The sequence below is a fragment of the Stegodyphus dumicola genome, chromosome 8, assembly GCF_044657685.1.
Source record: "Stegodyphus dumicola isolate Sdum_Otavi_A_Nest chromosome 8, ASM4465768v1".
Lineage (NCBI taxonomy): Eukaryota > Metazoa > Arthropoda > Arachnida > Araneae > Eresidae > Stegodyphus > Stegodyphus dumicola.
The window spans coordinates 34,813,121-34,957,299 of NC_140775.1; the positions used below are offsets into that span (position 1 = coordinate 34,813,121).

Consider the following 144,179-nt stretch of genomic DNA (forward strand, 5'->3'; position numbering starts at 1 on the left):
TTCTAATTAACAGAAAAATACTATTAATAATTAACTCATTTTTATTTATAAAATAAATTCAATTCATTATGTAAATTAGCATCCAATGCATTACTACATGTCAAGACACAAGGAACAAATGTTACTTTTGTATTTCTATAGGAGTTAACGAGAAACAGAAGATTAATGGCTGTACATGTAATTCAGTTTTTCAATTTAGCAATTTTTTAAAACAGATGATTAACAATATTTACATATTCCAAATAATGTATTGAAAAAAGTTGGTACTGTGATATCCTCTGCTGTTATACTGTGCATTTTCTTCTCTTTTTGATATTTGTAGGAATTATCTTGCATGCATGTTTCTGATGAATTATAATTTTTTCACTGTTCCACCGTAAACAAACTTTTTAGACAAGGTCCAGTTAATCAAGAGTTGACTTAAATTATTCTAACATCATGAATTATTTTTATAATTTTTTTGGGGGGGGGAGTTATTTTTAATCATTTATCATTGCACTCTTAATGACATTATTAAATTCTGAAGGCGTAAGCAAATGTAAAATATGAAATCAAGAAAACTGAATGTGGAAATATTTCTTTATAAGAGATCTTTTAACTAGTTAGAAAGTATTGAATCAGCTTAGTTCAACTGAATTGATATTTTTATCCTCATTAAACATGAACGTTACTGAACCTAGAATAACAGATATCCCATTCAAAAGATATTTGCATTTGTGGAAGGGATAGAAGAAACCATCCTTTTATATTTCAAATAGTTCAAAAATTTTAATAGGTGTCCCATGGTAATGTTTTGCCGTTAGATCTGGTTACAAAAAAACAGTAAAATAAATGCTGTACATACTTTTTATTCTCATCTGCTTTCTGACAATACAATTCCACAAAAATATAAGTGATGTACATACAATAGATGCAATACATAACATACTTTTGTGCTAAAAAGTCATCAAAATTATGCTTTGCAAATTCACATAGGAAGCAATGTAATCTTAACTTTTCCTTAAAAATAAATTCTATTTTTTTTCGTTCTCTGATATAAAAATTAATTTTGATTTGTAGATCGCAGTAAATGCTTGCACCATTATTTATGTAATATATTTACTGTCCTTAGCTGCAAATAAATGAACTTTTATTTCAGTTACAACAAGTGAAATATTTCTAAGAAAAGTATTTGTCGTGACCTTATGCATGAGGAGTCAGCTACTCCTGACAAAGGAAAAATCTGCATTTTGCACTAACGCTGCTTTTCGCAAAGGAAAAACATTGGCATTAAACTTTATTTCCAATCATTTTAGTTTCCTTAGTGCATCAAGTGATGAAAAAATGCAGTTCTTTCTTCTTTCCATGAATCTTTGCTTTTTTTTTTTTTTTTCTTTCTAATTGGTTAGAAAGGATGAAAATTATATAGAACAAAAGCAAATGCTCATGACAAAATATTCTGTATTCATTGGAAACACTTCTTGCATATTTTTTCCCCTTTTAGTTCTTTTACTAAGCCCATCTTGGATGTCATACTACTGGTCAATACTTCTTCCTAAAGTTCCTGTGCTGCCATGAAATGAAAACTGTTGGAAATATGGTTGTTCCATTTCTTCAGAAATAGAATTAAGTGGGCCTTGATCTGGAGGAGTTAGTTCTACAGATTCTCCAGTGAATTCCTGATCAAAATAACGGGTGTCTGTATCTGAAGTTACTAATGGTTTAAAAGGAGGAGTAACCTGCAAAAATAAAAAAATAATTATGCACATTATTTGCTATAAGTGATTTTAAATACATGACTTCGCTATTAAGTAGTTATGCATAAACTTACGATGTGTACATATTAAAAAACGTGTTTTTTTGTATAGGATTTTCAAAATGGCAAAGTTTTGTATTATTGTTAAAGACAAATGCATTTAAAAGCCTTTTTATTTCTCCAAATTTAAATCTGGAACAATATGATACGATTATCTTTTGTCAGAATAAAATAAACCACACTTAATCCTTATGAGCCCTATCTGTGGCCGACTGATTACGATCATTGTATACATGATTAACCCACAAAAGTGGGCTAGCTGCATAGGTGTTTTTGTGGCTTTCCTCATGTATAACATGGATATGAGCCAATTTCTCTTTGAATACGAAGTTGTCTCAGACAGTCCGTCCTCATGTTCTTTGTCATATTCTAATAATCTAATCTCTTAACCCTCAAACACATACAAATATTTGTGCATGTCTGGTTGGTACCTGCAAAGAAGAAATATTTTCTCTATATAAATTGCACAGTCATTTGGTTATAAAAGGGGGGTAGTTAAATATCAGAGGAAGTGGTTTTAGTACACAGATTGAAATTAAGTTATAATTTTCTATGAACTGGTTTATATGTATCAACTTTGTGTTTTGTTTTCTGCCAGTTTTAATGGATTTCTCTGGAACCCCTTTATTACCGAGAATTAAATATATCTGAGCATAAATATTTACTTTATTCAGAATAATTTGAAAACATAGTATAATGCTTAGACTCATAATGCTTTATATAGAAAAACACTGAAAGGTAAAAACATTCCCACACCAATAAATCAATCCCATAAAAGGAAGACAATGAAATATTTTTCATTTACAACCATATGGTAAATGGCCTTACAATGTATATTACTAACTAAGAGCACTGGATAACATACTGTTTATTTGAAATCAGTTCTGGCTGAGGTAATTTTTGTCTCAACTGTGTGCTTGCTGTTGTGTCTCAACTGTGTATAACTTGCTGAATCCGTGAGAAAACTTCCAAATTTAATATTCAAGTGCTTTCTAAAAATCCACCACACCTTTTTACCTAATTTATAACTTAGATTATTCATTCATGAAATTCTTGTTATAAAGTTAAAAGAAAATTTAAGAATATTATTTCCAGAACAAATGCTATAATTTTATGTCAACTGAAAAGAAATAAAATGCTAAATGAAACACACACAGTGATATATACATTGTATGCCTTGTATACATATATATATATATTTACAAAAATAGTCACCTTTTTCTCCAGAAGATCTTGCCATGGCATGGAGCGGAAAAAAGGATCCAACATAACTTCTTTTGCATCATCAGGACCTCCTCCTAGCCTTAATTAGACATTAATTTTATTAAAAGCATTTCAATTTATGCATTTATTATAAGTTTATTGCTGCAGTAAAAAATGTGTGTAGTTTAATAGATTGTGCAAAGAAGTCCTGTGGTGTCCACATCAGATATTTTTAATAGACACATATAAAAGCAATTTAATTTGAATTTGTATTTATTAAAACATAATATAACAAAAACTTTCAAAATTCATTTTAAGTAAACACTTTCTGATAACCTCAAGATAGTTTTTTTTACCAATATACAGTTGCATGGAGAGTAAAATAAATCTGTTTCTCTTGGGGTGAAAACAGAAGATAGCACCTTTTCCAATCAACGGAAGATTAAAAATAGTAACTAATATATGAAATAATTATCAATGAAAAACAAGAATTTTCATCAGAGGAAAAAACAATATATGAATGAATGAAACGTAAACTTAGTATACATATGCAGTCTGTTTTTTTTTTTTTTTTTTAACTACTTAATATCTATACTATATGTTATTGCTCTCTCTTATTTAAGTTGCACAGTTTAAGGTATACCCAGTTTTCATTTAATAAAATACATGGATAAACAAAAAATATTACCCCATGGATAATTAATTACCTTTTTAATTCATTCACTACAGATTTACCCCATGCATGATTATTTTCTTTACTCGTTAACTACATACTTACTAGTTCCAAAATTTGGAAAAATTTTTGCTTTGAATATGTGAAGTACAAAATCTGAAATCCGAGCGTCTAATATCTGGATCACAATATATGTGTATGTGTGTGTAATAATAAATTGATAAAATGAGAAAATTTAGTAGAACTATTTGCCGACAATCATGGCTGGAGTGACGGGGACAGTGATAGCAGATAGCTTGGCTCTCTGACATAATAAATAACTGGCCTCTTTTAAGGAACCAAAATCACTTGATAATCTGAATGATCTCTTCATTATTTGTTGATTCTTATCAACTTATCTCATTACATTGCACTCCATAATGAAGGCAATCTGCAACCAACAATTTTAATTATGTAGTTACATTTTTTTAAACAATAGAGAAATATAGCCAAGCGAGAGATGTTGCTCATTCAGGCTAAAGTAAGCAGCAAAAAAGAGTGCACACAATGCAGCTGAAGTATTTATACTTGGAAATTTTTTTGCCTGAGTTCTAAATGATGAGTGGCTAAAAGCTCACCGAAATGTGGATCTCTGCATAGAAAGAAATATAGTCAGTGCGGATGTAATGGGAGTTGTACTAATATTCACATCAGAAATGTAAAGGTGTACTGCCAAATAAGTTTTTCACACACACACGTGTGTGTGTGTGTATATATATATATATACAAGCAAACACGTGTGTGCGATTTATATATATATATATATACAGACTTGGTTTTGGAAAAAATTAAAATATAAGAGTAGTATCTCACTTTAATATATGCTTAATGCTTCATGCGTGTGCAATAGACTTTTTTTATAATAAAGCAAGTGGAGGGATTCTTAATTTCACATCAGCATTAAAACACCTTCATCTTGAAAAAACACAATTATTTATTTGCATAAATCAGTTATGATTAATAATTTTGCTCTGTAGCCATCTTTCTGTTTGACATACATATCAAACTGAAACACCCTACTAAAGTTCACCACTCATTTTACACTTACTGAATAAATTATATTTCCTACGCCAACCAGATTAATTATTTTCTGCTTTCATCATCACATGACTAAACTCAGGACAACTTGAGAAATAAATCAAGAAAAGATGTCTAAAACAAACTTTTTTTTTAATATTCTAACTGAATTCTAAACAGCATGGTAACTTGTTACCCTTAGCAAGTTGAGTGTGTTGATGAGGAGAAATTTAACAAAAATTTCTCTCCATATAGAAAAATAAAAATTTGTAAATGATATTCATAGGTCAAAATATTACATTTAATGCAGTTTTGATCAAGAATGACTGATTTATATATATATATATATATACATATAAGCCTTAAGTATCTGCCAGAATTTATTTTTTTCAGACTCGCATAAGCATATACTAGACTTACAATATATGTACAATATACAATAAACTGATGTAAGTATAATAAATAACTAACATAATTAAGGCTGAACTTCCTCTGCACAAAATTTAGTGGGACAATCTCATGACATATCAGCAACGGTATATTAGCGAATGCTAGTTAAGTTTCATGATGATAGCCACAAATTCTAAGGTTTCCAGATATCAAGAACAAAACGCAAAATTTTCCAATGAATGAAATTTGTGAAAAAAATGTGGCGAAGTAATATATGAAGATGATATAACAGAAGTTTCCAATTGTGATCACAATGCCTCAATCATCAAACCACTAATGTATGGGAAAATCTGTAGTATGGTTCTAAATCCAGAAAATACCATCACCAAAAGTGAAGAAAGTTATAGACAGGTTGCTGAGAATGAAAAAAGTTTTACCGATAATTTAGTCAAAATTCTCAATAAAGCAATTACAGGTCTTGAAGAATGGAACTTAGTAGCTGGATAAGAAATTATGTTTATCAATAAAATTAAAGAGAAAGTATACACACAAAAAATAAAGCAATTTGAACAACTTACATTGAGAGAAATGTTTAATAAAACAAATAAATAAGTATTGAAGCTCTTTTGTAAATTTTAATATCCTTAAGATCATAAATGCTTCAGTATTTTATAAACAACTGTTTTGTATTTTTAATTTTATAATTTATATGTTTCATCTTACTAGATTTAAACTGACGATCTAAAATACAGAAAATTCCAAAATCTAGAATCAGCGAAGTCCCAGTGTGTCCACATCTCAGACTTTGTACTGCACATATATATTAGAAATTTAGAAAAATTACTATTAATTATTAAATTAACACAAAATGCTGCAAAATTAATTAAACAATAAAGAATTCACATAGTAACAAACTTACAAAGAGGAACAGAAACAAAAGTAGATCAATAAAAGAATATTCATAGAATATTTAATAATGAATAAAAAATAAAAAATCATAAATAATAGTTGAAAATTCCTTGGGCTTTCTTCAAGAAGCAGCCTACAGAACTTTTAACAGTGCCATAGTGCTGAATTATGCCCTATGAGTAAGTTTGACATTATATAAGATTTAATTTATGTTTATTTCTTGTTTATATAAATGTACATATATATATAGGGCTTGAAATAATTTTAAAAATCTAGTTGCCAAAAAAAGAAAAAAATTCTGGTTGCCATTCTTCTCAATCCTGCTTCCCAAAATAATAGAAAATTACTAGTACTAATCATTCCAGTGCTGTTAACTTTTTACACAGTCTCTTAATTAATGGAATTTGCTGTATCGTCTTCATCTAACTTATGCTTCAGACACTCTTTGGTTGCACTACTAATGCGTCTTGATGTTTTGCTTCCAAAAACCAAGAGCCTATTGCTCTTTGTGGCTGAAAGTTTATTAGTGAAATCCATTGTGTTCAATCATCATAAAGTCATTGACCTATGAAAGAGATGTCTTACTGATATTCATTTGGCTAAAATCTTGTTTACAAGATACTGTGGAAGATAGAAAAAATGCTATTATTGACCATAACTGAATAGGAAGAGAATTTTTTTTTTTTTTTCGTGAATTTGCTTTAGAAAGCAATTCATTTATTTCACCCTGTTCTAAAACGTTAAACTTGTACATTCTGTAAAAACTTCAAGTTTTGCTCTTTGGAAGACAGGCTTTGAAATGACAGATATCCTTTGAAGTGATTGTATAAAGTAACAATTTCATCCTTTTTGTAACTTCACAAACTGTCATGAGGTCGCATGAAAGTGTCAAAGACAATACTTGCCTTTATAATACCCAAAATCTCATCCCAGAAAAAATTTCATAAATTTCTACTGGTCTGAATCAAAATTTTGACAATCAATATTTGTAAGATGAATGTTCCTAAACTTCCCACTAATAGCAGTTAAATTGACAAACTGTTGTTCATATGTGGCTTAGATTCCCAGTCATTCAGCTCTCAGATTGCCCTGTTAATGAGCCTCTACTTTGCTCAAAATTCTGATCTTTGTTTGAAAAATCAGAAAAAGTTCCTAGAGAATAGAAAGAAAATCTAGCAAGAAATGTAAAGTTAAGACAAAATGAAAGTTTTTCATTTTTTTCAATAATCCTCTGGCCACAACAGCATCCTTTTTCTTTTCATTTGACACTCCTAAATGAACAATTAGTAAAGTCAATGAAAGTTTTTCCATTTGTTTCAATAATCCTCTGGCCATAACAGCATCCTTTCCCTTTTCATTACACTCCTAAATGAACAACCAGTAAAGTCATAGTTGTTTAACAAAGCAAGAAAGGAACCAATTTTAAAATTCATGTAAATATGAATTTCAGGAGTTTTTACTGCAACTGCTGAGCAGCTTTGCCTAGTTGCCTTAGTCTTTTTGGAGAATTACTGTAAAATGTATACAGTTTCTTAAGAACATCATCCAGTTCATCAAGATACTGTGTCCGAGTCCACACACTTAAATTTAACTTGTGTGCAATACGGTACTGTGTTTCAAGCTCCTTTATGTTCGTTTTCAACATGGTAGATACATCAACTTCTCTTCTGATCATGTTAGCAGCCCCATCTGTTCCAAGACCTCAGTTTCTGCCCTGCCAACTGATTCTAGCTTTTGCAATTTGTGATCTAAAATTTTATAGCAATGTAATGCAGAATCTCTTATATACTCAACATATGTTATTAGTTCTTCCTCTGTATATTTATCAGTTGATGCATCCAAAAAAATGCTAACACAACTACAATCTAAAATTTCTGCAATAATCTCCTTACTACTAATAGCTGTAATATGAGAAATAAATTCCCTGCACTGTACATCATTTTGATATTCACTGACAGCAACACTTACTTCAAATTTATTATGCAGCTTAATCAAATCTTTTAAAATCAGAAAATGGTTTATTGTGCTTTGCAATAAGCTGTGTTAAACAGCTTTTCTAAGTGCTGAAACGATCTTACATAATTTTTATCTGGTACACTACTAATGGTGTGGAGTGGAATTTGTACAGCTATAATTTCCAGCAAGCAATCTTTGCACATTTGTGACTGATTGTGTAATTTGAAAGTTCCTAATTTGAATAGCCCACTGAAAATTTGCACAACCCGTGAGTATCCATCTGCTATTAACATCATGCACACTCTACAATGAGCAATACCATTTTCATATGATAACCACTGCTTTCTGAACTGCCTCTTGCATTTTACAGCTATGACAATTGATGCTGGTATCACATTGCACAGAAGACTCATGTGACAAATCCAGTTGTTCAAAAAATAACAAGATACTTTGATTTCTCTTGATTATCATAGGAGGAAAAAATTTGAATGAATTCACTAACAAACATGTTTATTATAACTCTACTAGCGAAGTACCCATGTAGCATGGCAGTTACGACCATATTAAAATTATCACACACACATACATTTCAACATTACTTTCATGAAGCGAAATAAACACGCATAATTTCAATAAATGGCTACTACAGAGAGTAAGGTATTTTAGAAGCTGATAAAATATTTCACAACCAAATGTAAATGGCCAAATGACCTTCTTTTTAAGTTTCTAATAATTCTGTGTGCTGAAAAGCGACCCATTACTTATGCATTTTAATGTGGCATTGAACCATAAATCATGTAGTATAGAAATTTATTTTATATTCAAAGACAGAAAGGTATGGCATGACTATAAATAAAATGTAGCCTGTCGCAAAAATAAATCATGAAAGTAGACAACACAAATATTAGCCACACATTTCCAAGGTTATCCCCACTCGTCAGCTAAAATATCTTAGTTGCCAGAGGAAGGCTGGCAACCGTTATTTTGAACCCTGTAACATACATATACATGTATATATTAAATTCACTATGTCAGTGCAAGTAGTTTAAAGATCTAAGAATTTCTTAATAATTTTAGAGTTGTGTCATAATTATATAGTATTGTTATAGCTATCTAGTTCGAGCATAGATATTTCTGTTCTTATTAATAAATCAGGTTTGCTGATTAATTCACTGCATCTGAACTAGCAGGATGCATATCTAAATAGATATTAAAATACAGTACTGCTTTTGAGATTAAAATAATAATAATTTCTGAATAAAGATTACCTCTTCTTTGGATCTTTAACAAGTAAACCACTGAGAAGAGATCTAGCCTCGGGAGAAAGGTTTTTGGGAAATTTTACTTCTTCTATTAATATTAATTCAAATAAGATATCATGATCTCTATTGTAAAATGGGAGACGACCACACATCATCTCATACATGACAACTCCTAATCCCCACCAATCAACAGCACGGCCATAATCAGTATCTTCTAAAACCTAATTAAAAATTCCATACAAGAAAATACTTTAGAATGCAACAGAATTTACAGTTTATTAATAATTTCAAATAAATTAATAAATTAAACATATTCATGAGTTCATTATACAAGGTGTCTCAAAACTCCTGTAGAAACTTTTAGGAAAGGCATGAAAACATTGTACCACATTCACATATGAAATCATGACTGGACATGTCACTGTAGGAGATAGAAGCAATACAGCAAGATATAATAGACAAAGCATTGTAAAGTAAAGTGAACTTAACAGTAACAAGTGATAGACATAGAATACAATTTCACAGGTCAATTCAAAGTTCCAACCATTTACAGTGATGCATGTCTAATACTGATATATCATGGACTGTCAAACATTTTCAAAGATACCTGGAGTTCAGTGAATATTAGCAGCAGTCTGTCCACTACTATCAGCTAATCCATACACAAAGTGCATAACCACCAACTCGGTGTTCCTGCACTTCGCATTGTATATTCTCACTGTGACACAGCAAGGTTTGATGAGAGACCTCCTGGCGCCACTGGCATGCAGCATCACCTATCAGTTTCCAATCCTGCTTTCTTATCTGAATATATAGTTCACACTGATGTTCTCTCTCTCTCTCAGAATTTGTATGCAAATCCTCCTCAAAATATGCATATAGAGTTTTGAGACACCTTGTAGACACCTTTAAAATGATGAACCATATAACGTACATAGCTGCCAGCTTCTCCAATTTTACTGGAATCTTCTGTTTTAATTTTTAGCCTTTACAAAGGGAAATGTTTCTTAGCAATAAATAAAATTTATTCAATCAATGAACCAAACTATGTGCAAATTACTTTCCTCTACTTTTATGAATCCCAGCATACTTTTCCTCATTAAATTTTATTTCATTTGAATTAACTTCATCTACTGTAGACATATACAGAACTCTTAATGACGATTCAACCAGGTTTATTGCATTTAATTTTGTTTTATATCAATATATAGTACATTACTGAGTTTATCCACATGATGTACATACACTAAATATTAATTTTATTTTCATAGTGTTTAATTCTTTTGATAAATAAAACCTTTTCTTTCCTGCTTGGGACTAATAATTTAAAAGTGTAAGATGATTACAAAATGAAATTAGCCAAAGAATGTAAAATTTTAAATATTTAGCTTTATATTAATGTATTTTATATTAGTATTATATCAGAAATACACTCTTTTGCAAAAAAATGAAGCACCAAGGACTTTTGCGATTGTGACGAAATTTCGTATGCAAAAACATCTTGATCAAACATGCAAATGATCAAGTTTCAAGGCTAAGGAACAGGAATTGCGATCACAGCGTGCATTTGTAGTGTGCAATTCGCAAACTATAAAACCAGTAACAGAGGTGGCAAATTTATCTTTTTTTGTTCTTGCCATTGTAATTCTGTAAAGAAGCAACTAATGCCATTACAACGATACTGAAGACCTTACAGACAACTAAATGACTTCGAACGTGGTCAAATTGTAGGGTTGCGTGAAGCCGGGTGGTCATACCAAGCAATAGACTGCCACCGGCAGCATAGGGACACTGCTGTGCAAAGATGTTGGCTGCAATGGTTGCTAAATAGAAATAGACAAAAGGAAGGCTCCGCAAGGCCAAGGAGCACAAATAGGAGGCAAGATAGGATGATTGTTCACCAGGCCCGAGCCACCCCAATGGTATCATTGTTGACTATTGAACGCATTACAGCCACGTCTATACTTCCCATGGTGCCGTCCACCATCTCATGCCACTTGTCTGAGGTGGAGTTACGCTCACAGTGGCCTTTAAAACCTTTGCCTTTAACCAGACAAGATCGGCGGAGTCGTCTGGAGTCGTGTAGCTGATCATCATGGCTGCCATCAGACTGGCATCGTTTAGTGTTCAGCGATAACTTCCGCTTCACTCTTGAAGCAGATGACCACCATGTTCATGTCTGGAGAGGACGAGGCCAGCGGTTCCAATCAGCCCTTGTTTTACAAAGGCCCTTGGTGTAATTACCCTTGGTGTAATGATGTGGGACACTATTTCTTATGACAGCAGGTCACCTTTGTCAGCCTCCGTATATCTTTAACAGCTCAATGTTATGTTGATATCCACCTGCGGCTGGTGGCATTACCCTTCATGGCACATCATCCTGGGGCCATTTTCCAACAAGATAATGCTAGGTCACATACCGCTCGCATATCTCTGGACTCCGTGCAGTTGATACTCTTCCTTGGCCGGCAAGGTCACCAGACATTTCACCAATCGAGCATGTCTGGGACATGGTAGACTGCCAGATTCAGGCACCACAAAATATTGCAGATCTGGAGCGACAACTGATGAATGCCTGGCAGAATGTGTCGCAGGATGACATTGGGAACTTTTGCCACTCCTTGGCTCAATGAATTCAAGCATGCATTGCCGCCAAGAGCGGTTCGACCAACTACTAATTTGAACACTCAATGTGTGATTGTGAGCCATGAAGAGGTACTATGAGCTTGATTTTTTTATTATTTTATTATCTGTGTATGAGCTATATACATATTCAATTCCATCAAGAACAACCATTTCCTTCATGGTGCTTCACTTTTTTTACAAAAGAGTGTACTTCAAAAACCTGAACTGTGCATTATAAAGTGTTTTGAAATGAGATCACCACACTGAATAAAAACCTCCAGGAAACTCCCAGTTTTTCTGCTAGAAACACCCAATTCTTTGTATTTCAAAACTAGTTACAATGAATAATGTTGAAGGCATTTCTAATTATAGCTTAAATCAATGTTTCTCAAATTTTTTTAATACTGCGACCCACAAGCATATTAGTTGCTTTGAAAACAGAAGGGGGAAGGGGAGTCTTAGAGGGAAATAATGTAATAATGAAGTAATAATAAACAAACATGGGTAACTATTTGTATTTAATTGACATTAATCACTTCATAATTACAGGTGCATGTAAATACATAACAAAAACAACAACAACAACAAAAAAGTATTTCAAAACTGTATGCAACCTATCAAAAATTGGGTACTTACGTATTATCGCAACCAGGTTGACGCTATTCGTAAGTTTTGACGCTATTTCTAAGTTTGAGTAAAAAAGTATGAATAGAAAGAAAATGTACATTTATTAATTACAGATAATTTTTAATACAGTTTTTTATATTATTTTCTTTTAAAATATAAAATAGCAATTAAACCCTTCCGGTTTCGAATTTGAATAAGTTGCAGAATTATTTTTTCGGCGGAAATCTTTTGGCTATTGCTTTTAGCACTGATTTAAAACTGTATTCGCCATAACCATGTACACGTCGACTTATTTTTACTTAAAAAAACATCCCAGAATTGCACAAAAATGGCATTGCGCACACTCTTCACTTTATCCATGTACACTGCTATTTTCTCATAAATTACAAAAATTTGCACGAAAATGCAGGTAAGTTTTGTGAATCTCCACATGCTTTTTTTACAAAACTACGTATAACACGTAGGGTTGCCAAATTTCGCAATTTATGCAAATTTTGACCTGGTTGCGATAATACGTAAGTACCAAAAATTGCCTTATGACCCAAACTAAGAAATATTATCTACATTACTAATTTAGAAGTCAAGCAATAAAAATCAGCGTTATATTTTCAAATTTTAACAGGACTAGTTTTGATGGTTTTACTGAACCATCATCCTCACCTGCAAAGGCACAAATAAACGAGATAAGATATAACACCCATGTAGTTAAATTCGAAAAACTTCTTTTACAGTCTTCCAATTCAAGTAGTTCAAAAAATCTTCCCACTGTATACATTAAGCCAATAGTTAATATTTCTAGTATTACTTTATCAAAAGAAAACACAGAAATATAAAATATAATTTTAACTTCTCACAAACTTCTAAACCCTCGATACCAAAGATTTTGGCTCCTATCGAAAAAGCTTTCAGGTTCAGTAAAGTTTCTGATTCACAGAAAGAAATGATTAGGCATCTTACCACTCATAATGTGAAATTCAATAATAAACCTTTGAAGCCAAATCTAAATGTGAGAGAAAGAGCTACAATGCGTGAAATTCATTGTAACCCCGATATTAATCATTTCAGAAGCTGACAAAGGTGACCAGATAGTCGTCAAGGATAAAACGACTTACATCGATGGTGTCACTAAACACTTAAATGAGGGACCATATAATTCGATCCCTACAGATCCTTCACCTTAGCATTTGTCAAAAATGAAAACTGTGATCAAATCCTCACAAAATCCTTTCAACCAACTTAAAACAGTCGCTTATCCCATCTGTTGCGAATTGTGCCAGATTATATGCTCTTCCCAAAATTCGTAAAAGTGGTTTTCCTTTCCACCCTATAGTATCACATTTAGGCATTGCCTTGTATCCGTTAGCTAAATATTTAGTTTCTAGACTTTTCAACTCTATTAAATAATAACATTTACACCATAAAAATTCAATAGAGTTTATAAAAAAAGTTAAAAGCATTTCTCCTAGAAATTTACTAATGGTTTCTTTTGATGTAAAGTCATTGTTCACCAATTTTCAAGTGGAGGGTGCATTAAGATGTCTAGAAACCAGACTTCTTACAATCAAACTGAGGGATTAGCCATGGGAAGCCCCCTCAGTCCCATCCTGGCTGATATCTACATGCATTATTATGAATTAAAATTGTTTGAAACTTTTAACTTCCCGGCATGGTTCTGCTACATAGACGATACTTTTACTCTGTTTGAAGGTAATAAAGATGATTTAAATAGAGTTCTTCAAACACTGAATTCCGTTGATCCTGCTATTCAGTTCGCCTTTGAAGTTGAGACTTGCAATTCTCTTTCGTTTCTCGACATTTTGGTCACATGTAACACATCCAACTTCAGTACTACAGTTTACCGGAAACCTTCATCAATTTGCATATTAACACACTTCAAATCATATCATCCGACTAAACTAAAATTAGCTTCATTTTATTCCTATGTTTTCTGTGCTCTTCAAGTTTGCTCCTATAAACTATCTCTTGATGAAGAACTAAATTATTTAAAAGCTATTAACAGGGGCTTTTCTCCCAGCATTATTAATCAAGCAGTTAAAAAATTCTCATCTCAACACACCAAATGGCACACTCTTGTTTTAGGAGATTATAAAAATTCTGTTGTCATTCCAATCTTTCCATCAATTAGCTATAAAGTTGCACGTATTTTACAGAAATTTAACTTTCGTGTCGTTTATTCTCCCATCAATAAAATTCCGAGTTCCATACTCGAAGACCCCATTCTGGATTTGAATTCCTGGGGTATTTCAAGGACCCCATTCCGGATTTGAATTCCTGAGGTATTTACAGGATTCCTTGCCAGTGTGGTTCAATTTACATTGGTCAAACTAAGTAAACTAAGTAAGACAGCCTTAAAATTTCGCATTAAGGAACATGAAGCATATATTAGAAAAAAAGGAAACACAGAAGTCTTCTGTTGCCCAGCATTGTTGATCCGAAAATCACACTTTCAATTTTTCTGCAGCCAAAATTATTTAACAAACATCTTCCACTGGTGAACTGGATTTTATAGAGGCAATTCACATTAAAAAAAATCTTTCTGTTATAGTTCGCGACCCTAATTCCCATCCATCTATGTCTTCAGCCTTTAAAGAAATTGTGTTTTAGTTCTGGTTTCATCAACAGATGGTGCCAGTAGCTTGATGTCTGTCCGATCTTTCTTATCTTTTCTCATCTAATCACCATATCTTATCTCGTTCATTTGCACTTTTGCAGCTGAGGTTGATGATTCACTAAAACCATCGAAAATTTGAAAATATATCGCTGATTTTTGTTGTTTGACTTCTAAATTAGTACTTGTTCGACGTGTAATGTTATCATAATTAACTACATTATTTTTTATATGATCATTCTATTTATTACTATGCAAAAATTTATATAACTGCTGAAATATGCTTAACACTGGTTGATATATGAGAAGAATTAGGCTTTCAGATACATGAAGTTATCATTTATTAAGAATGAGAAGAATGACTAAAAGGTCTGAAGGAAACCCAGAACACTTTAATAATACAGGAAATCTATCAAAATAAATATACCTGGGGAAAATGAAACGGAAAACAGAAAAATATCTAAATCAGCTATTATGCTTTAAAACATTTTGAAAAATAATCTACTGATACAGAATTAAAAAAATACTTCATTAACACAACAAAATACGCTGATGAGTTAGAACATTATGACCATCCCCATATTTTTCAACGAACATATCTGGATGACATGGAGGGCATGTGATTAAGTGAGAATGGTATTTAACTGCTGCTGGAGAAGGTAAGGAATCATTCTTGAACTTACTTTTGCAACTGATAGGAAAGACTACTGATCTAAATGAATTTGATAGAGAGCAAATTGTAAAGGCCTGAAAACTTGGAATGAGCATCTCCAAAACTCCACGACTGGTAAGTTGTTGATGATCTGCAGTTCTCAGTATTTATGCAAAGTGGATAAATGATGATGAAACCAGTAGCACCACTTAAAAAAAAAAAAAAAAAAAAAAAAAAAAAATAGTGAACAGTAGATGCGAAGGTTTTGGATGTCCACACATCATCAAAGAAAAGGACGTTGGAGACTGTTCCACTTGGTACAGCAAAACTGGTGCCAGATAGTGGTTCAGCTGACAGCCTATGTGCAAGTGTTTCAGAATGCAGAGGTTCAGTTGGCAACCTATGTGCAAGTGTTTCAGAATGCAGAGGTTCAGCTGGCAACCTATGTGCAAGTGTTTCAGAATGCAGTGGTTCAGCTGATGCCCATGAGTAAGTGACCAATACAGGTCCATGTGTAAATGTTTCAGAACACACAGTTCAGTGGGCACTGCTGGAAATGGGATTGCACAGCAGACATCTCACTCATGTGCCTCTGTGGACCAAGCGTCATTGTCAACTATGCCTACAGTGGGCCCTGGACATTGAGACTGAATAATGGATACATGGAAGACAGTTGCCTGGTCGGATGAATCATGATTTCTCATTCATCATGTTAATGGTTGTGTCAGGGTACACCATCTTCCAGGTGAACAGTTGCTCCCCCCCACACACACACATCAAGGAATACACAAGCTGGCAGTAGCGGTATCCCACTTTGGGGGGGTGTTGCCATGGATGTCCCAGCTTTGGAGCTTTGGGACCCTTAGTTGTGATAGAACACACCTTGAAAGCTGTGGATTACCTGAACATAATTGAAGATTATTTGTCCCTCACATGGTGTCTATCTTCTCAACTAGGAATCTTCCAGCAGAACAACACCCATGTCACAAGGCTCAAATTGTGTTAGAGCGGTTTGAGAAACATAAGAATGAATTCCAGTTAATGTCCTGGCTACCTAACTTACTGGATCTTAAACCAATACAGCAAATTTGGGATGACATGGAGTGGCAGCTCAGGACACCTATTTTATGATGACTGGAAACGTCTACAACTTGAGCGAACAATATTGACTCATAAACAAACAAAAAAAAAAAAAAATGGTATGGACAGCCATTACAACTTATCAGAGAAAGACATTCTGTGGTTCTCAGTTGGAGGGCAGGTGGGTCCATTTGCTTTTATTGAAAGAGGGACAAGGCTTCAAGGAGCTTTAGACCAATCACAGTACAGACGAGCGACAAAATTTATAGCACATGCTGGCTGAAGTTCTAGGAATATTCTCATATTATTTCACTAACTCATACGCTGTATTTGTAGTTCGAAAAAAAAAAATGGCACAAAGCAGTATTATGACCAACACACAGCAGAATATGCTGCTGTGTGATGTGAAGGAAAATCCCGTTTTTTTAAGGGGAAAGTTAACGCAGGAATTTAGGCTAAGAAATAAAGAGAGATGTGGGATACCGTGAAAGCAATGGTACATAGATAAAAGTAAATGAATTAAGCTTACTTCAGATCTTTTTAGAAATAAACAATTTTAATCATTTAAATTTATACTATGATTAATTTGCATTACAACCTAATAGCAAACTAAGTTTTTTATTTATTATTATTTTTTTCATGCTTACATTAAAACTGTTTTCACACAATTTATTTTATAGTTAACATTAGAAAAATATTTCTTAAAGTAAGAAATTAGAAAGAAAATATTTCTTTCTTAATGTTTCTTCCTCTCTCTCTTTTTTTTTTTTTTTTTAAGTTTCTGTTTCTATGAAAATTATTTCTTTCAGGAAAAGAAATAAAATTCATTCGTTATTACAGTATGGCCGATTGCTGCTGCATTCAGCTATCACACATGCATCAAAATGTTTTATTTTAAATAATTTATTCTATAATTAACATAAAAGAAAATAATTTTTCAATACAAAATATATAACCAAAATTATACTAATCTGTTCTGTAGGTGTGATTAATTTGTATTGCAATTTTTGTCACGCATATATTAGTAATAGTTTTTTTTTTAATATTACATTGCTGTTATTTTAATTTCTTATATATATAAGAACTGATTATTTTAGATATTCTTCCTTCTCAAAAGATTTTATTCTGTGAAAATAATTAAAACATAAGTAATATTATTTTCACAATGGAAATACTAAAGTAAAAATAATCAATGTAGGTCTCCTGTAGTTGAAGAAGTCCTTGTCAAACTAGTGTTTTGACACATTAAATAGAAAACCAAAAATAATCGATATCTCTTTTACAAAAAATGAGAACTCTGCTATGAACAGCGGGTTTTTTTTTTTTTTTTTTTTTAATTTGCAAAGAAACAATGATTTTTTTAATACTAACAGATTACAAAAGTAATATTTCATGAACAAACTCCCAGTCTTACAGCATTGTTACTTTATAGCATAATACAACAATAATGCACTATAATTCTGCTCACAAGGCCACCAGCGGCCAAGCGGTATAGTCGCAGAACACAGGTAATTCGGTTCGAGGTTCAACGAGCTGGCCGCATCGGCGCTTTAGTGGCTTTCCCCATGTGTAACGTGTATATGAGCCAGTTTCCCTCAGAAATCACTTAAAAAAAACAGCTTTAAGCCGTAATAAAATTACACACACACAGAAAAAAAATTTGAAAGCATTCAGATTTTATATTACGGCCAAAGGGCAGGTTTTTTTTTTTTTTTTTTTTTTTTTTTTTTTTTTTTTTTATGTTTTGCGTGTTACCTTTATTTATTAAATATCATATTCTTCGCACTTAAAACCATAAAATTCAATTCAACAGCAATATCATATAATTTAAAAAGAGCATATCCTTAGAATTTACGATACACAATCTAGTGCGCTAGAAACAAAAATGTTTTTTTTTTTCCTATGCTATTGTGTTACTGAGTAGGTAGTCACAATGTTTGGCATTTCAGTGTATATATCCCTCATTATAGAATAATACACACTTTATTGTCCCGGATAATAAATACAAACTGTAATCTTACAATACAAATCTTTAAAAAAAAATAATTTATAAATAACTTACCTTTTTTTAAAATTGAAATAACATTTTTTGCAATATATATGAAAAAATAGCACTATTGTGTTTATTTCCTTGTAATATAAGAAATTAAAAATAACTTTAATCAGAAGAAAATTATGCTACACAAGATGCCTTAATTAGCTGTCTAATTTTTATGCCCTAAATCATGCAGAAAATATACTGTTTATTGGATGGAAACACGAAATTTTCATTTAAATCAGGTAATTCAAAGAAAATGTTTATCTTGGTTAATTAAAAAGAAGCTCAGCACCAATACAATGCCAAACATGCAATCACAGCTTAAAAGTTTAGTCTCCCTAATAAATTCCATAGACAGTAACAGATAAGAAAATGTGACTAAAAATAAGATTGTACAGAATTACAGCATTTGTACAGAGTACACTCTTGTTAGCACATGTTGTAGTTAGCACATCCAACTAGCAACTGGAATATCAATGATTCCCAGAAAGGCACAGCTGATTTTTCATGTTTAGCAGTTCAAAATTGCTTTAAAATCTCTACAGTGAATCTGTGCTGATATGTGGTGACTTGCCACCAATTGGATATGGTTGAATCTATCTCATGCTTCTCCCTAGCTGCTCTGGATTCTGGTATTCTTTCTGTACACGCTCTTGTGATTTTTTTAATGGTAAACATCTACCATGGTGCTCTAGGATTCAATTTCTGACACATAAATTTGATTTTTCATACTCCCTGCTTTAAAAAAAAATAATACTCTCTACAAGTTTCCTTTAAATGAATCACAAAATAATTATGATTGCTGTCTGCAAAATATGAAGATATTCTGAGAAGAACCCTTTATTGCTGTAGTTGTAGTATTTTTAAACTGCTAATCATTTTTACAGCTAGTGCTATTCTAATATTTTGATTTAAAAGTAGAATTATTTTTAGTACTTGTGTATTATTCATACTGGGAACTTTGAAAGCACTTCAAGTCGGATTTGGCTAATACCCCCCCATGGGTCCAGTTATTACCTAATAATAGCATTAATGCTACACATCCAATCATGTTTTCATTAGTGATGTGCAATTTCATTGCTTGTAAATTACAAAAGTTTTACCGTTTGGCAATAATCCACGACTCTTGGCAAATGCTGAGTGATCTATTCAGAAAATTACAATCGAAAAAATATGCCAATAATAAGTAGCACAGGAATGAGCTTCTAGTTAAAAAAAAGACAGTGAATATTGATGACATGTTAACCCCCCCCCCAAAAAAAAAACACACACTGCAAATTTATTATTGAATTACAACTTTGGTTGCTCCCAGAAACAACCAAAGTTCCAAGTAGTGAATAAACATATAAATATCTTGCTTTAACAATATCTATACAATAAGAGCTACCTCTGGAGCTAAATATTCTGGTGTTCCACAAAATGTCTTTGTTGTAGCACCATAATTAATATCTTCTTTACATAATCCAAAGTCAGCTATTTTGATGTGACCATCCTTATCTAATAGTAGGTTTTCTAGCTAAGAAAAAGAAGAAAATGTATAAATTAATCATAATGAGTGGAATACACTAATCATTCTGAATTTAAGAAAATATTAACAAGAATTTCTGTTGATAAAAACATATTGGAATATTTGTTTTTAAATATTATGATTATACAATGTTTTATATGTATTATTATTTAAAAGCATTTCTAAACTAAGGCGAAAAAAATATCAAATCAAAAACATGCAGTTTAATTAGAATTACTAAAATAACTATGTTGTTGCAGCTTTGCAACATTAAAGTGTGAGGAAGTTAACTCAGAATGACAACAAAAAAACACTTATGATGGCAAAAACTAAATTATACAGTATTATTACTTTTTTAACATAATATATTTCAACACCTTCTCTTGTAAATTAAAATAATAATAAACTAGATTAGAAATGTATAAGAATACTATCTTATCAATTTAAACTGTGGTTCAGTCACTATGTCAGGAACTTGTTCCTCTGTCGGTATCTGCTGTACAATGTTTTCTTTACTAAAACTTTCTTTTGTATGAAAAAGGTGCTTGATATTAATAGATTTTATATGTCAATGGAACTGTAGATGTATGTCTAGCAGTGACTGCAGCAGTGTTATCTACTTGAATTACTGGAACCATGCAACTTAGTAGTACCTCTAAATAGTCATTTTAACCAAATGTTTTTTCATAGAACACTCACTTACTGCAATTACCTCTGCTTCAGTTAGTAAAGTTGCAATCAATGACTGTCTTTGGTTAACCATATTATCTCCACCATTATACAATACCGTCCACCACATGTAGATTTTCCTAACTTTTGACATCCTCTGAAATCTGCATCACGTCGAATTTTTCTGTCCTGTGTGTTTTTGTATGTCATACCTTTAAGAAAACAAATGGCTTTCCATCTGAACTAATGTTTCAATTTGATTCAATCATCTTTTAAAGGATTTTTCAAGGTGATGTGAAAGAATGCCAACATAATATGCTAAATTGGATCTTGTAGCTAATATTTTTTTTTTAATAAACTTTCTGACTAATTTTTATGCTTCCATTTACAAGGTGCTTAAGTTCAAATACAAAAAAAATATATATATATATAGCCGGTTTGTTTGTGATTCTGAATCTCGACTTCATTCCTTGGTGAATTTTTCTAATTCTTGGAGATCAAATTTTGCGACCATACCATCATCAATATATAGGCTTGAAATAATTTTCAACATGTGCTTGAAACCAAGCTTCTTCCAGCAGCATAATACTTGTTTCAATCCCTACAAACTGCATTTCAGCTTACAGATTTCATCAGAACCATCACTATGTGCTGCAGGTATATTGATTTTTTAGGTGTTTCAAACAAAATTGTTAAATAGACATCAAACTGAGTAACATGCATTTTCTAATCCTAACTTTGATACTGGAACAAACATTTGTAAACACAATGCATTGATTTTATTTAAAAATATATTTTCCTTGAGTGGCAATGAAAGAGTAATTATGGTGGATGCCAATTTGAACAGTAATGTTTGAAGTATGCATAGTAATTTTGTATTTTTAGTTGTACCATCTCAGTGATATGCAAGTAATGCCCGAATGAAGATTTACTTGTATAAGTGAAGAATGTTTCTTAATGATAAAAGTATCTAACAATTCAGAAGTGGGTTAAAAAGGGTTATTATCAAGGATTCAACAACATATTGCCTTAATGTATGCTAGCCTAAATTGAATGTGGAAGCTTGCCAAAACCAAAAGTAGAAAGGTACCTGCATTTATAAACTGTTTATATTATGTCTAAGTATTAAACAGAAAGAAGTATAATTATTGTATTATTATATGAAAATTGAAGATAGCTTATTTGGCAAAGGGCAAGAAATGTGACTTAAAGGAAATTGTTTTGGAACTTGATGTAGATGTTCCTTCTGATATTAAAACTGTATGCTTAAGGGATGATTTTGAATAGAAAGAACTATAATGAAATATTTACTAAACAAATGCTAGATAGAATTATAAATGATCCTTTAAACAGGGAAAAGTTAAAGATGGAACAGGGTTTGTACACATTTCTGCACACGGAAATTAAGTACTTTTAAGGACTTTTAAAGACCATTAGTGAAAAAAATTAAGGACCTATGAACAAATGGGAACTGAATAAATTCAATTGAAAATATTATCTATGCCTGAATTTCACTTTTGTAATACAATCCTAAAAATAAAATAGATCCCTAAGTAGTATGTATTATTACTAAACATGAATTAATTAACATAATTGTTAATGAGTTTGAGAATAAAATAAACATTCTGCAATTTATCAAATAGCATTAAATATTTTACGCTTATAATAGTTGGTAATATTTGAAAGAAGATAGTGACATTTACGTTTTACTAACAGTTAGCTTTATGTTAATTTATTTTATGTCTCATTTTGTCCCACACTTGGTCAGTCTAGAGGTTTAGTAAATAGCAAGTAGATTTTATGTCAAACAGCATACGTTAAAATGAGAAATAAGATCATAATCAGCATCATTCTTAACAAAAGATTGAATGTTGTCACTGCTACTGCTTGTCTAGAGAAAGACCTGCTGATTAGAACAAACCTGAAAGGCCTGATGTAGGCACAGTTGGCAAGTGTTGAAAGTTATTTAGGCTCTGTTTGATGCAGTTAGTGTCGTAGCTTCGTATACAGTTCCAGGGGTTGTAACCCAGTTAATATACTTTAAGGCTCCAATAAGCCATTAAAGCACCAGAGGTGATAAGTTGTTTTTTTAACTTGAATTTTTACATTTTTATATTTCATCTTGTGACCACAAAGAGTATTAATACTCTAATATGTAGAGTTAATTTTTAAGGGTAAGCAGTTATAAATAATTACATTAGGTAGTTTGATAACCTTAGTCATTATGGATTTACATGATCACTATTAAATTTTATTTTTTAATAATATTTGTTAAAAAAAGCCCTATAAAATCAAAATCTAATAAAATTTCACAGTTTAAAATATATGCAATTTATGACACAGATTCTTAAAACATTTTGGCTAGTTTATATCGATTTCCTTCTCTTTAAGCATCTTTTCTAACAATTAGAGATTTGTCTCAATATGCAAACCAATGCTCTTGCTAGTTTCTGCATGCTTTATCTCCTAACTTGTCAACCTCTCCACAATGTACCTATGACAGTTTAATTGATCTGGTAAAAGTTAAATTGTTCAAAACCCCCGACAGACATGAAGCTCATTATTGCTATGTCTGAAATTAACTACAATATCAGACAAAGGTTTAAATCAGAATCTTATTTAAAAAGAACTTAAGGTATGCTCTGATGCTAAAAAAATCAATTACAGATCATGGTGGCATAATTAAACAAGAACAGTCAAATTCAAACTAATAATGTGGACTAGTGGTCAAAGATTATACAAGTTAATTTTAATTTAATCTGGCTCAGTAACTCTATCATATGAGGAAATAGAAATGAAAAATTCTAGTAAAGGCTGAAATCATAAATAATTAGGTAATTTACATAATAATAGCTGCACATATCTTTGAAGAATAATTTTCTTTATGCATTCAGTTTCTTCAGCACGTTTTCCTTTCATTTTAGAATTTTGGATTTAATTAAGAATTTCTGTTATTCTAAAAACACTAAATGCATTTAGAATGTACAGAAAAAGCATCTAATTTTATTTTAGTAATATGGATATTCAGAAGAAATATGAAATATATATGGTAAAGGCCAGTTACAAAGCTGATGTGGTAGAATTTTTAGAATTAAATGACACACCGAACAACAAAATCTAGAAATGGCAAAACTTTTAGAATTTAGAGCTGGCATTAGAAGCATTTAGAAAGGTACTAGGCAACAGAATTTAGGAACCACAGAGATTGCATCAACTGGGAAAATGTCTAGTGCCAGCTATGTGTATGGTACATTAAGACATATTAGATGAATCTTTTCAATTGCTTTATTAATAAAAAAATCCCTTTCCATAATGGCTGCCCATGTGATAAGATTAGAAGCATTTTTGATATTTTCCATGCTTGTATCTAGTGAAAAGTAGAGAAAGTTAAGGAAAGATAAATATGTTAAGATTTTAGTATCAGAAGTAAACATGCAAAAACTTCATTCATTACTTCTCCAAAAAGTAAGAAATTCATTGCAAACTTTCTCTAAAATACATCCATTACGTGTTGATACCATGGAGACATTTTTCATTTTGTCACATATTTCTCGAATCTTCTAGATTCGTGGGCCTATAAATCTTACCTTCAAATCCTTCTAAACTTTCCAAGCTGCAATGTCTAAAATCCTAAAGAAAAATTATCCCTACCATTTATGTAACAGCAAAAAGTCAGAAATAATTTTGGAAAAAAAAGGAGGGAAAAGTATAAAATTCCTTTTATAGAGAAAACTGATGCACATTCTGAGAATTATGAATATTCTGAGACAATTACATGGGGAAAACTCTTACTATGAAAAAATTAAAAACAAGACATTTTTAATTAATTACAAAGTTAATTTTGCTTTTGCTAAGAGCTGTTTCATAAACTGTGCTTTATAGCATTATACCTTGTTTACTTTTCAGGTTCAAAATATTGTATACTAAGTTGCCAAAATGAAACTTTATAATATGACATCAAAAAATAAAAATGTCTTATTTTAATGTTATTTTTTAAATATAATTTCAATATATTACCATTATTTTAATGAAGTTTATCAATGTTACGATGTTTTAAAAAAAATTGTCGAAAAATCCTCAGATCTCAGAATTAAAAAGTTTCTATACAATCTAAGCTTAAAATTGCCAAAATGTTTAAAAGTCGCCAAATTTAGAACCGTTTAATGAAAGAATTCACATCCCCAAAAGCAAAAATTTGTTTAAGAGCTCTTTATTAGAAAAAATGAATTTCGAAATGCTTATATTTCATTTCTTGCTTAGAAACTCGAGTATCCCAACATTTATCTTAGAAATAGAAACAAATTATAACTCATGAACCCATTCAAAAGATAACTATATATACAGCAGTGAATCCCAAATATATTCCTCTAAAATGCTAATTTACAATCAAAATGGCAGTCGTAAAAACAGACAGAAATTTCAGATGACTAAAATTAAGGACCTTATGCTGATTTTGGCCAAAATTAAGGACCTTATGCTGATTTTGGCCAAAATTAAGGACTCTTAAGGACCAAAAATCGATTCCAAAAATCCTAAGGACTTTTAAGGACTCTTAAGGATCGTATGAACCCTGTGGAAATTTGAGAAAAAGATAAGCAAAGAATACTTGAACTCGAAAAATTGAAAATGGAAGCGGAAATCAGAAATAGTAATGTAAATTATTCTGTTCCTTCTATTGTTAGTAAAAGTAAATTTGTGATATGAGTAAATTAATGCATAAGTATTATTTAAGTGAAGGTGATATAAGTTTTTATTTAGTCTGATTTGAGAGACAGGCACAACATATTGAGTTAGAAGAACAAAATTGGTTTTCTCAGCTGTTGGTTCTATTGCCTTTTGAAATAACTTAATTATCTGCATATGAATCAGAAGAAAAATCTAATGACTATAAGCATGTTAAACAACTGCTACTGAGAAAATTTAAGTTAAGCCCTGAAAAGTTTCGGCAAATGTTTGTTTCATATATTAAAATGTTGCATAATATGTGGAGGAACTTTGCATTTGAATTAAAAAATTATTTTGAAGAGTGGCTTGCTGCATTAAATGTAAGAGATTTTGACTCTTTAAAACAGCTTATTATTGCAGATCAATTAAAATAAAGGGTCCCCGCCTGCTATACAAGATCCTTTCAATCATAATTGGTCTAAATTCAATAATCCTGAAGAGTTGGCGTGTGGATTTTAAAAACAGTTTAGATAATAAATACAGTCAAAAGTCGTTAATCGGGACTCATCGGGACTTCGGCGATTCCGAATTATCAATTTTTCCGGATTATAGATCATCAGTTTAAATCTGGTAAGATGGCATGCAGAAATTATAAAATTAAAAATATGAAACCGTAATTTATGAAATAAAGAACAATTATGATCTAAAGGGTATCAAAATTTACAAAAAAAAAAAGCTTAATATTTATTTGTTTACTTTTTAAACATTTCTTTCAATGTAAGTTGTTTTAAGTTGCTTTGTTTTATGTGATAATACTTTCTCTTTAATTCTATAAACAGACATAATTTCCTGTTCAGTTACAAAGTTCTGCTGTTCAAGTCCTATAATTGGTGTGCCAAGAATACCGACTAATTTGTCAATCGAAATTTTTTTTGTTTTCAATAACCTCTGTGTCACCATCGGAACCAAATTATAATGACGAGGAATTTGATTTAAATCATATCAAAGATGGAATACATCGAGATGAAATACTACATTTAGTAAGGAGTGATAAGCCAAATAAAATGAAAACATTTACCCTGAAGATAAGGATAGTGCTGACAGATCAACTTCCAATTAATTGTGCGCCGCGGCTTTTCCCCCCCCTCGCCCCGCCGCAGAGCAGCGTGAAGTTTATAAACAGATTTCGGAATGGTTAGGTTATTTTTTGCAGCAATTCCACTTTTGTTTAATGGACTTCGAAACATACTTTTGCTTTGGAGATCCTTTACATATTAGTAAATATATATCGGAAATTCTATTTGACATAATCGAAAGTTCAAGCTTACTTTTATAAAATTGCTCTAACAGTCTGCAAAAAATAATAAGCCGGATCCAATTCAAAGATTAAGGAACAACGCAATCTGCAACATTAACTGAATTAGATAATTTTAGCTTAGCTTATACCGTCCATTGTAAACGTATTTTGAGCACGCGCACATGCATATTCGCAGCTGTAAAGGTCAATTCGAAGATTAAGGAACAACGCAATCATCAACATTAACTGAAATAGATAATTAGATAATTTTAGCTTATACCATCCGTTATACATTAAACGCGCACGCGAAAACATATTCTGTGCTCGTGCACATGCATATGCGCAGTCATAAAGGTCTTACACGCACGCGTAAACGCCTATGCGTCTACGCATGCGTCAACGCAATGCATGCGCAGAAAGTTTGTAGCTTTGAGGTCCGGATTATGGGTGTCCAAATTAACGACTTTTGACCGTACAATTTGTGGAATCAATTTTATAAAATAGACAAAGGGGATATAATTCTGGTATCTTCAATGAAAAGGGTGAGCCGAAATGCTTTAATTGTAATGATTATGGACATACAGCGACGGATTATCCTCAACCTAAAAAAAAATTATTTGCAGGAAATGTACTGAAAAGGGTCAGACTTTTAAAAAGTGTACGTCTAAAAGTTCAGACTTAACAAATGTTAAAAATAATTTATCTGTGAACCAAAATTCAGGTGTTTTACCAACTGTATATTTAAAAACATGCTCACAGCAATAATGGAGAAGAAATTACTGCAATCATAGATATAGGTTCTAGTTTGTGTTTATTGAAACAGTCTGTGGCTAGGAAACTGAAGCTTATTATAGAACCTGATGTGGAGGAATTGTTTGGCTTTGGAAACCAGAGTAAACAAGTTGCTAGAACACTTGGTAAAGTAACTGTTAATTTAGAGATTGATAATATGGAAGGAAAGGGCATTACAGTTCTAATTGTAGGAGATGAAACGTAATCACATAACTTATTAGTTGGTCAAACATATAATTGATTTACCACTTATTGCATACGCCAAGCCAGGTAATACCTTGCACATATGCTACGCTAATCACTGCCCATTTTTATAATTGCAGGGGCCCACTAGCGGCCAAGCGGTAAAGAAGCTGAACACTGGTAGTTTGGTCCGAGGTTCGAATCCCGCGAACGGGCTGACTGCATGGGCGTTTTCACGGTTTTCCCCATGTGCAACGTGTATACGAGACAGTTTCCCTTAGAAAGTCATCCACGAAGGCATCCCTCCCCTTAGGCAGATAGCCCTCATGTGCTTTGCCATAACTGAGTAATCCAATTTCATAATTGCAAAATGGCAGCAACACTCCACGAATGAAACTGAAGGCTTCCCAAGAAATTTAAATCGAAAGTAATACAGTTAATTTCGTGAAAGTTAAAATTGATGAAATAAATAACGGTTATGTTTGAATAAGTGGATTGGAAGATGAGTTGGGTTTATTGGAAATAATACAAGGAGAAACAGTGATACCAGCCAATAACTACTGCAATTGAAAATTAATTTTGAAAGAGAATCAGTGTATCGGTAGAGCGGAAGTAGCAGAATTAGTTGAATCAAGTCCAGAACAAAAAATTGAAAATTCAAATCAAAAGGAAATACTGATAATAAATGAAATTAGAAAGTTTAAGAGACCGATTACTTTAGAAGAAATTAAAGTTAATAACAATATTTATGCCAGAGAGAAAACAAAAAGTTTTATATTTGATAAATAAGTATTGAGATTGTTTGGCATTAAATATGAAGGAATTAGGGCGTAACAAACTTAACAAAAATGGATATTAAAGAAACTGAAGGGAGTTTGCACGACATCGTATTCCGAGGTTCTATAAAGAATGAAAGGTTTTGTAAAGGAGATGGTACATGAATGGAAGAATTGTTACTGAAACAAGATCTATGTATGCTAGCCCAGTTTTAGTCATAAAGAATGAAAGGTTCTGTAATGGATATAGTAAATGAATGGAAGAAATATGAAATTGTTACTGAAACAAGATCTCGGTATGCTAGTCCAGTTTTACTCATAAGGAAAAAGACAGGTGAACTATGATTAGTGGTAGATTATAGAAAGTTGAATTCCCAAACTGTTAAAAATAAATTTTCACTCCCTGGGATAGATAATCTTCTTGAATACCTTAGTGAGTCTGTAAACTTTTCACTACATTGGTCTTAGCTCATGGATATTTATAGATTCCTTTAACTAAAGAAGTGAAACTGAAAACAGTTTTCATCACTCCAGATGATACTGATCAATTTGAATATATGAACTTTAGGTTAGCTAATGCTCCTGCAGAATTTCAGACTTATGAATCAAGATTTAGGTCCATTGCTTAATAAAGAAGTATTATGATATTAGACCAACATATTAATTCCGGCTAAATCTTCGAAAGAAATGATGGAAAAACATAGATAAGTGTTTGATAGATTGAGAGAAGCAAAGCTGACACTGAAACTGACAAAATACGAATTTGCAAAAGATGAAGTTAAGTATTTGGGATTTCTAATTAAATTGAATGGCATGTGACCTGGACCAGGAAAAGTACGAGCCATATTAAACTTTCCTAAACCAATCAATGAATATGAAGTTACACAATTTTTAGATCTCACAAGTTTCTTTAGAAGGTTTGTGCTGAAATATGCAAAGAAAGCTGAACCATTAACAAGACTGACGAGGAAGGATGAAACATTTCATTGGAATTAAGATCAGCAAGAAGCATTTAGTACTTTAAAAGACCATTTAACTAATGGACCAGTATTAGTGTTATATCATCGGAAAGCATACACTGAAGTGCACACAGATGGAAGCAGCAAAGGGCTGGCAGGAGTGCTGTTGCAAAAAGGTGAAGATAAAAAGTGGCATTTAGTATATTGTGTAAGTAAAGGAACAACAGAAGCAGAAAAGAATTATCATTCAAGCAAATTAGAATTAATGGCTATAGTTTGGACTTTGCCACGACTTCGACAATTTTTGATTGGAATCCAATTTACGATAATTACAGACTGCCAAGCTTTAGTTTATTTAAACGTGAAGAAAACTTCAAATCCTCAGATAGGTGGAGTAATCTGATCCAAGAATATTGGGTAAGTGCAAAAGTTCTACCCATTTTCATTATCCATATTGAAGAGCAAATAAACACAAAATGAACAGTACCTATTATTGTGCATAATCCCCATTGTTATCTATCACCTTTTATCTTTCTGGTAGGAGATAAATCCCACGGCTGTAATTCTGGCCGTTTCGAGTCAAATAACTCTTGGATGGCAGTTTACACAACATCAAAATCATCAAAGATTTTCTGACTAAAGGAATTGTTCAATGTACGAAATAAGTGATAGTCAATTGGCGCCAAGTCAAGAGAATAGAGAGGATGGGATAAAACCTCCCAACCGAAGCAGAGTAACTTTTAGCGAGTAGATAGCAGCACATGGTCTGCCGTTATCATGATGAAGGATAACACCACGATGACTGATGAGACCTGGTCACTTTGCTACCAAATTTTAATGCAGCCTGTCTAACTGTAGACAGCAGAAGGCAGCAGTGATGATTTGGTTGAATGGCAGGACCTCCCAGTGAATTATTCCCTGCACATCCCACGACACACTCAATAACACCTCCTTGGAATGAAGTTTGGTTTTCGAAGTCGATGAAAGCGGATCAGAAGGGCGACCCCCACTCCTACGATGCTTTATGTTATGGTGCATAACCCACTTCTCATCTCCTGTCACAATTTGTGCCAACAATGAGTCGTTTTTGTACCGGGAAAGCAAGGAAACACAGGTGGCAATTCGGTCATCCTGTTGATTAGCTATCAGGTTATGTGGAACCCAACAATCCCACTTTCTCGTAAAACCCAATTTAACCAGACATCCCTCAACCCTTGTCCAATGCATGTTGTAGGTCTTTGCTAATTCTTGCAAGGTTAGGCTCGGGTTGTTCCTTATGGCTTGGTCAATATAAATATAGTCTTCTCTAACATGTGATGGCCGTCCACTCCTAGCCCGATCTTGGCAGCTTTTGTCTCATTCCCTAAATTTACAAAACCATCGACGACATGCGCTTTCGTCTACTGTATACTCCCCATAAACTTGACAAATATTGCGACATAATGCGGCTGCCGTACTCTTTTTATCGAACTTGTATAACAAACAGAGTCTTATATGCTCCTTCTCACTTTCCATGTTACACCTTCTGAGATTTTTTTAGATAATTAACTATGCGAGACATGATGCATTTATATGTGAGGCATCCACACGTTTGGCTGGTCAATAATTTTCTTCATTACAATGTCATGTGTGACATCAATTCCATTGCAAATTTGCATACCCCAAAATGGGTAGGACTTTTGCACTCACCCGATATAATCTTGAAATAAAGCACAGACAAGGTAAAAAAATGAGTCATGTAGATGCATTAAACCGATCAGCAGTTGATCAGCAATAAGACTCTATAATTGAGAACAACTTTAAAGTTTGTTAAGCGCTAACAAAAGATGAACAAATTCTTGATTCACCATTCAGATCCAGAATTATTAGATCACAAATTAACAGAATTTTAAAGAAAAAAATAAACTATAGAAGAAACGTAGAGAAATATGTAACTGGAAAATTATGTCTTGAAGAATAATCTATTGTAATTGTCGATGAAGAATCGGGAAGATCGGGAAAAGGAGAAATTGTTATATACCTAAGTCAATGAGAAAAGGTATAGTAGTAAAATTTCATGATCTTTTGGGACATTTTTCAGCAGATAGAACTGTTGCCAAAATCAAGGAGTCATACTGGTTTAAAGAAATGAAACGATATGTTATGTGTCACATTTCAATGTGTTTCGAGTGCCTAGTAAATAAAATGCTTAGTGGTAAGAAACAAGGAGCACTGCATCCGATTAGACCTGGTAGAAGACCTTTTGCAATCAAACATGTAGATCATTTAGGATCATTCATAAAAAGTTCAAGAGGAAATACAGAATTATTTGTAATAATTGATAATTTTACAGGATTTACATGCTTATATCCTATGAAAAGAACTGCAACCAGAACTGTGTTAGTTGCATTGAAGAGTTCTGTAGATGATTTTGGGTTACCAGAAAAAATTATCAGCAACAGAGGAACATGTTTCTCAGTGAAGGAATTTTGAAAGTAATGTGAAAATAATGGATCAGTCACACGCTCAATTCAACTCAATATCCAAGTGGTAGTGGAATGGTGGAAAGAGCAAATCGAAAAATTTTGACTACGATTAAAACGAATATGGAAAATCCAAATCGTAGAGATTGGGACAAAAAGATTAAGGAATGTGAAAGAAATGTAAACAATATGATAAATAAGACTACAAATAAAAATTCTTTCGAAATGCTCCACGGTTATTCACCAAAATTCAACAACAGATTAATGAGGATGATTACAGACGAAGACGCAAATGAATGGGAGACTCCAGTAATCTTACAAAATGAAGCTAGAAAGAGATTTGAAGATATGCAGATGAAAATGAAAGCAAATTATGACAAGAAGAAAAGCAATTCTTTAACATTCGAACAAGGAAAAATAGTAGTAATGAGAAGAGTACCTAAATCAACTGGAAAATCAACCAAAACACAACCAAAATATCGAGGACCTTTGGTGGTTACCAAGTGATACCTACAGAGTGACTCAATTAAAAGAGAAGGTGAAAGGATGTTTCTTTAGTATGACAGCTTATGTGAGCCAATAGAAGTCAAGGCAGTGTCAAGCTGAATCAGAGGAGGACGATGATGATGATGGCGATGACATTAGAGTTGCTGATAATGATAACAACATGCCGCATATTACTAAAACTAGAACATGGAAACAGAATAGAAAAGGACAGTGAATCTATATGACAGTTAAAGGCTTTCGAACTATAAATTTTAATATTATACATTTAATTTTTTTTAATTAGTTTACGAACCATATGTTATTTTGTTTTATATTTTGTAATAGCTTAAAATTCTTATAAAGTATAAGTTCTTAGTGTTCCAAGGTTGTAACTAAGTCAGGATGCTAGAAGGTAAATGCAATGCATCGATTTTATTTTAAAATATATTTTCCCCAAGTGGCAACGAGATACCAATTATTATGGATGCCAATTTGAACAGTAGCGTCTATGAAGCGCGCATAGTAATTTTGTATTTTTAGTTGTACCATCTCAGTGATATCCAGGTAATGCACAAATAAAGATTTATTTGCATAAGTGAAGAATGTTTCTTAATGAAGAAAGTATCTAACACATTTAATCATACATAACTCCAAAACATAAATAAAACACTTAACATACAAAAGCACAAGTCTAGCCTTAAATGTATCAATAGATCCATCAGGATTCTATAAAAATCACTTGCACTGTAATTTTTCTTAAGTTCATATTTCATTTTTCATCAGTGATGTCATCTCTAAATCTACAGCTTGTTCTCATTGTATACTGTTTATCATAAGTATTCATAAGTATGAGGCTTTTCAGAATCATCAACAAAAACTTCACCTCTCATTATACAATACTGAAAATGCTTTGGCTTTCTTAGGTATCTTGGTTGTACATTATTTTGCAAATTAATGTCTTCACATTCCTCTTCTTCAGAATCTTTTGATATACCTCCAGATATTTCTTTAGTGTGTTCATTTTCTGAATTATCTTCTTCATTACAAAGCTCTTCTGACTTAGCCAGAAATTAATTCATCTTGATAACATACGTGCATCCCTTCTTCACGACTTGTGAGCTCCCGACCACATGAACAGATTGGAACTACTGGCTCTTTTTTTTATCTGCAAGTAGTACCTCTTGTCTCCATCATTTCCAAATTAGATGAGCATTTGTAGCTTTATATTCTCTGTTTTCCTTCTTCTTTACTCAGGAATGCAGGCATAATAAACAGATCCTGTTATGTGAAAACATTTCATTCACATTATAACCCATAGCTCAAATGGGCTCATGTCATCTACTGATGATTTATTGGTTCCATTTAGCATATAAATATATATATAAAAATGGTGCTCAGCTCAAAATGCTGCAGAAAATCCAGCTTCAAAGAATGTTCTTACCATTTCCATTACTGTATGCATATCTCATTCACTGGAGGCATTTTGTGCCAGAGTATAAAGCGCTAATAGTTTTGGAGTGATTGCATCTCCCTTGTTGTTGAGAAATTTGACTGAATGTCCCAAGGTTTTAGAATGTGCAAGCATATGCATTAAATATTTTGCAAATCCAGACTTTTCCTTAATTAAACTGCCACACTGTAACTTTGTGTAGCTGTCTTTAAATACAACTCCCCCCTCCCTTGGTCGCCACCTGGAAAGGTTCACGGAAAGGTCCACAAACATCAGTTGAAATGAAGTCACTAGACTTGCTGTCTTCCTTCCTTATGCCAAAAGATAAATAGTATGTTTTACCATAAATACATGATTCACAGAATTTCCTGTCAGATGGCACTTTAATGCCCAATTCTTTCTCCTGCATGTCCTTAACATGATGTTTGTCTTAATTTCAGCATCTCTGATGATATCATCATAACAACTGTCTGCTTCAGCAGCATGCACTTTTATTTTATTTTTTACGGTATAACTGGTTAAATAGCTGTCTTGTATGAAGTACCATATACACTGTGAGTTCTATACATTACTTGACCATTAATTTTTAACAAATATTCTCAAGCAATGGAGATAAATTTACTATTCTAATTTCTAGCTTGAGCAGCAAGTACGGAAAAACAAATTTCTCTTTATTTCAGGTACATACCAAATATCTTTTAGAAAGGTACTTTGGATTTTATAGGCAACAATTGTCGACACTAACTGTGCCTTTCCTAATTGTAACTAAAGTTTCTCTTCCAGCAGCCTGGAAGTTACAAGGACTATGAAACTTCAAAAAATGAATAAAATATGGGAGCAGTTCATGACATGTCTTAATACAAAATGATGCTGGATCAGTCTCAGCTGCACAGGCTTCTTTCCAAATGGACATCAGTACTACACTGACAGTGATTATTGAATGGTTCTCATTAACTTGTTCTTCTGTGGTCTTCCATTTAGTAATTCACTATTTGCACTCTTTTACCCAATGTCCTTTTTGTATGCAAAAATTACAAATATCTTATTTTCTTGATTTTTTTCTGAATTTTTCTTGGTGGGCTTTCGTTTGGGAGATGTTAGCAGTACAAATGCCATTTATTCACTTATATTATTTTTCTCATTAGTTTTAAATTCTTTTTCATGAGAACAGAGCTCTACTGTTTACTCTCGCTATTTGCCCATCTTCACCTGCATGCCAGCAGAATATCCGGTAATTTATTTTCATTTTTCTCTGCAAGTCCTGAATTCAACTCATTCTATAAATTCTCTAATTTGAAAAGAAGAGCTCTATATCATCAATCTCATTCCACTTGAATTGCAAAAATTGCATGCATATCTTATACAGTTGATTTTCCAATGATGCTTCATATAATTCAATCACACTTCTCTGGCAGTCTGAAATCTCAGACCTTTTTAAAAAGTTCCTTTTATCATAAAATCCATAAATACTATTGTAGCATTTATATTTGCATTGTGAAACTTAATTATATTTCTCTTGTTCAATAACTAGAACATCTCTAGGGAAGATTTTTTTCAGGTGTAACTAAAGTTCCTTCAATAACTTCTAAAAGCACCAAGATAACAGCTTAAAACATATTTTATCCTACATTTCCACATATACCAACTGCTTTTGCTTGATAAAGGCTTTACTTGGACCTTAGATAACTCCATTGATCCATTGATTTTTAAATAACTTTTGATATCTATGATGAAAATTAAATAAATTGACTTGATCAACAAAAAAACACTATGTTGGCAAAACTTGTAAACTAAATTATAGATCATTATTTTTTATCATAACATACATTAACAAATATAAATCACAAATTATTTAAAACATTACATCAATTTATGAACATTGCTTTTATATCCCCGACACCTAACATGAACAGAGCAGGCAAACAAATGCCAGTTGAAAGTTTTATGAAAAAGAAGATAATAAAAGGAATTAAATTGAAATACTTCAAGCATTTACAAACATAAAAAGTACGTCATTTACCTTTAAATCCCTATATATAATTCCTTGACTATGTAAATAATCGAGAGCTAAGAGAATTTCTGCACCATAGAATTTCGTTCTTTCTTCATTGAATATCCTCTCTCGGGAGAGATGGAAAAACAGTTCTCCCCCATTCACATATTCCATAACAAAACAAAGTCTGTCTGCAGTTTGAAATGAATACTTGAGAGACTGTTAAATCAAAAGGAAAAATAATTTAAAGCACATGCTATATAAAAGTTTATCTTGGAAAATAATTTAACATAACATTTCAAGCAATACTGAATATCTGAATTATTAGAAAGAAAGGAAAGTAAAATTTGTATTCTGTAATTTATTTTGGATGTCAGAGACCCTTTTTCATTTTTCATGTCGCATTAAATAAAATTATGTTAGCACGGCATTTAGTCATTTACGCAATAATACAAATTGAAAGATTTTTGTCATTTTCTCAAGATCTTTAATTTATCTATCAAACCACAACACTGGATTATTTATTAATATACAAAACTAGGTGAATTAAAAGGAACTTACATGTTTTCTAACAGATTTATCCTTCAGACTAAAATAGAAATATGCTTCTTAATGATTTATATAAACTCAAGACTTATTCCTAGAACAAAGAAGACTCCTAGGATTATCCTTTACTTTTAGGATAGGTACAAAGGTTTAGGTACTATAAAGGTTTTTAAGAGCCTTTTGTAAATCAAAATGTCATAAAGTTATTACAGTTATACACAGAAGAAAATTCACAGCATTAGAGACCAGGTCACAGAGGATGACAATCAACTTTTCATATCTCACTGCTTTTTTTTTTTTTTTTTCCCTCTCTTCCCCTATCAGTTCTTTAAATCTACAGCTGTAGCATGAAAATGACTTTCCTTCCTTCATAATAAAGACTCAACAAGGAATCTTTAAAATATTTACTTTTGAACAAAATTTAAAATGTTTACAAACAGGCAGATTACAGCTCATGGTGAATTACATATTCTTATGCCATTGCAATTCCAGAAGTCAACTGAGCAATCACCTACTTTTTGTTTAGCACTAACAGTGCCAGAGTTTAAGTTCAGACTTGGAGGGAGAAGAGAAAAGTCCTTTTGGCAACTTCAACTAAACGTAAGACAGAACATTATACAGTTTTTTGGTTTGTTACACATTTAGAACTGCTGCCTTAATTTGAAAAAATAGGAGTTTTTTTCTCAAGTAGCCTAATGTGAAAAACTTGAACTAAAAGTATACTCAACTCTTGTAGGCATATGTTCTTTTATAGCATAATTCTTCATAAGCAGTCAAATCATCAAGGAAATTGCCCCTAACCTACATGCTCTCTCATATTTGTTACATTGATTTTATAATCATCATATAAAATAAACACTGAATGGTTTTTCCCTTTATTTGTCCATTTGTCCTTAATGGTAGTGTTTTTTTTTTTTTTTAAATGCCTTTTAGTGAAACTTTTAGGTTTTTCATATGTGATAAGAAATATAAAACAAACATTAGTAAAGCAAAGGATGCTAGATACCAAAAGTTATTTATATTACAGTGATAATGTGCAATATAGTTAAGTGATAAATTAATAAAAGATGTTAATGTCATGCATTCTTTAAACTGACTAGAAAATAACCCTTCTGCCTCTTTGCTTAATACATTATTTTTCTGAAATATACTCTGTTGTAGCAATTTTATAAAAATAAAACATTGTGCAATACACAACTGCCACCAACTGTTAAAATCTACAATTCATTCCTTGCTGCCCAATCATTTAAGCATAAACTATATTAATCACATACTTAAATAGCCTTCGTTTCTAACTCCCAATAAAGTTCCTATACAAGTAATATAATTACTTTTTATTATTTAATATCATTCAGTTTCTTTCACACAAGCTGGTACATGAGTGACCGTACCAGAATACTTATCTTTTAAGAATTTTTAATTTAGAAGAACTGATACAGTACAAAGTCTGTGATCTAGAATCGTTGGGACTTTTTCGATTCCCAATTTTAGATAATCAGTTTGTATCTACTAAGATGACAAGAACAATTACAAAAAAAAATCTTTATTACTATTTCTTTGAGAAAGAGGAATTTTACATTAAAAAAAAAAAAGATTTTTGAATTACATCAAGCGATATTAAAATATATATGACTTGAAGACAAATTTTCGGGATTTAAAAATCATACTACCTATATTCACCACGCCATCAGTTAACTGATGACTGAGGAATTGTCATCGGAAAGTAAGACTTCAGTTAAATCATCTTCAATTAGCATTTCTTCTGATATTCTACTAATTCGAAAATTTTGCTTTTTCTTGCGAGTCCAAAAACGTTCAGATATGCAACTCTCATCATCCTGAAATTTGATAGTTGGCTATAAATTATGCCAATTTTTTTTCAAAGTATCTGCAGACACGTCTTATCGTGATCTTGCAATGCAGATCAGATTTTATATTAAAATATTTCTAGAATCCTTGAAATGTCTTACTTAAGCTTTGGTTTCTAAAAAGTTACTGTATATTTCCATTTCAGTGCATGTAAAATTCTGATATCGATGATGCCAATAAAAGGAAACCAGAATGAGCAACATACTGTAATACCAAACAAATATGTCTTGGGGCTTTACAGTTTAGGGCTTTGTCTATATTGTTTAGGTCAGAATGCTAACCCAATAAACACTCAAGGGCTATAATGCGATTCCCTAGCCAGCATGTATTTGGAAGTACTGTAATTTTGGGTAGATAAGCCGCCCTAGCGTATATGCCGCACACATGATAAATGACTAACAAAAATGAAAGTTCACCAGATCAGCTGCACTGCCATATACGCAACAGCAAAGCATTCCAAAATATGCCACTCAATATTCATTTATTCAGTAATTCCCTATCATTGGGATATAATCATCATCAATAACATTTTAATAACATTTACAACATAAATATACTCAGTAATATATAAATAAATGAGGAAGAAACATCTTACCTTGAACTTGCCGAAAACGTACTCTGATGATTTCTAACAGATATTATTTTTATGGGTTCAATAAACTTCATTTATCACCACAAATTACCATATTATGAAAAGGAATACATAAATTAGATAAACTGAAGTATTTATTTAAATTAAACTACATTTATTTATACAAAACCTTCAAAATCCAACTCATTGATGTCAGAATTAAATAAATTAAACACGGTGAGTGCCATGTCAGCCATTTGTGGATGACACTAGACTTTCCGTTTAGGCCACGTCGACCTCCGCTGGCTGACAGCATGTAACATGATATATAACTATAAAATTCACACTGTTTTATGGAATTACAGAAAATATATTTAAAATTTACTTAATTTTGATTCATTAAAGGACTAATGGATTTCAATGAAACATGGTAAACATAAAAACGTAACGTGTTGAATGAATGCCTATAGGGATCTTGTCCCAAACGTAAACTATCTTCTACTGCGATAAAAATCACTGGCCCTACAATACCAGCGCTTTTAAGCGGCACGTGTAGCTTGAGCAGAATTGCCTAAGAAATACACGTGGTGCTCAACATGTTAACAAATAACCATCAAGGTCAAGTTCATCATTCTATACTAAATCACTCTTTCAACGTCACCAGCTTCACTTTCTTTTTGATGATTTCCGATTTAATGAAAGCCGATTGTGTCGGTTTTGACTGTTTGCCATGCTTTATTGAACCATAAGGCAGCTTCCTCATATGAAGCTTTTCTCATTCGTCCAGAATTTGTAAAGGAATGGAGTCTGCCTTGCATCCATTCCTCTCACTGCTTTCGTAGTTCATTCTTGAAAATTGTATTAATACTGAGATCCAGCGACTATAAAATTTTTGCAAACCCACCTGATATCACTGAGACATTGGTGGTAAGTTTTTTTTTGCTTCAGATCTTACTGTATCCACTAAATGTGATCCCATTGAATCCAGAACGACAAGTCCAAAATCGTTTTTTTCACCTAATGAATGAACAGTTCTGCTCAAAGGACAGTCAAAAGTAACGGGCACTTCGTCCATATTAAGTATTTGCCCTCTTTTCAAATTTTGTTCTTTAATTTTCTTAGATGTGTACTCTAAAAACGCTATCTCCTTTTTTAAGCCAGTCCACGGGAAGCTTTTGTCCAACTGTTGTTTGGTCCTTTCGCTTCATGAACCTGAAACACCAATTAGGTCCTCCAATAAAATGTTTAATGCCCATTTGTCAAGCAACTACCTTTGCTTGAAGGTGAATTCTAACTGTTGATACTAATAATCCACTTTCTCTCTGTTATATCGTCCATTTGTCTAAATTGTCTTCAAAAACAGGCCAGGCTATGATACCAGTTCGATGAGATCTTTTATTCTTAGGCATTTTCTCTAATTCTTCTTGTTCAGACTTCCACCACTGAATGCATCGCTCGTCAACTTGAAATTCTTTAGCAGCAGCGTGATTTCCAACTTCAATCACTTTCTTCACTGCCAAAAGCTTAAAAGCAGCTGTATAACTTTTTCTTTTAGTAGGAGCCATAATAATATTTTTAAAGTGTGAATGATAAGGGATTAAAAAAAGCAAGCTGCAATGCAATAAAAATGTGCAAGAATTAACACAGCACTTGGAAAGTAAACATAGCTGTTTCCATTAAAGCAAAACGTCATAGGAAAACGCAAGCAAAACCATGGAGTTTAGCAGAAACTACATGCATTACGCTGTCTTTACAGAGGGCACCGCCTACCTTAGTTAGGCGAATTTGAACTTATTGCACTTAGTGCAATCTGAGGTTAGAATATTGCAGCAAATTCTTACAATTTCGCTTGTGCATAACTTTTAGGGCACACCCGCTTGTGCGTAACTTACGTTCTGAACTAGCAAAGTTTAAAGGACAGAGAAAAATTAAAATTTCCTCATACGCTGCTCTGGCAGATACGCCGCCAACCTAAATTTTCAACTTTTAAACACATATAAGATGTGGCTTATCTAACCCAAATTACAGTAATTATACAGGAATTTCAGTTAGTTGGGGAAAAAATCCCTTTTAGAGCACACCTGCTTTTCCTCAATCCTTGAACTTTGCAAAGAGGAAAAAATTGTTGGTACTGATTCAGAGGTTTAGATATAAGAATGTTCAGATTCCGGATTTTGTACTGCTGCAGTTAATTGATAAATTTCAAAAATATTATTTTTTATTTTTCAAAGTTATATATGAAAATCAACACTTACAATTAGAAAAGGATGCTTTGTATTCCTTAAAACCCTATTTTCTGTTAGTGTATGAGCAACTTCATCCTGAAGAGAAAGAAAAAGTGTTATCATAATATACAAAAGTATCAAAATGGAGCAGTGAATTGATAAATTCAAAGTATCAAAGCTAACAGCAATTTTATGAACAACTTCTAAATAAAAGTAAATCTACATAATAAAAAAAATTATAATTTACATCAGGGATGTCAAACTCAGAGGTACATTTGGGTCAAACAAACAAGGTTTAACTTTAGGCTGGCCGCAAAAAAAAAAAAAAAATATTCATAGAAACGTATATTTATTTCGAATAATACAATAATAAACATATATATATATTTATATAGAAAAGAACAAGAAAAATTTAATGTTTACATCCTGATACTTGACATCTCTTCTCTGCTATTATCTTTCCTATTTCAGGAGAAATTTTGTTTGCAGTGATAACTTTCAACGCTGACCCAAGGTGAGCATCATTAATACGGTTTCTAATAGGAGACTTATTACCTTTCATGACTGAAAATAACTGCTCGCACCAATAAGTACTACCAAACATGGAAATAATTTCATATGCGAATTTTCGAGTATTTTCAAACGTGGCTGGTAAATATTTGTAAAATTCAGGCACGCCCACTTCAATGAATTTTGCTTTTAAATTTGAGTTGCATTGAATCTCAATCACCTCCATTTGCATATGGCTGGGTACTGAGTCAATACTTATTGAGAAAATCGAAGAAAACAAAAAAAATTTGTCTTCGAGGGAACTAAAATCATTAAACCTCGTTTCAAATTCAGTTGTTAAATTTGCAATTTTTTCTGCGTATTTTTGATATGAACAAGTATCATCTAAACTTGATTTATTCATGCTGCACGTCGGAAAGTGCATCAAATCTTCATTTTTAAGTTGTTTTTCCCAAAGAACTAGTTGACATTTGAATGCTTTAATTATGTCAAACATGTTCGTAATGATATGATCTTTTCCTTCTAACGATAAATTTAAATCGGTCAAGTGTTTGGTTATATCAACCAAGAAAGATAAATCTTGTATCCATATTGGATCATAAAACAAACTTACGTCTTGATTTTTCGTTTTTAAAAACTGACATATTTCTTTTTTCAAATCCCAGAATTATTTGAGAATCTTGGAGCAAGATAAACAACGTACCTCGGTATAGTAGGACAAACCCGAATATTCACTATCTAACTCACTTAAGAAAGCAGTGAATTGACGCTGATTTAAACCTTGAGATCTTATAAAATTTATAACTTTTTTTTATATATGACAAAACATTCTCCATATTTATTACTTTTGTGCATAGAATTTCTTGATGTATAATACAATGCACATGATGAATGTTTGAACCGTGAATTTCACCAAGTTTTTTTTCTTAGTAATGCTACGAAGCCCTTGTTTTTCCCGGTCATTAATGGAGTGCCATCTGTAGCTACAGAATTTAATTTTGCCAAAGGTAGATTATATTTCTGCAGAAGTCCAAAAACACAAGTAAATATATCTTCGCCTGTGGTAGTATCAGGCATCGGTATTAGTTCCAGTAATTCCTCAAAAATGTTAAAATTCTTGTCACAAGAACGAAGAAACACTGCTAATTGAGCTTTGCCACTAATGTCCGTGCTCTCGTCACAGGCAATGGAGAAACTTTCGAAACTAGATGATTTTGCTTTGATCTGATCACTTAAATTTGCGGCTTCGAAAGAGCCATCTGTCAATTAAAAACAAAATTCTTCTCTATACATCAATTATAAAACCTGTCTTCATGTATGCATGTACAATCTGGGGTACTGCTGCAAAAACTCATGTGAAAAAACTTCAATCTTTTCAAAGTAAGACCTTACGTATGGCCCTGAATGCAGCCTGGTACGTCCGTACAGATGTGATTCATTCGGACCTTAATATTAAACCTGTTGATTACTATATTAAAAAACTTAGTCAAAATTTATTCCTCAAAATTGAACAGATTGATAACCGAGCACTCCAGCAGATACCAGCATACGACCCTGCTATTCGCAGCTCACAGAAGAGACCGAGAGCCGTGATTGGCCGAGAGTTCGGCATCTATCCGCCGTCCAAAAGGGCAAGACACGCCCTCTCAAAATCAGTTCCAGCCCCCGCGCCATGAAGGAAAGACGTCTCTTCAGCGAGCTGCCATATAATTGCTTTTCCATCTTCAAAAACTGCAATCCAAGATCTTCAAGCAAAGTTATCAATCTGTTTACTAAGAATCACATCTCCTGCAGATTCTAAATCTGCCTAAGAATATTTTCATCGCGTTCCCATTTATTATTTGCACTCCCCTACACAAGCCACATGCCAATGAGCCTATTAATCGTAAACTCTTTCCTATCCGCTTTTTGCTTTAGTGTTTGTATTGTGTATAAAAAATTATAAAAACCAAAAAAAGTATAAAATATAAAATACAAAAAAATTATAAAAACTTATAAAAAAATTATGATACTTAAGTTTTTACTTTCTCATCTCTATCCCTAAACTTTCTCAAGCCTGTGGCTCCCTCTATTGAGCATCAAGTAAATCACTTATGCCAAATTTTTCCTATTTCTGCTCACTTTTAGTAACTCTGATGTGGAGATACATGGTTTTGAACCATAGGCACTCCGAAAATTGCAAATCATTGGCATTGGCAAATTCGCGGCTAAATCAGTAACTCTTTCCGCAACTGTATTTTGAGACAATGAAATTGATTGAAAAGCCTTCACATTTCCAGTACAAACAATTTCTCCAGCTTTTATTAGGCATTCCTTGATGAAATCACCGTCAGTAAAAGGCTTCGAATGTTTAGCTATCAACTCGGACAAGACGTAGCTTGCATGTACTGCTGCTTCACTTTCTTGCAATACTTTACTAAACATGGACTGTTGCTTTTTCACTCCTAACTTGAGCTCTTTCAACTTTTCTTCTCTCATTAATCCTTCGTAATTGTTATATTTCGATTTGTGGTGTTCGTAATAACGTTTAATATTATATAACTTTGGTACATTAATAGTATTATTACATATCAAGCAGATTATTTTATCTTTTATTTCACAGCAAAAATATTCTAATTCCCATTTTACTTGGACTATTCTATGTTCGTCAGCGATTTTTTGTTTAATTTTACTACCACTTGGTTTTGATATAGACATACTGAATACAAAGGGCTGGAATAAACACGGTTAATGTTAGAAAGTTAACAAAAATTTATTCTTTCCACAAGAGATAAATCAAAATGCTGAAATATTTCTTCAAAAATATTCTAACAATATCACAAAATGTCAAATGTTTAGCAAAAATCAATTCAAAACAGAGAAACTAATTCTATCTCACAGCGAAATCGCTACAAATCAATCAAAGCATTAAGTAAAGAAACAGTTCGCTAGAACTACAGCTATCACCGAGATGAGTTGTTTGTTCTCGGCTTTTATAAGCTTTATAATTAATTTCTCGAATATACTGGAAACATCTATAAATATCTGGATTTTTGTGGATGGCAACAGCAATTACGAGATATTTATTTATTAGGTATTAAATGCACTTGTTCTATTTTTAACCTTCCAACGCAGCTGTCTTTTCAAAAATTGTCTGCGTCGCTAAGGCAACATGAAGCAAATCTAATTACAATTCTAAATAAAAAAAACTAAATAAATAAAATACTATGAAATCCATAACAATATGAATTAAGTAATAATTAATAATAAAGCAAAGTGCATGCACATGCATGCACCAATATATCGTACAAAACTATGATTGGAAAACTGAGACCATGAGTTCGGCCACATTCGGCTATTGGGGGATGCGTACAAGTTCTGAGTGCACGTGTCCCCCAAAAGCCGAAGGTAGCTGAACGCAAGCTACTCACACGCATTTGTAATTTAAGTAGTGTGTGTGTGTGTCAGCTCGCTGTGAGTAATCTAACAACACTGATTAAATTATCGTTAATTACTTAGCAGTAAACATTTAATTTTTTTCTTCGTCGATATGTTATTTTATTATTATATATTATTATTTGCCGATATATTGGCCGGGCCGCAAAAATATTTGTTGTGGGCTGCATGCGGGCCGCGATAATTTTACATAATTTTCATATCATAAATTAAAAATTCAATAAGCAGAAATCCTGTACTGTAGTTTATGCATAATCTATGGAAACATCCATAATTTAACACTGAAAATAAATATTCATTTCTTTAAAAGTATTCAATAAATATACTATCTGTATGGCTAAAACTGACATACTTTTAAAAAAATCAGAATCTTATTTTTTTTACTATCAAGAATTCTATTTTAAAATTTCAAAAACTTTTTTTTAAATGATAGCATAAGTTGATCCCAATTTTCTATCAGATGAATTATCTTGAAAGATAACCAATGAGCAGTGGGAATAAAGTTATGAGCTTGTAAATTAAATCAAAGTTCACATGCACCTAGTATTTTTTCCAACTGTTTTTTCAAATATTTTTCCCCCTTATGGATGCAGTAGCTAGCACAAAGATGTTTTATAGTTTGGGGGAGGAAATAATAGCAAGACTTAATTAAATTTCCATAATGATAAGCGAAAAGGGCAATCAGCTAACTCCAGTATTCTCGAATGATTCTCATGACTGTTACAAGAAGAAAAAAAAACATAAACATAATAGTCCATACGAATGACTAGCTTTATTACAGTTATATGCATTTTAACCAGAATAAACTGAAACTTGCATTTTAAATTAATATCACCAAAAAAGGTTTAAAAGCTAATATTAAATGCAAAAGTTCCCACTTTATTCATTTCAATGCTGCATCAAAGCTGGGACTTTTGAGTTATAAGAGTTGTACATCTTTTACATGTCTGAACACATTTTGAAAAATAATATTAATTTCTTTAAAACACAGTATAACAAACAAACATTGAAGATTATCAATATGCAATTAAATTTTTTAAATTACATGCAATTACAGAAAATATGTACTTGTTCGATATAATTCAGATAAATATATAAAATGTTATTCAGGGAATTGAACAGCTAGTTAAATTCAAACTAATAAGCCTCTGATTCTCTAACAAATCAAATAAGTGAAATTCACTTTGGTATGAATTGCATGGGAATAAGCGAATTAAAATGTACACAACAAATCCAACTTTAACCTTTTAACTGTCATGCCCGAAATAACCTCGGGCACAGCACTGGTATTCCAAAATGTCAAGCCCGAACATTACTCGGACTAATTTCTTTTGAGTGCATCGTATTGTTATACCCGAATATATATTGTGAGAAGTTTATTTCGGCTTCAATTCAACAGATAGCAGGACTTTACTGAAGGTTTCAAAGGATAGAGGTTAAAGTTCAAAGTGCACAGCCTCCCCCCCCTTTTTTTTTTTGACTGCATGGCAAACTTTCATTTTTGGAATTAAAAAAATTTGACAATTTAGGCACCCAAATCATCAAAATAACTTGACAGTTAAAAGGTTAAAGTTGCACATAGATTTTGAGACTTTGCGATAAGATTACACAAAGATTGAACGAAATTAAATAAATAATATTAAATAAAGATTAAGCAAAAGTTGATAAATTATTCTATTGTTTATTTTATAACATAACTCAATTTTTGTGCTACAATGAGCAGTAAAGTTAACAAAATAAATCATGAAATTAATCAAAAACTTCTCTGTACACGTTTCAGAAAAAAAAAATTTTAACATAAATATGCAAATAATGCACAAGCACAGCCCTTTAAATTTAATGCAAACTTTAAACTAGACTTTGCTGTAACAAAAACATAAAAACAAACTGTGATACAATCAGTGTTAAACAAACAGTCACTTTTCCCCCTATATATAGGGAAAAAATTATCCAAGAGGAAAGGAAAGGGAGGGGGGGCAAAAGGGAATCACTTTGAACTTAATCAGTTGAGTACATTAATGGCACACAACTTTTTGCTTTCACCTTTACAGGGTGTGTCAAAAATATCTTTAAAACTATTAGGTAAGATAAGGCACACCATAAGGATAGAGAATTGCACAGCAATCTTATGACCAGAAAAGGTCATAAGATTGCTGTGCAATTCTTGCTGCCCACATGACTAGAAGAGGTCATAATATTACTATACTATGCAGTTAGAAGCTCGGAAAGGACAAAAGAGAGTAAATAATTTGAAATATTTATTGGAAAACATGAATACAAATGGCACTTGAGATAAAGGGCTTTAATGTTACAACATATGCTTAAAGTTTGCACCATCAGATGGCAAGCATGCCTGAAACTGGCGAAGCGTTGATTGTCGGACACACTAGCAATTTCTTCAGCAGCGCAGATGAGTCTTGCCATCAAACTCCACAGGATCGTGATACACAATAGCTTTGAGGGTTCCCCACAGAAAGAAATAAAGGTTCGATAAATCAGGTGAGCGTGGTGGCTAGGGAACGGACCACCACGCCCAATCCATCCGTATGGAAATGACTTGTTTAAATTCCCTTGAACAGCCAGTCCAAAATGAACGCCACCCCATCATGTTGGAACAACATATTGCAGCTCACGTTTGCTGGAATATCATCAAGTAAGCTAGGAAGAACCTGTTCCAGAAAAATAGGATAATTTGTGGCAGTCATGCAGGATGGTAAAAGATACATCCTGACTAAGCATTCACCGACCAAACCTACCCACACATTTACTGCCAAGCGATGCTGTGCTAGATGGTGTCAAAAACCGTGGGTGTTCTTGAGCCCACAAATGCACATTATGCTGATTGAATACATCATCCTTATCACCGTGCGAAAAACACACATTTAGGACGATTTCAGAAATGGGCCATTTAGTGGGCTGCCCACATGCAGCCATTCTGAGTACTTATCAAAAGAGGTGTATGGATGGCGAAACATTGATTCCACAGACAGTTACATATTGTTAACCATGGCCAAAATCACTAGCAGCTACAACAGTGGCAACCTAGATGGTGTGTTTCAACACACAAAGCATTGAACACTGCTGTGTATGGGCCTACGCAGCAAGTACTCAAATCCCATCCTAGTATTGATGGCACATGAACACCAACAGTGTAGTTTCATATCAGAACAGTGCCTGCAATCCATCAAGGAGCATGAGCATTAGACCACAAAAGAATAAAAGAAAGTTTCCTGGTTCGATGAATAATGTTTTCCGGTCAATTACATTGACGGATGTTAATTGTGAATATACCTATTTCCAATGGAAACCCTGGTACCAAAGTACAAGGCAGTGGCAGCAGTATTATGATGTGGGCAGTTTTCATGGGATAGATTCAAATCCATCATTCCCATAAAACAATTCTTGACATCTGTGCACTATGCAAGCATCATTTCAGACCAGGTGCACCCCTTCATGGCAACTGTGTTCCTGACGGGTGGTGGTGTAGTGGCTTTTCTGGAGCAAAATCTTAATGGTTATATGCGCTGAAACGTGTATCAAATATTCTTAAATACAAATAGACATAAAAATCAACAGGCAGGATAAAAACTACAAGAATAGCATAAAACACAATGATGAAAATTATATACAATGGTAAAATGCTTAAAATAAACAACTACACACTCCTCATATAATTATCACAGATACAAAACAAGACAAAAGCCCTTGAAACATAAGATATATAATAAAATATATACTATTAAAACAATAAGACAGGACATCAAAATCAAATTAAATTAAATAATATACGTGTATATAATAAATACCTGTCTCTTTCAGGTAATGGAACAAATTTGGATTGACCTCTTTCCCAATTATATGGTCCAGAGGCAAGTCACATTTCTTAAAATGTTTCAAACGAAGATTTTTAAAATATGGACACTCTATTAAAAAATGACTGACATTACAGAATAACAGTTTGGGCACGCTTGTTCGCTCAGCTTTCAATAGATAACTGTAATATGTGAGTGACCTATTCTCAGAGGGGGTTAACAAATTTTCCTCCTTCCAGTTCCTAGTGCGCTCCCAACATTCAATTTTTGGTTTGACTCTTTTATTTTCTAGCTGGACATCCCAAAGTTGCTGCCATTTAATTAACAATCTGTCCTTGATGACTTGATGACTTTACAGCTGTCATTAAAGAGGATAAGTCAATGTGCCAGATGAACTGCAGATTTGGTTGTAATGTCTAGCTCATTCTATTTCATACCCACATGTCCTGAAACCCAACAGTACAGGATGTCATACCCACAACTTTTTAGTTTAAGATTAAAGGCTTAAAATGTCAACCACAATGGGATTCTGAGTACTATAAGATGAATCTAAGGATTTCAAAGCACTAAACGAGTCTGTATATAAGCACTAAACTTCCAGCGACACGGGTCTCCACGCTCGGCAAACACGTGGGAAGTTTTCTCACCACTCGATATCTAGAGACAAGGGCTGCTCAAGTTTCTCATGACGAGCCCCAACCTCCTAAAAGGAAAACCACAAGGGAGAAGGGAAGGAAAAAGGTTCCAGCCAAGAGGAGATGGAAAAGAGGATAGATCACTGGGGCTCCAGGATTGTGACACCCGTTTCACCAAGATGATGATCCCTTGAAGGGCTAGGGTACTTCAGGATTATCACATCTGTACTCACAAAAGTGAGCCCCTGAGGGCGTGTTCCTCGATGGGTGATGACATTTACCAAAAACATAATGCACAATGTCATAAGGGCCAAATTGTCTGGGAGTGGTTCGAGGAACATTCTGATGAATTTCAATTATGTTTTGCGCTTCAGATCCAACTGACATGAATTCAATCAAACATTTGTGGGTCCACCTGGAAAACTGAATTTGTACTGCCCTGCTACTACCTCACAATGTTGCGGGACATGCAGAACCAGTTGGTGAGTGCCTGATACCAGATATCTCAGACTACCTAACAGCCTCTTGTCGAATCAATGCCTCGATGGGTATTGGCAGTTTTGAGGGTGAATGGTGGCCCTACTACATACTGAAGGGGTCATAATGTAATGGCACTTCAGTATATTATAAAAAGGAATAAGTACAAAATAAAAAGACAGTTTAAAATCCATTCCAATTGTGCACTGATAGCAGCAACAAGTGGCAGTAATAATGCAAAATAAAATAGAAAATGAATATATTTCAAATCCATCTTGTATTCAGTTTGGAATAAACCACATGCAAAAACCAAAAGACAGGGGCATAGCAACAAATTCTCAAGAAAAAGAACAGTAAAACATGCCAAAAAAAATGAAAAATTATATTTACATCTTTCACTGCATCATCATAAGGAGGTTCATGAAACGAAAAAAGTAAATAAATATGACAGCCTTTTTTTTAACAAGGATATGAATTAAAATGTTAAAATAATCTTGGGAAAACAAAGTAATCTCTGTTTTAATCAGTCCAACCACTACAGGCTTTTAAGCTTGCTTGTTTATTAACTGTGCGTTTATTTCTTAACCCAGCCTGTATGTTTTCAAAATTTGCATTTAGTTTTTTCAATTTTGAATTAATAAATTTGCATATGGTTTTGTTTTTTTCAAGTGTTGGATTATTATTTGTAAGATTTGTTTTTAGATTCAATCTACTTCATTTTTTTTTTTAAATTTGTATATTATTTTGCAATCATTTAGAATTTGTCTCTCTTTTTATGCTACAGTTTTTATACTGCTTACTACTTCTGCTTTACATGTTTTTGCGCTCACTTAGTCCACTAAAATTAAATGATTTTTAAACAAGCAAAAAACCTTAAAAATAGGTTTTTTGCTTAAGATGCTTGTTTAAATATAAATAGGTTTTTTGCTTAAGATGCTTGTTTAGTTAGAAATAGAAGATGCTTGTTTACAAACAAAGTAATGCAGCCTATATGTTTTCAAAATTGAGTTTGTAAATTTCAATTTTCATTTAGTTTTGTTATGTAATTTCTCAAATGGTGTTTTCATTCATGTTCACCAGGAAGGATGGATGAACAAAAATGTGTGAAATTGTGGGTGAGAAATGCTTGGCAAAAGCGTCCTATTGCCTTAACCCTCTGAGCGGCTTGGGTTTTGGGATCTGTCATGAAGACTTGTATTCAAAGAGCCTTTATGAGCTAAATTTGCATATTTACTTATTTTAGGCTCTATTTTCATAAAATTTCATTTATTAATATAACATTTACATTATTAAAGAAAGTAAGAGAGCAAAACATCGTAAATTATAAGCTAATGTATACCAAGTGACAAAAAATCTCATGACCAGATAAAGCCGGCCATGACACTCAGAGGGTTAATCAGATGGTGTGTGTATTTAAATATGGCAAAGCACACTAGGGCTATCTGCCTAAGGGAAAGGATGCCTTTGTGGAGGACTTTCTAAGGGAAACTGGCTCGTATATACGTTACACAGGGGGGAAATCACGAAAACACCCATGCAGCCAGCCCGTTCGCGGGATTCGAACCTCGGACCGAACTACTAGTGTTCAGCGACTTTACCGCTCGGCCGCTGGTGGGCCTCTCAGAGGGTTAAAGAATATGGAAAGTCTTTTAGTTTGGGACATGTTCATATTCTATCTAATGGATAACATAAAGAAATTGTTGAAAGAGTGTAATAGAGATATGGTAGTTATTTTAGATGGATTAACACCAATAGTTTTGCATTTAGATGTGCGTATCAATAAAACATTCAAATAAAATTTTAAATAACAATACATTAAAATTACAATAAAATTTTAAATGAAATACATGGATATTAGAAGATGAAAACCATTTACATAAGGAGGCAAATGCTTTATGACAATCTAGAAATAGTATGCGAGTGGATAATAAAAGTATGGAGTGAAAATGAAACTGACGTATAATTCAAAAATTATTTTAAAAATGCAATACTCCTAATAATACAAATGGAATAGAAGATGATTATTTACTTATGGATCAGGGTAATAGTGATGGTGAAGATGAAACATAATTCGATGATGGGCCTGAAGATATAATAGAAGAAAAATATGAAGAACTTTTCATATTCTCCAATATTGAAAATTTGTAAGCTCAAAGTATGTCATTTCTTTTAAATAAACAGCATTTACATATCTGCAGAAATCTAATTTTTATATGCTCATCCTTTCCTTATTTTTAATTCTATCATTTTTTTATCCGGTGTATAATGCGCACCTGTAAATTTCAATTTTTTTTTATATTAAAAAAGCATGTTATATGCCAGAATATACTGTGTATATATATTATATATAGGTTATATAGATGTATACAGATATATATATATATAATAGATATATAAGAGAAAATACACATATAAATAAACAACATATTAAGTAAAAATATTGCCTATTATTCATTGATAACATGCTTTCAAAGCATTCTTATCAAACATGGATAAAGAAATAAATAACTTAATAAAAGTTATTGATCAAATTATATTTACCTTAGCAATTATAACCTCCTTTTTTAAAACTTTAATAGCATACAGTTGACCTGAACCTTTTTCTCTACATAGTATCACTTTACCAAAAGTTCCTTTTCCAAGGACTTTTAAAAATTCAAAATTATCTAAAGTCTGAAAAGAAGAAAAAAATTAACATAATAAAGAACATTCATAATAATAACTGCTACATATACAAATCATATGTGCTTACGATTTTTCTTCCCCTAGAACCAGAAGTCCGCGTGGATATATTTAACCTTCCCATGAGATCATCTTGTTCCATCATCTCAACATCCTGGTCAGGTTCTTGCTCTTGGAGTCGATCAGCTACATACTGAATGGCCTGCATCCACTCTTCTCTGAAATTTAAAAATTAATTTCATTCTTCAAATCAGTTTAACCTTATTTAAATTAGCTAAATGGATAGTTATTTTAGAAAGATGCTCTGCATTCAGAAAGTTTGGGTTTTTTTATAAGTAGATGAAAAATCTCATCAAACATTCTCAAACTTATGCCAAAGAATATAGATGAAAGAAGGTTATAAATCAACATATAAATGATTCAGGATATAGAATGCAACAGCTCTGATATGCCTTTGAGAAAGTCTTACAGCATAAAATCTGGCTCCAATGCTCCCAAGTTAAGTTGTGTTGTTAACAGTGCAATCAGAGAATGAAGGAGGATGCATGCAAATCATTAATTCATATACTTCCATGAGTACCAAGTTTAGAGAATGGTATCATTTAAGATGACATCTAAATCAGAGCAGGCACAAGTATAATTGTAGGGATCACAGCAGACACAAGTTTAATTCTGTACCAGCTTGCAAAGGCTAAAGGCTACAGTACTATTAGTACTGCCATTTGCTTGAGGATCAAACTATCACTAGAACAATCTGTTCAGAGAAAATCAACGAGCAGGAACTTCTGCTTCTCTCATCTTAATTATGCAGTAATACCTAATCAGACTTTACCATTATATGGAAAGAAGAATAAGACCTCTATACCACCATAAAGCACTTTTGATCTTTAATACAAAAAGAATGAAGTGGTAAAGGATCAGTCAAAACAAACATCCACCTGTGTCACATTATGTCTTTAGTGGGATTCTTATTATATAATCCTTTAGCATCTATTAGGCACCATCATCACCAAACAGTATTATTTGCAACTACAACATCTCACTGACAACCTCAGTATAATCATAACATGATGCTCCTCCTAACATGCCTTCAACTCCTGTAACAAAGCATAAGAACTCATACAATTTAATCATTGAAGCTATGTTGGGAGTTTAATCTTCTCTGTGCATAACCTAGATTTTACATTAACAGACAGCCACATTTATTGAACGTGCCAACCCTTGAAATACAGACCTTCAGCAGTGAACCTGAGAGATCTACATGCTTCTTTGCTTTTAAACTAATTAATACTGTGCAGATAGCAAAACATTACTGGTGCAAATGCAGCCTAGTTTTTGGATGATCACTTTTTGCTTTAGTATACGGGGTGTTCAAATAAAAAGGTACGAAACGTTGTAACAACCAAACCAGTTGAAATTTGAATATGCCACTTTGGCATAACATTGCGAGACATCTAAGGACGTAAATGCAGTATCAAACATGGTTGTGTGCATGTACAAGATGCCGAAGCGAAGCGGGCAGATGTTGTCTCCGTCCAATTGATGCGAAAGTGCGTGCGATGACATCTTGTCGTTCAAATGCAATATTCAACGACTGAGGAGCAGCAAGATGTTATCAAATTTCTGACTGCGGAAGGGGTTAAACCAGCCAATATTCATCACCAGATGATAGCCGTATATGGAGCAGACTGTGTGTTTGACAAGTCAGTGAGAAATTGGAGTGCCAGTTCTGCTCTGTATACAGCCACCAACCGGCAATGAATATCGATCAGTTTAATCCCTTCTACAGTCAGAAATCTGACAACAGCTCACTAAACCTCAATCATTGAATTCTGCATGGTGAAGGCCAAGATGTCATCACTCACACTGCCGCATCAATTGGATGGAACACACAAATGCCTCCTACACTCTTGCATCATGCACTTGCATACAACCATGTTTGATATTGCATTCGCGTCCTTAGGTGTCTCACTACGTTATGCCAAAGCAGCATATTCAAATTTCAACTAGTTTGGTTGTTACGATGTTTCGTACCTTTCATTTGAACAACCCTTATATAAACATTCATGATATGCCTGCTGAAAAGACCAAACTGATCTTAGCAACCCAATAAATAAAAACAAAAGTTAAAATAACAATGAAAGAAATATGCTACCCACCCACTTATTAAAATTACTTCTGTTCCAAACGTATTTTAATTTTTTAAGCAGCTGAGCTTAATAGATGGCGAGTTGTGCATTGCAAACAGTGATATCAGTTTTAAACTTTTCAAGTAAAATCATAACTAACAATTAATTCATTAATTAATTCTAAAATAATAATTAACATTAAAATTAATGTATTTATGCAAGTTTGAAATTCATTTTTTAGATATTTGTAAAAATATTTTTATACTATGCTCCTGATGAAATTTTCTCTCTTACAAATAACTCTTCTATCTGTGTTTGTACCATATTGTTCAACAGCTGTTTTCCATTTGCATTCTCAATTTTGTAAAACAGCCGATAGCTTTTTAGATTAGCACCGTTTAGTTCAAGAATTTTTCTTAGAATTTGCAGTTTTTCCAGATTTGACTGATGACACCTTATCATCACTTTCACTATCTGTTCCCGCAGTTCTTTTTACACTTTCATAGTCAATTTTTATGCACCTTGTCTCAATATTAATGTGAAATGACAAATATTCTAAAAATAAATCCTTGTAACATCCCTCGCTGATATCTGGAACATAAGCTATAGTTTGCAGTTCTTCTGAGGCTTCTTCTATGTAAAAGCCACATCTTGGAAAGCAGTTTTTTAATGATTTTAAAAGGTCATTAATTTAAGAGATCAATTTGACTCTATGCATAGCCTGTAGCAGAGATACTGACTTATTTATCTCCTTCAAAGTGCTTGCATTTTCACAAACTACAGTTCTCTTCATTATTTACTGAACATCTTTCTTTAAAATGAAATTTGAAAGCTTTTATAATACCTTAAAATTAAACGTTAGAAGTTGAATCTGCAGGAAGAGACACTACAGCTTTTCAGAAAGAAATGTGTGTACTAAACAGCTTTGGCTTTTATAATAACTTAAAATTAAATGTTAGAAGTTGAATCTGCAGGAAGAGACACTACTGCTTTTCAGAAAGAAATGTGCTGTTGAACAATATGGAACAATTACTAACTATGAACAATATGGATATACTAAATAGCTATTTACCCCCCTCTCAGTTAGCTGTCCCATTTTGGAAGAAAAATCAGTAAAAAATATTACTTGTCATCCCAGAAGTTCCATTGTTATGGTAAGTCAGAAGTAAATTCTTGACTCTTCAGATTCTCTCTTGATTCTTTCAGGCATTAAGATTTTCTGCTTTTGTCAGTAACCAGTGCTGTCTTCTTAACTATCGGGTCCATTTTGAATGTTCATGAAACAGTAACTTATTCCTTCATTTCATAACCTAACTTATGCTCCACTATTACATAGTAATGCGTGTTCTGTGACACAGTCGTTTCATTTTGTTATAAATTTCAAGTGGCTAGTATTCATTTAACAGCCAAAGTTAAAGGTTCCTTTTATTCAGTTATCAGCTGCATTATTATCCACTTCTTTCTTCTAACCCTGCAATTTCTGATGAATAGTATCCGATTTCACTTTCTCCAACATGTGAGGCATATGTTGGTGGACATAAAATTCTCTCCTAGCATTTAGCAAATGAATGAAAAATGCTCCAGAAACAGAAGAATTTTTAGCTATATAGCTTGAAAGCAGTCTAGGAAAACAATTTCAGTTTTCTGTCAATGTCTCTTAATTTTCTGTCTCTTTTGCACTTCCTTGAGATATTTGCATTTTTAATTAGTAATTCATTAATTATAATTTCTTGTTTAAATAATTGCGTGATGCTGTTTGGGAAATTTCTAGTTCAAATGTAAGTTTTCTCTGGCTACCAAGAATATCAAAATCTTTTAATATACCCTTTTCCTACACGGTTATGTATTTTTGCTTAGCAGTTTAGACATGTTACCAGTTAAGCACATAATAACTTCAAAAAATGCTTCTTCGGGTGATTTATTTAAATTTCAAAATTTACATTTCTAGCCAGCAGAAAGATTGCCTTTTGTCTATTCACCAAACTACCACTTGACCAATGCTTTTATTTTCCCAGCCTACATTTACCACTTTCTTTCCATTCAACGACCATTAACCCTATCAAGATAACATGCCTTTATTTAAGACATTTCTTTGAATCAGATGGAGTTGAAACGAATCGTTCCACAGGACGGGAGTTTTACATCGCTAGCGGGAAAACACACAAAAAAAAATACAAAAAAAGTTTTAGTTCTATGTCAAAATTTTTGGTATCATTTTAGATTATGCATAAGTTACCATACATATTAAAATTAACATTTGATATTCTTTTCTCTTTACGTTATATGAAAATACATAAAAAAATTGCTTACTCTGAGAAATAATTTTTAAGCGCTATTTAAATTATTAAAAGTTTTAATTAACAAAATACATTAATAAACTTTAAAATTAATAAACAAAATTCAAGAAAGAACTTTTAAAAAGAACAAGTAACAAAATTGTTCACAAAGTGGAAGGCAGGCACTCAGTGAGCTCAGTCTCAGAGAGTCCGTATCAAAATCATTAGGAACATCGGTCTTTAACTCTTTAGAAAATTAATTTCCATTCTCATCCATGTTACTAACTAGGCTCATTTACCATGCAAATTTATCCTTCCTCTGATAAATAACACTTCTCTCCATAATAAATTGTAGTCAAGGCTTTCCGAAATGAAAAGGGAAGTACGCAAAATATAAGCAATAAAAACAATGCAAAGCATAATAAAACCCCACATAGTAATCCTAAACGATCTTATACAGCCCTGAAAAAAGAATGATTCAAAGAAACATTAGAAACAGGAATGTTTATATCACATAGCAAGTTATAAACTCTGCTTTTTTACATTATGCTTTCTCTCCTGACATCAAAGTTAGGCAGAATGTGATCAAGCTGAAGGTCAGGATCCCAAAGTATATTCAGTTCAAAAGTAAGATATAAAATGCTATCTGGTGCTCTTTAAAAAAATGGTTCAGCTTAAAATGCAGATATGCATCACTTGTCTCTTAAGTACATACGCCAGTGATGCATGGGTGGGACGCCCCACTGTGAGAGACGTTCATAGGAAATAGATATATGAGACACCTGTCCAGAAAGGGTTAATGTACAGTAATGCCATGAAGCATTTCATGCAAGCTTTTCTTTAGCTTTTTTATAACTCTCTGTGAGCATAATGTGTCTATCCCAAAGGGAAGATTCTGAATGTGGAAACCTTAAAAGATGGGATACAGAAGGTGATATTTGAAAGAAGCCCTCATGCATTTATAGTGCCACTAGAGAATTGTTTTTGGTTAACCTTAAGATAAAGAAATTCTGCTACTCTGCTGACAAAGAACTCTAAAAAAGTGTTTTACATATAGAGGAAGCTGGAGTAAGAAAATTTGGGTCAAACCTATTTTCTTGAAGCACTACATACCTGAATGATAAAGCCACAGTCTGCAATACATTGAACAGATTAACTCTTAAAAGCTCAGTCTAGAGATTTAGTAAATAGCAAGTAGATTTTATGTCAAGCGGTATGCATTAAAATGAGAAGTAAAATCATAATCAGCATGATTCATAACAAAAGAATGCCAGTTGTCACCGCTACTCCTTGCCTACAGAGATACCTGCTCATACATACCTGAAAGGTCTGATGTAGTCATGATTGGCAAGTTTTGAAAGTTAGTTGGGCTCTGTCTGGCGCAGGTAGTGTCATAGCTTCGTGTAGAGTTCCAGGGGTTGTAACCTAGTTAATATACTTTAAGGTTCCAATAAGCCACTAAAGCATGAGAGGTGATAAGTTGTTTTGTATTATTTCAAGTCAGAATCAAAGAATCAGTTTTACAGGAATTTTTAGATTTTTGAATCAAAGAATCAGTTTTACAGGAATTTTTAGATTTTATCTTGTGACCATCGTAAGAATTAATGAAAAGCAATAACTCACTTTAATATGAAGAGATAATTTTTAAGGGTAAGCAGTCAATTATAAATAATTAAATTAGGTAAGTAGATTACCTTCGTAATTATGGATTTACATGGCCACTATTACACTTTATTTATTTTTCAACTAAATTTATGAAAAAAGGCCCTATTAAAATCACAATCTAATAAAATTTCACAGTTTAAAATACATGTAATTTATGACATTGATTCTTAAATGATATTAGGATAATTACACATTAAAAACTACAAAATATTTAAATTTTTTAGCAACAACACTCAACAAAATATTTACGCACCTTTTTAATGTGAAGCCTTCCCACACATTTTGGCTAATTTATATCAAATTCCTTTTCTGATCATCTTTTCTAACAATTAGAAAATTGTCTCAATATGCAAAAAATGTTCTCAGTAGTTTCTGTATGCCTTGTCTCCTAACTTGAAACCCACAATCTATCTCTGTATTGTGAATCTCAACAATGTATCTATGATGGTTTACTTGATCTGGTAAAACTTAAATAGTCCAAAACCCTTGACAGATGTGAAGCAAATTATCGCTACGTCTGAGAGTAACAACTGATGGAAAATTTGCATTTCTCCCATTCACGACTGTGCTGAAGACTGTCCTTCATGGCATGCCTATCCATAAGTGGTTGTTGACGTAGCCAGTAGCCGTTATTCTCTTGTGCGTGGTGCAGAAATGTGATACATAGAGTCCTAACAAGGAACAGCACAGTGGAAATAGGAATCTATCCAAGAATTCCGGATTATTTTTCTGCATCGCCAAGTACATGTTATCCAAATAAACTGTTAACACTTTACCGACCGCTAGCGGTTCAACAGAATACGGCCAGCCGCACGGCCACAGATTCTCCCTAATAATAAAATGCAGATGATAAAGCAAATGGCAATTGTTTATCGCCGTGGCTACTGATTGATAAGCTATTTTTAGGTAGCCCTGAGAAAAAAGCGATTAATTGGTTAGTAGGCTTTGTTGATAAAAAGCCGATTAATAGGTTATCAGTTGGTAGGTGTTTGCGAATAAAAATCCATTAATAGGCAATCGGTCAGTAAAGTGTTAAGCAGGCATCAAATTATGTCAAGTGCATTCGTATGTTAACCATCATATAATTTCACTAATAAAACAGTCTGACACAATATGTTCATCTATTTTGTTAAACTTAAATCACCGATTAAATCTTATGTTTTCAACTTAGTGCAACTTGTACTTCTACAGCAGAGAACCTCGGTTCTCCATCATTATTGTGTTTTACTCTCTTTTAAAGAACACAAATTTCAAAAACAACGACAAAGTCAGACAAGGCTTGTGGTAATGTAATTAAACAAGAAGAGTCAAACTAAAAATGTGGACTAGTGGTCAAAGACTATTTATTAAATTAATTTTAATTTAAGCTGGCTCAGTAACTCTATCCTTATAACTAATTCAAATGTCGGCAGCGATGAGCAAAGACAAATAATTATAAATTATCAGAGCTGGCAGAAACTAATGCAGTGAGCAAGTGGAGGTCAGAAACACACTCCTGTCTTACACTTCAAAAACCTCAGTTTAAAACTGTCTTAAGTGATTTGCACTCTGGTGAGGAAATAAAAATGGGAAATAATTTTCTTTCTCTTTATGTATTCAGTTTCTTTCTTCAGCATATTTCCTTTTTATTTTAGAATTTTTGGATTTAATTAGATTTCTGCTATTAAAAAGAAGAAAAAAAAAAACATTTAGAATGTCTAGAAAAAGCTGCTAATTTTATTTCTTTAGTAATATGAACATTCAAAATATGAAATATACATGGTAAGGGCCGGTTACAGAGCTGGTGTGGAAGAATTTTTAGAATTTAGTGACACACCAAGCAACAAAATCTAGAAATGGCAAAAGTTAATTAATTTAAACATAGAACTTAGAGCACGCATTGGAAGCAGAATTTGGAATCCACGGAGATCGCATCAAGTGGGAAAATGCCCTGTGTATGATGCATTAAGACATATTAGATGAATCTTTTAAGTTGTCAATTTTCAATTTCTTTATTAATAAAAAAATTACTTTCTATAATGCCTGTCCATATGATAAGATTAGAAGCATTTTGAATGCTCTCCATGCTTGTGTCTAGTGAAAAGTAGAAAAAATAAAGAGAAGATAAGCATGTTAAGAAAGATTCTAGTATCAGGAGTGAAACATTCAAATATTAAGTTTTCATTGTTCTTCCGGAGGTTCTCCAAAAAAGTAAGAAATTCATTGCAAACTCTCTGTGAAATACATCTATTTATGTGTTAATACCATGGAGACATTTTTCATTTTGTCACATTTTTCTGGAATCTTCTAGAGTTGTGGGTCTACAAATCTTGCCTTCAAATCCTTCTTAACTTTCCAAGCTGTAATGTCTAAATTCCTAAAAAAAGAAAATACCCCTAGCAATTCTGTAACAGCAAAAAGCCAGAAATATTTTGGGAAACAAATCTAAAGGGAAAAGTGTAAAATTAATTTTATAGAGAAAACTGATGCATATTCTGAGACATTTACACAGGAAAAAATCTTACCATGAAAAAATAAAAAAGACATTTTTAATAATCACATAACTATTTTGCTTTTGCTTAGAAATGTTTTGTAAATTGTGCTTTATATCATTATACCTTTGTTTATTTTTCAGATTCAAAATATTGTATAATAAGTAATCAAAACAGAACTTTACAATACGACAGGAAAAATTAAAAATGTTTTATTTTAATGTTATTAATTCCAATATTTCACCATTATTTTAATGAAATTTATCAGTTACAATGTTTTAAAAAAAAATTGTCTAAAAATTCCCAGATACTAATTCAGAAGTCAAACAACACAAATCAGCGTTAATTTTAAAATTAACGCTGATTTCGACTTCTGAATTAGTATTTGTTCAGCATGTTATTGTATCTTAAATTCCCAGATCTCAGAATTAAAAATTTTCTATAGAAACTGATCTTAAAAATCACCAAAATGTTGATAAGTCACCAAATTTAGAACTGTTTAATAAAAGAATTTACATCCCCAAAAGCAAAAAGTTGTTTAAGAGCTCTTCATTAGGAAAAAAATGAAATAATTTCAAAACTCTTATATTCCATTTCTTGTTCAGAACCTCCAATATCCCATCATTTATATTAGAAATAGGAACAAATTATAACCCATGAACCCATTCACAAGATAACCATATTTGTCAATGAATCACCAAAAATATATTTTCAAAATGGTAATTCACACTCAAAATTGGCAATCGCAAAAATAGATAGAAATTATGAATGATCAAAATTAAAGAACCTTCTACCGATTTTGGCCGAAAATAAGGATTTTTAAGGACCAAAAATTGATTTAAAAAAAAACCTAAGGACTCTTAAGGACAGTACAAACCCTGTTATGCTTAACAATTAAAAAAAAACATAAAAGTAATAAACACATACAACAAGAGCACTATTTTTCACTTCAGATATCATTAGTTTGGAAATGGAACTAATCCTTCCTATACAGCCAATAAAAAAACATTTCAAAATAAAAATTGTTTTAAGTTAAATTCATGACATACCGAGAAATATATTAAAGAATATTACAAAACATCTTTAAAATAAAGAGCATACATTAAATTTATTGGTACTTGCATATTACCTCGTCGAATGTGAAACTGGAACAAAGATTACTGTGATTTAGCAACAATATGGATATGTGATGTAACAGCACACTCATAACATCTGTGCTTTCATTCGGTGTAATCTCGACTGAGTCTCAATCAAGCTATCTTTTATTTTATAAATGAAGATATTAATGAACTATTATTACTGCATTCCCCCTTTGCATTTTGAAAGAAATGGTTAAAATTTGGGATTTGCCTCCTACAAAACAGCAAATAGTAGTTTATTTTCAAAGTTATGAGAACCTGCCATAAAAAAAAAGTATATACTAATGGACATATGATCACTTGAATATGGTTGTTAGATTGGATCAATTACCTGTGGGAAGTTCTCACAGCATTCTACACTGCTTCCAGCAAAATCAGAGGGTCTAACAGAATAGAAAGAATTGACAAAAGCGTTTTTACAAAGCCCAAAAATGAATCAATTCAAATACTCAGTGTTTATTAATTAAAGAACCATCAGTTCCTTTCGAATTCTGCAGCAATGACTCGTGCAATTTTCACAGGATCTCTAACAACTTTCATGTTTTGATGACAGCCAGGTTTCATAGTCAATAGGTTAATACACAAGTACCAATTTATATTTAAAATCTAACAAAACATCAAACCTTTCTTTTTCTGATTCTACATGAAATGTTCTCTCAATAACTGTGGTCCATTGAAGCCCACGAATAATGAATGTAAATGGCTTAGGCCTATCAGCTTTCATTAATTGACAACCTGTGAAACGTAAAATAAGTTATTACAAAATCTTTCAGCAAGTAAATAGTAATTGTCACGTTACTAACATGAGAATAACTAACCTTTAACTGTGAAATTATTTAATGGATCATCAAAACCATGTTCTGGTTTACTTTTGAATCCGATTAAAGCACCGTTATCAAGGAGAATAAAGTATCGAGGTCTCCAGTTCTTAATGTGCTCCCCTATACAAAATTTAAACAGAAACCAGAAAAAAATATGACAATCAAATACATAACTAAAAGCAGTTCAGTTAACAACACTTTTGAAAGTATAACTAAATATGACCCTTTCATAATAGCAGAATGCAGTACAGTACAAAGTCCGAAATCGAGAGGTACAATATCCAGACCACCATCAAATTATTATAATAATAACATCAACTACTCCTCGCATTATAAAATCTAGGAATGGAGAAAATAATATTCAACAAAAGGAAACGGATCTGCCATAAATGGAATTTTTCTCCTGACTAATTGAGATTCCTGCACATCATTTTCAAACAATTGCTGTCTACTAAGTCACAGTGTAGCCAATAACAATACACTGATGGACACAGTGTTGATGTTGGCCAGAATTATGCTTTCGGCCCTTAAGAGGTTGTTGGGGGGGGGTAGGCCCAGTTCAACCTCTTGGGCCCTTCTGCTAGACAGAGCTTCCTAAATTCTACTATCCAGTGCCTCTGCTAAATTCTGAAATGTTTGGGCTTGCTGCTTGGTGCTTCTCTAAATTCTAAAATTTATTATGTCCCTTAAATTTTGCCATCCACTACTGCCGCACTGGCACTGTTGGGAAGTTATAATTATTCTATCTGACCTAAGCAATAAGAAAAGCTCCGTGTTATCATGTCTACATGTCATGCCACCCAGATTCATAGGGTTAGTGACACTGACTACTGTACCAAAGGACCTTGGTTTGAATTCCAAGGGGGGGGGCAACTCCTCTCAAGAAGTTGGTGGTAGGAGACGAGGGATGGGAGACCCTTGGACTACAATCTGGGGTGTTCTTCCTCAGACTTCTGGGGTAGAAATTTAGCCGTCAGCAAGGCTCATCAATACCTATTTGGATGCCACAGGCACCAATTTCTTCTTACTTCAACCTGTACCTATCTACAAGTCATCTTACTATATTTAAATCTGATGATATGAAATTTAGAATTGCCAAAGCCGCAAGGATTCTGGATATAGGGCTTTATACTGTACTATAATCACAACATCGTGAAAACGATTCAGTACACCACAAGCTTCCAGGTATTTTTTATTATATATATATAAAAAATTAATAATACGTATTCCTTTATAAAAGCAACTTGCTTTAATAGAAGAATCTTAATCTATGGATTTTTCATAAATACACCTGGAGCTTGATTAACCATTATACAAAATAAATATATGCTTAGGGCATATACCGCAAAAAGCTGCTGAAGGGCACCACAAAAATTTCCGATTATCGGCTTTAAAATGAAATATAATCAGCTAAACTAATCAGTTAATGACAAAGAGAAAAGGAATGGGGAGGGGAAGTAGATAGATATTCTGTGGAGAAACCAAGATTTTTTACATGCCTTAGAGCCCATAAATGTCTTAATCTGGCTCTGTGCATACCCAACTTGAAACATATTCAAATTATTTGTTATATCAGCTTTCACCTTTCAATCTATTATTATCTTTTAAAATTTAGAAGTTAATATTCCTTGCAAGTTATATATACCTCTGATTCAAAACATTAATCTTAAGATTTATTTATAGTCAAACTGCAAGATTTACTCACACATGAATTTCATTCTTTCCTTTTGTGCAAAATTTTAGGAAACATTTCTGTTAGGCATTTGGCTAAAGTGAAATATTGGATGCATGCCAAATTTTTAATTTTGTTATTAGATACTGATTTTATTCTAATTACCTTACTTCCACTTTTAGATAATAATACTGCTTTATGCATATGGGTTCATAATAGATTGAATGATATGACTGATGCATTTTCATTGATTGTGACAGTTGGTGGTCACCGGATAAGACTTGGTCCTGAATGTTGCAATCACCATGCGAAATTTTTTGAAGCCATCGGTGCAAATTATTTTGATTCACTGCGTGTTCACTTCGTACAGATTGACAACAGCTTACTGTGAATTCATGTTATTAAATTATTTCCAGATTTGCAGCGGAATTCATTCGTGTTGGCATGGCATTGTTAGTATAATAGAATATTGTGTTAATCATCCATGGTAGACATCTATGAGGGTCATCCACATTCATCATCTATAGTCATCAACAGGAAATAAAAGTTAAATATAGTAGATTAGGTGGCAATGGATAAACGCTTTTATCTATAAAATTTCATTTATCTAGTTCTTGCCATTACAAACCTACACAGGACTGTACATCGACTGGCTTCTGCATATTTAAAAAAATATCAAGCCTTTGCATCTTAATGTTTAAAAGAACATATATTTTCAACTGCAAAAGGACTTTTTATGTTCATCCCAAGAATTTCTAAGGTTATTTCTTAATATTACAGCCCCATTTTTTAAAGTTGCTAAAATTATCAATAAATTGGCAAAAATTGATCCAAAAACTGTTACCAACCAGCCAGCAGTCCTATCAATAATCACTTTGCTCATCAAGAGGTAAAATCTAAACAGACTACAACTTTTTTGGGGGAAGGGGGACTGTAAGAGTGTTAAAAATTCCTGATCACTTATACTTCATTTATCACTAGATGGGCTACCAGTAGGCTGTGAGTTAATGCATTTCATTAAAAACAAATTAACAGTTTATGATTTAGCAATGAAGTTATATCATTCTCCCATGAAACAGGCGTTTGACCTTGTATTCAAGTAGGCAAAATTGGCAATGAAATGAAAAAATATGCAAGCAAAAGAAAAGCACACATTTATGATATAAACACTGATGATAACTATGATTTATATACTAATATACTGAAAACTATGATATATATAAACATGTGCATGATATATATGATTTATATACTGTTGGGTACAGCCCATTAAGTGGTGAAAGAAGCAATTCAACCAACTATTGATTGAGTAAGGTGTACGAGGTGCAACACAAAAAAATGAGACTGGTCCAATAAATCATTGTACTTACAGAATCAGTTCCCCATGACATTATCACCTTGAAAGTAGTCCTCTTCAGCATTTGGTGCTGCCATTGCTAGTAACAGATCTGGAACAAGGTTTTTGGAAGACCCTTCAGAAGATTCTCCTTTTTCACCTGAACCTCTTCAGTTGAGGTAAAATGGCTTTCCTTTAAGCAAGGTTTAATTTTAAGAAATAAAAAAAGGTCACATGGTGCCAAATCAGGTAAATAAGGAGAATGCCCCATTACAGTGATGTTTTTGCTGGTCAGAAACAGCTTGACAAACAGGGCCGTGTGAGCGGGTGCATTGTCCTGGTGCAACAGCCATCCATCACTCCACAAGTGTGGCTTTTTTCCCATAATTTTTTCACAAAGTCTTTTTAGCACTTTAGCATAGTAGTGTTGATTCTCAGTCTGACCACTAGGAACCCTCTCAATCATTATAATTTCATTTTTATTTTAACATGCGTGCTTTGTCCCTTCCCCTTGAAAAACTGTTTATGCCATTCAAACACACATGCACGAGACAAAGTTTCATCTCCATAAGCCTCGGTTAACATGTGAAATGTTTCCGTTGCTGATTTTTCAAGTTTCACAAAAAAAAACTGAAGTTGATTTGCTGTCCGGTTTTTACAGTAGACATTTTTTCTGGCAGAATGCAGTTACACATATTCACTTAATGATGCAGTACTTCTAAATAGTGAGATTGGTCAAGTCGAAACTGGCCGCATAGATAGAGGAGATGTGTGAGATGACGTCACCAATTGTTGCCAACTCCACTTTTTTTTTTTTTTTTTGGTGTGTGTGTGTCATACCTCGTATTCTCCACATCTAATTTGGCAGCCAAATAAGTGAACAGACAGCCCTGAAAAAATCATGGACACATACACAAAAATCTATTCATATACCGAAAGGGTTAGAGTTGACTTTAGGGTACCCCTTGTATTATTGTGAAATTGTCGTTTCATTTATCGCCAACTTGTTGTCTCATTTATGACAACCTGAGTAGTTGAAGCCCATGGAAACCCTATTATGATGTAATTGGTTGCGGCGAATTTGAATCATGGGAAAAAATTTGGAAAGTGTGTGTCGGATTTGGGGTAAGGACTTGTGTGTGATGGATTAGTATGTTGTTATTTTGTGATTTACACAGTAAATTGGCTGAATGTGGTAAGATAAATTTAAAGTTTCTGTAGGATTTGGAAGGAAAGAGAAAAAAACATTAATTAACTGGTGTGTAAATCAATGTTTACTTAGTAGCCATTATTATATGTGTCCGGTTTGGAGGAAGGAAATGCGTATGGTTGAACATCAGATATTTTCGAAGGGAGGATATTTTTTACTCTTATTTTTTAAATTTATGTGACGACACCAGTATACACATTCTAGTTCAGATAGTTTGGATGCTGTTAAGGATTTTTTTTTTTTTTTTGACTGAAGGTTCGTAAATAAGGTAAGTAGATATTTTCTTTGTGTTCTTCTAAGATGAATTTACTTTTTTATGTTATTTCATTGTTTGACTTAAAATGTAGTTTATTGAGATTATATATTTTTTGTTTGGCTCTAGTGTAGAATTTGCTGCTCCTTTGACTTTTTAAGTGAAAGTAGATCGATATGTACATGGACAAAGTCAAGGGAGTGCGCAAAGCCTAGTTTGTGCAATTCTCTGATGTTTTTTCAAGTGAAAATAGGTCAATGTGTACATGGATACAGAGTTTGTGCAATTCTTTGTCTTGTTATTTTGGCTTTGTGTAGCACCGATTTTTGGCCCAAAATAACAAGTCAAAGAATTGCACAAGCTAGGTATCCATTTACCGTCAAGTTTCGCCAAAGGGGTACCTAAAATATACTTTTACCACTGAAAGAAACCAACAGGATTCTTCCAGAACTCTTAATATTTGATGTTTATGCCAAGAAACTGATGAATTATTTCTCGTTCAGGTTTTAAACAGAGAAGCAATCACCCTCATAGCAAAATCACAACTACATACATGAGGGATCTATGATTTCTTCACTGTTGGCTAGCGTATAAAACAGAAGAACTAGAAAAAAAAACAGATTACAGTTATTTTACACTGTATTTTATTACTACAAAGGCATTTCATGTCATCAGTGTAGGAATGTAAAAGCAGCATATAATGTTAGGTTAAGTTATTTAAAAATGTCAAAACGATGTGGGTTACCTGCTTAAGAAGTTTGATGCTTTCATAGGGGACTTTCTGAGGGAAACTGGCTTGTATTTACTGTACACATGGGAAAAACTACTAAAACCAACCATGCAGCCACCTTTTTTTCCTGGGAATGAACCCAAAACAGGTTAAACTACAGTACTCAGTTGACTTAATCATTTGACCGCTGCTGGGGATGCAGCATTATAATAAGAGCTACCTGTATATGCATACTCTAGTACAGAGACAAATGTGTACATGAAGCAGTTACTACACCACCTTTGGTGACATCTGAAATTTGCATACTGAAAACAAAGTCAATATATGAGTATGCAATTAATTTTGGCAATTAATTATAATGGACACTTTAAGAAGAAAGAACTACGCAAAACTTGCTCAGAGAGTTCTAGAATATTTATTATTACAAAAAGCTTGCACCGGTTTTAATGTATCACAAAACATTCTCTTACATATTGCCTACAGGAAATAACAAAGAACATACTGTTTCAAAAATATTATATCACTTAAAAAAACCTTGTGGTACAAAGTGACAGTTTTCTAAAAAAGAAATTTTTGCATATTACCTCGTTTAAGTAGCCAACCTTCTTTAACTATGGTTGCTGGTGGTTGCGGCATCATCATTTCTGATGCTGACAAACTGTTTACTGGAGTACTCATGATTAACTTGTAATTACAGAAGATATTAAATTATATACATGAACAAAATACCTGAAATGAAAGTTAATTACATTAATACAGAAGCCTTAAGAAATTGTTTTAGTATAAAATGTTTCACAACACAAGAACTCAAATACAATTTAATAGTGGAAACAAATCATAAGAAAACTTCACAATAATAAAGCATTGTATATTATCAGACAATACTATAATTCTAAAATCCACTGTAGTCATCATTTTTGTGATGATTTTTTAAATGTCAGTGTTTTACAATTTCTAATGTTGAATGAATTAATATTTGTACTGATTATATAAACTTGATCACCTACAGCAATTTAATATTTCAAGAAATCTTTCTACACTTAAATTTCACAAATCGGCTTTTTTAATCATATTCTTTATATCCAGTAATATGGTAGTAATTGCAAACTGTTTTATGAAAAAAAGAAAGCATTCTTTACAATTAAAAAACACAAATATTTTAATTAATAATCTCTCTTTTTTAATAAGCTGTTTTTCTTAACCAATCTGGAAGTTGTAAAAAAGGTAATTTTTAATAATAAATAGCTTTTCAGATTAAAATGCAATTCATCAATAACTATCTCGGTATTCTTCTGGGTTAATCTTTGGATTATGGTAACTTGGCGATTTTTTGGCGACCAACCCTGCTACAGCAACCTGCGCGTTTTTGTTTGGACGCCATTTTGTTTTCACAAAGTAAAGGCATGTTTTTTTTTTTTTTACTTAACATTTTTTTCAACAATCTGCTAGCCGAATTACACTTATGCTAGAACTTTTATGGAACAAAAGTGCTTAATCATGATGAAGATTAGGTGCGAAATTGGGAGAAAGTGCAGAATTGCAAACTGCTTGCCACGTTTCTAAGAATTGCATATACACGGTATCCATGTACACGTCGACCTCTTTTCACTTAAAAAAACATCCTAGAATTGCACAAAAATGGCATTCCGCACACTCTTGACTTTATCTATGTACACTGCTAAAGTCCTAGCTAGTAACCTTTATTGCCTTACCAAAATGTCGCCAAACTACCTGTTACCATATTCCAAAGATTAGCCTTCTTCTGTTATCAGATTCAGAAATGTATGTATGTATATGTATACTTATGTACGTGTGTGTACACACATACACATACATACATACATACAAAAATTTCTAAATCTGGTCACGATAACAGAAGAGTACTAATCTCTCTTTTACTTCTTATAAATTTTTCTATTTAATTTGCATAATTATTTCTTGTTAAGATTATGAAAAGTATCCAATGATTACTTATTTTAAGAGGAATATCTTCATGCAGGGGTTTCAAAAGAAAATTACGTTTGTATTCATATTTCATATATAAGTCAACCCCAAAAATCTTTTGTAGTTCCATCTACTCAAATATTAGGGAGTAAACCTATAATTAACTACTGATGTTCAACAGTCTTATTTATTCAGGTTGTTAACCTACACATTTTAAAAATTGTATTTTTAGTTATTTACATCTTTTTCTTGAATTGCCGTGAATATTACAAATCAATATGATAAAGGCTCTAATTAATTTTAAATAAACTTTACATGAATATAACATATTCAGTTCTCAAGAGAAAAACTGCTTATAATTTAATTTCTTGATTTTCTTGTTAAAATATAAAGTTTCTATATTAAAACAGTTTTTCTCCACCTTGCTTTAAAAGTAATGGGAAATAGTGGATTTTTACAAGCACGATTAGCCACAAGAACTAAATAAGAAGACTGGCTACTGACATCTCTACATCTTAAAATCAAATATAATCCATCTACAGAAGAACAGCATGCTGCATATAATATAATCACCTACTCAGATGATTCAAATATTCATAAATATAAAATGCTAATTTGTCTGGTACTTGCAAGAGAAATGGCAACTTTCAGCATTTGCTATGATACAAAATTTTGAATATATTTCAAAATACGCAATGCAGCAATTATATCTGCATAATCTATCCATATGAAATAACTCAATCTCGATAATGAATCATTTTATATATGACTTATACATATGAATGAAAAGGAAGATGCACGATTTGAAAAAGAACAAAATATTTATGTATTAGGTAACACTCAGCAATACATTACCAACAGTACCATCCATAACGCCATTCTCTTTTGGACACTACAGCAACCTCAGAAGTGCAAATAAGACTCTTCTATCCTGAAAGCACTGCAGCAGCTGTTATGGTTAGTGTAGTGGTAATATATCCCCAGGTGCTTATTAATATGCGTGTACCAACAAAAAGATAATTATATTACTTTTCAACAGCAGAAGAGTCTTTAAAACATCACATCTTTGTGCATCATAGATAAGACAGATACTGCATTAATCCTAAATGACTTTTGACTCTGAAATAATAAAATAAAATTTTTAAATCTTTAGAAACTGACATTTATTACAAAAGCTTATATTTCTAAAATGCTAAATAAAGTTTCCATGCATAAACATTTATATTTTAGTGATAGGTCATTAGTCACATTAAGCTTGTATTTTGATTTCACCAAGTTTAATGCACTACAGTCTTCATTTCATAAATTGCTAAGATAACAAAAATAGTTACCAAAAAAATAGAAAGCTCGCAAATGGAAAAGGAATTTTAAAAAGTTAAATTATGGAAAACAGTGAAAGTTTATAGAAGAAAAAAGCGTCGCAATTTGGTTTATTAAAATGTCAATCACCTTGCTACATAAAATTTGTATTGTAAGATAATCACCATGATTTAAAATGTATATGAGAAATCTAGATAATTCTTACTTTAAAACAACTCTGAATTATTCTCTACATCAAAAAGAATCCGCTTGCTATTGATAACTAGTATTACAACGGTACTCTTTCAATATCAGATTTAATTTTTTTTGGAACCACAGAATGTTTTCTTCATTAAAAAAAAGAAGAAGAAGAAGCCCACAAAGCCCAAATAAACCTATTTTATATAACCAATGTGTTATTTATTTGAAACAGAAGTTAAAAACATTGAGTTATTTAAATACCACATTCAGCAACATAGCACTGGATATAATATATTTTTTAACTTACATTATGAATATAACATTCATTGTGTGAGAATTAACAACAAAGACGACTGGAAATGTAGCAGTCAGATCCTAAAGGAACAAATGTCCAACTTGTCGATAACATTATGACTAGCATACATCAAAGGTGAAAGTAAACAAGTACGCATTCTTCAACATCACGGTTATGAACTTTAATTTAAGGATTAAGATTTGAAATATCTACTAAAACCATAGTATGTATCAATAGTGAAAATCAAAAGTGAATTTTTTTGCGAATAAGTTAATAACGAGTAATTCATTAAACTTAACTACTTGACTAGAAGTGTCGATTTAAGCAATAGGCACACTTCGATCTGAAAAATCCCGTGCATATTCTACTTCTACTACTTTTCGATTCGAAGTTGAAGTGCGTAATCATTAAATTTTGTATCTAACAGATTAGGCAAAAGGTGGAATTTTGGCTAGATTTTTTTTAACGCCTTAGGACAATATGAGGTCTTTGAATAGTAGCATTAATTTTAGAATCGTTAGAAGCTGAATGATCCTTAAAACGATTTGGCAATACCATTTGCGGTAACTTGATTCATAACAGCTATGCGAAAACATTAAGTACTTAGATTCACGGAAGGCTGTTTTTTTATAGTTATGATTAAAACCGAAAGACTCATAACTGAAATTACTTAGGGCCCTAGTCTGGACACCGTCGAGATAGAAGAACGGGTCGTTTTTTGCGATCTACTCGACAGAGACAACACCGACTCTACTTCAAGCCTAAGCGCGCGGTTCGAAAATTCCTGTGACGTCACGACTTCTGGTCATAATAAACTTCGGAACGCATGCAGTGGCTCTTTGCTGATGCTTCTTACGTTGTGCGAACGCTGAATCAGAATACTTTGATTTTTTTATGGTTTTAAGGTTGGATGTATTTTAGAGAGGTAAGAATACATTCCTTTACTTCTGTAAATTTATATTTTTCTAATTATATCAACGTTTTTAGGCGTATGTTCTAGTATACATGTGCTATTTCTGGTAGAGACAAGGCTGCTGTGCTATGTATAATTTCTTTTTGAATAATGTTGTGTCAGCCCATCGTAGAATAAACGGGCTTTGCATAATTATATTACCTGATCTGTTTCAGAATAAAACATTTTTTTTTATGGACCTGTATAAATTTGATGTTATAATATAAGCTAACACAGCTTATTCTTAAAATTTTACATGCCATTAGCTATACACTATAACTATTTACTCCCTTTTATATTTAAAAATAATTAATTTATATTTTATACATAACTATTTACTCCTTTTTATATATTAATTTAAATAAAAACATTTCAGTTATTAAAATGCCGAGTAGATGCTGTGTACCATTATGAAAGGGAAACTACCCAACAGGACCAAAAGTCGTCTGGGTGCTACTTTGGTAGACGGTTGCACGGATTTTTGGCGATTTACGTTGGCCGAATTGTTGGCGCGATTTTTACAAACGTCAGCCATCTTGAAAAACGCTGTTTTTACGCATAGTAAAGTATTCGAAACTTATAAAATAAATAAATAAATATCGTTAAAAGTAATGGATTAATTTTTTGTTGAAAATGTCATTTTTTAAGATGGCAGGCAAGTGTAAATAAAAAAAAATTACTATGAGTATAAAATACTAAAGTAAGGTTATTATTACTTTCATATAGCAAAGAAGAGAATAAAAACACCGCTATAAAAACATTGGGCCAACGTTTAATTAGATTAAAAGGAAGCACTTCCGCAGAGAACCCGGTAAATGTACACATCGCCAACTTTGGCTATAACAGTTCAAACCTGGTAACCCATCGAATTTATCCTATTCGCTTGTTCGAAGTTTGCAACCATTCCTCATGCGTTCATTTTGTTGAATTATCACTGCCGTTGTTCATATTTGCAGATTTATATTATTCTTCTCTTATTTATTATTTTTCTGAATTTTTTAGCAACGAATAGATTGAAATATTTTCGTAGATATATGCCGGTTCTCGATGAAAGGAAGAAAATACGGCGGGAGGGGTGAATGTTAATTTGTAACACGGCTGTTCACGTTGTGTTCTTAATTATTAACAGCTTTAAGAACCATGAGGTTTCCAACCTCTAAAATAATTTCGTAGGCCGCAAAAATGTGTATGTGCATTTTAAATAATTAAGAAATGTTTTTATTTTTATTATTGGTTATTGTCATCTAAAATTATGAGAATAAATCAATTTTTATGGCGCAAAATTTTAACAAGATAATATATTGTTAATGCTTTTCTAACAATAACCTTTCAGAGGATGGCAGGTGTGACATAAGTAGATGATTAAATTGAAATAAAAAATATTATTGATTATCTAAGATAACAGAATAGTTCGGCATCATCATGATCAAAATTGGCAAACCACTGCTGGTGTAAGGAATATATTGTTTTCTATGTTAACTGGAGTTTAAGACAAAATTTTTTTCGTATATCACGCTTAACCGGTTAATTTATATTTTTTAAATGAATTTTTATTTCCGTTATAAGTCCTTATATATTGTCTTATACTTAATATATTCTTTTCTGTGCTAACTTGAATTTAATACAAATTTATTTTCGTATATCACGTTTAACCGGTTAGTTTTACATCTACAAACGTATTATCTGTGAATTTTTACTACAATATGCTTAATATATTGTTTTGTCTGCTAATTTGAATTTAGATGCACTAAAAATCACGTTTACGGATCGGCTCATCGTCGATGAACGGCGAGCTTGGCGAGTGAAAATGCAACGGCGCCAACGGGTTCTTTCCCGAAGCGCCAACGGGTTCTCTGCGGATGAAAACCCGATTAAAATATTACTGAAATTGAATATCGAATTAAAAACCATCATACCAACATTTAAAAGAATTAGAATATTATTAAATTCAAATACTGTAAAATACGTTATATAGAATATAATTAACATTAAAACATATGGACAATAATTATCTCAGCAATTTCTAAAAATAGTGTATTAATTTTTTTAACAAAAATTGAAGTATACAATTATAAAATAAAAGAAAAATATGTACTTACATTTTTTTGAGTGTTTAACCTGTTGTTTATTGGTAAGTCCCACAATAAAAAAATCAAAATCATAATTTAGATAACATCTTTGAAGACATCTTTGAAGGAATTCGAAGATATAAATCAAATTTTAAAACGGCGCGGAAATGCACAAATTGTCAGTAACCAATGAGGGAGCTGATTACAGCTCGTTAATGCACAAATATTCTATAACCAATCAGAGAGCTTATTACATCACGGCTAGAATTAAAATTATTTAAAAAATCATACATAATAAAATCATTTTTTAAAAAATGCAAAATTAAATTGTATTTTAATATTTAAGAGCCATAAATGTTTAAAACATTAGATTAAATTTATACATATTAAAACGAATTACTTTTAAAGTGAGGTGACGTCATTGATTACATCATCCACAACATAAAATTTCATAAAATATGATAAACAATAAAATTTTTATTTCAAATAAAAATGCAAAATTAAATTGATTTTTAATATTTAAAAGCCAAAAATAATATTTTAAACACGGAATTTATGCACAAGAAAACGCACTATTTTTTAAATAAAATAACAACAAAGTATCGGTTACCATAAATAACTTGTCCAGCAATGGGTTTACCATAAGTTGTATTACTCGCCAAAGGAAAATCCCCAAAATCCGTGCAACCGTCTACCAAAGTAGCACCAGTGTCTGTATTCTCCTTTCCTAAAAATGAAGATTTGAAGAGAGAATGGCTCTCTGCAATCCAACGGAAAGACTTTTCACCCAAAAAGAGTTCAAAGGTAAGTAAAGCAGGATTGGCTTAATCCTAGTATCCGGTGCATACGGGATTTGGCTACTTTTGGCGACTTTATGATGAGCAGTAAAAACGAAACATATACGATGAGTAGTAAACGGGTCATTCAAAGAATGTATATAGTTATACATAGTTATATAGTATGTACTATGTAGTGATAGTGTATAATATATACATAGACGTTCTTTGGGTCATTTTTGGTGTTGGCGATAATTTTCAAAATCGCGCCAAGGCTGCACCGTATACTAGGATTTTAAAAGTTTAATCCTAGTATCTGGTGTACAAGGGATTTGGCTACTTTTGCCCACTTTATGATGAACAGTAAACAAGACATATAGGATGAGTAGTTAAACAGGTCATTTTGGTGTTAGCGATAATTTTCAAAATTGCACCAAGGCTGCACCGTATACTAGGATTTTACCAAGACCTTCACGGGGCATTCCTCCTTTTCCTGTAGTGCCTAAAGGCGGAGCATGTAATAAGTAAAAGGAAAAAAAAAAAAAGAATTGCACGAACTCTGTGTCCATGTACACTTTTATATTTAAAAATAATTAATTTATATTTTATACATAACTATTTACTCCTTTTTATATATTAATTTAAATAAAAACATTTCAGTTATTAAAATGCCGAGTAGATGCTGTGTACCATTATGTAAGGGAAACTACCCAACAGGACCAAAAGTGTCTGTATTCTCCTTTCCTAAAAATGAAGATTTGAAGAGAGACTGGCTTTCTGCAATCCAACGGAAAGACTTTTCACCCAAAAAGAGTTCAAAGGTAAGTAAAGTAGAGTTATTAATTAACAGTGTAGATTCTAATTACATATAAGGGTTCATTCAGAAATTTTTAAATGATAATATTTTGTTACATAAACCAGGATATACAGAAATAAAGGATTGAAATAGAACTTTAATCACTGCAAATATTCTCTGGTTCTATCTGTGAAATGAATATTCTTTACTGCAAATGCTCAGAATGAACCCTCTGATTTTTAAACTATTACTATTAACATAAGTGTTTTTTTTTTTTTTTTTTTTTTTTTTTTTTTCCCCTTCCTCTAAAGGTTTGTGAATTGCATTTCAAGGAAAGTGATTTTTAAAGTTGAAGCTTCAGCATTTGATTCTAAAAATGGAATTTTAATTTCTGCTCCACTTCAGGTGCGTAGATTAAAAGAAAATACAGTGCCATCGAAATTTTAAGGACTATCCATCTGTATACAGTTCAAAAAGTAGCACCATTGTACGAGAAGATCCTGATGCAAAAAAAACTGCCCTCTAGTGCCATAATTTACAGAAAGCATTGCGTGAAAGCCTTAAAGAATATGAAATGTATAATAATGATTTGAAAATTAATTGTTCTAATGATATTTTGTCATGTATTGATCGCTATGGAATATCAGCATTTTGGCATGTATACACAGTTCCAGATACCTCAACTGTTTGCTTTATTCATATTGTTTTTAGTCCTGGGCCATCAATTGATTATTCTCTAGTTGTGAATGACAATCAAGAAATGTCTGTATTTATTAAAGAAAAATCTATTATGCAATTATCTCCTTACACATTCCCACATAAAGTTAAATTTTAATGAAATTAGGACTCTTTTAGATAAATTGGCTAATCTTCAAACCAAAGAGTTAAATTCAAAATTAACCATAACAATTGATATAATTAATGAATTACTGCAAACTATCTCTAATGACAAAAATGAGAGCATTATTAAATTTTTGCAAGACCAGATGAATCTTTTACTTTGCCCTAAAAATAATTTTAGATACAATCCTGGGTTGATCTTTACATTATGGTAACTTGGCGATTTTTTGGCGAAAATTTGGCGACCAACTCTCCTACAGCAACCCTCTATTTTTTTTCCACGCCGCCATTTTGTCTTCACGAAGTAAAGACGTGTTTCTTTTCTTTTTATCTCCTGAACACTTCTTCCAACAATGTACTAGCCGAATTACACTTATGCTAGAAATTTTATCAAACAAAACTGCTTAATCATGACAAATATTCACTGCAAAATTAGGAAAAACTGCACAATACCATCCTCCTTACGCATTTTTCAAAATAACACATACACATAAACCATGTACACGCCGACTTATTTTTACTTTAAAAAAATCCCAGAATTGCACAAAAATGGCATTGCACACACTCTTCACTATATCCATGTAAACTGCTTTTTTCTCATAAATTAAAAAAATTTCACGAAAATACATGACAATTTTCTCAATCTTTAAACCCGGAAAAAAGAATATATATGAAATTACATGATCGCGAAAAAGTATTTACCCTTTACAAATATCAACATTTCCACATATGAAATAAATAGAATATCCAAAAACTTTTACCTCTAAATCATCTATTACATTATACACGTCACCAACGAATTCATACCGCAAGCATTACAAATACTTAATATCAAATATTTAAATTATTTCCATGTACGTTTATTTCAACTTAAACATATACCAAATTCCTACAAACATAAAATTCACAAAATAACTATCATTTCATTAAAATATAATTAAATTCAAAAACACTACTTAAAATATAAATGAGCACATACATTAAATTAATAAAAATTACCTTACAATCCTAATTACTTTAAACTAAATCATTGCTAATAACAATTTTCCCAATAATACCAAATTCCTTTCCACCTTACATTTACAACAATGCATAAAAATAATATCCTCAAATAATTAAAAATACTAACTTACCTAATCTTCTTCAGAATCTTGATTACGTGGCGGATACACTTTTCTTCCTTCTGTTTCAGAATCTTTAAAATCATACTTATCTTTCAAAGCAAGATACCAGGTAAAATAAATAACATAATAAAACATCTTTATTTCTCTCTCGCACAACCTTAAAAAACATTTATTAGTATCCTTTTCAATACCACTAAATACCCATTTCGAATTCACTTTAGTTACGGCCATGGGATCCAAAAATTCACAAACACTATTTCACACAACACAGAATAAAGCCAAATACAAAATTGCCAGATTTTTTCCCGATTAAAGAACAGTAATTCGTCCATTAATATCACATGACATATCCCATGATCTCTCATTTCCCCCACACAAAATAATGCGTAATCGGAAATGAGTACTGCTCACTTTATTACCAAAGTCCCAGGTAGTAACCTTTATCGCCTCCAAAATGTCGCCAAACTATCAGTTACCATATTGTAAAGATCAACCCAATCCTGATGTATTAGTGTTAGCATGCTTGTTAAATACTATATCACCACATGCATATAAATTTTTAAGGGATAGTGGCAGTATTATTATGCCTCATCCTTCGACTTTAAAAAAATTTGTAGCAATTTAGTATTGTCACCATGTAATGAAACTATTGATGAAAATTTTTTTAAATATAGAAAAAATCGTGTAACTTTCCTTGAGGATCGAGAAAGAAAAGTGATTCTTTTGGTAGATGAAATTTATGTTCAGCCATATTTTGATTACAAAGGAGGCTTTGTCGTTGGGGCTGCATTTGATTCTTCCAGTCTGGCAACCAGTGCATTTGCTTTTATGATATCCAGTTTGGAATCTTCATTCAAAGAGGTAGTACACATTATGCCTGTTAACACAATAAATTTTGAAACATTACATTATGTAATTAAAAAAGTGATCAGAGGTCTTGAAAATATGGGAATTATTGTTATTTGTGTTATTACAGACAACAATGCAATAAATAGAAAAGCCATGAGTTTGTTTTCAAATCCACCACGTAATTCATTTGTTTACAAACATCCAATGAATGGGAATAGGCCTATTTCTACATAATAGATGCAGTTCATTTATTTAAAAATATAAGGAACAATTGGTTGAGCCAGAAAAATCCTGGTACATGTATGTTTTTCCAAATATTGAAGATCTTTCAAAGAAGCACTTCAAAACTGCTTCATTTATGTCTTTGAGAAAGCTACATGAAATTGAAAATGACCAACTGATTACATTTTCTAATGGTTTAACTCTAAAAAGTCTTTCACCTTCTAATTTAGAGAAACAAAACATTAAACTGGTTCTTAAGATTTTCAATAAATTTACTATTGAAGGTCTGATTCATTTGGGTCCTTTGCATGAAATACCACACTATTCAGATACATCTGAGTTTATATCCATAATATGCAAATGGTGGGATATTATGAATGTTAAAACTATGTTTAAAGGTGAATCAAAAGAGTGAATTTATGAAGCCATTAACAGCAGATGATTCTGATCCAAAAGTTATTTTCCTCAATCAGTTTCTTAACTGGTTAGATGCATGGGAATTAATGAAATGTTCAACAGGCATGCTTACAAAAGAAACTCATGCAGCTCTCAAACAAACTACTTATGGTATACTGGAGTTGACTAGATATTGTGTTGAAGAGCTTGGAATGAAATATATACTTCCAAGAAAAATTCAGACTGATGCTCTTGAAGCCCGGTTTGGTAAATACAGACAACTTTCTGATTCTCAGTATCATATTTCAATGAGACAGTTATTAGAATGCAAAAAAAAATTAAGAATACAATCAAGTATTAAGTTAGAATTGATTATTAAAAATACTACTGTGCCTTTAACATCATTTGAATATGATGATAATTTTCATGATATTATAGAATTAGATAATACAGTATATTACCCATCATTAAATATTACAGAGAGTGATGTGAAGGGCATTAGTAGCCATCTGCCAGTTCTGACGTATTTGGGTGGTTACTGTTGTCATGCAGTTTTAAAGAAAGTGAAATGCTGTACCTGCAAATAAAACATTACAATAAATTCCACAGTTAATCATGATCAAACATATGATCTTATAAAGAATCTTGATCGTGGTGGACTCGGGTGGCCAAAACCATTTATTGTAACTATAATTATGTATAATTATTTAATTGTAAATAAGCTGTGTAGTGAAGAATATGAAGATTTTTTGTTGGAACAAAATCAGAGGAAAATTGTTGCAAATTTGACTTTTAAAATTTTAGAATTAAAAGAAATGCTCTTAGATGATATTATTTGTGATGATGGTCGTACAAGTGAAAGTATAAGCAAACTGATAATTTGGATATCAACAAATATCATGCTCAAGAATCTTTGCAATAGGAAAAATGACAAATAAGTCCAATAAAGTAAAAAAAAAAAAAAAGAAAACTTCAGACACCTACAAAGTAACATTGATGCTGTCTTTAAAAGTAATTTTTAAAGTTCTCTCAAACTGCATCTTTGCTAAATATCTACCTGTCATCTTTGGTGAGCAGCTGAGATTTAAGAAGCATGTTTGTTATACATTTAAATTGCTTTATACCAAAATTTATTTTGGACTTGTATATATTATTCTTTGCTTATTTAACCAAGTTTTTAATATTACTCAAGATTTTATATAATTTTTAATTTGTTTTATACTAAGTTACTTCTCAAGGTCCTGAAATTTCTATATTGTATTTACAAGCGCCTTTGCTAAATATCTACGTGTCATCGTTGCTGAGCAGCTGAGATTTAAGAAGCATATTTATTATACATTTAAATGCTAAATATCATAATTTATTCTGGACTTGTAGATATTATTCTTTGCTTATTTAGTTATTTAACCAAGTTTTCGGTATTACTGAAGATTTTATATTATTTAAAATTTTCTTTATACTCAGTTACTTCTCAAGTTCCCAAAGTTTATTTTGTATTTCAATTGTGTTTCTTAAAATGTTCGTCATTATTTAAGATTTTGTATCTTGCAATTACATGGCATAGTGTAGTAGTGTAGAAAGAACATATTACATGTCATAGTGTAGTAGTGTAGAAAGAAGACAAATTCCATAATGTCTTTTTTCTGCACAATCTAACTCTAATATTTCTATTTATGCAATAATTGTATGGACACTTTCTGGATAGTACTACATGTTCAGCTCAAGTAATATTTGCTCTTCACATTATTCACAGTGAATAAGCACAAATCAATCTACTAATATACCCGTGTGGTGACCGGGTGTGAAAGAATAGTTCCAATGTAGCTTATACATGTCGTAAAAGGCGACTAAAATGGGTACCCAGCGTCTGGGGGTATAGCCGGGCACCCTGCCCCTGGGGATTATATCAGGGAACTGGTCATCCAGGTTGGGGGTTGGGTGTGGGGCTAACTACCCCACCCCATAAAAAATCTCACTGTTAAGAAATCCAAAGATAGAATTAGCCGGACTGCTTCTAGTAGAGTCGGTGTTGACAGAGAGCGAGTCTCGTGTCATTGTCTCGATCGTAACAGAGATCGACGCGTCGGAAAATTTTCCGTCAGCTGGACACCTGCCGTCTATGTTTCTGACTGTCGTTTTAGAGCTAAACCAACACCGACTCTACTACAAGCCAGATGGCGGTTTTGTGACGTCACAAGTTGTGGTCATCGGGGGTTTGATGCGTCGTCCATTGTAACGAACGAAGCGTGGTTGTTGCTATCGCTATTTTACAGTGTTCTTTTGTTGACATATTTATTGGTCGATTCCAACTTAATTTTGACAAATATGGGTGGATGTGTTGCATCAAATTGTTCCAATCATTCAAAAAATAAGTTTAGGACGTTTCGCCAAAAATGAAGAAAGACGAAGAAAATGGATAATTAATTCTCGTCAAAATCAATGGATTCCGGTCTCAAAAGCATGTTTTTGAGGTAAGTTCAGCTTCGAATTTTCTCATAGAATGTTAGTATAAGTTACTCTTCGTATTACTTTAAAACGTGCATTTTCGTTTAACTATCATTTATTGATAATCAAATGATTTTATAAATACAAAATAAACTGCGGAATGTGTGTGTGTTTGTGCAGTAAATTATAGCCGATACTGTTTGTGATGTTTCTTTTATTATCGTGAATAGTTTATGCTGTTTGTAAAATTGTACACTACATTTCATGTAAATTTTGTGGTTGGTTAGAAATGTGATATGACTTTTCGTGTTTCAATTTTACTCTACGATTGGTAATTTAAAGTCATGTGCTATATTTTGATGTATTGTCACCAAACCTGTTGGTTTGCACCTTTGTTAAAAATTGGATACATAGTTATGATCTAAATTATAAATTATTTAGGTTTTTCGTTAATTAAGATAAATAAATTAATTCGTTAATTAAGATTGTGTATTTGTCTAGGCATTTTGAAGAAGTATTAATTTAAATATTCTATGCATCATTTTGATCCTATTATCATGCTTTTATGTTATAGTAAACCTTCATGTTGTATTTCTAACTATAGTTACTTTAAATTTATTTTCAATGTGTGAACAGGAAATATGTTTTAATTAGCAGTATTAATTAATTAATTTTGCAATTTAGGTAGGGTTTAAAAGTCCTCCTGAAATTTTTAAATTATGCTTTCTATGTGAAAAAATAATTCAAAATTTTCAAGACAAAATAATATGTGGAAATATAACTATGGATGAAGAATTTATAAACATGCAAAAGCAGATGAGGTAAATATTCCCTCCTGTTACAATATCAAAACAAAGATCATAAAATGTTTAACTGCAGGTGGTTTTTTTTTTTGTTTTTTTTTAATTATTATTATTATTTTTCAAGAAGCTTATTCAAAATAAAAAGCAGCATGAGGAAAGTTTTGAAGCTGCTGCTTTTAAAAGGAAGAAACTAAATTAGAATCTGAATTGACAGTTTAAGAAGTTTTTACTGTTCAGTTCTGTCTGTGAAAAAGTACATTAGTTATTGCTGAAAAATTGTTGCTTATCTCTTAGAACAATAGTTATACCCACGAGTAGCTGAATGGTTAAGGTTACTGAATGCTAAGAGTACATTTTCTGTTCTTTTTCTGAACATGCTGTCTACATGGTTGGTTTTTGTTTTTTTAGTTTTTTTTACGTATAATGTGAATACAAGCCAGTTCTCATTAGTCCTTCACCATGAGCAGATAGCACTTTTGAGCTTTGTGATAGTCAACTAACCAAACTGTTATGAATATTAGATAATAAGCTTAACATTAGTGAAGATCTTTCTCGTAAATTTGACATGGAATATCTCTTGGTCTGCTAAATCAAATTTACTTTTGTGTGACCTTAAATCAGAGGCACCAATCGTGAATCTGCTTTGGCGTGTTTTAAGAATTATAAATGAAAAATTTATTGCTACTGTGGAAGAATGCTCAACTAATATTTACCTTACTAATCAATTCTTATAGTATTGTAATGGCTTGCTCTGTTGCAAATTTTTTGCTAACCAGAAACTTTCAGTACTGCATTTCCTTTAATTGTGTTTTTGTTTATGCCGTTTCAGTTATAATTCTTATAATCATAGGGATAATGAAAGTATTTAATTACTTTATATTTAAGAAATAATTAAGTTTTTTTTATTTATGGTAATATTTTGCACAGATTATAAAGTAAACATTTCACACAAGAGAGCATATATTTTCGGGAATATTGTTTAAAGTAAAAATGATATCAGTTTTTAAACATTATATATATATATTAAGAAAATAAAATCAGGCTCTAGTGTAGAATTGGGTGTCCCTTTGATAAGCGACTTTTTTTTTTTTTTTTTTTTTTTGACTATGAAACCTTGCTTCAGGTTACCATGATAGTTTTAACTTTGTTTTAGCTTCCTTATTTAAATGAAAATAGATTGATGTGTACATGGACAAATTTAAGGCAGTGCGCAATGCCTAGTTTGTGCAATTCTAGGATGCTTTTTTAAGTGAAAACATATCGATGTGTACATGGACACAGAGTTCGTGCAATTCTTTTTTTTTTTTCCTTTTACTTATTACATGCTCCGCCTTTAGGCACTACAGGAAAAGGAGGAATGCCCCGTGGAGGTCTTGGTAAAATCCTAATGCTAAAGAAAAATACACAACAGTACATTTATAACAAATTTTATTACAGCATCTTTACACATATCATTATAACTGAAATCCGACACACAATTTATTCTGTGTTGACACAAAAGAAATACAGTGCAAGAATATAAAACTCGATCATTATAAGAAATGAACATTCGTAATATGAATCATTTATTATCTTCATAATAAATGGTTTTCTCTTCTTTTAATGCAATATTCAGGTATAGAATCCAGTACAGTTCTGTTATGGGGAAGCCATCGGCAAATTTTTTGCTAAACTCGCCAAGAGACTGGTTCATATGAAGTCGCCAATGTTTACTTCTAAAGTCATTATAATGTTAACTTTTTTAAGAAAATGTAAAAGAATGTCTTTTCAAAATTGGCAATGAGAATGCAAATTCCAAAGACGTAATGGTCACTTGTATTTCAATCAACAGGCCTTCAACACAAGTTTCCCATATTCTATTATAAAATCTCTGGTTTTAATGATAATTGTAAGAGAATACATGTCAATATAGAATAATGACAATACACCAATGGCATTTTAGGGGAAAAAAAAAAGTTTGCTTATTATCAATAATTAAATTTACAGTTATATGAAATAAAATAAATATACCCATTACATGCATCACAAGGTAATTTGTTTAAGAAATATTTTTCCATTCTTATGATACTCAGTTTCACAATATCCACAATTATCTGGGACATTTTTTTACTTCTTCATCACATAAAGCTCTTGCAATAATCAAAGATCTTTCCATCTATTTTATAATGCTGACGATTTGTTACACAAGACACCACACTGATAAGCACAAATGTATATTACCAAATGAAGAGTTTTTGTTGAAAATAAGGAGGATGAATTATTCTAATACTTATATTTGGAATTAAATCATGCACACAATCAAGTTCTAGATATTCCTTTGTTAATCATTTTCTTTATCATTCAGGACTGATCGATATTCTTGAACAGAGTGGTGTGACAATGGATATTGCACATATTTTTTAGTCCACAAAGCACCAATTCTTAACTTCAATAAACTAAGATATATCCTATGCATTTTTACACCTGAGAGCCATTTCATGATAAAAACACTCCTTTCTTCATTATGAATACCTGAAACAAACAAACAAAAAAAAAACAGAACAAATTTATTTTTTAGTCTTTAAAATCATATATCATATAACTATTATACAGGTGAAATGTTATAAAGACCTATGTATGTAACTTTGTAAAGACTTATAACTTAATATCATGATATATTTATAGAGCTTGGGTCAAAATTATTATTATGAAATATAATTATTGCTGTATGTCTCTTTTTCTTTTTAATAAACAACAAGGTGTTAGCCGAGGTTTCCAAGCCTTGTTACCAAAGTGTACGTGGTAGAGCCTTATCATGTCAGGAAAAGTGCAATGATAGAAAAGGATACCGGACGTCCCTTGCAGTCACACTTCATCATTCTTTATTTAATTATTTCAATAACTTTTCAAACTTTTAGTCTATTTGCTTATTTTTCATGTTCCAAAACGAAAAGTCCCTAGGCCATTTCCAAGTCGTTTTCCAGTAGAAGCAGTCCGAATAATTCTATCTTTGGATTTCTTAACAGTGAGATTTTTTATGGGGTGGGGTAGTTAGCCCCACACCCAACCCCCAACCTGGAGGACCAGTTCCCTGATATAATCCCCAGGGGCAAGGTGCCCGGCTATACCCCCAGACGCTGGGTACCCATTTTAGTCGCCTTTTACGACATGTATAAGCTACATTGGGACTATTCTTTCACACCCGGTCACCACACGGGTATATTAGAAGATTGATTTGTGCTTATTCACTGTGAATAATGTGAAGAGCAAATATTACTTGAGCTGAACATGTAGTACTATCCAGAAAGTGTCCATACAATTATTGCATAAATAGAAATATTAGAGTTAGATTGTGCAGAAAAAAGACATTATAGAATTTGTCTTCTTTCTACACTACTACACTATGCCATGTAATATGTTCTTTCTACACTACTGCACTATGCCATGTAATATGTTCTTTCTACACTACTACACTATGCCATGTAATTGCAAGATACAAAATCTTAAATAATAAAGAACATTTTAAGAAACACAATTGAAATACAAAATAGAAACTTTGGGAACTTGAGAAGTAACTGAGTATAAAGAAAATTTTAAATAATATAAAATCTTCAGTAATACCGAAAACTTGGTTAAATAACTAAATAAGCAAAGAATAATATCTACAAGTCCAGAATAAATTATGATATTTAGCATTTAAATGTATAATAAATATGCTTCTTAAATCTCAGCTGCTCAGCAACGATGACACGTTGATATTTAGCAAAGGCGCTTGTAAATACAATATAGAAATTTCAGGACCTTGAGAAGTAACTTAGTATAAAACAAATTAAAAATTATATAAAATCTTGAGTAATATTAAAAACTTGGTTAAATAAGCAAAGAATAATATATACAAGTCCAAAATAAATTTTGGTATAAAGCAATTTAAATGTATAACAAACATGCTTCTTAAATCTCAGCTGCTCACCAAAGATGACAGGTAGATATTTAGCAAAGATGCAGTTTGAGAGAACTTTAAAAATTACTTTTAAAGACAGCATCAATGTTACTTTGCAAGTGTCTGAAGTTTTATTTATTTATTTAATTTTTTTTTTTTTTTTTTTTTTCTTTATTGGACTTAATATTGTCATTTTTCCTATTGCAAAGATTCTTGAGCATGATATTTGTTGATATCCAAATTATCAGTTTGCTTATACTTTCACTTGTATGACCATTATCACAAATAATATCATCTAAGAGCATTTCTTTTAATTCTAAAATTTTAAAAGTCAAATTTGCAACAATTTTCCTCTGATTTTGTTCCAACAAAAAATCTTCATATTCTTCACTACACAGCTTATTTACAATTAAATAATTATACATAATTATATTTACAATAAATGGTTTTAACCACCCGAGTCCACCACGATCAAGATTCTTTATAAGATCATACGTTTGATCATGATTAACTGTGGAATTTATTGTAATGTTTTGTTTGCAGGTACAGCATTTCACTTTCTTTAAAACTGCATGACAACAGTAACCACCCAAATAAGTCAGAACTGGCAGATGGCTACTAATGCCCTTCACATCACTCTCTGTAATATTTAATGATGGGTAATATACTGTATTATCTAATTCTATAATATCATGAAGATTATTATCATATTCAAATGATGTTAAAGGCACAGTAGTATATTTAATAATTAATTCTAACTTAATACTTGATTGTATTCTTAATTTTTTTTCGCATTCTAATAACTGTCTCATTGAAATATGATACTGAGAACCAGAAAGTTGTCTGTATTTACCAAACCAAGCTTCAAGAGCATCAGTCTGAATTTTTCCTGGAAGTATATATTTCATTCCAAGCTCTTCAACACAATATCTAGTCAACTCCAGTATACCATAAGTAGTTTGTTTGAGAGCTGCATGAGTTTCTTTTGTAAGCATGCCTGTTGAACATTTCATTGATTCCCATGCATCTAACCAGTTAAAAAACTGATTGAGGAAAATAACTTTTGGATCAGAATCATCTGCTGTTAATGGCTTCATAAATTCACTCTTTTGATGTATACCTTTAAACATAGTTTTAACATTCATAATATCCCACCATTTGCATATTATGGATATAAACTCAGATGTATCTGAATAGTGTGGTATTTCATGCAAAGGACCCAAATGAATCAGACCTTCAATAGTAAATTTATTGAAAATCTTAAGAACCAGTTTAATGTTTTGTTTCTCTAAATTAGAAGGTGAAAGACTTTTTAGAGTTAAACCATTAGAAATGTAATCAGTTGGTCATTTTCAATTTCATGTGGCTTTCTCAAAGACATAAATGAAGCAGTTTTGAAGTGCTTCTTTGAAAGATCTTCAATATTTGGAAAAACATACATGTACCAGGATTTTTCTGGTTCAACTAATTGTTCCTTATATTTTTAAATAAATGAACTGCATCTATTATGTAGAAATAGGCCTATTCCCATTCATTGGATGTTTGTAAACAAATGAATTACGTGGTGGATTTGAAAACAAACTCATGGCTTTTCTATTTATTGCATTGTTGTCTGTAATAACACAAATAACAATAATTCCCATATTTTCAAGACCTCTAATCACTTTTTTAATTACATAATGTAATGTTTCAAAATTTATTGTGTTAACAGGCATAATATGTACTACCTCTTTGAATGAAGATTCCAAACTGGATATCATAAAAGCAAATGCACTGGTGGACGGACTGGAAGAATCAAATGCAGCCCCAACGACAAAGCCTCCTTTGTAATCAAAATATGGCTGAACATAAATTTCATCTACCAAAAGAATCACTTTTCTTTCTCGATCCTCAAGGAAAGTTACACGATTTTTTATATATTTAAAAAAATTTTCATCAATAGTTTCATTACATGGTGACAATACTAAATTGCTACAAATTTTTTTTAAAGTCGGAGGATGAGGCATAATAATACTGCCACTATCCCTTCAAAATTTATATGCATGTGGTGATATAGTATTTAACAAGCATGCTAACACTAATACTTCAGGATTGTATCTAAAATTATTTTTAGGGCAAAGTAAAAGATTCATCTGGTCTTGCAAAAATTTAATAATGCTCTCATTTTTGTCATTAGAGATAGTTTGCAGTAATTCATTAATTATATCAATTGTTATGGTTAATTTTGAATTTAACTCTTTGGTTTGAAGATTAGCCAATTTATCTAAAAGAGTCCTAATTTCATTAAAATTTGTAACTTTATGTGGGAATGTGTAAGGAGATAATTGCATAATAGATTTTTCTTTAATAAATACAGACATTTCTTGATTGTCATTCACAACTAGAGAATAATCAATTGATGGCCCAGGACTAAAAACAATATGAATAAAGCAAACAGTTGAGGTATCTGGAACTGTGTATACATGCCAAAATATCATTAGAACAATTAATTTTCAAATCATTATTATACATTTCATATTCTTTAAGGCTTTCACGCAATGCTTTCTGTAAATTATGGCACTAGAGGGCAGTTTTTTTTTTTTTTTTTTTTTTTTTTTTTTTGCATCAGGATCTTCTCGTACAATGGTGCTACTTTTTGAACTGTATACAGATGGATAGTCCTTAAATATCGATGGCACTGTATTTTCTTTTAATCTACGCACCTAAAGTGGAGCAGAAATTAAAATTCCATTTTTAGAATCAAATGCTGAAGCTTCAACTTTAAAATCACTTTCCTTGAAATGCAATTCACAAACCTTTAGAGGAAAAAAAAAAAAAAAACCCTTATGTTAATAGTAATAGTTTAAAAATCAGAGGGTTCATTCTGAGCATTTGTAGTAAAGAATATTCATTTCACAGATAGAACCAGAGAATATTTGCAGTGATTAAAGCTCTATTTCAATCCTTTATTTCTGTATATCCTGGTTTATGTAACAAAATATTATCATTTAAAAATTTCTGAATGAACCCTTATATGTAATTAGAATCTACACTGTTAATTAATAACTCTACTTTACTTACCTTTGAACTCTTTTTGGGTGAAAAGTCTTTCCGTTGGATTGCAGAAAACCAGTCTCTCTTCAAATCTTCATTTTTAGGAAAGGAGAATACAGACACTTTTGGTCCTGTTGAGTAGTTTCCTTTACATACACACACATCTTTGGTACACAGCATCTACTTGGCATTTTAATAACTGAAATGTTTTTATTTAAATTAATATATAAAAAGGAGTAAATAGTTATGTATAAAATATAAATTAATTATTTTTAAATATAAAAGGGAGTAAATAGTTATAGTGTATAGCTAATGGCATGTAAAATTTTAAGAATAAGCTGTGTTAGCTTATATTATAACATCAAATTTATACAGGTCCATAAAAAAAATGTTTTATTCTGAAACAGATCAGGTAATATAATTATGCAAAGCCCGTTTATTCTACGATGGGCTGACACAACATTATTCAAAAAGAAATTATACATAGCACAGCAGCCTTGTCTCTACCAGAAATAGCACATGTATACTAGAACATACGCCTAAAAACGTTGATATAATTAGAAAAATATAAATTTACAGAAGTAAAGGAATGTATTCTTACCTCTCTAAAATACATCCAACCTTAAAAAATCAAAGTATTCTGATTCAGCGTTCGCACAACGTAAGAAGCATCAGCAAAGAGCCACTGCATGCGTTCCGAAGTTTATTACTGTGTCTACAGGCTCGACCGGGAGAGGACTAACAGCCATCCAGGAGGTGGACTTCTAATCCTCGTCAAGCGCTCCATCACCCACCACCACACAACACTACCACAGCTTTTAGGCCTCGAAGCCATAGCTATCACAGTCACCAAACTCACCTCACATCCACTCACTGTTATCTCTGCCTATACACCCAGCAACAAAAGATCACAAGCAAATATTGCGCAGGATTTTGAAGCGCTATTCCAACTTAACAGGAAAACAATTATAGGCGGAGACTTCAACGCACACCACCGCGCATGGAACTGCAATCGATCAAACTACCTAGGCTCTGGAATTCACCGATTTGCCAATGAGGCCGGTGTTACCATTGCAGCTCCAGACACCCCAACACGCTACTATGCCAGATCAGCGAATGTTCTGGATTTCTTCCTTCTAAAAGGCTCTCATCACAGATCTATTCAAACCCTCACCGAGTTATCCTCTGACCATAATCCGGTCATGATACAGGTGGGGACTTCTGTTTGTAGCACACCACACAAAAAGGCCTTTATTATTAACTGGGCAGGATATGTCAAAGCCTTAAACAACACCACACTACACATTCCAACAGCCACCACGGGTGATGAGTTAGATGCTTTGGTCCAAGATTTTACCACAAATTTAACAACTGCCTTGGATGCAAATAGCACACCAGTCACTCACAGGCACAAGGCAACAGATCCTGAGCTGAAGAAACTAATCCAAGAAAGAAACGCTGCCAGAAAGGTTTGGCAAAGGTATCGTTTCCCGGCTGATTAAACAACCCTCAATAGACTGAACCATCTGGTCAGGACTCGTACTTACAAACATACACAACGCGACTGGACCAACTATCTCACTTCCCTTTCAGCAGATCAAAGCTCTGTAGGGAAGGCGACTGCTAAACTCAAGAGATGCCACACCAATATTCCGCCCCTAAACGGCCAACAAAATATTGCCCTCACAGAAATTGAGAAAGCTGAGTCACTAGCTGATCACTATGCTTCTCAATTTTGCACAAACAACATTTCTCACCCTCAACAGAACACCTTGTTAACACCACACTAACAGAATTCCTTTCAAAGCCACGCACGAACAACATCACTCCTGTCAGACCCTCGGAGGTCTATGGCTACATTGAAAAACTGCTGGTCAAGAAAAGCCCTGGCATCGACAAGATCTCTAACAAAATGATCAGATGTATGGGAATTCTCATGCTGCTAAAACTTACATCCATCATCAACGACATACTAAGACTGGGATACTATCCAATGCCATGGAAGACTGCTATTATTGTACCTATTCTTAAGCCTGGAAAGCTTCCTGCAGAACCAGCCTCCTACAGACCAATTAGTCTTCTGTCATCGCTCAGCAAGGTGGCTGAGCACATCATCCTGACAAGACTTCAAGCCTACATGGACCTAAAAAATCTCATCATTCCTCAACAACATGGTTTCAGGAAAAAACATTCCTCTGTCCACCAGCTGTACCGGGTGACGGATTACATCTCTAAAGGACTGCAGGAGCGGCAGACCACAGGTGCCATCTTTCTTGATGTAGCTAAGGCCTTTGATCGTGTCTGGCTGGAGGGCCTCATGCACAAAATTATCTCTCTGGGATTCCCACATTACATTACAGCCATCACCTACTCCTATCTTAAGGATAGACACTTTGTCGTTCGTGTAAACAACACATACTCAACCTCACAGGCTATCAGGGCTGGGGTCCCACAAGGGAGCCTCCTTGGGCCCATCTACTATAATATATACACGAACGACATCCCACAAACACCACACACCACCCTGGCTATGTACGCTGACGACACAGCAATACTCTCAAAAAATGCATCTCCTGGTCCAGTTATACAAGCGCTCCAATCTCACATCCACACACTCGAGTCCTGGCTCACTGCCTGGAAATTCAAAATCAATGTGGACAAGTCGGAGGCGATCTGGTTTACGAAAAGAGTCAACATCGACTTGGAAGACTCCATCCTCATGTATAACACCCATGTACAGTGGACTAGGCAAGCCCGATACCTAGGCATCACTTTAGATAGGCGGCTCACATGGACCCCACACATCACACAACTTATTGCCAAGTTCCGTGCTCGTAAACGAACACTTACCCCCTTAATTAGCCGGAACTGCGTTCTCTCTATTGATAATAAGCTGCTCATTTACAAGACCCTTTTGCGTCCCATACTTTCTTATGCCTGCCCTGTTTGGGGATATACCAGCAATACTAATATTAACAATCTGCAAGTCTTGCAGAATGTTACACTTAGACAACTTTCCAGAAGCCGTTGGTTTATAAGAAATACGGCCATTCATGAGGAGTTGGAAATACCAACTATCTCAAATTATTTTGCACTGCTTGCAGAAAAATTTTACCAAAATATTCCTAATGTTAATAATAACTCAATTACTGTACCTCACTATGACTACTCACTTGATATTAATAGCAAGCGGCCGCTTGCGATTCTAAGACATCTAAATTAATTCATTTTTTATAACCAAATTATGTAAACACCCTCCCTTACTTGAGTTTTGTTTTGTTTGATTTATGATTTCTTTTGATATGACTTGATTTGTACTGCTGCCTGACTTATATATCTGTATATAGTGTACATATTTCCTACTTTATCTCTTATGTATGTTTTCCTTATTCTGTATATTAGGTTGTAGGAAAAAATTTCACCCGGAAAAAAGGGAAACGGAAAGAATATCCCCGGAAAATAAGGAACGGAAAAAATGTCACCCTTCATTTGCAATGGGAAATATAAGGCATGTTTAGAAAGATCGCCAAGCTGGGTGATAAAAGTTTTATCTCAACAACCGTAACTTCGGATGACCGGAAACATGTGCGAGTAGAAGCAAGATGTGTTGCTGCTTGTTTCTTCCATGGAGCCTACCTCCATGGTTTCTTCGTTTAAGGTTAAAAATAGAGGGTTGTTTAGAGGGAAAAGCTTTCGTGATGGAAGCCAGGGGGGAAGGCGGGTTGTCCAGCGTCGGTCATTGTCAGGTCTTTAGTAATTACTCTCCTCGCACCGCATGTAGTTATAGCCTTAAGCTGCGGTTTAGTGAAACATTTATTGACGCACAACAGAAAACTAATTCATCCTGAACTTTGGTATAAGAAACAGTTGTAGATGCAATTTACGGTTATGCAATTAAGTTACGGTTTGCGATAAGAATAGGACTAAATTTTTTACCTAATTAATTTTCGCATAATTTTTTTTTTCTCATTTGATTTTAATTAAAAGTAACGCATCTGCACAGGAAACAATTGTTTAATTTTGCACTTAAGTTTGAAAACAAGAATACCACAGTTATTAAAATTAAGAGGTTTATTTCAAAATTATTAGTCCCTAAGGGACTAATGTTTTCATTTTGCGATTTTGCTTCGAATCACTCTGAATGTCCGTTTCACTTTTCAAACTGTTGCCACCAAGTATTGTGATAAAATAATGGTACCTAGAGCCATCGAGTTTCGAATGACGTAATCCTACTGCGAATATGGGCAACTGGAAGCCTAAATTTGGAATTTGTTTTATTATCGATTTTATATTTTGTAACAAATTTTTGATTAACAAATTCAAGAATTTCAAAGCGAGCCCTTGCAATGTTGTACAGAAAAAACATTTTTATCTCCAGCGCGTGAGACTGTGAATCGGAAATTTTAAAAATGTGCTCAATTTAAAGTTATTTTGCGATACTGCTCTTGAACTGAATTTTATGGTTTAAGTGCGAAGAATATGATATTTAATAAATAAAGGTAACACACAAAATGTTAAAAAAAAAGGCCCCTTTGGACGTAATTTAAAATCTGAAACCTTCCAGATTTTTTATTTTGCTAAAATTTTAAAATCTAATTCAAATGGATCCTATAACCACGCGATCTGGATTTAAACATTTAATATGCAATGAACCCTCTTATTGCGACCTCTTCCAAAATAATTTCTCAGAGTAGAAATTAACACTTGTACCGAGCATTATCTTTTTAAGACGACCACTTCCACCAAAGACCAAAATAATTAGAAACGTGGATGATCGTATTAGAGAGGATTTAATGCATTTTACAATGCACCAATGCGTAATCTATTCAGAGCCGGACCATCTAGTAGCCCATAAACGATTGGCGACCATCTCCTTAAGACGATCACTTCCAAAAGTGACAGGCATTTTTATAGGTATAAACAAACGCTTGCACTGAATTTCATCTTTCTAGGGTGGTGATCTTCACAGAATACCAAAAATCAACTAGAAACATGGATGGATTAGGATTATTTAATTATGGCAAAGCGCATGAGGGCTATCTACCTAAAGGGAGGGATGCCTTCGTGGAGAACTTTCTAAGGGAAACTGGCTCGTATACATATTACACATGGGGAAAACCACGAAAGTGCCCATGCAGCCAGCCCATTCGCGGTATTGGAATCTCGGACCAAACTACCAGTGTTCAGCGTCTTTACCGCTTGGCCGCTGATAGGCTGAAATCTGATGGATGGCTGATGGATATCTCAGAAAGGATTTTTACTTATAGTAGTTATATTAATTACAATTACGTGTAAAGCTTATGGAAACTTAAAAGTGGCCGAGCGGTTAAGTTGCTGAATACCCTGGTTGTTAGATCTGGGTTCGATTCCTAGCAAAGCAGCTTTTCGTGGTTTTTCCCCTATATAACGTGGTTACGAGCTAGTTTTCCTTAGGAAGCCCTCCACGAAGGCAACCATTCTCTTAGGCAGATAACTTTCGTGCACTTTGTTATAGTCAAGTAAATCAAACCAAATTAAAGAAGCTTATTCATTCTACTCTCCAAATTGAGCTCCAAATAAGTCATACGTGAAAGCTTTTCGTATTCATAACATAAGTATCAAAACGGAAAATTAAATAAATTTAATTATTTAACTTGGTTATCTAGAATTCCAGTTTTTAATTTATCTCTTGTTTCCAAAAATCTGAGCATGAATAATGGTGTAATAAAGCATAGACCAATAACTTTGAAATTCAGAGAATAACTTAAATGGCCTTTAACCACTAGCAGCCGAGAGGTAAAAATCGTTGAATATTGGTAGTTCGACTGGCGTTCAAACCATGGCGGATGTGCTGCTTACCAGGAAATTTTCGTGTTTTCTCCATGTGTAACATAAATACGAGTCAGTTTCTATCAGAGTATGAAATAATTTTTGTCAACTACCCGCTATAAACAGTTCTCCATGAAGGCATCCATATTCACTTCGGCAGATAATCTTATAGTACTTGGCCATAACCTAAATAATCTGATTTGATGATCATGCTAATTTTTTCTCATACTGAAGCCTGTGATGCTTTAATTAATGTTTTATTTATCATAAACTGTGTTAACTGCTTTAAATTAACCAAATCAGGATTTTTTCTGTTAGATTTCCTTTTTGAAATTTTTGACATCATTTTAGAAGCCTAAATATGTCAGATCGTTAGGAATCGTTTTAGTAAGACGTATTATTTGTAACTGTTTTACATATAAGTACAGAGAATCTCATGACGGCGAACTCTAAAAGTGTTTCCTACAACATAAATAAACAGGCTTTTATACATTTGCCTCTCTAATGCAACCATCTATATAAGTGGCTTAAAAATCGCTTGAAGCGGCCGTTAGTGGTCGCATTAGAAAAGTCTCATTATATTTGCATTTTTGTGGCATTTAATAATTTCAGTTACATGTCTGCCTTATAAATTATAATATTGATTTTTCAAGGTCGTGTAACAACTTTCAATATAAATTAGAATAGTAATAATCTTTTACATTCCATTCGGATTATTGTATTCGTATGAAAGCCTTGAATCAATTGTTGATCATTATTTTGTACGTATGATATTGCAAAAATTTAAAAATTCTTAATTATGATATTTTCCAATATTCGGGCTTTAAATGCCCAAGTTATTTAATTTTATGCCAAGATTTAAACTTTGTGCATTTACAATAAGAAGATCTTGGAACTTTTTAACATCTGAAGGTGGTTAAAACTGGGTGAAATGTGTTGCAGTCGCAGTTCATATGCAAAACCATTCTTGCACTGATTTGTTTTATGCGTAATTTATAGCAATTTCCCTAAGTAACCAAATTTTAGATTTATATAATTTTTTTTTTAAAATTGTGAAAATAAACAAAAAGAAAGGAGAACATTTTTTTTTTCTTACATTATAATTATTTTCAGTTCATCTTTTATGATAAATAGTGTATTTTTCAATTTTCCTCAACTGTCAAATCTTATATTTCTAAATATCTTTAGATTATTTACAGTCCCTGCAATTTTAGAGTTTTTATGTTAAACTCTAAAATAGTTATTAGAAGAATTATTAGAAGCATTTGATGTAATTAATGACGCACGTCGCCCATAGATTCGCAAATTTTGAATTTTCAATATTGTTGCAAGCACTTGAGCAGAAAATTCGTCATTTCTAGCAAATTGAAAATTTTAAAATTCAAAAAATTCAACTCCATCAATCCAATTTTCAGACTCAATTAAAGGCACTGAAGTTATTTAACATTTAAGAACTTTCAGTGATTTAGAACTCCCCGGAATTGGTACTCAAGAAATGATTTCAAAAATGCTCTTCTACATCTATTAATAATTGTTCTATCCCTTGAATAGATAGTATCTACTGCATTTTCTCCTCATTTCTTGTTTGTGGTTATTTGAATCATGGCAAAGCACGGGAACTGTCTGTCTAAGAGAAGGGATGCCTTCGTGGAGGACTTAACGAAGTATGAGAAAGGGAAACTTGATTGTATTTACCTTACACATGAAGAAATAACTAAATTATCTTGCAACCAGCTTGTTTGCTGGGATTTGAGCCCCTGTCGAACTATCAGTGTTAAGCGACCGCCAGAGTCGTAGCTAGGGTTTTCAGCGCCCAGGGACAACTGAAGATTTCGCGCCCCTTACTGTTAACCAGAGAACAGGGTCTCCATTACCTAGCTGACATGATGTCTGCCTTACACGGATTAAAGCCCCTGCCTCCAGAAGCTATTTATTATGACTAAGCAGAATAAGTTTACTGTGGCATACAAGGCCTTCAAGAACAAACATAAGTAACATAGTCATAAAAGACCCTAAAGAAAGCATGTTACAAGTAGTACCTATAGCATTTAAACAATAAACCGAGTATACTTTCATAATTTGTACTGAAAATACGAAATACTTTCAAAACTGAGTCCAACTAATTTAAATAAAAACTATAGTACAAACAAAATATAATACATCCATTACTGCATTATACACAATTAATATCAATTAGATTCACAAATTCAAGAAGAACCATTCAATTTAGAAAAAAAAAAAAAAAAAAAATGCATAAAGATAAACTAAGACAATAATAAACTGCCAAATAAAATTTTTTCATATGAATTCAGAATTAAGAACCAATAACTATGATACCTGAACAATATTATCATAAAATACACTGAACCTGAGATATTATTACAATGCAAAACATAAATTTGGTTTAACAACAAAACCACTCCAAGTAATATAAAAACTCTACATCAGGTTTGCTGGCGACGCGATAGAAATACAGTACAAGAATAATGCCAACATAAATATATGAAAAATTCGATTCCAAAAAAGCACATACATTCAAAAATAAGTCAAAGAAAATTATTATAAAATACTGCCTTAAATGCACATTTTACAATAGAGAACTCAAGTAAAACCAATAAAATTCACAAAAACAGGTCAACTATTCAATTCAGAAAAGTGCGAAAAGGTATACAAAATAATTATTCTAGATTAGGTTTGCTGGCATCGCTAAGACAAATGCAATACTAGAAAAATGCCGACACAAAATTTTACAGAATTTCAAAATCAAAAACAAAATGCATTCAAGATTAAATTAAAGAAAATTAATATAAAATAACTATCAAGAATGCAAATTTTTATAATAGAATGCACAATTAATGCCTATCAAATTCACCAAAGTGAATCAATTCAATTACAAAAGAACGCATTAAAATATGCAAAATAATAAAATTGTCACAAAAATTTTCTGTTAAATTTAATTAACAATTACAAAACTAATAGGCTACAATTAACCGTTACAATTTATAACAGCATAGAAGCATTCAATGTCAGATACGTCTGTTCTACGTAAAACCACTTCTAATTTTAAATCAGTAACATAAGTAGTGGAAACAACAAAACTGAACAATAATAAGCATCAAACACACAAAGTTAAACAATTACCATTATACAGTAAAAATCTAACAGTCGCTGAAAGTCAATTACTCACTCCCAATAGAGATGATCTGAGAGAATTATTTGCAGAAAAATTTAATTCCTGACAGAAAAGCATAATTTCCTTAAATTTCTTACTCTCACTAGAGTTTTTTAATATCATTTCAGCCCATTTTGGCCTGTGTTGATCTAAAGGTTTATTCAAGTGAAGGTTTTTAGTAAATGGACAGTGAAAGATAAAGTGTTCAGAGTCTCCCAACTCCCCGCAAGAACAAAGCTCAGTCGTACGTAGTCCAAATCGAAAGAGATATGTATTAAAAGGTCCATGACCAGTGAAAAATTGAGTATAAAAATTCGATGTGCTTCTTTGACTGAGTGAAACTTTTGGAAAGAAAGAGAAGACTCGTCTTCCTGTGGAGTCATTAGTCCATCTTTCCTGCCATTTCACAAGCAGTGTATTTAAAGTCTCGCTCTTCAAGTGTGGAAAAGGCAATTTCGTTGGATTTTCAATTCCGTTGATATCATTAGCAGCCCATTTAGCTAAAGTATCTGCTTCTTCGTTGCCCAGTATGCCAACATGAGCTGGCACCCAGGTAAGAAGTGGTCTTTCAGATGAATTAAATCTTAGCAATTTCTCTTGAATAACTTGTACAATCGGATTTCTATTCGTAATGTCTGAGATAGCCTGCAGACTAGATAATGAATCACTGAAGATCTTAGTCTTGCCCAATAGATTTCTTTTAACATAAGTGAGAGCAGCGTTTATCGCTAAAAGTTCTGCCTGAAAAACAGTATTTCTGTTATCAAGCCTTCGAGTCCATGTATATACCTTTTGAGTATTGTTAAATACACAAAATGCACAACCTGTTCCACGTTCAGTTTTAGAATCATCTGTAAATAGAGCAATGTCATTGGCTACTGGAGCCGTATAGTATAAATTGACTGCAGATTTGAGGATGGCAGGATGGCCAAGATTAGATGGAACCCGTAGTTCATAATCATTTACTAGGTGATGTTGGTTCCATAAATCCCCATTCAATCGTAATCGTAGGATCCGTCCTAAGAAAGAGTCTCTTTGAGCCTGCAGATCTAATGGAGGCATACCCGCCAAAATCTGCAGTGAGGCTGTCGAGGTTGTTCTATAACCTTTGGAAATAAGTAATAGCTGATGCCTCTGTATTGAATTCAGTAAGCCACTCATAGTTTTGTTCATATCAAAACCCCAAATGGAGACTCCGTACAAAAGAACTCTTTCAGTGATTGTTTTATACCACAGCCGCAAGATTTTTGGGGAAGTACCCCAATTAAGGCCCATAGTCCTTGTCATGCCATTCGTAAGAACGGCACATCTCTGTTTAAGATGTTTCACATGTGGAAACCAAGACAGCGTATTGCTGATAACAAAGCCTAAATATTTCAAGGTGTTTGCACATTTTATTGGCCTTCCATGGATTTTTATAGACGGATTTCGACGCATTTTTCTTTTCCTACCGATAAACAACATAGTAGTTTTTTCTTCGGAAATTCTTAATTTATGCATGTCTGCCCACTCTACAAACTTATTAATCGCTTGTTGAGCTCTTACTTCAATGTCCTTTACGCCTGAGATAATTAACAGAAAATCGTCGGCATAAGCTTGCAAAGTTACTTGTTCAGTATTTTCAAACATACCAAAGGCCGAATTAGCGACTAAGTTCCACAGGGTTGGTCCTAAACAGGAACCCTGTGGACAGCCTCTTTGCAAATCTTTTATTAAAATTTCATTATCCAGGGTTAATTGAATTTTGCGTTGTTCCAAATAATTTCGAATTAAATTCAAAATTTCTACAGGGCAGTTTGCGCTATCCAATGCATCAATTATGTCAGGCCACCAGACCGTGTCAAATGCACCACGTATATCAATGGAGATGATTAACGTGTGCCTGTTACCATCCCTGTTACGTTTTACTGTGTTTAGCAGATTAAAAACAGCCATTTCAGTTGAAACCCCCTTTTTAAATCCAAATTGAAAGTCGCTGATCACTTTATTTTCAGTTAGAAAATAATTTAGTCTGTTCAATATTAATTTTTCAAAGAGTTTATTTAAAGAAGAAAGAAGACTCACTGGTCTATAAGAAGACAAAATAGCAGGATCTTTACCTTTTTTGCCAAATAAAACTATTTCGGCAATTTTAATCTGCCGTGGAAATAAAGCCAATTTCCAACATGCTCGATATAAAGATAACAACAATTGGGGGAATTCTTTGAAAAGTATCTTTATGATAATATTATCAAGACCGTCTGGTCCGGGGGCCTTCTTAGACGGTAGAGAACGAATTGTATTTTCTAACTCCTCAAGCTCCAGAAGGGCAGAGTCACTTAAAGTAGAATTCCAAGTTTGATTTTTAAATTTTTCTCGCATTACTTTATGTAAATCCATATCGTCAATCTCCAAATCCAATGGAAATAACTCATCTAAAATTTTTTTTATATTTCTCTCCCAGAGAAGTACAGTCCGGAGCTACCTCTACTGGCAGCTGAAGAGGTCGAAATACTCTGTCCACTGCAATCTTTTGAGTGATGCCATGAGGATTTTCAATAGCAGCACAAAATGCCTTCCAAGATTCACTTTTTGTCTTTATAATCAATCTTTTAAAAATTGCTAGTTCCTTCTTATAAGAAATTTTAAATTAATGCCTTATATTGTCATCCCTTTCTTTTTGCATACGTCTCCTTAAAGCACGAACTTTGTTCCTTTTTATTGTGAGCGAGTCAGACCACCATGATGTAGAGGTTTTAATCCGTACTCTTTTCGACTTATAGGACGCTGTTGCTGCATCCATCAATGAACCAATAAAAAAGTCGTAGTTATTTTCTAAATCCTCTCGAGAAGTATTAGATTCAAATAAATTTATAAATTGAGAAATTCGTGGACGAAGTTTCTCAATAAATTTTTCATGTCCACCATATGAAGTTTTAACTGCTTGCCAAGTATGGAAAACATTTAATTCTACAATGTCGTAATATCAGTTTGGCGCCCCTTGGATTCTGCGCCCGGGGACAGATGCCCCCTTGTCCCCTTCTAGCTACGGCCCTGGCGACCGCTGGAGCGCTGATGAGCTGCATTATGTATTCTGCTTAAGAATATAGAACACAAATTACTGTCAATTTTATTATATCATCAGTGTTTGGTAACTTTCCCTATGAAAATAAAATTGTTAGAAATATGAGTGAAAAGACATGTAAATATTTTGAATTTGGATTCAATTTAATCCCCTTCATGTAACATATAATGCTGTAATTTACGTAATAGCATTTAAAATTTTTGAATATATTAACATAAAAGGATACGGCAATGCTGTTACGGCATTCGACAAAATATGTCTCGTTTACGTACAGTTAGTCAATAAAGTCTGCGTACATCAAGAAAAGTAGCATCAAATCCAAATTTTAAGGCCCAAAAAGGGTAGTTTCTTAAAGTTTTATTTTTTAAATATTTAGTTTCAATAAGGGACTTTGAAATTATTTAACTGTAATATTTTCATATCTAATAATTTATGCACACTAATTTTTAAAAGATAAATGGCCAGAAATCAAAGCCAATAAAGTTTGCGTACAACGCGAAGGAGGCGGGGGATTTTTTATCTAACTTTTAAACTTCAAACTTGAGAATGCAAAGAAGGTTACACTTTCAAGGTCATTGACTTCCGAAGCTAATTTCACGTTGATTGGAAGTTGTTATTTCTATTTTCTTTGATGAAAATGACAACCAATGAAGAAATTCCTTTAGTTACGAGACAACTAATTATCAAATCGGGAGATGAAGGTAAAACTCTTTGTTATATTGGTAAAACCATTGGAAAACCATTTTCTAGTGTGCAAAGAGTTATTCAAAACTATCTTGACACTGGTAGTCTTGCTGTAAAACCAAGATGTGGGAGACCGAAGAAGCTAACGCAGAGAGAAGGAAAAAAAATTCTTTTACGAATTAAACAAAATCCTAAGCTTTCTGCTGCAAGCATTGCAAAAGACATTTTTTTAACTAGCAACAAGGAAATTTCTCCTGAAACTGTACGAAAAGTGCTGCGAAAGGCCGATTATCATGGACGCAAACCTAAGTCTAAGCCATACATTTCCGAGATAAATAGAAAGAAAAGAATTGCTTTTGCCAAAACACGTTTAAACTCTTCGCAAGACTTCTGGAACAATATAATTTGGTCAGATGAAAGTAAATTTACAATATTTAAAGTTAATGGCCACTTTATTGTATGGAGAAAACCAAGAACAGAACTGAATCTGAGAAATTTAAATCCAACTGTCAAACATGGAGCTGGCGGTGTGATAGTATGGGGGGTGTATGTCGTCGAAAGGAGTTGAAAATTTTCACAATTATTGATAAAGTCATGGATAAGTATGTTTACCTGGATATTCTGAAGAAAAATCTACGAGACAGTGCCCGAAATTTAAAGCTTTCTAATACCTTTATTTTCCAAGAAGACAATGACCCGAAACATACAGCTAACATTGTGAAGGAATATCTCCTCTATCACACACCAATACAGTTGCGTACTCCTCCACAGTCACCAGACCTCAATCCAATCGAACATTTATGGGCAAAATTGGAGAAACGAATTCGAAACACACAATATTACGTCGTGAAATGAGCTAATTAGTAAATTGCAGGACGAATGGGCGAAATTTACGTCGGATGACACTGAAAAACTAGTTCAGTCAATGCCCAGACGTCTGCAAGCTGTTTTGAAGAATAAAGGATATCCTACAAAGTATTGAAGTAATGTAAAAAACTTATATTTTGCTTTTTTTTTTGAAAGTGTACGCAGACTTATTGGAAGAAATTTCTTAGTTCTTTCGACAAAATATATTTTTTGAAAAAATGTAAAAAGTATTACACTGATATTATTTACTTTTTATTTAAGCTTAAAATTTTAGCTAATAGAAGAAAAAAATGCAATGATTAAAATACATTTTTCTATGCTTTAAGTGTTTTTTTAATTTAAAATTTAGTCTGTACGCAGACTTTTGTGACTAACTGTATATACCAATCTTTGCAGAAGGAAGAAAATTATAGTTTCATATAATTTCTAAATTCAATTTCGCCAGATAAATTTTACATAAAATGAAAAAACAATTTTCAGTACACATAATAATTAATTGAATGAATGTAAATTTTTACTGCAGAATATATAAACTTATTTTCAGCTCAATGTAAAATTGTTCCACGCAAAATTTATATTATAAGAAAAAGTTAAATGTCTGTTATGTCGAATATTTCTTCACTTAGATTGCAGAGACATTCGATATTTTATGGAAGCAAGAGACTTGAAAAATGAGCAACCCCCTCTCCGGGAATCGAACCGCGGATCTCTGGAATACGCGCCCACTACGCCACGAAAGCACGTCAAGAAAGCTCAAGTCTAAAAAAAAAAAAAAAAAAAAAAACCTGACTAAATTACACCTGGACGGTTGTGTATAAGCCTATGGTTTCTTTGATCAAGTGCGACTCATTTGTAAAGTATTGAATGGTGTACTCGCTCGCAAAACCTTGTGAATTTTGTGTTTCTTGAAAAATCGGCAATACTAAGTATGATTGCTAAATATTACATTCTTTTTAAGGGAACATTATAGTATAATAATAAGAATATTTTCTGGGATATACTTTTATCAATGATATGTTACTGTAGCGCAGTTTTGCTAAATTCCTATAAATCAGTTCTAACTAACTAACTAATACTTGGAATGATGCTCAGGGCCGGCGCTAGACGTTTAGCCGCACGGTGCCTGCTTTACAACTTCAAAATTCTGCCGCCCAGCTCTTTCCAAAGTTCTAAAAATTTTGCGTTCTCTCAATTCTGCCGCCCGGTGCGGCCGCACCGATTGCATATGCTCTGGCACCGGCCCTGATGATACTAGGAATGACTAGGAAACGATAATTCAGATAATACTTATTATCTGAATTATCAGATAATGCTTATTATCTGAATTGTCATTTCCTCATAAACATGATGCTTATTAAAAATTACAGATGTTTTAATTAATAACAACTTTAAAAACTGGTTGTTAGTAGCTTTAATTTTGACTCCATACACTTCAACAATTAAAAAAGCCAAAAGATAGGAAGTTTCCTTGTCAGCTCTTTTTGAGTTCTTTTCTAATACTGCTAAAATTCTGCATGATATTTGTTTTAGAACTGCTAAGAAACTGCTAACAAAATTTTAAATACAAAAGCTATACTGCAATTTTAAGTCTGAAAAGTAATTAATTCAGACTTGAAAGCTCTTGAAACATAGAACTTGAGCTCAAAACAATAAGAATAGAATTTTGCATTCATTTTTTTAATTATACGATTGTTGCTTCATTGATAACAATGTTATAAATAGTTCATTTAGAATTACACTACAATTGCTGCATTAGAATCCATGTTTCTTACTAATTATTTAAACATGAAAAATGAGAACTATAATATTTATATGTACTTTTTAATCTCCAAAGTCATAATAAAGTTTTCTCATCAATAGGAAATTGACTGTTTTCAACAGTTTTCACCTCTTCGTCAAGAAACATTTCTTTTACGGTCCTAATTAAAAATTACAGAACAGCAGAACATAATCTATCTCACGAAATTTGCTAAAACAAATTCTTTCGCATTAATTTTGAATTTTATTTAACTCAAATTTATTCAATACTTCGAGTTCTAGATAATCAAATTAGCGGTATCATTCTAAAGCTGCAAAATGTAATTAAGAAGCTCAGCTTCGTTTTTAATGATTCATTTTACCACGCCACTGGGGAAAAAAAAATATCTAAGTTTTCAGATTTTCAATTACGTCCAAAGGGCGTTTTTTTAATTTTTTGTGTGTTACCTTTATTTATTAAATATCATGTTCTTTGCACTTAAACCATAAAATTCAATTCAATAGCAATGCCGCAGCATATCTTTAGAATTTCTGATACACAGTTCCGCGCGTTGGAGACAAAAAGGTTTTTCCCACCCGTAGAGTGTTGCCATTGCTACCTTTTAAATCGCTGAGTTTGTTACTCAAAAATCCGTTAAAGTTTTGCAAAATATAAAATCGATAATAAATCAAATTCCAAATTTCAAATTTGGTCTTCCACATGCCCATATTCGTAGGAGGATTACGTCATTCAAAATTCGATTGCTCTATGTACCGTTGTTTTATCACAATGCGAGAAATATACATACATTTATGCAGATTTTTCATTATTTAAAGGAAAATCTGAAAGCTTTCATATTTCATATTGCGCCCAAAAGGATTTTTTTTAACGTTTTGTGTGGTACCTTTATTTATTAAATATAATGTTCTTCGCCCTTTACCATAAAATTCAATTTTACAGCAATATCACAAAATATTTAAAAAGCGCAAAATTTAAGAATTTCCAATACACAGTTTCGGGCGCTGGAGATACATTTCTTTTTTCGTACAGTGTTCCCGTTGCACGCTTTTAAATCGATGAGTTTGTTAATTAAAAAATTAGTTAAAGTTTTGCAAAACTGGGAATAGCTAATAAAACAAATTCCAAATTCCGAATTTCAAGTGCTCATGTTTGGTTGGAGTACTACGTTATTCAAAATTGGATGGCTCTAGGTACTGTTGTTTTTTGAAAATGCGAGAAACATTCATGCATTCATGCAGAATCTTCATTATTTAGTTTCTTTAAATATAATGCATGGCAATAATATTTTGTAGCAACAGTTTGAAAAGTGAATCAACGCAGAAAGTGAAACCACGCAAAATGTCGTTTTGAGACTAATAGCCCTTTGGGTCTAACGCCCCTTTGGGCTAAAAAAAAATAAATAAATGTTAAATTAGCAAGTTAAAAGTCAGAAATAGCAACATTTAACCGATAAGAAAGTCAGAACTCCTTATTACCTCGCTCGAAAAACGCAATTTTGAATAAAATGATAATTTTGCTTCTTTATTAAATTATTCTTATAACAGGGCTTGCATGAATGGATTATATTCTACTACAAGAAATTTTTTCATACCAATAAATTGCCAGAGTTAGGAACAGAAAGTTCAGTAAACCCTTTCTAAGATTACCACAGGTTCATAAAATTTTGGGCTTTTGCGAATTAGAGAAATAGCTCTCAGCACCGAAGTCCAAGTTCTCAGAAATACTGATCATCATAGGAAGATAATCACCAGAAGAAAGTTCACTATTCACATTCTGAAGTGCATTATTCTATAAATGAAAGTACATTAAGCCGATTCGATTGGGTGTATGGCCGTATCTATTTATATATAGGAAAAATTTTAATATAAAATAAATATAGTGTAAAATATATGTTACCGTTAAAGCGTATAATTAAGTTATTTCCTCGAATAAGTAAATATTTGGCGGGGGGGGGGGAAACTAGCCAAGCCGGTTTAGCTAATTATTTTAAAATAACTATATTAATTAGTATAGAATATAATATTCTATAAACTAACTAATGATAAATGCCGCCCAGACGGTGTAGTGGTTAGGGGAACCAACTGGCTTGGGTTCGAATCCAGCGGAATGCATAGTTCTAATTGTCCGTCCCTTCATAGGAGGTAAAGGAGGCCCACCTATTAGGTGACTGCATAATAAAGTGACTGCTTCTGGTCAAGTCGAAGTCGGCTGAGGGACCATCATTCATATTAAAAAAAAAAAGAAAGAAAGAAAGAAAGAAAGAAAACTGAATAATAAACAAAAATCTCAAAGGTTTCAGGTTTTAAACTACGTCCAAAGAGGGCGTTTTTTTTTAACGTTTTGTGTGCTACCTTTATTTATTAAATATCATGTTTTTTGCACTTAAACCATAAAATTCATTTAAATAGCAATGTCGCAAAAGAATTTTAAAAAAGCATATCTTTAGAAGAATTTCCGATACACAGTTCCGCGCGCTGGAGATAATTTTTTTTCGTATAGTGTTGCCATTCCTCGCTTTTAAATCGTTGAGTTTGTTAATCAAAAATTCGTTAAAGTTTTACAAAAGATGAAATAGATAATAAAACAAATTTCAAATTTGGGCTTCCAGATGCCCATATTCGCAGGTGGATTACGTCATTCAAAATTCGATGGCTCTATGCACCGTTGTTTTATCACAATGCGAGAAATATGCATATATTTATGCAGATTTCTCATTATTTAATTTCTTCGAATATAATGCAGGACTCTAACATTTGGTGGCAACAGTTTGAAAAGTGATTCGCCGTTTATAGTGATTCAACGCAAAATGAAAAGAATAGTCTTCCAGGATCTCTTTGGAGTCCAGGAAGTCTCTTTGGAAAAAAAAAAAAAATTTATAAATTAAAAATTTTATAAATTAACTGATGATAAAACGTTAGTGTTTAGAAAATTATATTTCATATTACGGATAGATTAAATAATAACGGAATGCATAATATAATATTATTGCTAGATTCGTTAAACCGTAATAAAAAATAACAGACTATACTACGTCAATAGTTCTGTTTAGCAGCTTTCGCGTGCCGTCTTTACTGACAATTCGTCATTTATCAACACTTTAATGTGAACAAGCTGTTAGCTTCCAGTTAGGGATGGATGAAATTTAGTTTAAAGACCGGCAATCATTATTTAACAGAGGAGAAACATTTGCTTCCCGTGAATTCTTTCCTTCCGGATGACGTGGGTCGGTTTCTTTAAGGAAACGGGTGAAGCCAACGACTTCATATATCCAGTATATATCTCGTTGGGTGAAGCAAACCACGGGGAAGAACATACGATTTTCCCGCAGGCAAGTTGGAAAAACCTGCTATCGAAATGACCTTGCTCAGCTGCAGCCAGCTCAACGTCTTACCCTTAAAACCTCCCTCAAGAGAGCCCGCTATAACCCTGCCCGTTTGGCAGGTTTCCCAATCTCCAATCGGCGACATTATTTGGCGAGATTTTAGAGTTCCTTTTTTTCCGTTCCTTATTTTCCGAGTGACATTTTTTCCGTTCCTTATTTTCCGGGGACATTCTTTCCGTTTCCCTTTTTTCCGCACACCGTATATTATGTATTTATGTGTACCCAACTGTGCTATTATGAGTGGCCACACGGACGCTTGTTCAGACTAGTAATAGGAAATTTCTTTTTTACTACGCCATTGCACACTTACCTCCGTCTAAAGGCATATCAGTTCACTGGTGTTTCTTCTGGACTCTTACCATCGGTTCTTGTACGAACTCTTATAGTGCTCGAATTTTCTAATCAACTGCTCGATGATCAACGAATCGAAAATCGCACACATCTTATCCCGGGATAGCGTTGTCACGCGGGCACCCACTTTGCGAAAACTCATCGAGTTTGCCTGAGCCGAAGTTTATTATGACCAGAAGTCGTGACGTCACAGGAATTTTCGAACCGCGCGCTTAGGCTTGAAGAAGTAGGGTCGCCGCTTTTACGGATGGCCCAAACTGTCCTTTTACTATCGATAGGCAGCTTTTTGCCACCGATAATGAAATGGCCGTTGTTTATCGATTACGAAGGTTTTAATGTTTGGCTGTGTCTACTCGTACGACGTCGGACGTTTAGCTGAAACATGGTAAAAATGCTAAACGTACGACTAGTTGCGCAGAGACACTTTCGTGATTTCTGCGCATTCCGACCACTCGTAAAGAGATGTTTGTTTACATTTGTGTTTCCGTGTAGGGCTAGAATGTTAAGAAAAAGTTACTTTTTATTTCGTTTGATGACTAATTACTATCATTCTTTGATAGATATCTAAAACATTATACAAAATAAAGAACTTTTAATATATCTGAATATTATTTCTTGTTTTAAATTGCTAATGTTTGATCATTTTATACTGATGCGGAGTTTACACAAATAATGAAAATTTCTTGAAATTCTTATCAACAGATTTAAATAAATCATGCATGCAAGCAGTAAAATCACATTCTTATGAAACGAAATTGAAAAATCGTCATAAAACCTTGTGTAACTTTTCTGTCATGCGTAGCTAAATATTTCTATAAAATTGCATACAGAAGCATTTATATACATAAAGAGTGTGTTCAGGAGATTAATTCAGAAATGTATGTGCATATGCTTGTATGTACGGATGTAGGTGTTCATGTAGCATATGTATATGTGTGTACATACGTTTGTGTGTGTGCACAGATATACATGCATACATACATTTTTGAGTCTGGTCTCGAAATATGTCTTGCTGAAAAAGAATGTAAACAAACCACCCAGCTCCTTAAAAAAAAAGTTTAGAAATTTTTTATCATAATTTTGGTTTCGACAGCAAACTTTTGTGTGTGGGTTTGTTTTAAACTCTTAGAAGAACTCAAATCTTAATATAAAGACGTGAAAATTTTTTACCTTTTGATAGTGTACCTGATGATTTATTAAAAACACAATTGACTCTCTTCTATTTAATATTGAAAAGAAGGAGGGGGATATGTACAAAATTATAATAAAGATAATTCGAAGGTATTTTTTATAAATATATGTGACTGATTACACACTCTGAATATAGAAAAAATAATCCCTTACAAATGACTTATGCAGTATTTGTTTTATTATCATATCCTACCCCCATAAGCTCAAAAATAAAACTTTATACAGGAAAGTCATTTTACCTCCAAATATATTTTATGGTATTGAAGTATGATAACAGATGATAATTTTTGTTAGAAAAATTATAATGTTATGAATATTTTCTAAAAAAATATTTTTCTGAAAATAATTATACATTATATTCAAGCATATTTATATATTAATATATATATATTATATTCAAGTAATAGATGACATATTTATATATTCTATTTAAGAAATAAATGGCAGCACTATGTCTTGTCGTTAACTTTATCAAAAGAACTTATAGGTTCAAAGCACCTAATTTCTAGTATAAGAACTGTACTTCGAATGTCCTTTTCTTTTCTTTTCTTTTTTTTTTTTCTGTAAGAGTTTTGCTTTATACTATTTACAGATGACATCTAAAAATGCTTGGCCTTTTTTATCCAAATATCTAAATATGGAAGTATGAAATAATGCAATATATTTGTATGTATATAGAGTAAAATATTAGTAAATTCTACATACGTACATTATTATTCTAAGATAATGTATTTAAAAATATTCAGTTTAATGCAAATATGTGAATCAATTTATATATATAAATTTTAAGTGTATGACTTCTGTTGGATGTTTTAAGTAAACAATCAAAAAAATTAACCTTTTATCAACTTATCTTGCACATATATACATTATTACTTTTTTTTCCTATAAGAATAAACTTAATTTAATATAATAATCTAAAAATAAATAATACACAACATCTATTAAGGCAAACCATTTTTAATACAGTAACAAATAATACAAGCAATATAATTTAATACTTTCAGTCGTCAGAGAATGAAGTGAGGTTTGTGAAGCTATTTAATGAACAAATCTGAAAACAATTTTTGATGGTTCTAAAATACAAGTTCTAAAAGAATTAAAATATGTACATGAGATAAATGCCGCTCTTTTTGTTTTAACCCCTTTGAATAAATTTTAACCAATTTGATACTTTTTGTACTTCTTTTCAAAACCTTGAAATATATGAGAAACTGATTTCAGGACCAACACATTTCAAGAAATATTGCTAACTGCAATGAATCAGCACACATGTATGACTTCATCAGAACCATCAGAATGTCTTGTATTACCTTTATTTATTTATTTAAAGTTACTAATGGATTTATATGTAGAAGAGCTGAGATTTCTAATACAGTTACCACACTGGCATTTTTAATGATCTTTTCACTAATGATTTAAAATCTCTATATATTTTTTTATTATTATTCAAATGAAGAGTTTTTGTTTATTTGTTTCCAAAATAACAGCTACTTCCTTAGTTCAATTATTATTTTTTTAAACTGGTTTGTCTGGTGAACTCCTGTGATTTTTTTTTTTTTTTTTTTTGTGTGTGTGTGTGTGAATACATTAATTCTGTAATTTGTTGTTTTCAGTTTTTAATTTCTCTTTTGAAAAGTTTTCTGCAGTTTAACTTAATAGCCTTGAAACTTATGATCAACATTCAAAATCTAACTTCCATTTTAAATTTCAATGTTTACCTGGATTCATAACATGTGTATTATTTTTAAATTATTCAAACAACTTAAGAGCTCTGTGTCTTACATGTTCATAATGGTAGAAAATTTCATTGTACAGCCTATGTACATTTTAGTTTTGTCATGTCATGCCATTTGTGAAATATTCCTTCTCTCTGCTTAATTTTATTCCATATATAGAGATATTCAGTAAGTTTAAGCATAATAAATTTGTAGAAGATAAATCTCTAAAATTCCATTTTCAGTTTCCTATGCAGACTTAAATGCATTTAGTACAGCAATCAATTAAGCATTGAATTCCAATATAAAAATATTTTTTATCACAGCCTTCAGATCATTCCTGAACATCATTCAAATCATCATCAGACTGCAGTATGAAATATACAAATATTTCTACTGTTTTGAAACAAAAAAGAAATCATTTGATGACAAGGTCTGGTGAACATTGTGCATAAGCTGAAATTATCATTCCTGGAACAGCAATCTGGCAAATTTTAGTCTTGTGTGTTGCAGCGTTTTTATGCAAAGCAGAATTTTACTGCTGAGTTTGCTACACAGTTTTATGGTTAATAGGAATTGTATTATTACGTCAAAAAAAATGTGAGAACTATCTGTCTAAGAGAAGATATGCCTTTTCAAAGGAACAATATAAGGGAAACTGGCTCTGATTCACTTATACATGAGGAAAACAGCAAAATCTCCTCTGCAGCCAGCCTATTCCTCAAGATAAAACTCTGAGCGAATTACTAGCATTCAGCGGATTTACCTCTCGGCCGCCGGTGGGCCTAGTACAAGTTAAGTCAACAGGTTAGCGTAATAAACTTTTATCATGATATTATGTGATCTATAATCTATAAGCAAAGCTCTTCATAAAAAATGTTAATTCTGTTTGCTTTCTGGATTCTGAACTTAGCTAGTATATGTGATCTATGCTCTATTCTCTTGTTTTGAGATCTGCTCATCAAAACAGAGCAACAGGTCAATTAAAGAAGGATGTGCATGCAGTGCAATCATTTTCAGTACGATCTCAAGTCATAGTCATGTCTTTAATCCACCTAAAATCCAGTCCCAGTACTTTTCACTCTTTGAGCAAAAGTATAATTCCAGTTGGAGTCTAAATTAAGATGAGTTCCGGTATTTCAATTTTCTACCGAACTATTTTCATTAATTAAATTGAATTATCTAATTTTATTTATTAATTAACATTTTTTTTTATTATTATTTTTCTTTATTTTTATCTTTGCTGACGACCTTTCATAGTCCTTCTTCTTTTAGAAATTAAGTACTGACCACAATGCATTGAGGCACAAAATTGAACAGGCACTCATATAATCCTATGGCAAACATTTCACACTTGCTAGATAATGTGTTTCACATTGAGGACATCGAAGCAACTGAGCCTACGCAGGCCAGATAGAGCTTAGGTCACATTATTTTGATCATGCAAGGGCTTTCTGCCTAAGAACAGGGATGCTTTTGTGGAGCACTTTTTAAAGGTTTGATTTGGTTTGTTTGATTTTAGAAAAGCACTTGAGGGCTATTTGTCTAAGAAGAACAAAGATTCTTGATGGCTTCATGATGGACGTTTCGAAGAAAACTAGCTGGCATTCACATTGCACAAGTGAAAACATCAAAAACTCCCATGCGACCAGCCCGTTCGCTGGAATTTCAAACCATACGAACTAACAGTATTCACTAAACCAATTTTACTGGTAGGTTTATGCTCAATAGGGGATATATTTGTGGATCAGGTACGTCGTGTAAGTGTCAGTAAATAACGTAGCCAGTCTTCGGCAATAAGCTATGAGTGGCGTTCATTATCCTACTGAAATATCGTACTTGGATTCTTTGTCAGGTATTGGTGTATATTGGTAGAGACAGACAGATTTTGACATGTTAAGGTCTCATGTGCAAGCAGTTATTAGAATGGTGCAAAGCATAGTATAACATAGTCAACGTATTAGACAATGAGAAATGTGACAACACTGACTAAGAAAGGAATGCAAAGGATACAAAAACAGATTCGAAGTACATCTGTATTCTGCTCAAATCAGAAGGTGAAGGCTCATATGATAAGGGTAACACAAATGCATTTATCACTAGGGGATATAATCCTACTTAATTGTGATGCAGTCTCTCTACTGTATATTCATGCTCTGTACGAGATCGTCCACGATTTTCTGAGAAATTATGTTCAATTCTTCTTGCAGGGCTGATTACAGCTATGAAAGTATTGAAAGGCACTGGCGACGGGCTGTCAAAAGTCCCTAGACCATACACCATATATTAAGCTGGAGCATACGACAGCCTTCAGAATGCCTACGCTAAGACAGGTGCTATATCTTCACTCCTTAACAAGCTAGCGACAGTTTGTATATCATGAAGTGTAGCACTATTGTTCGCGAAGAATCTTGGAAAAGATGCACATGAGGAGAAGAACATTAGCACAACCGCAGTCAGTATGAATTAATCTTCTTCAGATGTATGGAGCTTCATATAGCGACCAAGCATTTCACTTCCACAAACGAAAATTTGAGCACTTGCAAACTGTTTCCTTTCGATGATGTTAGAGGGACGACTGCGTAATCTCTGCTTTATCTAGATATTTAGATGTCCAGAATGGCTAGATAATCTAAATATCGGAAGATTAAAGCTAATTGTAAGATTAAAGCTGTTATCTTATTCTTGAACCTGGATGATAATCCCTGATATAATATTGCAGCGGCTGCTCTATTGTACTAGAAACTGCATGACACCCCCAGCCCCTGTTTAGTCTTGCCAGCGACTGCTGCTATCATCATTAAAATTCAACTCCTTTTATATGCCCTAAGCACTTCAAAGATTTTGATGCCTCCATATACATCTATAGCATAATGCCTCTTTCTCGGCCTTGGATTAACTGCACTATGTATTCCTTTCTAAAACCTGCAGTGAGAATTTTATTTTTGTGGTGCCTTTGCACTCTTTCTTTGAATCTTTAAGCACCTTTTTGTAACGCCGCCTTTACCTGATGCCCTAAGCACGTGCTTACTTTCCTTAATGGCTAATCCAACTCTGGTAGTGTTTTTCCACAAACAACCACGACAGGATATGAAGAACTGATATCTTCTCTTACAGATGATGAGTTGGGTTCAGTTTATTTAGTTATGGCAAAGCATTCGAGGGTTACCTGTCTAAGGCAAGGGATGCCTTCGTGAAAGATTTTCTACGGGATATTGGACTGTATATAGGCTACACATATGGAAACCATGAAAACGCTTAGTTAGCAGCCAGTCTGCTCGCCGGGATTCGAACCCCGGCCCGATTTCATCGGCTTTACCGCTCGGCCACTGGAGAGCTATCTTTAGATGATGGGAGATCTATGCTAATGACCCCCATCATCTGGTGGTGGTGAAAGTGGGTGACATCCTAAGATGCATGCAATCTATTACTGGACATGCAATATGACTAAAGACTTGGCTATAGTTTTCAGCGCCTAAAGACAACTGCAGATTTCGTACACCCTTCTGTTTTCTAAGTATGGAAACTGTTTCATTCTAAAGTCATTCGTCAGTTTGGCATTTCCGTGACACTACGCCCAGGGACAGTTGTCCACCCTCGCCCGTCTCTAGCTATACCACTGATATCACTACGAAACAATCTGATGGTGTTTTGATCGCTTTACGGACTTTCATGCCTTCTCGTCGGAGGCAGTGTCTTCTGTAGTGTTGCAAACAAAAGATCTGAGGAGCTCCAGTGGAGTGGCGAGCATAACTGGCGCCCGGGGCAAAATACCTTTTTGGCGCCCCCCTTTCCCAGAAAGAAAAGAACACAGTGATATGATGAAAATCTTGTTTGGAGACCATTTGGTGGCGCTCGGGGCATCATACACCCCCTAGCCCCCCTCGCTACGCCACTGAGTAGACATTTATAAACAATTTATTTGCATACATTCACATGAATTTTATAAAATTAATACATATACATCCCTTTCATTACTTGATAAGAACAAAAATATATACAAAATTATTTTAATTAAAATAATGGATGAGTAATTGTTACTCATTTGAAAGAATTATTGTAAAATACAACTTAGTGAAAAATTATTATTCTGGTATGATCAGAATCCTATAAAAACAATGCATGTATGCATAAGCTGTTTATATTTTTCTGCAAAATAAACATTTGATCTGGACAAATGCATACTTTTATTGCAAGATGCTTTTTTAGTTAGGACTACCTAATATACACTAATGTTTGTGAAAATCACAACCATGAAGGAATTATGCACTTACCAATTGCATGAAGGAATTATGAACTAAACTTACATGAAATGTAAAGTGAGTTAAGACATACAAATGATTAGAATTACAAAGGGATTATGCATGCATGAAATGAGAACTGGCATTTGTAAAGGACTGTAAAGTTGTGCTGAAATCTGTTTATCATCCTCCGTCTGCAGTGAACATTTAATTTGTGCTCAGTATGCCTCGTCAACAGCGGAGGATGCCATACCAACAAGTTTCAACGAGGCCACATCGTCTGTATGCAAGAAGGTGGACTTTCATATCAAACAATCACAGCCCGCACACAGCACAATGCCACAACAGTGATGCATGTTTGGAAGAAATGGACAGTGAGAACCAAACAAGGTGAAATCCTGGCAATGGGGCACACAACAGCACAGGACGACAAATACCTCATCTGCATGGCTGTGATGGATTGTAGAGCATCCTCTCGTATGTTAGTACAATATTGGAGCACAGTTACAAGTGTTCGTCGCTGTCTGCTGCAACATGAACTGCATACAAGGGTTCCTCTACACAGGATTGCTCTGTCACTGAGTAACATATGCCTCCAACTTCAGTGAGCACTGCTACACAGTGGCGTGCTCTGTGGCAACAAGTTGCTTTCTCCAACAAATCTTGCTACGATCTGGAGTATAATGATTACAGAATATGCATTATTCGAAGCATTCCAGGCACTATATTTTAGGGGGGGAAATGCCTGTGCACAAGCTTTCTTTAAGGTACAACAGGTTTTGCATCTTCCCCAGTTTGCTGACAGATCAACTTCCAGTTCGTTGCGCACCGCGACGTACCCCTCACCCGCAGAGCAGCGCGAAATTGATAAACAGATTTCGGAATGGTTAGAGAAACAAATCACCTCTCTGTCACTTTCTTCATGCCTTTAACCATTTTTTGCAGCAATTCCACTTTTTGTTTGATGGACATCAAAACATGCTTTCGCTTTGTAAATCCTTTGGTATCTCCAGAATCGGAAACTCTTTTTGACATAATCGAAAGTTCAAGCTTACTTTTTATAAAATTGCTCTAACAGTCTGCAAAAAATAATAAGCCGAATCCAATTAGAAGATTAAGGAACAACGCAATCTGCAACATTAACTGAAATAGATAATTTTAGCTTAGCTTATACCGTCCATTATGTTGCTCAATCAGCATGCCTAGGATTTCATCGGTCAGCGACTCACATGTACAGCTAGTGGGGCACACACTGAAACTGAACTTTCACATCAAGTCAAAGCCATTCCCCAGGATTACATTCAGAATCTATACGATTCAATGCCACGATGTGTACAGGCTCTCGCTCAGCATGACAGAAACCCAAAGTACTGATTTTCCAACTTTCATTTTTTTTCTTTGTAAATGTGATCGTTTACTTATATCACTATCAGTAATATGCGGAATAAATTTGATTTATTTCCGACAATTCCTTCATGATGTTGCATTTTTCACAAACATTAGTGTGTCTACAGCTTCCAGTGCCTGTTCAGCATCCTCTCGTATGTTACTGAAGATAAATGATTAACTGAAGACAATTTTTAATCTCTATTGAAATGCCTGTAATGATTCAGTGCTAAGCACAGAATCTTAAATAACACTTGTCACTCCTATCGATGCCTCATTCTGCCTCTAGTTCATCATCAGAAAACTCCATCAACCTGCTGTAGAGGAAGCTCCACGTTTATAAAATCATTGCCATCATCTTCAAAGGAAGAATTAAGAGGTTCTGGGAATCCCATATTATCTTTAAATACTTTCAAAGCTTTTCTCAAGCCTTTTCTTGTACAATGCAATCATAAAATGCTTGTTGAAATTCCACTCAGTATCAACTGTAATCTCCAAATGCAGCTTTATGAATTTGTGTCCATCATCTATACAAATTACACTGACAAAAAAAAAAAAAAAAAAGCATTATCTAATTTTTAAAACTACATTATCTTTCGGCTATGCCGAACTGGATGACGAAAGGGGCAATTCTCAAAACCCGCACATTTCCAGGAAACCCATGTAGCTAGGTTACCATTTTTACCTACTACAAAGACAACGCCAAACAATAATCGATTATCGCTCAGATTGGGACCACGTGATCCTTAAGAAGCAGAACTTTCATCTGATTGGTTCATTTCTAACCGGGACAGAGTTTCAGCTGAGACATTTTTGGCGAGGTTTGAAGAAATATCACATAGCCGCTACATTGTTTCTGTAGCTAGGTGGGATTCTTTTTCTTTCTAAGAATCCTCCCATTTAAACCAGTGCAACCAAAATTTTGTTTCTCAGGAAAGTCCCATCTAGCAGGGACTGTTGCTAGAAGTAAATAACCGCTTTAATCAATACTCACTAATAATATAGTAAAATCACAATGACCAAAATTAGCCTCAATCCACTACGTCTAATCCATTTTCAAAACACGTTTCGATTTTGTGATAAGAGGAGAGTGGAATGTGGAAATGAACATGAGCTCAGCATAAGAGCGTATAGGTAGTGATCACTTTAGGTCTTATACAAACGACATTCAGTGGATGAGTTGAATGTTGCCTTTTTCTCCCTCCGAGATAGCTAGATGGTGTGACTAGGTGGCTTAAAGTACAGTCAAAAGTCTTTAATACGGAATGATCTATAATCCGGACCTCAAAGCTACAAACTTTCTGCACATGCTTAAACGCATCATGTATTTACGCATGTGTATATGCGTTTAATGTATAATGGACGGTATAAGCTAAGCTAAAATTATCTATTTCAGTTAATGTTGCAGATTGCGTTGTTCCTTAATCTTCTAATTGGATTCGGCTTATTATTTTTTGCAGACTGTTAGAGCAATTTTATAAAAAGTAAGCTTGAACTTTCGATTATGTCAAAAAGAGTTTCCGATTCTGGAGATACCAAAGGATTTACAAAGCGAAAGCATGTTTTGATGTCCATCAAACAAAAAGTGGAATTGCTGCAAAAAATGGTTAAAGGCATGAAGAAAGTGACAGAGAGGTGATTTGTTTCTCTAACCATTCTGAAATCTGTTTATCAATTTCGCGCTGCTCTGCGGGTGAGGGGTACGTCGCGGTGCGCAACGAACTGGAAGTTGATCTGTCAGCACTATCCTCATCTTCAGGGCAGATGTTTTTATTTTATTCGGATTATAATTCCTCACTAAATGTAGTATTTCATCTCAATGTACTCCATCTTTGATATGATTTAAATCAAATTCATCATTATAAATATCACGAATACACATGAAATAGTTTTCTGGTTGCAATTTTCTAATATCGACTATGCGTGTAAAGAATGTGCATACATTATGCGCACTTTATGCATGCGTGCATTAAAAGAAATGTTTAATAAAGTAAAGAAAAAAATATTAAGTTTTTTTTTTGTAAATTTTGATACCCTTTAGATCATAATTGCTCTTTATTTCATATTTTTAATTTTATAATTTCTGCATGCCATCTTAAAAGATTTAAACTGATGAGCTATAATACGGAAAAACCGATAATCCGGAATCGCTGAAGAGTCCAAGTTAAAGACTTTCGACTGTTTATGATAACCAAATGAGCACCACAGCATTTAATGGGTTAATATATGACATAATTACACAGATTGGAATTTGCTAGCAAGTTTGCCCTTGAAACGGAAAAGAAAATTATAAAAATCCTGCTCCAGAGGACATTCCAGCTGGCAACTTTATGAAATTTATATACTACTGTTATGAAATAATTTGATCCAGTTTTGTGAAATTAACAAAATATATGGCATTAATGAACTATACAATCATCTGATGCATATTTTAACTCTGAATGTCGAAACAGAATAGGGATTTTTTTTTTTTTTTTTTTTTTGCATTGTGGTTGATTCTTACCTTTAGTCATAAAGATGATGTGATCTCTTATTACGATGCATATTGCTTTATCCAAGACCTGCCAATGATGGATTACTATATTCCCCCCCCACACTTTACAGTGCTGAAATTTATTAAGAATATTTCCCTCATTTTCCACTTTTTTCAATACATTATTAGAACGGGCTTTCCTATAGTTTAAAATGTATTTGTTGATGTGGTAATCATTGTCTTACTTACAAAGACAAAATCCCATAAATACATACAAAGGTTAATTTGAGCCTTTCTTGTAATTTTTTACCTTAATGCCAACTTAACACAAGAACTGTTGAAACACAGTGAAGCAAACACAAACTGACATTCATTCTATGATTTCAGCTGCATACACAACTTCTCGCCTACGACTCTGCAGTTGTGCAATTCTAAGATGTTTCTTCAAGTAAAGAGTCGGTCGATGTGTACATGGATACCGAGGATGTGTAATTCTTAAAACTGCGCCAAGCAGTGGGTGATTCTTCACTTTCTTCGTTGTTTTTCTTGAAGTCCTGTTTTAGATATTTTTGCATGTTTACAGAATTAATTCAAATTTGTAACCGGCAATATGATGAGTTAGCGATTTTCTAAAACACACAAAAACAATCGATTTGGCGACTTGGCAATTTTTTTAAAACTCACCTATCTGGACCGCAATATCTAGTTTTACCATATTGCTATTATGAAAAGACATGTTAGAAGATGAGTACAAGTTTAACAATTTAAAAATACTGTAATCCTAAAAACAAATCATATGGACCATGGCGGACAAAATAAGAAAGGCACTGCAAAAGCATATGGCTAGACATGGCCAGAATCTCATAAAAAATAGCACACATTAGCTTCCTGGGGTTTAATCCTAGTATCCAGTGCACACGGGATTTGGCTACTTTTGGCAACTTTATGATGAGCAGTAAAAACCGGACATTGCGATGAGTAGTTAACGGGTCATTCAAAGAAAATATATAGTTAAACATAGTATATACTATGTATATAATATATATGCTATGTATATACACACATAGTATATAGTATATATATATATAGAGAGAGAGAGACGTTCTTTGGATCATTTTTGGTGTTGGCGATAATTTTCAAAGTCGCGCCAAGGCTGCACCGTATACTAGGATTTTACCGCTTCCTGGCAAAACATACTTTGGCTCAACGGAAGCACTTCGGCAGAGAACCCGGTAAATGTAAACATCACCAACTATGGCGATAATAGTTCAAACCTGGTAACCCAGCCGATTTATCGTATTCGCTTGTTCGAAGTTTGCAACCATTTCTCTTGCGTTCATTTTGTTGAAATATCACTGTTGTTGTTCGCATTTGCAGATTTACATTATTCTTCTCTTATTTATTACTATTTTTTTCTGAAATTTTTAACAACGAATAGATAGTAATATTTTCGTAGATAGAGACCAGTTCTCGGTTCGGGATGAAAGGAAGATAATACGGCGGGAGGGGTGAATGTTAATTTGTAACACGGCTGTTCACGTTGTGTGTTCTTAATTATTAACAGCTCTAAGAACCATGAGGTTTCCAACCTCTAAAATAATTTGTTTCCGTAGGCCGCAAAAATATGCACGTGCATTTTAAATAATTAAATAATGCTTTTATTTTTATTATTGGTTATTGTCATCTAAAATTATGAGAATAAATCAATTTTTATGGCGTAAAATTTTAACAAGATAATATATTGTTAATGCTTTTCTAACAATAACCTTTCAGAGGATGGTAGGTGTGACATAAATAGATGATTAAATTGAAATAAAAAAATAATATTGATTATCTAAGATGACAGAATAGTTTGATGCATCACCATGGTCATCAAAATTAGCAAACCACTGCTGGTGTAAGGAATATATTATTTTCTGTGTTAACTGGAATTTAAGACAAAAAATTTTTTTCGTTTATCCTGTTTAACCGGTTTATTTCAGTACATTAAAACTAATTTATATTTTTAAATGAATTTTTATTTCCGTTATAAATGCTTATATATTCTTTTCTGTGCTAACTTGAATTTAATTCAAATTTATTTTCGTATATCACGTTTAACCGGTTAGTTTTACATCTACATGCTTATTATCTGTGAATTTTTACTACCATATGCTTGTTTTGTCTGCTAACTTGAATTTACATGCACTAAAAATCACGTTTACAAAATATCACATTTACGGCTCGGCGCATCGTCGATGAACTGCGAGCTTGGCGAGTAAAAATGCAACGGCGCCAACGGATTCTTTCCCGAAGCGCCAAAGGGTTCTCTGTGGATGAAAACCTGGCTCAACTTTGATGTTAATGTTTCTGGTTAAGTAGAAGCAACATTAAAACTGGTTTGCAGTAAATGCTGTCAAATGAACACATAACTGAAATATTTGCTGATATTAAGAAAAATATTAATTTGTTCAGCTAGACATTTAGCACCAATGCTCATCCAATAGCAACAAAATTATAAATTTGTTCACAGAATGTAATAAGAAATTTGTGTAAATAAGTACGTAAGCAACAACAACAACAACAAAAAAGGCACATTAATATCACTGCCACACCATCTAATTACGTTTGAATAAGAAAATAGAGTTATGTGCACAGCATTGAAAGAATACCTTTGAAGTACACCATATTCATTTCTTACCCTGAATCGAGCAGAACCATGTAATTATTTAATCTGCAACTACATTACTACATTCTGAAATTTAATAATACACACAAATTGCACAATCGCAAACTCCTTGCGCGTTTTTCAGAATAGCACATACACATAAACCATTTACACGTCAACTTATTTTTACTTAAAAAAACATCCCAGAATTGCACAAAAATGGCATTGCACACACTCTTAACTTTATCCATCTACACTGCTACTTTTTCATAAATTACAAAAATTTGCACGAAAATGCAAAAAAAATTCTGTGAATCTTTAAACTCGGTAAAAAGCACATATATGAAATTACCTGATCGCGAAAAAGTATATACCCTTTCCAAGGATGAACATTTCCACGTATAAAATAAATAAAATATCCAAAAACTTTTACCTCTAAATTATCTATTATATTATAAACGTCACCAACGAATTCATACCGCAAACATTACAAATACTTAGTGTCAAGTATTTAAATTATTTCCATGCATGTTTACTTCAACTGAAACGTATACCAAATTCCTACAAATATAAAATTCACAAAATAACTATCATTTAATTAAAATATCACTAAACCATGTACACGTCGACTTATTTTTACTTAAAAAAACATCCCAGAATTGCATAAAAATGGCATTGCGCACACTCTTCACTATATCCATGTACACTGCTTTTTTCTCATAAATTAGAAAAATTTCACAAAAATGCATGAAAATTTTGTGAATCTTTAAATCCGGTAAAAAGAACATTTATGAAATTACCTGATCGGGAAAAAGTATATATTCTTTCCAAAGATGAACATTTCCACGCATGAAATAAATAAAATATCCAAAAATTTTCACCTCTAAATTATCTATTATATTATAAATGTCACCAACGAATTCATACTGCAAACATTACAAATGGTTACAAATACTTAGTGTCAAATATTTAAATTAATTCCATGCACGTTTACTTCCACTGAAACGTATACCAAATTCCTACAAACATATAATTCACAAAATAACTATCATTTAATTAAAATATAATTAAATTCAAAAACACTACTTTAAATAGAAAAATCATTGCTAGTAACAATTTTCCAATAATACCATATTATTTTACTTACTCCTTACATTTAGAACAATGCATAAAAATAATATCCTCGAATAATTAAAAATACTAACTTACCTAATCTTCTTCAGAATTTTGAATACGTGGCCGATAAACTTTTCTTATTTCCTCCGCTAAATAAAAAGCAAGCGTATGTGCGCCTGTTTCAGGATCTTTAAAATCATACTTATAGTTCACAGCAAGGTACCAGGTAAAATAAATAACTTAATAAAACATCTTTACTTCTATCTCGCACAACCTTAAAAAAACATTTATTACTACCCCTTTCAATCTCACTAAATACCCATTTCGAATTCACTTTAGTTAGGGCCATGGGATCCAAAAATTAACCAACACTGTTTCACACAACACAGAATAAAGCTAAATACAAAATTTCCAGATTTCCCCCCTTTTCCGATTAAAGAACTGTAATTCGTCCATTAATGTCACATGACATATCTCATGATCTCTCATTTCCCTCACACAAAATAATGCGTAATCGGAACTGAGTACTTCTCACATTATTACCAAAGTCCTAGGTAGTAAACTTTATCGCCTCCAAAATGTCGCCAAACTACTAATTACCATATTCCAAAGATCAGCCTAAATTCTTAATGTCTTTTTGGAAATTTATTGGCTTTTTTACAAAATTTTAAATGACATTTAAATGTTTATACCTTTAAAATAAAAAATTCTTAGAACTAACATTTGTCTATATTTTTTATGTGTATACTGTGTGTTGTCGCCAATAATGTCTGCTTGGCGAGATTTGCGCTAGCGAAACGGAAAAGTACCAAAATTTGCATTCTATGAAATTGTACTTTTTAAATGATAAAATTTTAAAATCTACAATCTGAATATTAGAATGTGGTTGGAAAATTACCATAAAATTTCTTGTTTCTACCAAAACGCATTTAATATTCTCCGATGAAATGGGATAGTTCTTATGAAAATTATATTATGGTACTGGAAATGGCTTCTTGTTTGCTTAAGAATTATAACCAGATAGTGAAGCTCTCACAACAGATTTTATCCGATTAATATAATTTATGCCTTTTTTATAATGAAATGGCTGTTGTATATAATGATTGTAGTTGTTTAAGAGGTATGTTATATTTTCTCATGAAACCATTATGGCATACTAAAATTCATTTGATAAGTTTAATTTATTTTTGGTTGTTGGGTATTATATTTCTATGCAAATACATTATGGTATATTGATGAGTATCGTCAAACTCCTAATATTTTTACTCTACTTTCGACCATGTTTGGCTAACAAAAACTGATAACAATGTACATTAGCCCTAATAATGGATAAGCATGATATCAAAACGTACTCATAAATTCTCGGTGGTTTCACATAACACTGAGAAATCCTTAATAAACCACTTTTATCTGTTGATTATCTAACCAAATAGCATCTGTTCCTCCCAAATTTCCACAAATAATTTTTCAAGGTTTTTTATATGCTATATCTCTATAGTTTCTGTTGATCATGTAACTTAAAAAGAAATATCTGTTAGAATAATTTTTGAAAGGACGATATTTCCATCAATCTTCTTGACTGACAAGAAAAATATGTGGATAATGTGTTGAGTTATTATAGCATAGGGAAAAACATGACACCAATTTTACAACAAATCTGAAATTTTGTTTTGTGAGTCTTTGGTTAAACTCAATGCTATAATTTATTTAGGATGAAATAATTCTTTGGCATAATGTAATTCATATCATCTATGTTGCTACAATTCTGTTTCAATTCAAGACCATCATATCAGTGTAAGATTTCCTATGTGGAGACTTGGTTTCTAATCTTTGTCTAATATAATACGGAGAAGCTCGTACCGTGAATTCGTAAGTATAATTTATTCTTCTATTAGATTGGAATGGACTCGGTGTTTTCATATAGGATGTTTCATATTCAAAGTGTTAGTTCAGTGTTTCATATTCAAAGATGTTGAAGTTCATACAATGTAATAAATTAATAGACTTATCACACAGACCTTTTTAATAGACTTATTCTTGAATTTTTGGCTCAGATATAAAGTTATTAATTAAAAACAGCATTAGAAAAGCAAAACTGATTAAAAGAACACTTGGTTTAATCCTAGTATCCGGTGCACACAGGATTTGGCTACTTTTGGCGACTTTATGATGAGCAGTAAAAACGGGACATATACGATGAGTAGTTAACGGGTCAATCAAAGAAAATATGTAGTTAAACATAGTATATACTATGTCTGTATACATATACTATGTGTGTATAGTATATATATAGACGTTCTTTGGATCATTTTTGGTGTTGGCGATAATTTTCAAAGTCGCGCCAAGGCTGCACCGTATACTAAGATTTTACCGAACACTTCAGTTAGTTTTAAAATTTATATATTTAAATGCTTTTGTTCATATAAAAACAACAATAAACACATTTCATGTTTTGAGTATGCTCCTGCCAGATTGGTAGAAGCCTGGTGATCCTGTTATGAACAAATCTTAACAGATAAAGATATAACATGCGAGTATAGAATCTAAAGGAAAGGTAAGGTTAGATTAGGATATTTGAATATGGCTAAACTGAAGAATGCCTTTATGAAGAACTTTATAGGGAAAACTGGTTCGTATTCACAAAACACATGCAAAAAAATAAAAACTGCACAGACAGCTTGTTCACCAGGATTTGAGCTGAGATTAAACTACCAGTATATAGTTGTTTAAACCACTTGTAGGACAAATCTAAAGAAAATGCTTGTAATATCATGTAATCAAAAGTTAACTACATGTTATATGCCAGGATTACTTTCTCAAGTACTGAGGTAGGCAATACTTAATCTGCTTTTTTTTTTTTTTTTTTTTGAAATGTTTGGTCATGGTATTATTCATTGCATGTATTTTCTATAATACATATAGAATATTAATAATTCTATAACAAGTGTCTTTTTTTCATTTTTAAGGGCTTTGCTTGTTGATATTCTCAAAATTGCATTTGATGATTAGTGCTATCATGTGTATAATAAATACAATAGATGCATATAATAGATCAATATATTTTTAGTATACATATGATGATTCAACATCATTTTCATGGGGGAAAAAAAAAGACACTTTTGACTCCACAGATTTTCTGGAAATCCCAAGTAAAACACATATGAAATCGTTTGTTTACAATCAGTGAACGTTAAAATCAGCTACCTGTCACAATACAATAAAACAGCGACACAATTTCCTACAACAGCCAGCAGTTCCTTCTTTACATGAACAAGAATATTTTTTTAAATTTTCATTTGTCCTTTTTGAACAATGAAATGTCCTTCGAATTCATGCGATCAGGATGCTATAGAACTTATCCTTAAATAGAAAGCCAAAACTTGTACATTGGATTTCAAGTAAAATTCCGTGCATTACCAAATGATCAGCTTTTTAAAATGCTCTCTGCTTCAGTAATACAGCGAGAATTTACGCCTCCTTGAACAAAATCAAACATTTCGGAAGAGCTAAGTAACTCCATTTTTGAATGTACGAAGTCAGATCGCAAATCAAAATACCGAGTTTTATCCGCCATAGTAATGTGTGAAAGCGCCATCTATAGGTGAATTGAATTGCGGATATTTAAAACATGTCAGAATCATGGAATTCATAACAAAGTCGAGCATGTTTTAATCTTGAAAACTTTATAAATTTTCCTGATTTCCTTATATCATGGGTTTCACTAACAAGGTATTCATACTTTTGTTCAAGTTCACAAGCAGTTGAACAATACAATTGCTAAATACTGGTAGTTTGACCCAAATTTGAATTTTCAGTATTCAGTATCTTGAGCCTTCACACTGTCATGCCCCCTAAAGTTATTACTGCTTGGCATAATAACAGTCTCACTTGACCATGTTACCCACTTTGTCAAAACTAATATATCAGCTGTAGTCTCTCCAAAGACTCTCACTATAACAGAGATTTAAAAATATCTTTCTTAGAACAAAAATAGGTTTGTCAACGTCTGGCAACAATTCATGAACCTTTCACGCAAAGCATTTACGACTCATTTCAGATGCAACATTTTGAGACGTGTTTCATCTGCCTTTTTCATACGTATGGCTGCATCATTCAGAAGAAAATGAGGTTGATCTTTATATTATGGTAACTTGGCGTTTTTTTGGCGACCAACTCTCCTACAGCAACCCTCTATTTTTTTTTCCCGCCGCCATTTTGTCTTCACGAAGTAAAGACATGTTTCTTTTCTTTTTATCTACTGAACACTTCTTCCAACAATCTACTAGCCGAATTACACTTATGCTAGAAATTTTATCTAACAAAACTGCTTAATCATGACAAATATTCACTGCAAAATTGGGAAAAAGTGCACAATACCATACTTTACATACCAAATTTTCGCCAAAAAATCGTTAAGTTACCATAATCCAAAAAATTAACCGAAGAAATAATTTCAATGATATCCTGAAACTGGAATTATCCTAGGGTACATATTAATTTCTCAACAGCATTGATTATTTCATAAATGAAAATGAGAATATTGCTTTTTCCATTCTCACTTTGGATATTCTAAATTGCCCTAATGTATATAGCATTGAATTAGGTCCATTTTAAGATAAATTTGCAGAACATCATTTCTTATAATTTTCCAAACATCTTTTCAGAGGTGGACTTTCTTACAAGATTCAGATAATGAAGATATTGTAATATTTTGTTATTTAACAAATAAATATATATTTATTATTGAAGTGGCAATGCCATATTTGTATGATGTAGACATTGCTCAGCAACGTAAGAAATTGTTTAAAATGAGAATTCTGAAGTTTTACCAGTTAGATGAAAATTTTGCCATTAAAGAATTTTATTCAAATTATCTATCTTCCTAAACTAAAAATAAAATTTATGTTTTATTAAGATCATCTGTTATTTTGTCAATTACTGCAAAATATTTAGTGATCATCAGTCTGAATCAGAAAAATAGTGTGACTCTACAGAAGACATTCCTTGTGATCAAACTGACTATTTTGTAGGAATAGATAAAACAACAAAATGGAAGAAAGAACACTTTTGAATTCAAAGATTCCCATAATATCATAAAAAAATTGCCTAGCAATACACATATATCTAAAGATGTGGCTTTACTCATCGATGCATGGAAGCTAATATTGATGACACAATGATTGAAACGATTGTGAGATGCTCTAATATTTATGTAAAAAATATTTCGGGAAATTTTAAAAGAGACGCAAAACCTATGGAGAAAGAAGAGTTTCTTGCTTTTTTAGGACTCATACATAGCTGGATTGCACAAATCCTCCTGTGTAAATGCTAGAGAATTATGGCCGATTGATGGAACAAGATTGGATATTTTTCATAAAACAAATGAACTGTAAGCATTTTCTTTTCATTCTTCGTGCCTTACGATTCGATAATGTCGGAACACGGGATGACAGAAGAAAGAGTGATAAATTAGCTCCAATAAGAGATTTGTTTGAAAATTTTGTCGAGAATTGTCAGATCAAGTAGGGGAATACATGACTTTGGATGAAAAGCTAGAACCTTTTCGAGGACGATGCTCCTTTTGGCAGTATATGCCTAAGAAACCTGCAAAATGTGGTATAAAGATTTTACTGTGGTTGATTTTAGAACCTTCTATACTTTGAACATGGGAAAAATATGCAAGGATAAGATTATCCCACCTGAATTTGTGTTGAATAAGAATAGAGAACAGCATTCAACTCTCTTGGGGTTTCAAAAGGATATGATGCTACTTTCTTATATGGCTGAAAAGAACAAATGTGTTAACCTTTTGTCAACTATGCACAATGATGACCACACTGATGAAAGCATGGGAGATTTGAAGAAATCTGAAGTAATTACGTTTTATAACATGACAAAAGGAGCAATTGATATAGTCAATGAAATGGGTGGCACTTATTCTTTTGCCAGAATACTTCTAATATGCCGTATAGTTCTAATATGAGGCAAATAAGTATTTTTAGATGATAGTAATTTTAATCTCCTTAGCAAAGGAAACACCAAGAGTTTACCTCATGCTACTAAAAATGTGTTTATTTTCCTTTGGTGGGGGTTTATAATATGCTTTTAGTTTATAATATGCAGATTTGACATATGAAAAAATGTCAAGACTCATGTGATGTAATATTAAAAGCACCAGTTTTAACTATCAAATTTTGGCTTTTTAAAAAATGTTTTAAATGTTGTACTTTTCTAACACAAAAGTAACTTTAAGAAAAAATCCCTCCTGCCATCAAAGCTTTGATACCTACAAAATTCATTAAAGTTATGAGGGCAGAAATGGCAGCATGTTTTAAGCTCAGTATTTAGGGTTGCCAAGGTTATCATAATTTTTCATTTATCGCTCCAAAATGTCACCAAAAAGGACTAATACTAAAGCTGTGCCAATATGGCCAAGGTTTATCTACTAAAACTCCACCAGAGAAGTTCAGGAATAGAAGGCACTTCTGATTTGGCCTTTTCACTTTTAGATCCTCATTTGAAATCATAACAGAAACAGTAGGAGCACAGCTTTAGTATTAGTCCTTTTTGGCGACATTTTGGAGCGATAAATGAAAAATTATGATAACCTTGGTAACCCTAAATACTGAGCTTCAAACATGCCGCCATTTCTGTCCACGTAACTTTAACGAATTTGATAGGTATCAGAGCTTTGATGGCAGGAGGGATATATTGTGTGTTTTTCTTAGTTACTTTTGTGTTAGGAAAGCACAACATTTAAAATATTTTTTAAAAAGCCGAATTTTTGATAGTTAAAACTGGTGCTTTTAATATTACATCACATGAGTCTTGACATTTTTTCATATGTCAACTCTGCATATTATTATAAACTCCCCCCCCCCAAGGGAAAAGAAAAACACATTTTCAGTAGCATGAGGTAAACTCTTGGTGTTTCCTTTGCTAAGGAGATAAAAATTACCATGGTCTAAAAATAATTATTTACCTCATATTAGAACTATAGGGATGTGTAATTGCATGAATTCATAGGTTCAAATCAGGACCAAAATCAGGTTTCATTATTGCCTTTATAACATTTTCATAATTTGCTTGATTATAAAAAATATAATGTTGCTTAGATTATGGAATATATTGCTTATAATTTAGAGTTCTCAAATTTTGTAAATCTTACAACCTAACAGCTGTATATGAATAACCTTCACTGAGTATTATTACTTTTATTAATAGTATGTTGACACAACAGTCGACTTTTTATTTTAAATTTTATGCAAATTTTCTACATTACTTAAACATTTTATCTAATAGAAATCTGAATTTTTTGTAATAAAAACTCTATAATAAAAGTAAGAGTACAATTTATATATAAAAATTTGACTACATGGCAAGCACTTAGTAAAGTTTAGATGTACAGAACAGAAGGCACACTTTGTGCTTACGACTCAGTCAACCACTTGTGGCAAGATAACTTATGATAACAATTAAGTTCAAATGTAAAATTTAAATTCAAATAAATTTGTAGCCCAAAGGCTGCACAAATCAGTTTAATGCAAAGTTGGTTAAAAACTTAACTGGCATGGAATTCAACTATCAGCAATTATAATGCAAGGCTGAAGACTACAAATCTTTTCTTATCTAGCAACCTATTAATGTGGCCTCAAAAGGCAAAACGCGGTTTGTTTTACAAAATAAAAACTTCATTTGGATTCTGGTGAGAAAATGGATGGAGGAAATTGACAGTAAAGATCCCAAGCATAAAATAACTGGTTACAAAATAAAGGAACGTTACAATATACTTTGTTCCCTGATTAATTATTCAGTACATGAAATAGTGTAATGCATTTTTGTTTGCATCACATACAAATTATTTAGTTTATTTAAATGCTTTCCAAAACTGACAGGATTTTGCAAACATATTGACCATATTTTTCGACCTATAGATGCAACACTTCTTCTCTTCAGAAGTAAGATTTAGAATTAAGAAATAAAAAAAATAAGAGAGAATTATGAATAGAAAATAAATACATATGCTGGCTAGCAGAAGAAGGATGCCTTCATAAAGTACTTTTTAAGAGAAAATGGCTCAGATTCACATTACATCTACGGAAAACTACTAAAACTCCCATATAGCCAGCCTGAACTATCACTGTTCAGTGGCTATCACTGCACCACTAGTGGATTCCAATGACTGTTCGAATTTTCACAGAAATCATCATTTACGATGATTGTTGTATTATTACCATTGGTACAAAATTTACTCATTATGATAATTTAATTTTAGCTTTTAAATTATAATCATAAATTACTTGTAATAAATTGAGGGATTAAAAAATACACACTTCTTAATAATATTTTTACCATTTACAATATTTAATCATAAAAAATATTTCTAACACTGGTACAAAACTTGCCCATTATAACTGAATTTGATTTCCTTCACTTTGAAATATTTATTTATTTATTTATTTATTTTTTTTTTTTTAATAACAGAATCTAAGAAACTAAAGTAACATATACTAGTTTGAAATGCATTTATTAACCTTTTGTAAATTGCATTATTCATAAACATAAAAATTAACCTTTTGTAAATTTAAAATATTAGCTAAGTACTAATATAATAAAATATAAATATGAACTAACTACTTAAAATATTAATGTTTAATACATTATATTTTGTAATTAAAAATATTAACATTTTGTAAATTTCATTACTCATAACATAATAATTGTCATAAATTCATTTACAGTAGTGTTTCAAGAATTTATCATTGCAGTACTAGAAATATTGAAAATTAGAGAAAGACTGTTTATTCTGATTAAGAGCTTATTTTTTAGGATTGTTATTTAGTCTAGATCGGGCTTTGTTGACAATCCGTCATTTTTTTCTGATCTTCAAAACCGGGTCTACCTTGGCGACCGAAGTTTGTCGAAGAAACAGCGGCATGTTTTAAGCTCAGTACTTAGGGTTGCCAAGGTTATCATAATTTTTCATTTATCGCTCCAAAATGTCGCCAAAAAGTACTAATACTAAAGCTGTGCCAATATGGCCAAGGTTTATCTACTAAAATTCCACCAGAGAAAACACCACTTTTAGATCCTCATTTGAAATCATAACAGAAACAGTAGGAATACAATGGAAGATTCGCAAACAAAAAGAAAAGAAAATTATGTTACCGGAGATGTTACACGTGCTCAAGAGGAAAAAAAAAACAGAAAAGCAAAAACTGTATGTGTAAAATGTAAAAAAAAATATATATATATATGTCAAGAATACTTTGAAATAGAAGCTTCACGTATAAACTACAAAATATCTAATTCTTCGGCACAGCTTTAGTATTAGTCCTTTTTGGCGACATTTTGGAGCGATAAATGAAAAATTATGATAACCTTGGTAACCCTAAACACTGAGCTTCAAACATGCCGCCATTTCTGTCCACGTAACTTTAACGAATTTGATAGGTATCAGAGCTTTGATGGCAGGAGGGATATATTGTGTGTTTTTCTTAGTTACTTTTGTGTTAGGAAAGCACAACATTTAAAATATTTTTTAAAAAGCCGAATTTTTGATAGTTAAAACTGGTGCTTTTAATATTACATCACATGAGTCTTGACATTTTTTCATATGTCAACTCTGCATATTATTATAAACTCCCCCCCCCCCCAAGGGAAAAGAAAAACACATTTTCAGTAGCATGAGGTAAACTCTTGGTGTTTCCTTTGCTAAGGAGATAAAAATTACCATGGTCTAAAAATAATTATTTACCTCATATTAGAACTATAGGGATGTGTAATTGCATGAATTCATAGGTTCAAATCAGGACCAAAATCAGGTTTCATTATTGCCTTTATAACATTTTCATAATTTGCTTGATTATAAAAAATATAATGTTGCTTAGATTATGGAATATATTGCTTATAATTTAGAGTTCTCAAATTTTGTAAATCTTACAACCTAACAGCTGTATATGAATAACCTTCACTGAGTATTATTACTTTTATTAATAGTATGTTGACACAACAGTCGACTTTTTATTTTAAATTTTATGCAAATTTTCTACATTACTTAAACATTTTATCTAATAGAAATCTGAATTTTTTGTAATAAAAACTCTATAATAAAAGTAAGAGTACAATTTATATATAAAAATTTGACTACATGGCAAGCACTTAGTAAAGTTTAGATGTACAGAACAGAAGGCACACTTTGTGCTTACGACTCAGTCAACCACTTGTGGCAAGATAACTTATGATAACAATTAAGTTCAAATGTAAAATTTAAATTCAAATAAATTTGTAGCCCAAAGGCTGCACAAATCAGTTTAATGCAAAGTTGGTTAAAAACTTAACTGGCATGGAATTCAACTATCAGCAATTATAATGCAAGGCTGAAGACTACAAATCTTTTCTTATCTAGCAACCTATTAATGTGGCCTCAAAAGGCAAAACGCGGTTTGTTTTACAAAATAAAAACTTCATTTGGATTCTGGTGAGAAAATGGATGGAGGAAATTGACAGTAAAGATCCCAAGCATAAAATAACTGGTTACAAAATAAAGGAACGTTACAATATACTTTGTTCCCTGATTAATTATTCAGTACATGAAATAGTGTAATGCATTTTTGTTTGCATCACATACAAATTATTTAGTTTATTTAAATGCTTTCCAAAACTGACAGGATTTTGCAAACATATTGACCATATTTTTCGACCTATAGATGCAACACTTCTTCTCTTCAGAAGTAAGATTTAGAATTAAGAAATAAAAAAAATAAGAGAGAATTATGAATAGAAAATAAATACATATGCTGGCTAGCAGAAGAAGGATGCCTTCATAAAGTACTTTTTAAGAGAAAATGGCTCAGATTCACATTACATCTACGGAAAACTACTAAAACTCCCATATAGCCAGCCTGAACTATCACTGTTCAGTGGCTATCACTGCACCACTAGTGGATTCCAATGACTGTTCGAATTTTCACAGAAATCATCATTTACGATGATTGTTGTATTATTACCATTGGTACAAAATTTACTCATTATGATAATTTAATTTTAGCTTTTAAATTATAATCATAAATTACTTGTAATAAATTGAGGGATTAAAAAATACACACTTCTTAATAATATTTTTACCATTTACAATATTTAATCATAAAAAATATTTCTAACACTGGTACAAAACTTGCCCATTATAACTGAATTTGATTTCCTTCACTTTGAAATATTTATTTATTTATTTATTTTTTTTTTTTTTTAATAACAGAATCTAAGAAACTAAAGTAACATATACTAGTTTGAAATGCATTTATTAACCTTTTGTAAATTGCATTATTCATAAACATAAAAATTAACCTTTTGTAAATTTAAAATATTAGCTAAGTACTAATATAATAAAATATAAATATGAACTAACTACTTAAAATATTAATGTTTAATACATTATATTTTGTAATTAAAAATATTAACATTTTGTAAATTTCATTACTCATAACATAATAATTGTCATAAATTCATTTACAGTAGTGTTTCAAGAATTTATCATTGCAGTACTAGAAATATTGAAAATTAGAGAAAGACTGTTTATTCTGATTAAGAGCTTATTTTTTAGGATTGTTATTTAGTCTAGATCGGGCTTTGTTGACAATCCGTCATTTTTTTCTGATCTTCAAAACCGGGTCTACCTTGGCGACCGAAGTTTGTCGAAGAAACAGCGGCATGTTTTAAGCTCAGTACTTAGGGTTGCCAAGGTTATCATAATTTTTCATTTATCGCTCCAAAATGTCGCCAAAAAGTACTAATACTAAAGCTGTGCCAATATGGCCAAGGTTTATCTACTAAAATTCCACCAGAGAAAACACCACTTTTAGATCCTCATTTGAAATCATAACAGAAACAGTAGGAATACAATGGAAGATTCGCAAACAAAAAGAAAAGAAAATTATGTTACCGGAGATGTTACACGTGCTCAAGAGGAAAAAAAAAAACAGAAAAGCAAAAACTGTATGTGTAAAATGTAAAAAAAAATATATATATATATGTCAAGAATACTTTGAAATAGAAGCTTCACGTATAAACTACAAAATATCTAATTCTTCGGCACAGCTTTAGTATTAGTCCTTTTTGGCGACATTTTGGAGCGATAAATGAAAAATTATGATAACCTTGGTAACCCTAAACACTGAGCTTCAAACATGCCGCCATTTCTGTCCACGTAACTTTAACGAATTTGATAGGTATCAGAGCTTTGATGGCAGGAGGGATATATTGTGTGTTTTTCTTAGTTACTTTTGTGTTAGGAAAGCACAACATTTAAAATATTTTTTAAAAAGCCGAATTTTTGATAGTTAAAACTGGTGCTTTTAATATTACATCACATGAGTCTTGACATTTTTTCATATGTCAACTCTGCATATTATTATAAACTCCCCCCCCCAAGGGAAAAGAAAAACACATTTTCAGTAGCATGAGGTAAACTCTTGGTGTTTCCTTTGCTAAGGAGATAAAAATTACCATGGTCTAAAAATAATTATTTACCTCATATTAGAACTATAGGGATGTGTAATTGCATGAATTCATAGGTTCAAATCAGGACCAAAATCAGGTTTCATTATTGCCTTTATAACATTTTCATAATTTGCTTGATTATAAAAAATATAATGTTGCTTAGATTATGGAATATATTGCTTATAATTTAGAGTTCTCAAATTTTGTAAATCTTACAACCTAACAGCTGTATATGAATAACCTTCACTGAGTATTATTACTTTTATTAATAGTATGTTGACACAACAGTCGACTTTTTATTTTAAATTTTATGCAAATTTTCTACATTACTTAAACATTTTATCTAATAGAAATCTGAATTTTTTGTAATAAAAACTCTATAATAAAAGTAAGAGTACAATTTATATATAAAAATTTGACTACATGGCAAGCACTTAGTAAAGTTTAGATGTACAGAACAGAAGGCACACTTTGTGCTTACGACTCAGTCAACCACTTGTGGCAAGATAACTTATGATAACAATTAAGTTCAAATGTAAAATTTAAATTCAAATAAATTTGTAGCCCAAAGGCTGCACAAATCAGTTTAATGCAAAGTTGGTTAAAAACTTAACTGGCATGGAATTCAACTATCAGCAATTATAATGCAAGGCTGAAGACTACAAATCTTTTCTTATCTAGCAACCTATTAATGTGGCCTCAAAAGGCAAAACGCGGTTTGTTTTACAAAATAAAAACTTCATTTGGATTCTGGTGAGAAAATGGATGGAGGAAATTGACAGTAAAGATCCCAAGCATAAAATAACTGGTTACAAAATAAAGGAACGTTACAATATACTTTGTTCCCTGATTAATTATTCAGTACATGAAATAGTGTAATGCATTTTTGTTTGCATCACATACAAATTATTTAGTTTATTTAAATGCTTTCCAAAACTGACAGGATTTTGCAAACATATTGACCATATTTTTCGACCTATAGATGCAACACTTCTTCTCTTCAGAAGTAAGATTTAGAATTAAGAAATAAAAAAAATAAGAGAGAATTATGAATAGAAAATAAATACATATGCTGGCTAGCAGAAGAAAGATGCCTTCATAAAGTACTTTTTAAGAGAAAATGGCTCAGATTCACATTACATCTACGGAAAACTACTAAAACTCCCATATAGCCAGCCTGAACTATCACTGTTCAGTGGCTATCACTGCACCACTAGTGGATTCCAATGACTGTTCGAATTTTCACAGAAATCATCATTTACGATGATTGTTGTATTATTACCATTGGTACAAAATTTACTCATTATGATAATTTAATTTTAGCTTTTAAATTATAATCATAAATTACTTGTAATAAATTGAGGGATTAAAAAATACACACTTCTTAATAATATTTTTACCATTTACAATATTTAATCATAAAAAATATTTCTAACACTGGTACAAAACTTGCCCATTATAACTGAATTTGATTTCCTTCACTTTGAAATATTTATTTATTTATTTATTTTTTTAATAACAGAATCTAAGAAACTAAAGTAACATATACTAGTTTGAAATGCATTTATTAACCTTTTGTAAATTGCATTATTCATAAACATAAAAATTAACCTTTTGTAAATTTAAAATATTAGCTAAGTACTAATATAATAAAATATAAATATGAACTAACTACTTAAAATATTAATGTTTAATACATTATATTTTGTAATTAAAAATATTAACATTTTGTAAATTTCATTACTCATAACATAATAATTGTCATAAATTCATTTACAGTAGTGTTTCAAGAATTTATCATTGCAGTACTAGAAATATTGAAAATTAGAGAAAGACTGTTTATTCTGATTAAGAGCTTATTTTTTAGGATTGTTATTTAGTCTAGATTGGGCTTTGTTGACAATCCGTCATTTTTTTCTGATCTTCAAAACCGGGTCTACCTTGGCGACCGAAGTTTGTCGAAGAAACAGCTGCATGTTTTAAGCTCAGTACTTAGGGTTGCCAAGGTTATCATAATTTTTCATTTATCGCTCCAAAATGTCGCCAAAAAGTACTAATACTAAAGCTGTGCCAATATGGCCAAGGTTTATCTACTAAAACTCCACCAGAGAAAACACCACTTTTAGATCCTCATTTGAAATCATAACAGAAACAGTAGGAATACAATGGAAGATTCGCAAACAAAAAGAAAAGAAAATTATGTTACCGGAGATGTTACACGTGCTCAAGAGGAAAAAAAAAACAGAAAAGCAAAAACTGTATGTGTAAAATGTAAAAAAAAATATATATATATATGTCAAGAATACTTTGAAATAGAAGCTTCACGTATAAACTACAAAATATCTAATTCTTCGGCACAGCTTTAGTATTAGTCCTTTTTGGCGACATTTTGGAGCGATAAATGAAAAATTATGATAACCTTGGTAACCCTAAACACTGAGCTTCAAACATGCCGCCATTTCTGTCCACGTAACTTTAACGAATTTGATAGGTATCAGAGCTTTGATGGCAGGAGGGATATGTTGTGTGTTTTTCTTAGTTACTTTTGTGTTAGGAAAGCACAACATTTAAAATATTTTTTAAAAAGCCGAATTTTTGATAGTTAAAACTGGTGCTTTTAATATTACATCACATGAGTCTTGACATTTTTTCATATGTCAACTCTGCATATTATTATAAACTTCCCCCCCCCCCAAAGGAAAAAAAAAAACACATTTTCAGTAGCATGAGGTAAACTCTTGGTGTTTCTTTTGCTAAGGAGATAAAAATTACCATGGTCTAAAAGTAATTATTTACCTCATATTAGAACTATAGGGATGTGTAATTGCATGAATTCATAGGTTCAAATCAGGACCAAAATCAGGTTTCATTATTGCCTTTATAACATTTTCATAATTTGCTTATTATAAAAAATATAATGTTGCTTAGATTATGGAATATATTGCTTATAATTTAGAGTTCTCAAATTTTGTAAATCTTACAACCTAACAGCTGTATATGAATAACCTTCACTGAGTATTATTACTTTTATTAATAGTATGTTGACACAACAGTCGACTTTTTATTTTAAATTTTATGCAAATTTTCTACATTACTTAAACATTTTATCTAATAGAAATCTGAATTTTTTGTAATAAAAACTCTATAATAAAAGTAAGAGTACAATTTATATATAAAAATTTGACTACATGGCAAGCACTTAGTAAAGTTTAGATGTACAGAACAGAAGGCACACTTTGTGGTTACGACTCAGTCAACCACTTGTGGCAAGATCTGGTAGTTTGGCGACATTTTAGAGGCGATAAAGGTTACTACCTGGGCCTTTGGTAATAATGTGAGCAGTACTCAGTTCCGATTACGCATTATTTTGCGTGAGGGAAATGAGAGATCATGGGATATGTCATGTGATATTAATGGACGAATTACAGTTCTTTAATCGGAAAAGGTGGGAAATCGGGGGAAAAATGTGGAAATTTTGTATTTCGCTTTATTCTGTGTTGTGTGAAACAGTGTTGTTTAATTTTTGGATCCCATGGCCCTAACTAAAGTGAATTCGAAATGGGTATTTAGGCATTGTGATAAAGAGAAGTTTGCTTTTTATTTAGCGGAGGAAGTATGGAGGAAAAATTCGCAGAAAAAATCTTTCAATAATTTTATTGAATGAATTAGAAAAGTGTATCCGCCACGCAATCAAGATTCTGAAGAAGATTAGGTAAGTTAGTATTTTTAATTATTTGAGATATTATTTTTATGCATTGTTCTAAATGTAAGCTGGAAAGGAATTTGGTATTATTGGGAAAATTGTTATTAGCAATGATTTAGTTTAAAGTAATTAGGATTGTAAGGTAATTTTTATTAATTTAATGTATGTGCTCATTTATATTTTAAGTAGTGTTTTTGAATTTAATTATATTTTAATGAAATGATAGTTATTTTATGAATTTTATGTTTGTAGGAATTTGGTATATGTTTAAGTTGAAATAAACGTGCATGGAAATAATTTAAATATTTGATACTAAGTATTTGTAATGCTTGCGGTATGAATTCGTTGGTGACGTGTATAATGTAATAGATGATTTAGAGTAAAAGTTTTTGGATATTTTATTTATTTTATATGTGGAAATGTTCATTATTTGTAAAGGGTAAATACTTTTTCGCGATCAGGTAATTTCATATATGTTCTTTTTACCGGGTTTAAAGATTGAGAAAATTGTCATGTATTTTTGTGAAATTTTTCTAATTTATGAGAAAAAAGCAGTGTACATGGATATAGCGAAGAGTGTGCGCAATGCCATTTTTGTGCAATTCTGGGATGTTTTTTTAAGTAAAAATAAGTCACCGTGTACATGGTTTATGTGTATGTGTTATTTTGAAAAACGCGTAAGGAGTACGGTATTGTGCACTTTTTCCCAATTTTGCAGTGAATATTTGTCATGATTAAGCAGTTTTGTTTGATAAAATTTCTAGCATAAGTGTAATTCGGCTACTAGATTGTTGGAAGAAGTGTTCAGTAGATAAAAAGAAAAGAAACATGTCTTTACTTCATGAAGAGAAAATGGCGGCGGGGAAAAAAAATAGAGGGTTGCTGTAGGAGAGTTGGTTGCCAATTTTCGCCAAAAAATCGCCAAGTTACTATAATGTAAAGATCAACCGTAAAATTTAAATTCAAATAAATTTGTAGCCCAAAGGCTGCACAAATCAGTTTAATGCAAAGTTGGTTAAAAACTTAACTGGCATGGAATTCAACTATCAGCAATTATAATGCAAGGCTGAAGACTACAAATCTTTTCTTATCTAGCAACCTATTAATGTGGCCTCAAAAGGCAAAACGCGGTTTGTTTTACAAAATAAAAACTTCATTTGGATTCTGGTGAGAAAATGGATGGAGGAAATTGACAGTAAAGATCCCAAGCATAAAATAACTGGTTACAAAATAAAGGAACGTTACAATATACTTTGTTCCCTGATTAATTATTCAGTACATGAAATAGTGTAATGCATTTTTGTTTGCATCACATACAAATTATTTAGTTTATTTAAATGCTTTCCAAAACTGACAGGATTTTGCAAACATATTGACCATATTTTTCGACCTATAGATGCAACACTTCTTCTCTTCAGAAGTAAGATTTAGAATTAAGAAATAAAAAAAATAAGAGAGAATTATGAATAGAAAATAAATACATATGCTGGCTAGCAGAAGAAGGATGCCTTCATAAAGTACTTTTTAAGAGAAAATGGCTCAGATTCACATTACATCTACGGAAAACTACTAAAACTCCCATATAGCCAGCCTGAACTATCACTGTTCAGTGGCTATCACTGCACCACTAGTGGATTCCAATGACTGTTCGAATTTTCACAGAAATCATCATTTACGATGATTGTTGTATTATTACCATTGGTACAAAATTTACTCATTATGATAACTTAATTTTAGCTTTTAAATTATAATCATAAATTACTTGTAATAAATTGAGGGATTAAAAAATACACACTTCTTAATAATATTTTTACCATTTACAATATTTAATCATAAAAAATATTTCTAACACTGGTACAAAACTTGCCCATTATAACTGAATTTGATTTCCTTCACTTTGAAATATTTTTTTATTTATTTATTTATTTTTTTTTTTTTAATAACAGAATCTAAGAAACTAAAGTAACATATACTAGTTTGAAATGCATTTATTAACCTTTTGTAAATTTCATTATTCATAAACATAAAAATTAACCTTTTGTAAATTTAAAATATTAGCTAAGTACTAATATCATAAAATATAAATATGAACTAACTACTTAAAATATTAATGTTTAATACATTATATTTTGTAATTAAAAATATTAACATTTTGTACATTTCATTACTCATAACATAATAATTGTCATAAATTCATTTACAGTAGTGTTTCAAGAATTTATCATTGCAGTACTAGAAATATTGAAAATTAGAGAAAGACTGTTTATTCTGATTAAGAGCTAATTTTTTAGGATTGTTATTTAGTCTAGATCGGGTTTTGTTGACAATCCGCCATTTTTTTCCGATCTTCAAAACCGGGTCTACCTTGGCGACCGAAGTTTGTCGCCAAATAAAAAAATCGCGGAAAGGACCAATACTAAAGCTGTTCCAATTCTTCTTGAGCCTAATTGATTTGAAAATTATTTATATAACTCATTATCCATGTAATAATTCTGCATAATTTGGATTATAATTGCATTCAAAAATAAAAAAACACAAATTTCTCTTAGAAATCAATGATTCCTAGTCATCTGAAGAAAATGTAAATACTTTTATTTGTTATTAATTTTCAAATTAACATTATTAAGTTATTTTATATAATAGATGTTAATATTATATAATAAATTATATAATATCATAATATTAACATTAATAAATTATATAATATGTAATAAAATAATGATTAAATTACATAATATTGTTTATTATATAATGTTATTTTATATAATAAATCAAACCATTGGTTGGTGCTCCTTCGATTAGCGACAATTTTTTTTAAAAAGATGTCGGTAAAAGCCACTTAAATCTTTCTGCTTTGTAACGTCCATCATATCATTTAACATATTTTCACGACGTTCCCTTTCTTCCTCCTCTTCTCTTTCCTGCAATTTCTTTTTGTATGTTGAACTAACGAATGCTTCTTTATCTTTAAACTCATCTCCTTCCTTTTCTCTTTCAACTTGAATTTTCTTTTCAACTCTTCGTTCGTACTCTTTCTTCCTCTTTTCTGCAGCTTTTAGGAGTGATTCTATATAACGAGAAGACTTTTTTTCTGTTGGAACAACTTTTGCAACTTCCTTTGCCTTCATATCATCATATATACTGTCATATTCATATATGGAGGGATCATCTAACTGCTCAACTTTAATACTTTACTTACGCTTTGCTTGAGGTATTTTGGTTGATGGTTTCTTTCCGCAAGAATCTTCATCGCTATCACTGTCAAACAGTTTATTTCTCTTGAAAGACACTGATTCCGCTTTCTTAGGTAGAACAAGACCGAACTTTCTTTTATTTTCCATTTGTCATTCAAAATATTCCATATAACACTTTAGATTCGTAGACACTAGAGCTGGAGCAAACCGCATGTATTCGTTACTGAGTAACGGGTACATCGGTTGACTCGAAGTACCGATTCGGTACTCACAAATTCATTTCGTTACTCGCATCTGTTCGTTACTCGCATCTGTCGTACGATGCGGTTTGTTCGAGTACGAATGATGTGGTTTCTATGCGAAT

General features: G+C 32.3%; 3 protein-coding genes and 1 long non-coding RNA gene across 7 annotated transcripts; 1 reads left to right on the plus strand and 3 right to left on the minus strand.

Annotated features, from left to right (window-relative positions):
• Positions 1–832: 832 nt before the first annotated feature.
• Positions 833–72,712, minus strand: Akt (AKT serine/threonine protein kinase). Of its 4 annotated transcripts, none has more exons than XM_085821733.1 (13): positions 72,350–72,711; positions 71,572–71,661; positions 69,183–69,327; positions 63,395–63,517; positions 63,200–63,311; positions 52,967–53,114; positions 52,756–52,887; positions 41,376–41,441; positions 36,162–36,353; positions 20,283–20,411; positions 9,251–9,465; positions 3,011–3,098; positions 833–1,718 (listed from the first exon to the last, which is right to left on the minus strand). In XM_085821733.1, exons 3-13 carry the CDS (start codon positions 69,274–69,276, stop codon positions 1,515–1,517), a joined length of 1,503 nt encoding a protein of 500 aa, XP_085677859.1. In that variant the 5' UTR covers positions 69,277–69,327; positions 71,572–71,661; positions 72,350–72,711; the 3' UTR covers positions 833–1,514. The 4 variants fall into 4 exon arrangements, 3 of the variants coding, with proteins under 3 accessions (XP_085677859.1, XP_085677858.1, XP_085677857.1); XM_085821732.1 differs by having other exon boundaries at positions 71,407–71,661; XM_085821731.1 differs by having other exon boundaries at positions 71,398–71,661.
• Positions 72,713–76,469: 3,757 nt separating this feature from the next.
• Positions 76,470–77,542, plus strand: LOC146995705 (THAP domain-containing protein 2-like). Its single transcript, XM_085822925.1, has 2 exons — positions 76,470–76,955; positions 77,242–77,542. Exons 1-2 carry the CDS (start codon positions 76,803–76,805, stop codon positions 77,275–77,277), a joined length of 189 nt encoding a protein of 62 aa, XP_085679051.1. The 5' UTR covers positions 76,470–76,802; the 3' UTR covers positions 77,278–77,542.
• Positions 77,543–85,020: 7,478 nt separating this feature from the next.
• On the minus strand, positions 85,021–98,861 carry LOC146995706 (uncharacterized). Its single transcript, XR_015042541.1, has 3 exons — positions 98,707–98,861; positions 90,589–90,760; positions 85,021–86,120 (listed from the first exon to the last, which is right to left on the minus strand). It is a non-coding gene; the product is annotated as an uncharacterized LOC146995706 (long non-coding RNA).
• A 44,331-nt stretch (positions 98,862–143,192) lies between these two features.
• Positions 143,193–144,165, minus strand: LOC146995707 (nuclear speckle splicing regulatory protein 1-like). Its single transcript, XM_085822926.1, has one exon. The coding sequence runs from the start codon at positions 143,747–143,749 to the stop codon at positions 143,420–143,422; it is 330 nt and encodes a 109-aa protein (XP_085679052.1). The 5' UTR covers positions 143,750–144,165; the 3' UTR covers positions 143,193–143,419.
• Between the last annotated feature and the right edge of the window lie 14 nt (positions 144,166–144,179).

Coding starts and splice junctions, on each gene's coding strand:
- Akt (XM_085821733.1), bottom strand. CDS start 69,276: ATGAGTACTCCAGTAAACAGTTTGTCAGCATCAGAAATGATGATGCCG. Junction 53,115..63,199: donor GTAGAATCAGAAAAAGAAAG/GTTTGATGTTTT, acceptor TTTAAATTTCAG/AGAAGAGTGGATGCAGGCCA. Junction 9,466..20,282: donor CAGAATATTTAGCTCCAGAG/GTAGCTCTTATT, acceptor ATTTTTAATTAG/GTTTTAGAAGATACTGATTA.
- LOC146995705 (XM_085822925.1), top strand. CDS start 76,803: ATGCCGAGTAGATGCTGTGTACCATTATGTAAGGGAAACTACCCAACA. Junction 76,956..77,241: donor CACCCAAAAAGAGTTCAAAG/GTAAGTAAAGTA, acceptor CTTCCTCTAAAG/GTTTGTGAATTGCATTTCAA.
- LOC146995707 (XM_085822926.1), bottom strand. CDS start 143,749: ATGAAGGCAAAGGAAGTTGCAAAAGTTGTTCCAACAGAAAAAAAGTCT.